Source organism: Larus michahellis, chromosome 1 (genome assembly GCF_964199755.1).
Source record: "Larus michahellis chromosome 1, bLarMic1.1, whole genome shotgun sequence".
Classification (NCBI taxonomy): Eukaryota; Metazoa; Chordata; class Aves; order Charadriiformes; family Laridae; genus Larus; species Larus michahellis.
In genome coordinates, this window is record NC_133896.1 from 135,194,378 (window position 1) to 135,310,473 (window position 116,096).

At 40.5% G+C, this 116,096-nt stretch overlaps 3 protein-coding genes across 21 annotated transcripts; 2 read left to right on the top strand and 1 right to left on the bottom strand.

Moving 5' to 3' along the window:
* Positions 1–18,151: 18,151 nt before the first annotated feature.
* EIF2S3 (eukaryotic translation initiation factor 2 subunit gamma) lies at positions 18,152–32,677 on the bottom strand. The gene is made up of 12 exons (XM_074604690.1): positions 32,317–32,677; positions 29,948–30,011; positions 29,321–29,448; positions 29,076–29,197; positions 27,597–27,691; positions 26,250–26,408; positions 24,803–24,937; positions 23,774–23,868; positions 22,720–22,864; positions 22,117–22,286; positions 20,903–21,075; positions 18,152–18,593 (listed from the first exon to the last, which is right to left on the bottom strand). The coding sequence occupies exons 1-12, from the start codon at positions 32,383–32,385 to the stop codon at positions 18,530–18,532; spliced, it is 1,419 nt and encodes a 472-aa protein (XP_074460791.1). The 5' UTR covers positions 32,386–32,677; the 3' UTR covers positions 18,152–18,529.
* Positions 32,678–32,694: 17 nt separating this feature from the next.
* On the top strand, positions 32,695–67,745 carry KLHL15 (kelch like family member 15). Of its 17 annotated transcripts, none has more exons than XR_012589564.1 (7): positions 33,187–33,687; positions 35,047–35,143; positions 45,689–46,400; positions 54,461–55,217; positions 63,929–63,994; positions 64,088–64,225; positions 67,311–67,745. XR_012589564.1 is itself a non-coding variant. In XM_074604627.1 (6 exons), exons 3-5 carry the CDS (start codon positions 45,696–45,698, stop codon positions 63,967–63,969), a joined length of 1,503 nt encoding a protein of 500 aa, XP_074460728.1. In that variant the 5' UTR covers positions 33,187–33,687; positions 35,047–35,143; positions 45,689–45,695; the 3' UTR covers positions 63,970–63,994; positions 64,088–66,776. The 17 variants fall into 17 exon arrangements, 13 of the variants coding, with proteins under 13 accessions (XP_074460684.1, XP_074460728.1, XP_074460778.1 ...); XR_012589565.1 differs by having other exon boundaries at positions 67,502–67,745; XR_012589563.1 differs by having other exon boundaries at positions 64,088–66,446; positions 67,502–67,574.
* Positions 67,746–67,772: 27 nt separating this feature from the next.
* APOO (apolipoprotein O) lies at positions 67,773–100,712 on the top strand. Of its 3 annotated transcripts, XM_074604705.1 has the most exons (10): positions 68,023–68,041; positions 71,065–71,128; positions 72,944–73,054; positions 75,448–75,567; positions 78,164–78,218; positions 79,261–79,356; positions 82,180–82,271; positions 86,766–86,873; positions 97,081–97,176; positions 99,863–100,712. In XM_074604705.1, the coding sequence occupies exons 2-9, from the start codon at positions 71,099–71,101 to the stop codon at positions 97,147–97,149; spliced, it is 681 nt and encodes a 226-aa protein (XP_074460806.1). In that variant the 5' UTR covers positions 68,023–68,041; positions 71,065–71,098; the 3' UTR covers positions 97,150–97,176; positions 99,863–100,712. The 3 variants fall into 3 exon arrangements, with proteins under 3 accessions (XP_074460816.1, XP_074460825.1, XP_074460806.1); XM_074604715.1 differs by lacking the exons at positions 68,023–68,041; positions 71,065–71,128 and adding an exon at positions 67,773–67,808; XM_074604724.1 differs by lacking the exon at positions 71,065–71,128 and having other exon boundaries at positions 67,944–68,041.
* The last annotated feature ends 15,384 nt before the right edge of the window (positions 100,713–116,096 follow it).

Genomic DNA, 116,096 nt, shown 5'->3' on the forward strand with positions numbered 1-116,096 from the left:
TATCGATACTGTTTAATCTGCATGTCCAGATAACCCTGGAGCCTTAAAAGTGAACGTAACAAAGGAAAGGGTGTCATCCCAGAAGTCTGTTAGACTTCATAAGCTGTTTCTGGACAGTAATCAGTAGAAAATACCTAGTGAGAATTACAAGTATAGGTAAAATGTAGAGTGGTACGTGCCTCAAAATACACTCTTGCCTGCCTTTGTCATCAGAGGAGGCAGCTGGTCCATTTACAGTAATAAATGTGTATCTCAAAAGGCTTGAGCCGTTTCAGAAAAAGTGATATCAGGGACAGTTCCTGTTTGTCTGAGCAGGATGAGTCAGGTACTAATAAGCCAGCCCATCATGTTAAAGTCAGTCCTCAGCAAAATAACGGAAAACACGGGATTTCTTTGATAAAGAATAAAAGGGCAGGAATATAACTAGTACCAGTAAGTGTGGCTTAAGGAAAAAAGATCTTGGCAAACACACCGAGCTTCATTAATTGAGTATAGATGAGAAGCTTCATCACAAAATTAATTGTGTAGATGGAGTAGACTTTGGTAATGTGCTTCATACTACACACCAGTGAGTCTCAGTTTCCGTATAATGTTAAATGGCTTAAAAGCTGATGCACTGACAGATCTGAAGAAATAAGTAACATGACAAAAAATAACCAAACGGATAGATTGTTCACAGAAGTGGAGTCTTAGTTACGGTATCTGGCCCAACACTTCCATCCGTGGTCGAGAAGTCATCGCAGTATTGCCGCTGATTTTATTTGTGGCTGTGAAGAAGACGTTGGAGTAAGTACGGATGATGAGGAAAAGACAGCAATGCAGAACAATCACACAGATTGGATTACTTTGTAAATGGAACCGCATAGATAAGTCGTGTCTTAATGTGTCCAAATGCAAAATTGTGTATCTAGGATTAATGAATGCACATCATGTACCTAGAAGATATTACTGAATCCTGGAAAGCAGAGACTTTAGAAAAGATTAATAAAGGGATGCAGTCACAAGACACTTCAAAAAGGTCTGGTATACACATGGAACAAAAAGGGCTAGTGCCGTTTGGGGATGTTAACAGTGGAGTAGACAGTAGAAATAAGATGAGTTTATATCTGCTGGGTGCCCTTTTTTAAGTAGACTGAAACCTGAAGACGCTACAGAGGGTCATAAAAGAATTCAGAGGCTTTAAAAGTCTCTAGCTGTTTAAAAACAATAGGAACAAAAAAATAGAGATGCGTGAATTATATAGTGCTTTCCTGGTAATGGGAAGTCACTTTAGATAGCTGGAAAAGATGGATTCAATTAAAAAACTTAACTTGGCTTTCTAAATGGTAAAAGGTGATTAACCATGAGCAAAACACAAGGGACAGGATGGGTTTTCCTGCCCTTGATGCCTTCCACTCAAGATTGGATGGCTTTCTGTCATTTTTGCCCCAGTCAAAGTCCTTTGGTTCACAAAGGAGTGAGTGAAATTTAATGGCTTACACCATAGAGAGATTCATATTGGGCCATCTGTGGCGATTCTCCTCTGCCCTTTCAGAGGTGGAAGCATGTACAGGTATCTCAGATAATGCAGTTTCTTGAAGGTATATTTTTTAGTATTCTGATATTTTTTATATATAGATAGTTTCAAATAATTCATTTTGCTTTGTCAAGACATGCCCAGGCCTAGTTGCTATGTAGTAGACAGTAAAATCTTGTCCCTTTTTGTAGTCTCCGTGTTCAAAATTTCTAAAGGAGTGTCCAGACATTAATTTGTGTTCGTAAGTTAAACTAATGTACTTAACTAATACAAACCCGCAGAGACAATTCTGTGGAGTTTTCTAGTGTCTGTTCTCTGGTGCTTGCACTCAGCCAGCGGTGCCTGTTCCTCCCCTCTCTCCAGTCTCAGTACAGGATTGATATTGTTAAATATTGCCAAGCCTTTTACTGGCAGACTGAGACCCTCTTCTGGTTCTTCTTTGCTGACTGCTTTAGGAAAGGGTCTTTCTGTGGCCACCACAACAGAATTTTGCCACCAGGTTGCCTTCACCAGCCCTTCATTATCTCCTGGCAGCCACTTGGTCCTTCACCAAAACTGTCCCAGGCTAGACATTACAAGGGTTTCCATGGAGGACCTGGAAACATCCAGTGAAGAATGGGCTGCGACCCACAGAAGGGAATGCATCAGAGCTGACTTGATCCCAGACACCGTGCCCAAGATCAGTATGAAGAGGAGGTTCATTAATTCCTTTCACTTGGGGCAAAAATCCTGCCAAGAAAACACTTGCTGGAACCTCCCAGGGCAGCGCCGGTTATTGCTGTGTGCTGTGACGGAGGCTTATGGCTCTCCACAAATTCTCAATGGATGAAGCAAAGTGCTTTGAAACTGCCTACAGAGAAGTGAGGACAGCTCAAGTCATCTGGAACTGACAGGATGTTTTACCTACAGTATGAAGTGTCAAATCATATCATGGCCAAGGAACCAGCATCATCAAATTAAAAGAAATCACAGCATAGGACAGATGCAGTCAGACAAAAAGGACAAAAGAAAATGGACACTGATGTGTGAGGCGGTGTTATGAGGAGTCAGGGCTTGGTGTTCCTGGTGTACAGAGGAATGAGAAGTATATGTGATTAATCTTTCTTGCGGGTAGGGGATCACGAGCCTCTAAAACTGCCCAGGTCTCACTATGCATATGGGATCCATAGGCAAGTGCTTTACTACCTTGCTTTCCTCTCCTAAGGCATGGTTCAGATGGTTTGACTTCGTTTGGTAATAAATTCAGTCAGTCTCATTGAGGGCCCAACTTAAATGCCTCTATGCAAACGCACGTAGCGTGGGGACCAAACAAGAGGAGACAGAGACATGCACACGCCTGCAGGGCTATGATCTTACTGGCATTGTGGAGACATGGTGGGATGGCCCCTGTGACTGGAGTGTTGGGATGGAAGGATACAGGCTCTTCAGGGAGGACAGGCAGGGGACACGAGAAGAGGTGTCGCCCTCTATGTCAAGGACCAGCTGGAGTGCATGGACCTCTGCCTGGGGACGGATGAGGAGCTGACCAAGAGCTTATGGGTCAGGATTAAAGGGATGCAGGGACAGGTGATGTTACAGTGGGGGTCTGCTACAGGCCACCGGACCAGGAGGACCAAGTGGATGAGGCCCTCTACAGACAGATAGGAGCAACCTCACATTCACAAGCCCTGGTCCTCATGGGGAGCTTCAGCTACTCCGATACCTGTTGGAGGGACAACACAGCAGGGCACAAGCAATTCAGGAGGTTCCTTGAATGTATTGATGATAAGTTCCTCCTCAAAGTGATAGAGGAGCCAACAAGGAGAGGTGCTATGCTGGACCTAGTTCTCACCAGCAGGGAGGGGCTGGTGGAGAATGTCAAACTCAAGGGCAGCCTTGGCTGCAGTGACGGTGAGATGGTGGAGTTCAAGATCCTTAGGGCAGTGATGAAGGCACACAGCAAGCTCACTGCCCTGGACTTCAGGAGAGTAGGCTTTGGCCTCTTCAGGGATCTGCTTTGTAGAATACCATGGGATAAAGCCCTGAAGGGAAGAGGGGCCCATGGAAGCTGGTTAATATTAAAGGATCACCTCCTCCAAGTTCAAGAGTGATGGAAAAAGAGGGAGTTGGGCAAAAATGCCAGCAGGCCTGCATGGGTGAACCCTTGTTCATCCGACTCTTGGACAAACTCACACTTAGAAAGGAAGCCTGCAGAGGGTGGAAGTAAGGACAGGAAGCCTGGGAGGAATACAGAGAAATTGAGCAGCCAGGGGTCAGGTTAGGAAAGCTAAGGCCCAGATATAATCTGGCCAGGGACATCAAAGGCAACAAGAAAAGCTTCTACAGGTATTTCAGCAGTTCAAGGAAGACTAGGGCAAATGTGAGCCCTTTCCAGAAGGAAGTGGGAGACCTGGTCACCTGGGATATGGAGAAGGCTGAGGTACTCAATGACTTTTTTGCCTTGGTCTTCACCAGTGAGTGCTCTAGCCACACCGCCCAAGTCACAGGAACTGTGAGAACAAGGAACCGCCCACTGTAGGAGAAGACCAGGTTCAAGACCATGTAAGGAACCTGAAGAAGGTGCACAAATCCATGGGACCTGATGAGATGCATCCATGGGTCCTGAGGGAACTGGCAGATGAAGTTGCTAAGCCACTATCCGTCATATTTGAGAAGTTGTGGCAATCCAGTGAAGTTCCCACAGACAAAAAGGGGAAACGTAACCCCCATTTTTTAAAAAGGGGAAAAAGGAAGACCTGGGTAACTACAGGCCAGTCAGTCTCACCTCTGTGCCTGGCAAGATCACAGAGCAGATCCTCCTGGAAACTATGCTAAGGCACATGGAAAATAAGGGAAGTGATTGGTGACAGCCAACATGGCTTCACTAAGGGCAAATCATGCCTGACAAATTTGGTGGCGTTCTACAACAGGGTTACAGCATTGGTGGATAAGGGAATAGCAACTGACATCGTGTACCTGGACTTGTGCAAAGCATCTGACACTGTCTTGCATGACATCCTAATCTCTAAATTGGAGAGACATGGATTTGACAGAGGGACCACTTGTGGATAAGGACTTGGCTGGATGGCCACACTCAAAAGAGTTGCAGTCAATGGCTCGATGTCCAAGTGGAGGCCGGTGACAAGTGGTGTTCCTCAGGGGTTGGTATTGGGACCAGTGCTGTTTAACATCTTTGTTGGCAACGTGGACAGTGGGACTGAGTGCACCCTCAGCAAGTTTGCAGATGACACCAAGCTGTGTGGTGCGGTCGACACACTGGAGGGAAGGGATGCCATCCAGAGGGACCTGGACAGGCTTGAGAGGTGGGCCCATGCGAACCACATGAGGTTCAGCAAGGCCAAGTGCAAGGTCCTGCACCTGGGTCAGGGCAATCCCAGACACAAATACAGGTTGGGCGGAGAATGGATTGAGAGCAGCCCTGAGGAGAAGGACTTTGGGGGTGTTGGTGGATGAGAAGATCAACATGAGCCAGTGATGTGGGCTTGTAGCCCAGAAAGCCAACCATATGCTGGGCTGCATCCAAAGAAGCATGGCCAGCAGGTTGAGGGAGATGATTCTGCCCCTCTACTCTGCTCTGGTGAGACCCCACCTGGAATACTGCATCCAGCTCTGGAGCCCTCAGCACAGGAAAGACAGGGACCTGTTGGATCGGGTCCAGAGGAGGGCCATGAAGATGCTCAGAGGGCTGGAGCACCTCTCCTATGAGGACAGGCCGAGAGAGTTGGGGTTGTTCAGCCTGGAGAAGAGAAGGTTCTGTGGAGGCCTTATAGCAGCCTTTCAGTACTTAAAGTGGGCCTACAGGAGGGATGGGGAGGGACTCTATCCGGGAGCTCAGCGAAAGGACAAGGAGTAATGGTTTTAGACTGAAAGAGGGTAGATTTAGATTGGATATCAGGAAGAAATACTTTACTGTGAGGGTGATGAGGCACTGGAGCAGGTTGCCTAGAGAAGTTGTGGATACCCCACCCCGGGAGATGTTCAAGGCCAGGCTGGATGGGGCTTTGAGCAGCCTGGTCTAGTGGGAGGTGTCCCTGCCCATGGCAGGGGGGTTGTGACTAGATGATCTTTAAGGTCCCTTCCAACCCGAACCATTCTGTGGAACTGGTCACAGGCTGCTCACAAGTAGAGGCTTCCCTGTTCTCCAGGGGGCTCTTCTGGATATCTGCCTCATTAAAGATGGGATAAAATCAGCACAGAACTCTAGGACAGTTACCTGTCATCTTCTAGCTTCAGCAACTAGCAGTCCTCCTGGGTTTGCTGCACAACATGCTTCCACCAGGCAGTATTCTGACTATGGAGCTGGAGCACCAGCTGAATGTTGCAGTTTGGGTGTGCCACCAGTCACCCTCTCCTGGGAGGCTCTGAAATGGTTTTGACCCGTTCATCTGCACTTTGCAATCACCATTGGTCTTCAGGGTGCTCCCTGGAGAGACATGAAGAGAGAACTGGCTTGGTGTTGGTGGGAAGCTTTGCATAGCTTCTGGGAAACAAGGCTTGGAAGGCTCAACCTGGGCTGGAAAGGTGCCCAGGCCGTCACAGTGCCTGGGTTTCAGGGAGCATCTGGCCTGGTGTTTGTCAGAACAAATGGCTGGGCCAGGTACATTCCACCCATACCAACACACGCAGCGGAAAGCCACCAACTCACTTCACCCATGGAGCTCAGGGACAAAAGTGCGAAAGGCACTCAGGAATCCTGAGCCACTGTGGTATGGCTCGATAATCGCCCTTAAGACCAGAAGTGCCCTCCTGTTTTATTCAGCAGCATGGAGGAATTTGACTATGTCTGTCAGTCTCCAAAGCCAGGACGAATTCAGACAACCAAAGTTGTGGTGCTGACTGACCCCCCTGTGCGTACAGGCAGCCAAAATGTTTGGGAGTCAAAGGCTTGAGCGCAAAGGAAAATGAATGTAGTTGTAAGAGAGAAGGATTTTCTTTTGGTGAGAAAACTCGTTGCAATGAATGAAGTAATGAAACAAAGATTCACCTGAAAAGTCATGTATTAGTACACAAAATTCTTTGCAAGAAATTGCTGTTAAATGCTTATCAAATAACCAAAAGACTTTCAAAGGTTTTCATGGCATTGTAAAACATAATCTTCTCAAGTCCCAATGTGGACATTGCTGGGGTCTTCCACTTGGAGGAAGTTCATCGTGATCGTGGTAAGGCTGGGATATTGAGTAGCAAAGGAGCGGGAAATACACAGGGTAAACAATGAGATGTGATCTGAGAATATCCCGTTCGTGATCTGAAAAATGGACTTGGATTTGGACAGAGCTTCTAATGGTTCCTACTTATAAAAAAAAGAATAATTAAAAATGTGTTCAAAAATACCAGGCTGCTTACTGATGTGTTTTTTATTCAAATATTATTGTGCATCTTAAAGACCTGTATCCAATATAAAGAACATCCTGGTAGAACCACCGGCTGTGTTTGGACCCAGAAGAGGAATGCGGGAGGCTCATGTTCAGTCTGCCTGTGCTGTGCTATACAAGAATCAGAATCACAGAATCATAGAATAGTTTGGGTTGGAAGGGACCTTTAAAGGTCATCTGGTCCAGCCCCCCTGCAATGAGCAGGGACATCTTCAACTTGATCAGGCTGCTCAGAGCCCCGTCCAACCTGTCCTTCAGTGTTTCCAGGGATGGGGCATCTCCCACCTCTCTGGGCAACCTGTTCCAGTGTTTCACCACTCTCATTGTAAAAAATTTCTTCCTTATCTCTAGTCTGAATCTACCCTCTTTTAGTTTAAAACCATTACCCCTTGTCCTATCGCAACAGGCCCTGCTAAAAGTTTGTCCTCAGCTTTCTTATAAGCCGGCTTTAAAGTACTGGAAGGCCACAATAAGGTCTCCCTGGAGCCTTCTCTACTCCAGGCTGAAAAACCCCAACTCTCTCAGCCTGTCCTCACAGGAGAGGTGCTCCATCCCTCTGACCATTTTTGTGACCCTCCTCTGGACCTGCTCCAACAGGTCCCTGTCTTTCCTGTGCTGAGGGCTCCAGAGCTGGACGCAGTACTCCAGGGGGGGTCTCACCAGAGCAGAGCAGAGGGGGAGAATCCCCTCCCTCCACCTGCTGGTCACGCTTCTATGGATGCAGCCCAGGATGCATTTGGCTTTCTGGGCTGTGAGCGCACATGGCCGGGTCATGTCCAGCTTTTCAACTACCAGCACCCCCAAGTCCTCAGCAGGGCTGCTCTCAAGCCCTTCATCCCCCAGCCTGTATTGCTACCGGGGTTGCCCTGATGCAGGTGCAGGACCCTGCACTTTGATAGTTGTAGAGAAAGACCAGAAGAGGGTCCAGATATTTACAGTCTTTCCTATGGTGAGGGTATACAATCAGTGAGTTTGAACTTACCTAATAGGTTTAAATTGGTGGAAATGTTATAAGGCAAATATGAAATCTCTACAGTTGTGTATATGTCTCAGATAACCTCTCTATTTAAAAATATTAGCAATGTGCAGCATAGCGTCACTTACTTTGAAGTTGTCTGACATTTTGTATTGTACAGGTTTTTAGTTGTTCATAAAACTTTGCCAGCTTTCACAAGTCTGAAATTTTCCATAAAGGGTGTTGGCCTCAAACTGAATTTTTTGGGAAGGTTCCAGACACAGTTTTTCTAGCTGCCTGAGATCAAAATAAAGATTTTTTTTTTCCTTTGTTAAAAAAAAAAAAGGAAAAAAGAAAACAGTTTTGGCTTTTTTTGTTAATTGAAAAGTTACAGAAAGAAAAAAAATTAAAAGAAGATCTTACATTTAAACAGTGGGGTGGTCCTTATGTTGAGCAGTGGTCTCTGACAACCTCTGGAGAACCGAAAATTTATTTGGCTGCATTAAAATCTTTAAAATATTGTGGTTTACAAATGTCCAGTAGACCTCTTATTAGTTAATTGTTAAAGGTAGGGTTTCACAGGCAGTTTTATTTCTAGCACTTCCTTATTAAGTGCTGTGCAAGCTTAAAGGAATTTTTAATTAGGTAGGGAGGTTAATTATTTATTCTAGAATTTCAAATAACAACTTCTTGGTTTAAACTCTCATTGTTTTAGGAGGAAAAGGTAAAAAAAAAAAATAGTCCAAGATTTCCCCTGTAATTCATTGCCTTATTTGTCCATGAATCAAAAGAGTTCGCCTCCCGAGTTGTTGGTGCGTACACGTAATAAAGGTGAAAGGACTAGTAAATATTCAACCCGAGACGTTGCTGGAAGTCAGCACTGAGAGATCTTGAAAAAGAAAGGCTAGAGGAGATTCAAACAGTTAAAAGGTAGTTCTATTTTCTTGGCTTAAAAAGTCGTAGATGGCCCTGAGGGCTATCTGCTTCACTGACTACATAAGCATTCGATTTCGAAATAGGACTGTGGCAGCCCCTCCCTGTTTCTCTTATAAATAGTTTAAGGAGACAGCAGGACATTACAAAACAAACCACTGCACCGAGGGACAAACCCTCTTTTCAGTGAGACTTTAATGGGACCAAAATTTGCCGCTGGAGAGTGGCAGTAAAGGCAACACTGATTTTTAGGGTTGTATTTGTAGGTTGAAAGCTGTGCTATTTGCTGTCTTTCTAGCAAAACTCTTCTGCAGCTACGTTCACTGTGCTCTGGGGGAGCCACAAGGGTACTTCGAATCCCTCAGGTCAAAGATCCTGCGTAAAACTGAAAATTGAGTTCCTCTGGCACAGATAACGAGCAATCTCTTTTATAATCCCTACATAAAAATACACGTTGTTCCTCGAAAACTGTCATATAGGATTGGACTGACATGACTCAAATGAAGAATGGAGCCAAAGTAAGAAGAAAAACCCAAATTCAATCTAAACTCCTATAAGGAAAGGCTTCTCTGAAGAAGCTGCTCATCTCTCGCTGTCCTAACCTGACTTTGAGACGTGGACTCTGCGGTCTGTTTAAATCGGTAGGATTCGGGATTTATTCAATACGTGCAGCAGCTTTTCAGCAACCTGCAAGCTGCCAGGTAGCACTGGTAGGTACCAAGAGTCCACTCTTCTGGGGCGTTAAGCGTGAAAACAGACACCTTCCCACAAAGCTCTAAATCCTTTCGAAGAGAGATGTGAAGTTTTAACCGCAAAGATAAATTCCCAGCATGAAGAAGAGCTTCATGGTAGAAGAGCAACAGTGCGAAGCAGCAAGTATGAGGTGAAGGAAGAATTAGCCCTTCAGAAAAATGGAAGTCATTTAAGATGACAGTTTCCAAAACACTTAAAGCGCGAGCTTACCTTTAAGCGCGTAATGGCCCCCCTGGTATTAAGAGGGCAATTTGTGTGCCTAAAGCGTTGAGGTACAGGGTTTGCAGGGCTGTGCCGGCGGTCCCTGCCTCAGCACGTTTAACATACGTATTGTCAGACAACTAGGCAAGAAGCCAAACCCATATGGGGAATACGTGAATGCTTGCCATTGCTGTGGAAGGACTAATTATGCCCTCATACCTTCTTTTGGTTTGGTTGAACAGTACGGCTCCATTTTAGATTTATAAAGGATTAAGTCGTATACAATCACTGCCAAAAGAATAAATGGGAAACAATTTAAAGCAAGAAAACCGCTTTTTTTTTTGCTAGTCTTTACGTTATGAACAGCATTTTGGCTGTAGCCAGGTAAAAGTACAAAAGAAAAAGGATGCTACTTCTGCGTGCCCAGTGCTGGTCACTGAGGTAAAAAAAGCTGCTTTAATGAAAACTTGCAAAAGCTGCGACTTAATTCTGTATGTGTAGTAGGTAGGATTACGTTGTAAATTAAATATTTTGAGATTTGTAATAGATTATATAGTTGAATGGATGATTAAGCAAAAACAGGAAGAAAAATGAATCAGAGAACCTTAAGGCACATTTGCAGGAGAAAATGCTTTTCAGGTCTTCATCGTAAACTAAATAAACCGAAATAACTAAAAATAGAATTGTGTAATGTTTGGCAGGGGAAGAGGCTTTCTAAGTAACACAATGAATCCTGTCTAGTACATTAGATTCCTTTACAAATGTCCACAGAGAGGCAACAAAGGAGAGCTGGTGCCCTGATTCATTTGAATCCTTAGGATTGTGAAGCATGAAATTTATTTTGTGAATCTGCAATATTAACAAAGTATACGAGGCTTTATAAAGCAACTGCTTGAACTGAAACATTGGTGTTTTATAAATGCACACCCTGCAATTTCTTAATGGAGCCTTCCTCAACACAGGTAAATATCATATATATTAACATTATTTCAACTAAAACATTTCAACAGTTTTCATCCATGCTTGAGCATGGTGTTTTAGTTCCTCGTATTTTATAAAAGACATTGAAGAATATGTATTTATTTAAATATTTGAGGAAATTCCTTCGACGAGACGCCTGTTCCTTGGCAGCAAAATTCTCGTGCCTATTCCTTCTTCGTTGCACGCTGCCCCGGTTAGGAGACTTGTTTGTTTGGCTTTTAATCCTTTCAGGGTAAGAAAGGAGGGGAACTTATTTACATACTTGTATCACTTACATACAGTTTTTCACTGTCACAGCTGAAATATTACTCACTGTGTACCAAAAACTCCCTAAATACATTTATTCTACCTCGGATGTGAAACAAGCGCTTCTACTATGCCAGTAAGACGGACTGGAGACATAGAAAATTAGACGCGCACCTATGGCCTTTCAGTGCTTAAAGGGCGCCTACAGGAAAGGTGGGGACAAACTTTTTAGCAGGGCCTGTTGTTGCATCAGGACAAGGGCTCATGGTTTTTAACTAAAAGAGGGCAGATTTAGAATAGATAGGAGGAAGAAATTTTTTTTACAATGAGGGTGGTGAAACACTGGCATGGATTACCCAGAGAGGTGGGAGATGCCCCATCCCTGGAACCATTCCAGGTCAGGTTGGACGGGGCTCTGAGCAGCCTGACCTAGTTGAAGATGTCCCTGTTCATTGCAGAGGGGTTGGACCAGATGACCTTTAAAGGTCCCTTCCGACCCAAACCATTCTATGATACAGATGTAGCTTTACAGAAACAAGAGCAGCAACACGAAGCCAGAGAGCGTCTGTCATTTTAACGTCACGGCAAGCGAACTTCAGCCGTGAACCCGGCTGTGCCAAAACGACTGCGGCAAGGGAAGAACTGCTGGCTGGCAAGTGGCGTTCATGGAGCCTGGGGGCTGCAGGAACAAGGCAACTGAATAGAATCACGCGTGCACAAGCGCCATCGCATGGTCAGGAGGTGACAGGGTCTGGAAGCCAGCGGTTTACTCTATGTTGTTATTATTTTTATTATTAAGGGAGGGCAGCTGTTGGAAGCTTTGTAAATGTTTCGCCCTGGCCTTGCAGCAAGGAGTGACCCCGAGCAGCAGGGGCGCGCACAGCCGGGGCATTACGCCGGCTGAAGCACTGGGGGGAAACCAGCGTGGGACCAGGACGGGGGCAGAAGTTTAAATCTTTCACGTAGGCAGCACTGAGGCTATCGGCAAGATGACTTGGCACGGAAAAACAGGAGAAACAACTTTTACAGCAGGGAGCTAGAAGGAGCTTTTGAAAGTGCTACGAAACTAACGCAACACAAACATGATTTTAAAGTGCTTTGGGATTTTTTATATAGTAGAACAAAATTGGCAAAGATGTTAATCGAAAATTCATGCTTCACCCCTTCAGAACAAAATCTGAGGTTTGGCTGGAAAAGGCATTTCCTAAATACATACTGAAGTCTCAGAAATAATTACTGACACAGCGCCTTAACTTTGCGCCATTGCACAAGTTATCTACTTACTTGTACTGAAGAAGCATGATGTATTACATCACGCTGCCTTCTTAAATATTGAAGTGATGCAGCCTGGCACAGCGACGTCTTCACTCAGCATTGTATCCTTTAACAATGCTTTATTTCAACTTGAGCCCGTACAAAATGCTGGATGATAGGTCAAACCTCCTCCCCTGCTGTGTTGTTCAAAGCCACTCAGTGCCTCAAGCAGGAAAACAGGGTGAGACAGAAGCAAATATAACGACTGTGAAACCAGCAGAACCGCTCATCACCTGCATTTTTTCCCCACCACATTTTATTTCGGCTAGTTTAAAGGACAATGTCAGTCCTGTAAGACATTGGGAGAGGACTCTTGCTTGAAAAGTGGACCGTGAAACCGTCCTCTCACCTGATTAGCTACCTGCTCCGCTGTTAGGTATATTTAACTCCTACAACAGCAAACTTGATGCATCAGTATATAACCATGGGGTTCTGGTGATTGCGTAGAGCTTCGAGTTTTACCTTTAGGAACAGGTCCTACATGTTAGAGCCACAGTGGTCAAAGCAGAAATGTCTTTTTGCCTTTACAGGTACGATTACAAATCAAGTTTTCCTAAAACCTTTTATTTTAAGGACCTGGTCTAGTGGGAGGTGTCCTTGCCCATGGCAGGGGGGTTGGAACTAGATGATCCTTAAGGGCCCCTCCAACCCAAACCATTCTATGGTTCTATGATTCTATACAATGCAACAAAATAAAACATCATCCTCCATTTTTGTTGAGCCTAAGCCTACCCCTCCTTTTAAGACTTTATATCTTTCTCAGTGTTTTACAGCTGTTTCCTCAAAGAATGAACCTCAATAAGCATCATGCAGGAATAGCTCTTAGCTTTCTCTCTTCTGCATCACAGAATTACTCTATTTAGTTTCTGCACAGCCACTCGCTGATCTTTTCCTAGTGAGCTAGTGTTACTTATATGCAATAGTATAAGTAACATCAGTATATATGTACTAATGCCTTAGAGAAGGTAATGATGACTTCTCCCCACATTTTCATGAAACCAGGACTTTGAAGGCCAACCAAAGCTATTGACAGCAGCACCACCACAGCTCTGGGAAGTGCTCTCTTCCTGGAACCCTCCTGGTTATACAACCCACCAAAACACAGATATTCCACAGATACTCTCAGGTGTGCCTCCTTTCTTTAATCAGCTCAGAAGAACGATTCCTGAAAATGAAGCAGGGGAAACCACCAGAATTTTGAGAAAGCAAAACCAGGGATGTTTTGGATTTATTTTGTCCATCATTCACTTGCATTTTTACTACTTGGAATTACAATATTACAGTTATAATAGCCCCTCTTGAACTGCATTATCATTGTGACTTAACAGATCTATAGAACTGATACATGCACGCAGGCTGGGACGTAGTATTAGTTTAATGGAGACAGAGTGCAAAGTCATACATACAAAGTCTTAAGTTACGTTAGGTATCTGAGGAAACAGAAAGGTTATTTTCCACCTGGGGAAAGCAAAACATAATTTCTCACATTCCCTGTCACCTGAAACCTTATGACAGAAACTTCATTTTAAACCCAAGCTGCCAACAGAAAAGACTGCCTTTCTCTCCTTTAATTTCTAAAATTAAAAAAAAAAATAAAAAAAATCAGTGTTTCAAACCTGTTTCCTCATGTGATTCACCGCACATCTGTACAAGCACTGGAGCTGATAAAACAGGTACAGGCAACAAGCATCCAAGAGCAGGAAAGGTCCAAGCTTCAACAGCAACCCAGACTTCTGCTCGTTTAAAGCAGCTGTATCATTATCATTAGTTATCGTTAACCCGACGTTTCCCTATTTCAGCAGGCTCGTCTTTCTAGACAAGTTGCTAGGGGGTGATTCTCTTGCCCATTACGCAGCAAGATCTAAATGGAAGAGAACTTGAAACAGGGCCCTGGGAAGACGCTTCTACGTCTGTTGTCACTGTTAGTAACTAGATGCTAGTCTACAGGACAATGAGACCTTCTGGACAAAGAGGGGTGGGCAGCAAAGGGATCACTTCCACCTCTCATTTTCAGAGAGGGCCGGCAGGAGAAAGGGAAGGGAGAAAAGAAATAGGAATAAACTGAACAAGCTCTCCCGTGGGCGGGTGTTTTTTCTGCTTTGGAGTAAGTTGTTTCCACCTGGAGTTAATTAGAATCCCAGTTCTGAACACTGGTCCTCCAAACCCCTGTAGCGTCCTGGCAGTTGTTGCAAGTCCCATGCCATGAAGAGGATTATGGCCATAGAGAGGATTAAAATCCCCCTGTGGTACCTGGAGTGATGAGGACTTCGGCATTCTACACCGATGGGGATGAGAGGTGCAAGTCCTCGCTGTGAAGGAGAGATGTGACCCTTGCTATCTGGAATAGAGCGTTTCTGCTCTCTTAAAAGATGTTTTGCTCCATTAATAATGTTTTGATACTCATCTGGATGGGAAGCAGAAACATTAGAAAAAAAACAAAATGGAGGCCTACATCCCACAGAAAAACTGCTTTTGGACACTCTCTAGCCACAAAGGCTCGGATGTGGAGCATAGTGCTGGAGAGCTACTCTAGGTCAGGGGTTGCATGCAGGCCTGGAGAGCAACCACTCTTTCCTCCCAGAGCTTCTATTCAGTTTTAAACTTCATTTCCATCAGAAACAATAGGAAACTAATACCCACTCTTATTAAGAATAACCTTGTTTCCATGCATAAAATCAAGTGAAGCAGCAGTCACCACACTTGCATTTACAAAAAATTACAGTGAAGAACTGCTTTAAGTTTTGTCCACCTTTTCTTCCTTAAAATCTAATTTCTTAAACTAGGTAACCAACCTGAATTTTAACTGTGAGTGGTTTGCAGGGCAGTACGGTATTTGTGATATGGATAAACAAAATGGAGAACTCAGTTTCTTAAGTAGCTTGGTTTAATTCCAGCTAACCAGCAAAAACTCCTTGGAACGACAGCCAGCCAGCATCTCTTACTAGTTTTAATACAGAACCAATCACAGGTCGATAAAAACAAAACAAAATCAAAACAGCCAGTAACTTACACTGGTCTGGCAGGTTTCTTGGATACCAGAGGTCTTTTGCGAAATATTTATCAAGGTGGTAACTTTCCTCCCCATAGCGAAGAGGTACCACTATTCTAGCACCCTCTTAAAACCAGTGACAAGTTCTGACAGGCTACTGGAAGAGACTGGGTTACCGAAGTGTAGGTACTGGTGCCACCTCGGATGACCTGCTACATCCAGTTACCGCTCCAGAATGCGGTAACTGCGATAGCTGCCAATTCCATACTTGTGCCAACAACCTATCTGAAAGGCAACCGCACGCCTGCATTCAGGTAGGTATATCTGACCTATGAAGGGTAAAAATTAAAAGAAAATTATCATTCTGAAACAAATCCCTGCTGAAGTGAGACAGCTCATAAGTAATCTGCTACTATTTTCATCCTGGCCAAGAAAACGTAAGTCATTTCCAACTTCCTTAGTTTTACATGGCGTCTCTTCCTCTCTTCTCATTCATCTAGATCTCAGCGTCACAATCCAGTGAATGCAGAGTGGGTGGACACAGACACATCAGCACATGATACATTTACACTCACGCTGCTCATACTTGGCGCTCTGAGGCTGCAGAGGCACATGCTTCACGTATTCATTGAAGCCTCAAAACGTTCCCATTATTCTTTACTCATGCCAGCAGAGTCACAGCTTTCCAGTTAGAGGAAACCTAACATTTTGGTGGCAAAAAAGGAATGTTGTATTTACACCTTCCCCCCACTGTCACAACACGACAGAATATATAGCACATTGTTTATGTCACATGTAAATCCTAGCTGACACCTCAGACTGCCTATACATGCTCCTAACCTCTCTTCTCTTGGGAAGGATCAGAAACAGACTCTGGGCCAGACACACTATTCTGTAACAACCACCCCACTCTCGGGCAACTCTTTTCTGCACGGCACAGCATACACGCGCAAATAACGAACCTAAGCCTACCATCACAAGGAAGTGGAGAACAGTTCAGAACACAAGGAACTGCCTTGGGAGAGGGCAGCAGCTGCTGAAAAAAACCCCCCAAACCCTAGCCCAGCCTGGAAGAGCCATCGTGAAAGCAGGCTGATGCAAGAATGGGTCAGATGCAAAATTCACTACCCTGGCACTTCATCGCCTCTGTTCTCTCTAGTTCCCACCAGATCCTGCGCACGCCATCAGACCAACAAAATATTACTTAATATTTCAGAGGGAACAAGACACTTTCATAAAGCATTCCTTAACATTACTGATAGCACACACCTACCAACTACAGCGGTATCAAATAACATTTTAGACCTAAATCAAGTAATGACCTCCAGCCATTTAGCTGGAAGGATGTAAGGCAGGCTACTAATCCTAGCACTAGGACGATACTAGTACTTTGCATTTATTACCTACCCAAGTGAAGAAGGACATTAAGTGCCTTGGAAAGATTATGGCACTCTCATTTTTTTTAATTGCAGATGGAGAGATGAAGGCCCAATCTACAAAACATCTGGACACCTAAAAATGCCTAACCAGTTCCTCAGAAGCACGTCAGCATTTCTCTATCAGTAGACCCACACATTCAGTTCATCTAGAAAGAACTCTTTGGACTAGGTTTCACCCTGATGGTGGCGTCAACCTAGCGCTCTGCAGTAGCTTACTTTTTTTGTGTGTGTGCTCACCCTTGTGCTCCCAAACTAGGCAAGACATTAAGTTTATCCAAATTCCTAGAACTCAGAGTAACAAAACCGAGCTTCCAAAGCATGGAAGATGCATTCTTTGAAACAGACAGATTTAAGATTGTATACTGCTCAAGTACAAGGAGAATTGGGAAGAACTATAGCTGAACTCTCTTTCTTTTAAAAAGGAGAAGGACTATATAAAAATTAACGTATTTAGTCTCAACACCATGTGAGGTAGCAGTACTTTACAAATGGAGAAACTGAGTACAGGAATGCAGATGGAATAAGGCAACACAAAATACAACGCAAAATCAGGAAAAAAACCTCAAGCTGCTTCATCGAAGTCCATTTTGATGGGTGAAATGGTTTTTACCTTTAGAACTAGAATGCCCTTGAAGATTTTAAACACTGAAAACAGGCTTTGAAAATGAACACAGTACTTTGTATAAAAATATGAAAAGTAGCACGACTTGCTAAATAGTCCAGTATATAAAATACCTAGAACTATGTACATTAGTACAAATGGAAGAGTTAAATCTAAATGGATGAAAGTATTAGCACCCTACAGTAAGTTTATTACACGATGTTTTCTCCTAAGGAGTGTGATTCAGGCTAGCTAAGTAAAAGTGGTTTTATACCTTTTTCCTCATCTCATTCTGAATTCCGTCTCCCCCCAACCCCACCCCCACTCATTCCCTTCTACAGCCTTTTCCAGATATTTTATGGTTCAAGATCGAAGCTAATATTCACTCAATATAACTTTGAAATAAGCAGTTTACTCCTACTGTATAAAGAACTCTCAGGTCACCCACACAGAGTTCCATGATGACAAACACTTATGTTTCAAATTAATCACATTCTTTTCATAAATCCATTCTAAAATAATGTAAAAACCAGTGCTGCCAGTTCAGATCCAGTTTACTCATAGTTTTTCTTTGGGGGTTTAACCAAAATCCCTCACAATATTGGAAGTGACAAATTTAAGTCAGTCAATGTTGCCATCCTAATTACCAAGTGAAATACAGCTATAAACCTGAAGTCAGAACCATACAAACTAAGAAATAAAGTTTTTGCTTTAAACACCTGTAAAGAAAACACTGTGCAGAAAGGGGCCTAGTCTTCAAGGGGAGTTTGGTTGTATTTTTTTTTTCCTTTTAATTCTTGCACTGGTTGAACGATCACTGCAGTCTTTGTTACTCAGAAAAGTTGTATGAATTAATGAAAATAAGCAATATTTTATTTCAGTATCAGATTTATAGTTTGTGTGTTACACTGGGGCTGGCTTGACTGATATTAAACAGATATGTCTGAAACACAAAATAACATAAATTAGACATGCCATGGGACATGTACAATTAATTTCTACTAAAATGTGGATAATTAAACCCACTTCTACGCCAATTCTTTTACACTTTTAATGGTGATAGTGACTAGTATTTTAGTAAGAGGGTAAAATTCAATAAAATGTACGAGGACAGCCATACAACTCAAAGATGATGTTTGCACAGCTTCCAATTCCGCTGTGAAAATACACCCCCTCCGAAATAGAAATAGGCACTTCATCTTTAAAAATGAAGCACTTTCTTTTGTTCTTCAGTCATCATCAACAGTTGGCTTGATTGTCACTCCTCTTCTGATTTGACCCCAACCAATTAAACTGCAAAAAGAAAAACAGTTTGTATTACTTCTAATAGCAGTCAGAAATATCCAGGATAAATCAACATCCTTCTGTCATTCTTGCACCTTCAGTTCTCACATTTCGCATTTCTCCGCTTCTCTCCCACCCAAAATATCCTACAAGATTTAAGACTGGTTAGTGGAAACACACAATAAAAACAGAGTGAGGGACAGAGAACATCTGTATGTTTGTAACCAGTTAAGGGATGTCTCTTTGAACAGTAAACTAGAAATCTGAAAATGCTTTCACTTATGTTGTACTGGTGGACTGTAAATCTACTCACAGCTTGATCTCTCTCACCTTTGCCTGCAGCGCTGCATTACTTTCATATAGAAATGAAAATGTTAAAATTCAGACAGGATGACAGTAAGATTCTAAACAGAGCTGTAACTCTCAATGAACATGTAACCTACAAAAGGTAATTCAACTCTCGGGTAAGTTGTACTATTTATATTCAGTAACATTAAGGCCCCTTTTATAGGCCACTGCTGCCTCAGAAAAATATGCTTGTAAAAAGAAATTAAGATCATGTCCATTTCCACAATCAGCAGGCAGTCCATGCTATTAATACAACTGTCTTTAAAACATTTCCGATTTCTGGCACAGAGATACACAGAAACATATGCATCTCAATTTAATTTGCTGAGCAGTAGAGCCTGTCTCTGGACACCAGAAAATGAAGTATACTAGCCCATCACTTCCCACTTCCTAGGGCCATATCCACAGGTCATAACTAGTCCACCTCTGAATTCACTGTTCCTTGGATTCACTAGTGTCTCCTGTTTGCTTGGCCATTTGCTGATAAACCTCTATGCTCCTATATATTTACTTTCTATTTTATACCTCCTGTTCATCTCTTGCTTTCTCGCTTTCTTCCATCTTTTCAGTACTCTATTGCTTCAGGCTACAAGTTCCTTTTCACAGTACCAACTGTATATTGTCTTTACTCCGATTGGATTTTATTTGGCTGCTTTTCCCAGCTTTCCTCCTTTCCCTTTTCTCAACTTTCAGTTTCCTTACGTCGGCCCTTTGACCATTTAATACAGCATAGAAGGCAACTTTTTAATAACTGGATCTTCACACCAGGCTGACACTACTTGTTCACCCCATAAACCAGAGACAAGTGGGCTCTTTGGCAAAATGCAGTCATGTTTTTCAAGTGGGAAGTAATCTACAGAAGCAACAAAACTCGCATTAAAATTTACACAGGCTGTCAGTCCATAGCTCAAAAAAAGCATCATTTCAAATATAAATAGTTTCTCCTCTTCCTTCTGCTTTCCCTGTCTTAATTTGGGTCCTGTCTTTTATCTCCCTGCCTCCCTTCAAGAGATGTTACATTTTAATTGGGTGGGGTTTTTTTGTTTGGTTTTTTTTTTTTTTTTTTTTTTTTAGGGAATAATCTCTTCCCTAATTTGTCAGATAGCTCTGAGACAGCAAGCACTGAATTCTCATCTATGCTTTCCTGTTGATCTGAAAAAGAAACACACATGCATGGATATTTAAAGCTTGGTTCTTTTTCATATGGTAGGGACTTCTTGTATGAATGTACTCCCTTCTACTTTCCCCTCATACTATAAGAGCTGTGCAGGGTCAACAAATCTGAATACCCTTATGTTCTTATGATATTCAGGCAGTCCTTTGGAACACGTAATAGGTACAGCATGCATAATCATTTAAAGAGAAGTATGGCACCAAGCTTAAAATGAATCATCAATCAATTCTGCTCATCATTTTCAGCCTCTAGGTGATTCTGTGCAGTCAGCCGTTTTATACTCGTAATTTGAATGGGTCAATCCAGTTTGATGCTTTTTTCTTTCCTCTCTACTCATAGTACATAAAATACTTGAACCTTAGAATGTCCCTCCTCTATTCCCCTGATATTACTTCAAAGTTGCACTGGAAGTCACACACAGCTCAACAGGTTGAACATCACTGACCTAGGCGTGTATAAACACAGGCTTTCGCTTAGCATTACTAGAATTTTCAAAACACGCTGCTGAGATAGCCTACTGTTAGCTCAATTACAGCATGGATGTTATGGCAACAAACCATGAACCTCTGATGTTTCCCTGTCTGTTAAGTAATAGATACACACCTGTTAACGCTTCTTTCACAAGAGGCTAGAAATTAAATTAAGCATCCCACAATAGTGGTGTCAATGTGTTAGGAGAATCCAGAGGAATTTTAAAAACAGACATATAACTAGAGCAAAATCAGATCCGTGTATTTTTCTTTTTTTTGCTAACATTAAAACAACTGGGTACTTTACCAATTTAGCACCAACTTACCGCCAGTGCTTCTCAACTCTTCGACTCAAGGCAATTTTTTCTCCAACTTCTGTGCATACTGGGTTGGTTAGCACAATCTTTCCCAAATCAGCCTTTACTGCACTGACTCTCCCTCCAGTAGACAGGGATCCTATGTTTACCATTAAAACTTCATTCTTTGATAATTTTTGCACCTGAAGTAAAACGTACAAAACTTTGAAACATATGCTATAGTACTAAAAAAAAAAAACAAAACAACAAACAACATACCACAGACAATATGAAGTATCTCCTGTTACCTAGATACCAAAAAGAAAAGATATAGCTGAGAAACAAAAAACCCTATTAAATACCCACACACACAAACCATGCACAAGTGTCAGTGGATGAAGTTTATATTTTAACTCTTGTGAAAGGACAAATATGTAAGTATGTTGGGTATATAGCACTGCAGGTTCTTCTTGTAGAAAAATCCCAAGAAAGTATATCATGCCAAAACATCCTGAAGATTGCACATACTGTTTTAAAAGCAAAACCAGTCTCAGATATTGCTACAAATTGGAATGTTATACCATTTTTTTAAATACTCTGGATATTCTCATTTCCCTTATGCCTACATACATCAAAATGATTTCTCAAAAAAGAATTAATTTCACAGGACAAGGAGACAGCTGAGGCACTTAATTTACTGTTGCATGAAGCAGTCATAGATTTTACTGCTAACGGGGAAAACTATGATTTTATAGTTTGATTTGTGTAAAATGGACCACGGAACCTGAGACTGCGCTGTGCATCAAGTTCAGTTTCTTTTCAACTACAGCGTTTCAAAAATACTTAGCTTTAAAAAATTCTTCAGTGAAAGAATCTCTGAAAGGCATGTAAGTAGGAAGTAGATCAGTATGTGTATAAAACTAATTATTGCACAAATAAATAGGCTGATAGCAAAGGAAAACAACTACCAATATGTTCAGAAGAAGACCTAACTTCAAAGACACATAAATACTTTATGGTACCTTAAACTACTCTGATAGGAATTCCTACTCCTCTGAGAAGTATTCTTCTATAATATTAAACAAACAGGTAAGTTTTGTGACAAGCATGTATGAACAGGGAGACAAAACTACTACATGAATTAGAAAAAATTACATACTAATAAAATTTAGCACAAGAAGTTAATAAAAGAAATTAGAAAAAAAATCCCATAGTGTTGTCTCTCTAAAAAAAGGGGTACAGACCTTTGCGGCTTTCTTGTCTCCTTCAGTGCGCACACCTAATAGTCGTCTCAACAAGAAATAGGAAATTTCTAGCTCTGTAAATATTTCCGGCAGTGCTCCAACTGCACCAAGAACTTGGCCTACCATTCGGTCAGCCCGACACAAAGTTGGATCAATCTTAGTTCCAACACCTACAACAAAACAAGAAAAGTCACAAGGAGTAATTGCAAGGTAGCTGTCATGTTTACGTATTAAAATATTTGAAGGAGATCTAAAACCAACAAACTGAGAATGTACTGGGAATTCCCCGTTACCTCACAGCACTTTCAGAATGTCAGCAAGACCCAGCTCTGTCTGTTTCAAATGAAGAAACATTCTACTGTTAAAGCCAGTACAATTAACAATGCAAGTTAATCTGACTTGGCCACTGACAGTCAGGAAAATGATTTATTTATTGAATATCTAATTTTCACACCCATGCTGTCTCTCTATTTCTACATACGTGTATTATTTGAAATTGCTCATAGCCTTTTTGTTTACTACACTGAAATTCATCGTTAAGTGAAACCAAGTGTTTTCAATAACCATGAAGAAATTAATCTTTTAATAAGAGAATACTCTTACCTATAAGACCTCCTGGAGCAGCATATTGTAGATCATTGTGTTCAGCAAAGAGTGACACAATTTTGGAAAAGATTGGCTTGCACATGAGTTTTCCTTCACTGTCCTTGGACACAATACCAGGACGGACCTCAATTTCCTGGCCCACCTAATTACAAAAGTGAAAAGTGATTAACTGAATGTTTCACAGGAACATAAAGCTAACTACTAGTCACAGATAAGACCTACTTATCCCAAGATCTAGTTATACAAGACCTTGGTTCCGGGCTACTATAGAATTTCTAGGACTTCTGTTGCACTGTTTACTGCAAATCGAACAATATTGAAAGCTCTGTATCTTACAGACAATGAAGCAATTGATTTTCTCTTCAATACAATTTACAGAACTGCTTTAGCAAAGGATATTTATCAGCAATAATTCCAGTATTTACATTTTAGTTTATTTTTTAAAATGACATCTCATTTAGAAACGTTACAGCACTGGGAAAAATTGAGTTAATTCAATCGGTGCAACTGATCAGCATCAATAAACTGCAAGACAAAGAAAATACAAGTTGTACAAATGTTCAAAGATGTAGTTTGCTTTCCAGTCCAACAGGGCAACTTTTAAAGCACCCATTTATTGACAGTATCCCACAAGCAAAATAAAAAAAACCTGAAATACACAGAATACTTGAATGGGTAAGTGGGACCTGTGGGAACCTATACACACTTCAGAAGTACCTTTAAAGTTTTTCTGCTCCCCTCTTTCCCCCCGGTAATTCAGCAAGTAAAAGTGGTAGGACAGAAAAAAATTTAGCTCCCTCAATTTTTGTAAGCAATGACATCAGTATCATTATTAGCAAAAGTTAAGACCACAGTAACAAAAATACATGTTTCTTGTTCTGGTATTTTAAAACAGGTCAAAATAATGGACAGAGAGAATGGATAGGTGTCATCTGACCGTATTCTAGTTTAAAAACCATTCAATTATATAGATTCATTTTGTACTAAGCATGCAAAAACTCCACGAATTTTTATAATTGTAAGTCTCCAGACAAGAGAGGGAAAAGGTTACCTTTAAAACACCCTTTAGAATACTGCCACCAGCTACGCCCCCCTTAAGATCATCAACTTCACAGCCAGGCTTGTTGACATCAAAAGATCTAATTACTGAAAAGAAGAGACCATAACCAAGTTTATATTTAAGATCAGGTTTTTAAAGAATTTGTGCCTTTCTTTAGCAACTTTGCTTCCCTATTCTTATTAAGGTATACATATATTTATAAATATTATGAAAACATAATTCAGGGATAACACTAAAATATGATGAATATTTTATTCTGAATTTTTAGGTATATAGCTGATTTTGTTCTCAAAACCATTTAAGCTGCTCATATACATAAATGGCTTTTTTAACTGTTTCTGCATAGCAAAAATTAATTTAAATATCAGTATCTGAAAAAGAAAGCAATGATCAACTATTAACTCCTTCAATATTCACAAAGTCAATTGTGACTATTGTAACCTTGTTTTAATGTAGTCAATTTTATGCATTCTGAACATGTTTTGTAGGTCTCCCATGCTTGGTGTGTGGGAAAAAAAGCAAACAAACGGATTCACTGTAGTGGAACTGAATTTCAAAATATGCTGTACAACAACTCGGGCTTTCAGGAGATACCAGGACTCTAACACAGAAAATCTAACCATGCTACCTATAAGATTTTCATGGAAATAATTTAATTTTCAAATTCAAGAGTTTGTTAGTACTTTGTTAAATCAAATTTAAATTCATAGCAACTAAAGGAATGTTCTAAGACACAGGCAAGTTTCTCATCTTTATTGCATTTTAGTGCTGTTATACACATAGAACATAGATAAAAACCTGCAATTACCTCAAAAAGATTTAACTATAGCAATTAACTATGAACAAAAGACACAGCTCTCAGAATATATGCAAGTTTTAAAATAAGAGTGCACTAAATGCTCCTTTTAAACCTACCTCTTTAGAGCATTCAGCAACATGCTGAATGCTTTAAACTTGCCAAGTATAGACACTTGCAATAAATGGTTAGCCACCGAAGCCCAGACCTAAGCATTTACATACCAATAAGCCTTGGTTCAGATGTGAAGTCTCGCAAAGGGACTGGGATTTTCTTCACTATATACTCGCAAACTACCTCAATGTTGTATTTCAACTGTGCTGAGATTGGAATTATTGGAGCTCCTTCTGCAACTGTACCTAAACCAAAATCAAGTTCAACATGAAGCCTTAATACGGTATTTATAACAACATGACCAAGAGTTCTGTCATTATTTCAAGGTAGAATTTCAAGGCATATTTTACATGTATTTCCCAAAATAGCATCAGAGCATTTACCCTTCCCTTCAACGTTTTAGCTCAAAGCAGCCAGACCTACTTTGAGGCGGTTGTGTTGCCTCTGGATAATTGTGTACTGACGAGCTTTACAGTTGTTCTCTGAACACTGTGCAAGATAATCTTCTGTTCTAAGGGAGAATTCACTTCTTACGTTGTGATCAGAAATATTCTTAAAATCATTTCCTCAGAGAGACTGGGTATCTCAGTATTCAATATATCAGTATTAATTTTACAGTCAGACTTCATTCTGATGAACTAAAATGCCTATCAACTTAATGATCTATATTTTCTAAGTTTTGCAATACAAATACATATTTTAGAAAAATCCTAACTTTATGGAAGGATTTATTTATTTATCAAAGCTTGTTAAATATAGTTTTAATGGTATCCATGTTTCTTGTGATAACTCCAGGTCTCACAAAGAACTCCAAATTTACACATCAAGCCACTCCAACATAGCTGTTATGAACAGCTTATGCATGGCAACAATTCTGAACCAAAAAAAAAAAGAAAAAGAAGAAAAAAGAAAAAAAAGAGAGAAGCATTGGCCACTTTTGATGGTGACAATCTACCTCTGCAGCTTTTCATATACTCCAGCTAAAGCAGATAAGCAGGGAAAACAGTGGAAGCTCTGGGGAAAGATGAAACTCAAAGCACTAGATTAAAGTTGAACAGAACTTTATGGATGGACTAGGATAACTCTGTCTGAACTGGACTTACAGAGAGAGAGAGAGATGAAAGACAAATCTTTTGTGATTAGATAAAAGTAACTAACGCATTTATAGCTATAAGGTGCCCCTAGAAAGCACTGCTTTGTTCTCTCCTGCACTGTAGTAAGATCACAGTACAATCTCCAGCAAAGAAACAATCCAAGAAGATACAATGCCAAGAAGAAACCATAAATCCAGTGAAAGCTGCTAGACAAGACCTATTGCTAGTAGTTTTATATCAAAAGCTCTAACCAACAGCTATAACGCTACTGTACGTAAGCAGTCTGAAACAGATAAGAATCACAACTTCAAAGGTCTGTTTTACAGATTAACAGACTATGTATACCAGCATCGTCTGAGTAAGAAAAGCTCTTCTATAAACATATTAAAAAAAACACTATATGTTTTTTCCCAACACAGAAGAATTACCACCACGAACTGGATTTCTGCTGTTGAAAACTTACCTTGTACAAATGCAAGAATCTGTTCATACTGTTCTTTAGCCTGGCTCTCCTTCACCAAATCAATCTTATTCTGTAGAATCAAAATGTGTTTCAGTTTCATGATTTCTATAGCAGCTAGATGTTCTGAGGTCTGGGGTTGAGGGCATGACTCATTACCAGCTGAAAGAAGAAAAGCAACTGCAATATAGAAACTATAAAGATAGGTAAAACTCCTACCATTAGGACATCTACTTTCCATTCTATCTTTATAAAAAAAGAGTCAGCTCTCAGTAAGCTACACGTGAAGCATCCCAGTTAATAAGCACCTACACTTCCCCAAAACTGCTGGCTTTAGCGTCCACACAATATAAGACAGATGAGAGGGTGACTGAGTCCCCCATTATACTTGCTCCCAAGAGAAACACACATTTAAAACTTCCAAAGATACTGACAGCTAACTTCTGTCTACTTGACTTATTCCATCCTTTAGGTCTTTAGACACCCCAGTACTGGCTAGCATAATGGACAATTCACCTTTCAAAAAATATCTTAAAATTCTATGTTTTTTTTCTTATCACCAAAGCCATAAAAATGCCAAGATTCACAAACTCTATAACACACAGTAGATGTATCAAGCATGTGAATAGGACATTTATCAGCATGCTTTGGATTTCAGCCATCCAACAAGCCAGCTTTGGCCTGATGTGCTATTGTGGTGGTTGATCTCAATTGAAATTTGGTCTATCACATTTTCTAGATTTAAACAGGCAGAAGGAATGACAGCTTATCAGCTATCTCAGACCATTTAAACTACAGTATCTGAAGCTGTTCTTGTTTGTTCACGTGCCATATCGAAGTAACATAATTGCTATTTATCACCAGAGCGCACTACATTCTTCTATCGACATACAAAAATGAGTTTTATTCACTTCCCATTGTTTACAAATCAGATGAAAAGTTGTCTACATCAAGATAAATCTCCTGTACCTTGATTTTTTTCCATATTCATTGGGGTTTACTGTTTGTACTCATGTTTGTGGACTCTGCTGTATGGCTAAGGCTACGTATTTAAAGCAAACTGAAGCGTCAGAGAAACACAAAATGTACCTGTAAGCCAATGCATTTCCATAAAATGATGTAAGTTTTACAGTGCTATACTACTACAAGGTTTCATCTTACCTAACTGATCTTCTATCAACTGGGCCAGCTACCAGATTAATGAGTATTTATAGCTATGTTTAAATAAACGAGCTAGTTACGGTACTTTTTTTTGTTTTCATCACTCACCCCACTAAATTTTAAAACTCATATAAAGTTGCTTCATGATATTAAAAAAATAGAGCTCTGCTTTTGTGTAGCAAACATTACCTATCAACAGTAAAGCTGCATCCATTACTGCTGCACCGTTCAACATAGTAGCCATCAAAATATCATGGCCAGGACAATCCACAAAAGAGACGTGCCTGTTGTAGAAAAAGGTTAGTCCAAAACCCAATAAACAATTTCTCTGACTAATTTATTTGAGTGGCTAAACAGACATAAAGGTTAAAAGCAGCCTTAAAATAGATAGATAAATAAACATTTCAAGACAGATGCTGAGAAGTAACACCTTAAAAATATTTTCGTAAGAACACAAAGACTACTTAATGGCTATTGAATAGTTTTTCTGAGTTTTAAGATTTGATACCATATATCCACACTAGGTACTGCTTTAATATTTCACGTTACTTACAGATTAGACTAGATTTAAACGCACCAGAACAAAAACCAAGGAACCAAACTCCCCACACAAGCAGAAAAACCCAAACCCACAGGATTTCTCTTATCTCTTTTAAAAGTCATCTCCCATTCTTCAATTTTAGAAAATTATGCATTGTTAATTACACAGTTACAATTGCACTTTACTTCAAAGATTTATCCACAGACACAATGTTACAGCTCTTAGTTCCAACCTTATGATTTTATCGTGCAGACCACAGTAGTCAATTCACTACATTCTTGCCTGAACCTATTCAGTAAAGCATCCTTGTTTCCTCGTAGCATACCACCAAAAATCCAAGGTACTAGTTTGCTGCTTCACTGACAATATTAAGAATCTACTACAAGCAAATAAACAGTAAGATAAAGAATCCGAAGCTTTCAACCAATAGTTTAATAATGGCTGCATGACTGTCACACTCCAGCAGAACCTACTGTTAGAACAACTGCTCTACTGGGAATCTGGGGAAAGGAAGGAAATAGATGATTACAGCACTACTTGTATTTTATATATAAGCATGAACTAAGAATCTTGTCATACAACAGTCTTTGTGACTACTCTCATTTGTGGTGTCTCACTTCTGTGGTTACTATGCTTGCACAATGACCATACTATACTTTTGTAGAAATTAAATAAATAAAGGACACCTGGCGTCCAGTTAGAGGCCTGATCTCAACATTAAGCATCAGGCTTTCATATATTCATTTTAAGAACTTTGAAAACTTTCCTGCCTCTAGGAAGAAAAAGTTTAACAAAGGTCACCCTCCAAAATGGAATTTTAAAGATGCGTTTGTGAGGTTCACTTTAGTTCTCATTCTAGTGGCTTTAAAATGTACTTATATTAATAGCAGAAAAAAATTCATTTCAGAGTCCTGCAAATACCCAAGGACAGAAGACACAGTCATGCCCTACCATCACAACTAATAAAAACAAGGCTGTTTAGGTGACACATTAATCAGGGGGATCCAGCATGTAAGAAAATGTGGTCTGCCATAACAATACATTCAGCTTGCAGCTCAATCCCGACTATTTTTCATTATGTAAAAGGAAGCAAACACAATTTATACCATTCATTTTACTGCAGTTACCTGACTAGTTTAAAGTTCCCTTTGGTGCCAGGAATATCTGTAGGGAACTCATCTGGGGTGCTACTTCCACAGGATCGGTAACACTCTGGCCGGGAACAGCTTGGGTCATCCAGCTTGTAAATCTGTAAGTAATTTATTAAAAAATTAGAAAAAGTTTAATGCATCAAGGGTTAATTACTTACCAGCTTACATCCACCCAGAAACATATTAGCAGCATATCTGGTAGACTTACAGTAATGACTCACCTTTGCATTAGCATAGCCCAGCTTGATTGTGATATTTCTTTCCAGTTCATTTTTAAATCTGACAGTATGAACTCCAGATATAGCTTTGACTACTGTTGACTTTCCATGGGCTACATGGCCAATTGTACCTACGTTTTAAAAGCAAATGTTTGTCAATAAATTGTTTAATTTTGTGCAATGTTCCATTGCAGTCAACACATTATTACCCCAAACTCTCTGTAGCCAGTAAGTCGGGAGCTTCCATCAGAAGCATGTATGGGTTTTGTAATCATTTTTGTTTAAACAAACAAGATCCTAAATTAAGCTCCCAATGGACAGATCTTTGCACTTTCATGAAACTCATTTCAATGTTTAATTTTAAGGTAAAATAAACTTTGCTTTAGCAACTATTCCCCGCTTAATTCAACAGCGTCCTTAAGTAAAATTGGTGCTATTCAAATTAAAACGGTTTGACAAGTCTCTTCCTGCTCCTTGATAAAATTTATAATAAAAACACTTTATCTATATTGCATTCTGTTTCGGTAAGAATTTCTTAAAAATGTTCTCACATAGGTACCATACGTTACTACATGAGCACCAGAAAGAGTCACGTTAATGCACCCCTCTTTTTTAGAAGTTTGGTTTTACCTATATTAATTGTTGCTTGTCTGCTGATGACTTCTGGTGAAAGAGGCGTCAGCTTGGTAACATCCTGCATGAGGGAGATTTTAGAATTTACTCATCTTGTATCTAAAAGTTTAGAGAGTATTATATGTATTTTCATAAAAATTATCCAGTTGTTCTATTCAGCAAAATCCAACCAAGCTCATAAAACTAATTCTATATATGCATTCCGTATGTGAAAGTATGTGCAAGTATGTGAAATAGGACAAAAAGTGAACAAAATCCTGACTGTAACTCAGTATAGGTTGCAAATTAAAACACTGACTGTAAAGTGGTAGAGGCTGCAAGGTGTTAAATAAATACAGAAGTAAACAAAACAAAAAAACTCATAAAAAGCTCTAGCACACAAAAAAACCTTACTTATCCATAATTAATTAAATTAACTTTCCATGGGCTACATGACGAACTGCACGTATGTTTTAAGAACAAAGATTTGTCAACAGACAGTTGTTTAACTGGTATAAGGTTCCACTACAGTCAATATATAGTTACAACTAACACTTTGGAGTCAGTAGGTCCAGAGATTTCATTAGCGCTATGGATTTAATTTGGGTTTTAATGGTTATTTTTTCCTCAAATCCTGTTATTACTATTTTAGGTACCAGACGAAAATTCTGCTGTCCTAAATAGCCTGTTGCGTGAACCTACTAGTAACTCCTGGCAAATCAAAATACATACAAATACATTCCCTATAGTTAAAAAGACAACTCTGGAAGAGTTGTTTTGGTTTTTTTAAAAAAGCTGTTTGTCCAAATATTGGACAAATATTGAAATCCACTGAAATGTCCTCTGCACTATTTTTGAAAATGTTGACAGTTAATTTCCATCCTGCACTGAATTCATATGGATGAGCTGCTCAGTTCAATCAAAGACTCAACGATGCCAAAAGAGTGCTCAGTGCAGGACAGGATATAAATATTTTGCTAAGATACAAATAACACACACACATTCGTTTACATTAAATCATGCATTGTTTACACTTACATGCATGTTCCACATAAAACAATCAAATAAACACATCTGTGCAAGAATGTAAGCTCACTCACTCTATTCTCGAATATTACATGAATAAAATGCTCATGTTCAATATAAAGCAAGTTTTCTCCACCTAACACAGGCAATTAAATTTATATTACGTGTATAACTAACTTAAAACGACTGCACACACTGAAGTCAACGACGGGAACATGACCTGCAGATGGCACCATCTAGCAGGGTAACAAGCACATAGGCATGATGCAAACCCTGTCATCAAAAGAAGTGTTCCTGGTGCACACAATTATGCACGCCTACAATTTTTTCCTCAAGACTGGTATAATGCTAAGCTCAGCTATAAGCTCCAGTCAATAGTAAGCATTAAAGGGCCAACTGAAAAAGTACAGCATAGGCCTTAAAGGTAATTCCTACCAACCTCCCAACTAGGCTTATCTGTGCTGTTTCTGACTGGCAAATGCCATGGTCAAAAATGAAAGGAAGTAAAGAAACTTTTTGAAATTACTAAGATGGTTAGCTATAAGACAAAAAGAATTCTTGTGCTCAAACCTCAAGAATATCAAACATTATTACTGTAAAGACAAACAAGCCCTTCTAGTTTGCTGAACACCAGGGAGCCAGCACCGTGATTTTCAACTGCTTTTGTCTGCACATAATTGTAGTGAGACAACCCAGGTGAGACATTTAATAGGCAAGACTACCACAGCAAGAGACCACTGCAACTTATTTTCTTGGCAGTCAAGAAAGTTTTCTTATTATACCAACCAAGACAGGGCTGGCAACCAATCCATCTATCCTGCTTGGGAAACAGGACACCAATGTATGATTCTGCTTGGGAGAGGGAAGAGCCTTTAACACCACTAAGGCAGGGCAGCCCTTACGAGGCTGCACATCTCGGCACAAAGGCTTCATTCGCAGAGCCAGGACGCCAACCCACCGAGCTTCGGACTCGCCTCACCACCAAGCCAAGCGCCTCAAACCCGCTGCGACCAGCCCAACCTGCTCCCCGCGCCTGCCTCCACCTACCCCTTCCCCCAGCCATGGCGCGCTACAGCTCGGCCCCCCCAACCACCGCCGCCTTCCGAGCCCCCTCCAGCCTTAAGGGCCCCAAAGGACACGGCGGGGCCTGGAGAGAGGCCCCGGATCCCCTCAGCCTCAGATCGCCGCCCCTGCTCCCCACAGCGGCCGGCCCGCCCGCCCGCCCGGCCGGCCGGCCCGCCCGCCCGCCCGGCCGGCCGGCCGGCCGCCCAAGCCCCAGCCCCACATCCGCCGCTTCTCGGTGTCCTCGCCCACGGCCACCCGCCCTCCGATCCCCTGGGCGCCCGGCGGGCAGGCCTCACCAAGGTGGCGAGGTCCTGCCGGCTGAGGTGCGGCTGCCCCAGAGTCACTCCCGCCTCGTCCCCCGCCATCTTGGCCCGAAGAGGAAGCGAGGAGTCTGGCGCGGCCGCCTGACCCCCGCCTCGGCTCGTCACCGCCCCCTCCGCCGGCCCGCACCCCGGCACCCGCCGACCGCGGGGCAGACGCCCGGCTCTGCGACCGGCCGCGCTGGGCGGCGCGGGGTGTCTGCTGGCCCCGCCGCGGATCGGCAGCGGCTCAGGCGCGCTTCGAGGCAGCCCCGAGAAGGACCCCCCGACCCACACCGTCACCCTCGCACCGGGTGATGCAACCGGGCCTGCCGCAAGGGCCGCTCCGCGTGCGCGCGCAGGCGCAGGGCGGGACGGCCGCCTCGCGCCTGCGCCTCGCGCCTGCCACCGGGTAACGGTTGTGGGCTGAGGGGGAACGCGCGGGGCTGCTGAGGGGAGGCCCTGGGGCGGGGGTGGGGGGAGGTGGGGGTTAAAAAGCAGCGTTAGGGAGTCCATGTGGGGGTCTGGCACACGGCTCTGCACCAACACGCGTCCGGGGAATCCGGGCTTCTGAGTGTTCCTGTGGGGAGGGGATGGATGGTCGGTCTTTTGTCTCCGCGGCAGGGCCGCGGTGACTGTGTGCTCTCGCTGTGTGTGCCTACACACGCAAAATACTGCCATTGCTTCAGTAGGGTGGTCAGGGTGGGGACCTAGTTTGGTTGAAAGGCGCACCAAAAAAAGGAGATTGGTCCTGTGTTTGCGGTTTGTGCATCAGCATCTGTTGATGCACGTCTCGCAGCATGGTAGCTGTAGGTTTATTTGGGGTGGTGAGTGGGTGTGATGGAGAGGGGAAGATGGGGGTAAAATTGAAGCGAGATGTGCTTGTATGTCCTTGGAATGAGCATATCTAATTTGATGTCTGATCAGCTTACCCGCTTGAACAGTAAAATGTCACTCTGCATATGTTAGTAATCTCTGCTGGCCATCAGCCTGATAAGATTTTGAATTTCAACCTTTCTCTTGTTACTGTCTTTTGTAGACTGAGTGCTTAGTGTTAGGGAGACCATATGGATAAAAGACCATGCCCCAAGATACAAACAGCTTAAATCTTTTGTACCAAGCAGCTAAAAGCCCTGCCAAATGTGTGGTGTTTTCAGAGTTGGGTACGACATAAATGCTTTTAAAATCGAATAAAATCCCTGATCTAGTGATGAGAGCCAGCTTGGAGGTTCGCCAGAGACTAAAGGCCAAGTTCACAATCATCCCCCGTGGGAAATTGAATTGACTTGTCCTTGGAAACTTCTTAAAGGCATAGAGGTTGTTGCTACTAATAGGATTTCTTCGATGATCAGAGAAACAGGTTTCAGTGTAAGTAACCAATCGTGTCAAATACATGCATGTTCATCGGCAGTAGCTTTGCCTACTGGAAAATGTGATGGTTCTCAGATTTTGCCTGGCTGACTGCTTGGATCAAAAAACCAGGTTTGGAGCAGACAACCATGTGATTGAAATGCGATGATGGAAATCTGTGAAACTGGTATGCCTGGTTTAACAATGCTTATAACCTCCTGCTTTCACAAATGCAACTGTTTCCATTGTTTCCTGATACAAGAGTTAGTAGTGAGTTCTGCTGGATATACCTAGAGCAAGTACATTGCCAGCATTCTTATTTTGAAGAAATGAATGTGAATGTGTGGTAAGAAACCTTACCAGTATGTATAATGGTGTTGCCAATGACAAAAGGTAATTTGTCGTGCAACCCAGTAATGTTGCACATTGGTCTGAAAAATAAGTTTTCATACCTAATCTCTCATCCAGCCACACGGTGTTTTCAATTCTGTATAAAATATCTCACTTCTGGGAATAATAATAGATCCTTATGACCGATATACGCAAAGTATAGTGGGAACATGATGCAATACTTGGTTGTAGTTGCTTCGACATCCAGGCATACATAATTACTCTTTTATGAAAACAAACTGAAAATACTAGATTCTGTAGTTACTTAGGCATTTAAATTATGCATTGCAGTGTAAAATTATGGGAACAGTTTTTGTCACATTTGCAGCAGCCTTTAGAAAGGATTTAATCCTTGCCAGGAACTGTCAGGATCTGAAAAAAAAGCCCAAACAACTGTTGCGAATATTTTAACAATGAGATTATACATTTTGCATATTCTGAGGTAGTCTTGTTACTTTGACTGTATTTGGGAATATTTGTGGTATGAAGAAAACCCAGAAAAGTCTGCAAATGTCTAATTAAAGTAGGTAAAACCATTTCTAGTTGTCATCAACTGTATTATGCTTATACTTATAAATTAAATAATGTTTAAAATTACTCAAATTAAATGGTAAATAGTACATTACTGTAGCTCAAAAATGCATGTCCAGAATTTTATTCATTGCAATAGCCGCATTTAAGCCACTGGAAACTAGTAACTGACTTCATGCAGATACCTAAATTGGAGGCATCAGCCCAAATCTCTGTGTAAATTAATATTAACTAAGGCAATGTTGATAACCTTGGTCATTGTCGAGGGCCCAAATTTAGCATTCTCACATTTTTATTTAGGAGATTACAATTGAGGTGTTGGTATCATATTTTGATTTTTCGGTAGAGGAAATTGTCCAATGTAAAGGAGAAAGGGATGGGGTGCGTTTTGCGCTTTTAAGTGCTGAGAGTAAGTATGTCAAAGCTGTTGGGCTTTTTTTTTTTTTTTTTGGCTAGGTTTGAGGTCGTCTTCTGTGGCAGCGCTTAGGAGAGACCTGAAGATCATCTTACGCCTCAGCTTACCACAAACTGCAAACAGCAAAATGACAGTCAGGTAAAACCAAAACAGTCCTGCTTAGCTTTTTCCACGCTTGCTGACCTATGAAGGTCAAAAGTCCAAGGAGGGCAGGCGGATGCATGAAGTTGTATTACTTCTGTGTATGAAGAACTTTCTACTCCAGTTTTTCCTTGCTGAAGCACGAGATGCGAGCAAGTATGTGCTTGGTGCAGCAGAAGACGTGTCCTATGAATAAAGGAGGGAGGGAATATCTTTCCTTTGAGACTTGTGCGGCAGGAAGGGTATCTGCCTTAGTGGAGTCAGTACGTAAAGGTTGGTTGCTTCACTGCAAGCGCACAAGTAACAGGTTTTCAAACAGTGACTGGGGAGATGGGGCAAATGTACCGCATGAGTAAGCAGATATGGTGGAATAGTATAAAGTTTGCCAAGCAGAGAGAGGTTGGGCCGTTGGGATGAAGGAGCGAACGGCAGCAGGTTGTAGCGTGGAATAAGCAGGCTGTGAGGGCGCAGTAGGGGGGCAGCTGAACTGAGTGGGAATCGCAGTGGGAAGTCTTTTGTGGAGCAGCGCGTGGAATTGCTGCTTCATTGTGTGAGGCTGTGAAAGGTGGGGAAGATGTTCATCTTGGGGGTGGCAGCTATAGAGGAGGGAGGTACGGCTCTTGTTGTATAAATCAAGAATGGGGTGCAGGTGGTAATGAGAGACTGAAAATAGGCAGCAAAGGGGATGGGAACGGCAATAAACAGGGAGAGGATGGCAGCATGTGGCCTGCTATTTAAAGCAGTGAGTGACAGAGAAGGTGACAGGGAGGTATGTAGCAGGTAGCGAATGGTTTGGGGGTGGCAGTGGCAAACTGAAGGTCCATGTAGTTTAGTTCACCTCTTATAAAAAAGTCGGAGTTTGCTGGGCAAAGGTGAGATAGAGAAAACAAGGAGCTGATGCTTGTGCTAAGGCAAAGCCCTCTTTGTCCCACGCTAGGCTGCCATGTCCCCCCCCTGAGCTGCCTGCAGCTTGTTGCTACACCAAGCACTGGTGGCTGTGGCCCTGACCCGCGGGACTCTGGTGACCCGGTTCCCACGCTGGCTGGCCAGGCTGCCTGTGGGGAGCTGGGCAGGTGTCGCGGGAGGAGTTCAGCCAGCTCCTAGCAGGGGTTGCTATTGCCCGGGGTGGGCTGCAGCTCAACACCCCCAGGAGGCTGCTGCCCTAGAACACCGGGAGCTGCGGAAACTTTGGGGCCATGGTTTGCAGCTGAGCTCCAGCACACAGACGCAGATGATGCTTGGTGCTGTTGCGTCCCCAAGGCCCCGCCATGCGCGGCTTTTGCTAGGCTCTGGTAAGGGGCTCCTCTCACCGCGGCTGCTGGTGCGGGACGGCAGAGCCAGGGCCGGCCCGGCACCTGGCTAACACAGGGAGGTGCCGATGGGACAGGGCAGGCCGCCGGGCGCGGGTTGGCGAGCGGAGCAGGGCCGGGCCAGGCCGAAGCGGGGGCGCGGCGGTGGCGGTTTGCCGCCCCGGGCAGCCGCCCCCCCTCCCTCTGCCGGGTCCCCGGGTGGCGGCGGAAGTGACGGCCGGCGCGGGGTGCCGGTGGTGGGGGAAGATGGCGCCTGCGGCCGTGCTAGGCAGCGCAGAAGGTAAACAAGTGTGAGCGGTGGGGGGCGGGCGGGAGCGGCAGAGACCCCGAGGGTGAGGCCAGGCCAGGTAGGGCCGGGAGCGCCGGTGTCCGGGAGTTGCGGCACAGGCACGGCGCGGCGGGGGGCGGCTCCCCACCTCCCCCTGAGCACGGACCGCGGGGAGGAGGGAGCCTAGGATCCCCCCTTCCTCCGCCTCCTCCTCCTGGCTTTGCCTCAGCCATTGCCCCTCTCTTCAGCCCCCCGGCGCCTCCCTCCGCCGCCGCCCCCGGCTTTATGTTACACAGAGGCCCCCCTCTCCGCCGGTCCAGCGGGAGAGCCGCGTCTTCAGCGCCGCCGCCGAGAGGTACGTGAAGCCGCCGCCGGGGTCCCCCGGGCCCTCCCGCCGCTGCCCGCCCCACCGAGGGCGGCCCGGGCCCCCTCCTGGCCTTCAGGCACCCTCCTCCCCCGGGTCTGCCGGCCGAGGCAGGCGGCGGCGGCAGCACGGGCGGCCGCCGGGGAAGGGGGCGGCGGGCATGGCCTGGCCGTGCCGGGCGGGCGCCGTTAAAACCTTGCGCGCCCGTGGAGCGGTGGATCGAGGGGCGGCCGCGGCAGGTCTCTAACTCAGAGACCGCCTGCCCTGTTCGTTGGGAAGCTCGGCCTGTGAGCTTTGGCTCACAGCGGAGTGGTGCTAAACGTGTCAAGCAGACAAGCTGAAGTAGGTCATCTGAGTGCCTACCCCGAAAATGGCTATTTCGCGGTCAGTGACGTTGGAGGAGAAAAAAGTATCTGTGAACAGAACGAGTAGATTGCTGTTCAGGAGTGGTACTGGAGCTTAGACCTATTTGGTAAATACTTAAACGTCACTTACAAAATTAAAGGTTTCTTCTTTTTTTTTTTTTTTTATTTCCCCCTTTAGAAGAAGAATAGGGGAACTATAAAGCTGTTACTGGATAAAAGGGCAGAACTATTGAAGTCTGGCTTCCTGTTGACTTCTTTATTGTCTATACTCGTTCCTAAGATAATAGCCCAGTTCTTTCACCACCATTGCCCCACTTCGCACTCAACTCCCCTCAGTATACCACCATGTGCCAACATCCTTTCTGTCTTTTTCCTTCCAACACCTAACTAATGTGTTTAATTTCTACCACATGTCCTATAAACTTTCCCAGTGTCACTCATCTCCTTTCACTTTCCTTAATTATACCCTGTGGCTGGTTTGGATTTACACGTGTTGATTTGCCTTTCAGCAAGCAAAGCAGAACAGATAACTGTTGAGCTCACACTGGAGACACTGGTTCTTTTTTATTTATCTAGCTGCCAATTTGGGGGAAATTTGTAAAAATTTAATATGTTTGAGATTTCTGTCCTTGACAAATTAGATTGACATTTGGTATTGAGGTCAAAAGCTGCGTGTCTTGAACAAAAGGCAAAATCTCAATCTCATTTTCTCAGAAGATGCTAAAAGTATTAACTAAGTTAGCAAAAAATATACAGAATAAAAAGTAAGAGGTAGTTCACCTATCTTAATTTATATTAAAATTATTTTTACTAATATAGTTTAGGTACTACTTGTAGCTCATTACCTTCTTATTATGCTAAATGTTTATGTGCTGAGTCCAAACACTTTGATATAAAGAAGTAGGGTTATATTTTTGCTACTAAGAAATACTTAATTTACTACTTTTCTGTATAAAATACATTGTGATTTTCTCAATAAATATCTTCACAATGAGAAAATAATTCTTTATTTATAATTTGTTCTTACATTTTTAATAATTAATCATTATATAAGCCACAAACGTATATAATAAGGAATGTTGGCACTAGGGATAGAGCAGTTCTGTCTGCTTTGAGAGCAGTGGCAAATCTGTAGTTTTCAACACTGCAATCATCTAAGAGGTATTAGTGATACAAGTTTTTCTAGTTAAAGACTCATTCTTATGGATGTATTAAAAATATTTTATACTGGGCATCTGTTCTGTTATCAGCAAATATAATTGGAAGAGCATTGAGCTGAGCTTGCTCTATGTTCAGGAGCATGTTTTGCTACAGTTGTAGTGACGCAATGATCTTCTAGCCAAATGTTTTAAACTACCTTAACATCTGGAGTACAGTTACATCATCCACATAATGGGCTAATACAATGCGAAACTAATGTATATCTCGTTGATGTTAATTCATGAGACAGAAGCTGAGTTTAGATTCAGTTAGGTGAAGGTAAACTGGTCAAGTAACTACAGCTGATGCATAAGCCTGGTAGTCTTGAAATGTTTGTCAAGCATGTACTTTTGTCAGAATCCTTTAGATAGTCATCCTAAAGCTTATTTAAGGGCTGATCTGGGGAATATATTTTATTCTCTGGTGGCTAGTGTTGTACAAGGGAAGTTTCTGGCATATAATCAGTTAGTACTCATCTAAATTCAACATATGTGAAAACTATACTCTTCAACAGTATTTTGAAACAAAATGGTTCTGATCTTTGTGTGTGTGTGCTTGTAACATTTGGATCATTTTGTGCAGAAAGACTGAATTTGCTTATAATACAAGCTTTTAGGAACAGAGAGTAACATGAGTTGAGAACCCTATCCATTATAAATATGTGCATGTGAGAGTATCTACTTGAGTTAGAGGTTTCTCAAAAAGAAAATGGAACTAAATACTCTCCCTAGTACTGTACTCCCTGAAGATAGCTAAAAACTACTCAGCAGGGTTCTACCTTACTTACAGGGTGACGTATAACCATACTGAGCTGAGACACAATCCATACTGAGTTTTAGTATGTTTGGTTATAGCTAGTTCTGATAATGCTTCTAGAATAACCATAATGACCCCAGAGACAACAGATGTGTTATAAAAGTGCCACTGTTATGAACTGATGCAGGTTGCTCAGAGATAGCAACATGGGTAGAGATTGTAAGAGGATCTGCCATGGTCAGATGCGTGCCCCTAAGAAATTCTTCATGCAGTGTGGACACTTTTCATGAGTATTCAAGTTTTAATTTGTAGAGTTCTGACAGTCTGCTTCCTCTGACTGACAGCGACTGGTAAACTCCTAACTTCTTGCTTGTAAAGTAATCCAGTGTTTTTGGAATTCTCAGCAAGGATTGGGTGAAGTCTTTAGTGTGAACCTACTGATATGTTTAAGATAATTTGTTTCCCCAACTTAGTATATTAATTATAAAGGATTTTAGATAAAACACATTGTAACTTGCTGTGTTTCTTTGTTTCCTACATTTGCAATTGTTGTAGCAATGGAATGTTTCCATATCCGCTGGTTATTGATCTATCTCACTTTTACACCATTCCTTCTGTTGCTGATAGTGGGAATTATGGTAAGAACTGGTGGTTCAGACAAGGTTTTAGTTAGTGGTTTTAGTATCAAACCATGTAACAAAGGTTTAATTTGGGGGATGAGTTATTTAGACTGTATAAGTGTATTTTTATTCACTCAGTGCATTCTCACTCATTGCAGCACGCTGCGTTCAAAGGCCCGGTTTTCAGTGACGCATATGTGCAGTTGAGAATGTTTTACTTGTATGTGTAAATGCCTGTGTGTATTGTATTTTTGTATGTGTATATAACATTTGAATATGGAGAAATGTCCTATTTGTGCAGGAAAGTGTTTTAACAAAATTCGGGTCAAAGAGTTCTGCTCAAAGCCGTCTTTGCTATGCAGCTCACTAAATAAAGCATATGTAATGGCTTTAAAATTTAAATGCACATATTTAAATGCATGTGTTTGATGGATGAAAGGAATGGGATAGATGGAACAGATTATTGGATTTCAAGCTCTATTTTAGTACTTTTTGTAACCAAAGTATGGTTCTGTATGTCTGGTGATATCTTTTTGTGTAACTCCTAGATACAGTGTTTTATTATGTGAAAATTTGTTGTTCAGCTGTGTTCACATAGGTGCATTTTCAGAATTTCTGTGAGGTAGGCAGAATGAACAAGTACTTCAAAATCTGTAAACAAAGGAACTTGCTAGTTCTGTCTCAGCATATCAAATGAGTTATTAAGGAACAGCAGTAAAGCAGAAATTTGCCTTTTAGCTGGTGTGCTGTAGTCGGTATTGTCAGTTGCTTTCCTAGAACAATACATTTCTATGCCTAGAAAGTGCATATAAGTTTACATATTACATAAACACAGTTATTTAAAGGGCACTTTTTCAGCAAGTACTGCTTTTGGATAGATTTTTAAATCAAGCAGGATGTGAGCCAAAGGTGGATATTCCATAACTTCCTTCTCAATAGCCTGTGCATTTAGACTCCATTTCTTCTGTTTGTGACTAAGAGCGTCAGACACCCTGAGGAAAGAAGGTTCTCCTTGTTTAGCAAGAAAAAGCAGTCTGGAACAGGGTTTTCAGACTTTTATTACAGCTGCAGAATAAAGATGAGAAATCAGTGTTCCAAGTAAGTGCTTTTACAGTCATGGCAGAGTAGACTCTGTAATGCATTATGTGCTAAAAGAGGAACAAATGTCAGGGAAAGCTAATAAGGTTAAGCGTATTTCTCTTTTGGCTTTTCAGCAGAGAATCTTACTTCCTGTGCTGCATTATACTGATCGGCTCTAGTATGTGCAGAACAATGCAGAACGTCAACTTAGATTATTTTTTTTCTTTCCCCTTTATTGTTTATACATTGGAATTTTTTGTTCCAGTTTTCTTATAGACCACTGTATGCTACATGTCTTCCTTAGGATTAAGTGTGCTATTGTGATTGGCATGGATGAAGAAAATCTAACTCTAAATTTTGCATTTTTATTGAAAATGTGAAAAAAAAATGGTTATGTTATTGTCCTCCGGGAAATAAGCTGCAGCGTTCAAATAGTGCATAGAATTACATCTAAGATTGCAAGTCTGTGTGTGGGAGGAATGGCATAGCTATGCTTTAGAAAAATTACTTCATTTGAGAGTATTTCGTATTGCTTTTTTAATATTTGAACTACCACATCGCTATTTGCTTTTGACTAAAGCTACTAGCTACAGAAACGAAGATTTTTACCAGTTGATCATAATATGCATTTAACTATCTAGTTTCCTAGTCTCTGTGCTGTTTTAACTCCCTTGTGTATTTGCGCTGGCCAATACATTTTTGTGTTGTAAAGAAAAATATATTTGCTGATATTGTGTATGGCTTTATGCCAAAAAAGGGTATTTACTCCTTTTATTTAATGCAGGAAGACAAGTAGTTTTTCACTTTTCACTCATAGAATTCTGAAGCTTCTTTAGATGGTGCTATGGAGAAGTCTTAGTGGTTTTGTCTCTACTTAAATAATCCATTAAATGCTGCCATGTTTGAGAGGAAGAATATTTTGAGATTGAAAACTGTAGATTTACTAAAAATAATATAAACAGGGATGTGAAATGAACAATTAAGTGACTTAAACCCCCACATTTTAAAATATTCTGAAATAATAATTTCGTAGTGTTGACCACTTTGTTACCATTGTAGAGTTTTGTGTCTGACTTCCGGTTTTAATATATTTTTACAGAATAGCCAGTTTTAGGAAGACGTGAAAATTAGAACCCTAAAAGGAGTTTCCTAAGTGCAGGGGTTTTTAAAGTGTATTGTGGTGTTTCCTAGCACCTTATTTTTTCATAGATTTAAAATTTGAAGGGTAGTAGCTTATATCTGATTTGAGTGTGTGTGTCTTATTGCTCTTTAATCAGAATTAAAATTATGGTCATAAAAAAAAATAATCATTGCAGTATCCATGGAAAAGCAACATGATCACAGAATTATAGACTGGTTGAGGTTGGAAGGGACCTCTGGAGGTCACGTGGTCCACCCCCCTGGCTCAGCAGGTTGCCCAACATCCTCACTAGTGCTGGTTTCTTGGTTTTGTGTATTATTTATTTGTTTTGATCCTTAAAAGGAACACTGGAGGTGCTTCTCTGGATTTGGTGCATTTACCCTGTACCATTTGTCTCTGCTTGTCTTCACTTGCCAACTTTTCCTTTTACTTCTTTGAAAGAGGCCTTCTAAAGCCGTTCTATGTAAAAGTTAATTTCTTTCCTTTTGTTTGCAGAGTGCCTATAATGTAATTATCTTTCTCAAGTTAAGGGGAAAGACCCTGTTATGCGTTTGGAGCTTACTGGTATGGTTCTTCTACGGTGTTCACGTACGCAGTAACATATGTACTGTTTTGAAGAAACCCCTTCTGTGAGATTGCTGCCTGCGTGAGCCTGTGATGGGACATCCCATTATTTTCAGATTAATATATATTGCTTCAGTCACCTGCTTCATTTCTGACTGACTTCTCCCCCCCCACCCCCCCAATATATTGTTGTGTTACTCTGTTTATTTCTCACATTTGTAAATTCCAGCTGCCCTGCCCAGTCTTTTCCATTGATCTTGGAACTGAAGCTGAGCCATATGTCTTTGTTGGTCTCCTAACGAAATGTGATTTACACAATTGTACTGGCTGAGAATCCCGGTAACCTTTGAACTTCTTTGCCAATTTCAAACAGAATTGAGACATAGTTATTTCAAGTTGCTGTATAGTTTATGAAAACGGGTGGTCCATTTAGAGGCAAGTGACCATTAAATCTCTTAAACAGGAAAGACCGAAGTTTGAGCTCAACTATTATTAAACATCAGAGAACTGGAGGTGGGGGAGGGAGGTCTTACAAGTGCTCTAGTGAAAGAAAAAAGCTGATATTGGTGTTTACCTTGTATTTGATATCAGAAATCCAATAAGAAACCAAAATCCTGAAAAGTGAGGCCTTATTTTGAGGTGCTAAGAATTAGTAAAGTAATTCTTTCCTTGTATGTTTTTACGCAAGAATTGGCAACAGCTAAGAAAAACATTTGATGGTAATTTTTTTCTGGTACGCGTGTGCTGTTTTCAGAAATAAGGGACTCACAATATGAAGCTCCAGAGCAGTTTGCATTTTCTCTCCAGTGACTCTGAGGGGAGTGTGCTCTCATCAATACTGGCAAGAAAGTGATTGCGTTGTCAGCTTTGTTCTCTTGCTGCTGTTCTTACTTTCAGGAATTTTAATTTTGTCATAAAACCTTAATTTTCATGTATACTCCTGGCATTAACTCTATTGTGCACAAAACCTGTCAGCAGGCTTTAACAGCGTGGGAGCAGTGCTAATTCCATGGGGTGTGGCTACAAACACCCACTCACCATTGTATTTTTGCAGAGACAAAGAGTATCTCCAGTTTTGTTTTCCAGGATGTGTGCTGATGAATTAAGGAGAGGAGATGATTATCTGTTGATGGAGTCTAATAAAATACATTCCAGTTAAAATGTCAGCAGCCAGGATGTGGTGCTTGAGGAAGTGGGAATAGCATGATAACTGCTCTTGGAAGTTGTGAAACCTGGGCCAATCTAGAGTCACTTCTGAGTCCATATACTGCTGTAAAGTTCTGTAACCTTGACAGTTATCAGTTTTTAAATGTGTTGATGTTGGTGTTACTTAGCTTTTCATGTAGGTTACCAGTACCAAAACATTATTAACTTTAATTGTTATACAAAATTCAGTTTTAAATGCACAAATAACTGAGTGAATGTTGCAGTGTAATTTAAGGTGGCATAAAGTGAAACAAAAATGGCTGAACCAATTCTCGTAGCTGGTTAATGCCAAAGCAGGAAGATGTTACTCTTCTTCCCCGTTCCTGCTCATGTGTGATGTCCTGCCCTCTGCATCATATTGGTTCTTGTGCCATGCCCCCTGCTGTGTCAAGTCAGAAGCAAGCTCACTGATAAGCAGAAAGCTCTCTGGTTTTGAGGTTTTGTGTGTGGTGGTGGGGTGTTGTTTGCATCACGCGTCATTGTATGTGTCCTGTTCCCCCCACCTTGGTTTAGTTTTCTGTCAGGTTTGTGAGTTGAATTGGTTTTCTAGAGCAGTCAAATGAGCCCCAGAAATGGCTCAAAGTAGGGAGCGGGAGCTCAGACCCCAGAATGACAAAGAAGGAGAATGGAGTGCACCATTGCCCTTTGATTAGTTATAAATTGTTAGATTGATTCAAGCTGCCTCATGCAGCTTCACCCTACCTGAACCCAAGGAAGTTGAGCAAGATTGTGACAAATTCCTGGATTTTTAAATAGTTTTGATAGAGATTTTTATTGAGTGTTTATCTTCCTTAACTTTAACAGGGTAGGATCCTGTTAGTCTTTAATTTATTTTTGGCTTATTTACAGCTTGACTATAGGCTGCACGTAAGTAACACTATGCATCTGCAAATGTTCACATGCTTAATAAGCAATTAAGCTTCATTAAACCCAGTATACAGAATATTATTTATTGTGTCTTAATCTTGTTGGTGCTTCCTATTGCCTTAGTATACTGCATTTTATGAATCTCATCACCTAATTAATTCCTATAGTAAGAAACAAGGGGGGGGGAAAAAGGGACTGTGTTGTCACAGGAGAAGTGAGACACACAAACTTAAATAGTATCTCTGAAAATGTTCAGTTTCCTAGAAATAGCTTTTGAGTAAATTGACGTATATCTTTAAAGGGACTAAATTTTTTTTTTTTAGGTTATACCTTGTACAAATCTACTGGAGCTTGTTTCTGAAGTTAAGGAAGTTCTGCTTCCTTTCTGAAACCTTTGATATTCGAGAGTGGGTGTTTTATTGCTCCCCTGAGATAAAATCTTTAGAAAGATTGAAGGAGGATAGGAAGAAAACCATGGCAACCTCTTTAACTTTGCATATTCATTACCTGACCAGTAAGTAGCTTGGAGTGAGGAATCACTTTGGCAGTACTGCATAGTTATTCTTGTTCATTACCCTCTCTTTAAAATGAGAATATTTTGGGGGGAGAAATATTTAAAGTTTGTGTTTTAAATTGTTTCTTAAGTTGATTTTTCAACTGAAGAGAAAACAAAAAGGATGGTGAAGACTTTTAAGTCTTAATAAAAGCAATCCCGGGACATACCTGGTCAGGAAGGGCTTGTGATATGTTATTAGAAACAACAATTTCTTTTTATTTATTTTTTTTTTTCTTCCCCCCCAGGTGATTCATGGCAGGGGACGTGGAAGGGTTTAGCTCCTCCATCCATGACACCAGTGTCTCTGCTGGATTCAGAGCGCTGTATGAGGAGGGATTGCTTCTTGATGTCACACTTGTCATTGAAGACCACCAATTTCAGGCCCATAAAGCACTGCTTGCCACCCAGAGTGATTACTTCAGGATTATGTTCACAGCTGATATGCGAGAACGAGATCAGGACAAAATCCATTTGAAAGGTCTGACAGCTACAGGCTTCAGTCATGTCCTCCAATTCATGTACTATGGAACTATTGAACTGAGTATGAACACTGTTCATGAAATCCTCCAGGCTGCCATGTATGTCCAGCTTATAGAGGTGGTAAAATTTTGCTGCTCTTTTCTCTTAGCTAAAATCTGCTTAGAAAACTGTGCAGAAATCATGAGACTTCTGGATGATTTTGGTGTAAACATCGAAGGAGTCAGGGAAAAATTGGACTCCTTTCTGCTAGAGAATTTTGTGCCACTCATGTCCAGACCTGACTTCCTTTCATATCTGAGCTTTGAGAAGCTCATGTCTTACTTGGATAATGATCATCTGAGCAGGTTTCCAGAGATAGAGCTGTATGAAGCTGTTCAGGCCTGGCTGCGCCATGATAGAAGACGCTGGAGGCATACGGACACCATCATTCAGAACATCAGGTTTTGTTTGATGACACCATCCAGTGTTTTTGAGAAGGTTGGTGCATTTGAAAACCAATAGACAGGATTCATCATTTAGCTAGGGCAGCATGTCATTAAATAGGTAAGATTCCCAAACCTATTAGGAGGAACAAAAAGATAGCATTTATTTTTCTAATAAACCCATAAAAGACAAACATATAAAAGTATTGTCATCTGATTATTAGACAATAGTATGTACAATGACTGGAGAACAGGTAGGTTTATAATACATGTTTTTAAGTGACTTCATATGAAAGGACGTTTTAAAATAAGGTCACTTGTATCAAGTTTTATTTCAGTTGTTCTTACTGTTTTACACAAGTTGCTTCTTGCTTTCCAGAAATTTTAGAGGTGCATACAGTATGCAGTGCATATGTCACGATAATTGTTACAGATATAATCAAAATATAGTGACTGTAGATTTTACGTGTTTTAAGTACTGATTTTTTTATTTACATATGGAAACTAGCATCTGCTGTTAAATCTGCAGGGTGTTCTTGTTGTTGTTGTATCTTTAGTGCTTGTGCTGTTACATGGCAGTTGTAAGTAAGTCCTGATCCTGCAAAGTTACACATAAATTTGCTTCTACACAAGGCACATAATACTATCAAAGGCTATTGACGATGTGAAATGTAATAATTTACTTTAAATATCAGGGGAATCTTTGTGATCTAAAATTCAACTGATCATTGTATGTATTAAGAGGCTAAAAGAGTACTCGCTTTTTCTACTGTTCCATTGAAGAATAGACAAAAAACGTTGTTTTCTAGTTCTTGAGAACCTCTGAATATTTGTCAACAGTAGAGAATTACAAAACTTTGTAAGCAGCACTCTCTCAGGCTAGTAACGATAAGGGTATTTAAGTTAGGAATTACTGAAACTGTGCTGTTTTGCTTTAACAATGTTAATTTTGTGTGATAAGATACAACTTTAACTTGTGTATTTTTCACCTGTCAGTGAATTAATAGGATTTAAGACCCTGTGTTTTTGTTGGGCTTCTTACAAATTAATTTCCTATATATTTTTACTTTAGTATCTAGTGAATATGCAGGTAAAGTTGTGTTGTTCCTGGTCATTTTAAGGGCTACTGGATCATTTAAGCAGTCATGCTTACACTTATTTGTATTTTAAATCATATAAGCTGTTAATTACTTCAGAGACTAGTGAGTTTTTATATTTTGGTTTTGTGTGTGTGAATTGAGTAGAGGATGTAATAATACATAAAATATATTTATGATCCTGTATTAGCCTATAGACATAAACAAAATAAATACCTAGACATATTTTAGAACAGTAATGTAATGTTTATATTGGGTTAAAACATTTCCAGCTAGTAAGAGCTGAGCTCTGCAAGATACTGTGTAGTGTCTTGTTTCTAATAATGCTTTTGCCTTATTGTTACATCATTTAAACCCTTCAGTAGGAAAACTAATAGAATTCACAGAGTATTCTTAAGGTCAGTCTAATAGGGTAAGACTCGTCTGAAAGACTGCTTCAGCTCTTTGAGTTTTTGGGACAGGATTTCAAGCATCAAGCTGTCTTCAGTTAAATTTCTGTAAGTGAAAAGTATATGTTGGTCTTCAGCATTATATTTAGGTGTAACTTCTGGATCTGATTTTGGTATTAGTGGTATAAATCCTGCATACAGTGCTTCTCATGTTTTATCTTGACAGCTACCAAGTGGCCAGATAGGTACAACTTAAGGAGAGAAGTAATTTTTAGCATCCCAGTTAGTATACCCATGTATAAAAGCTTTATCTGTGAATACCCTTTCCATTAATTGTATGTGGGAGCAGAGAGAAGCCAGTGAAGATTCTGGAGTGGGACAACTCAGCAGACGGAAGCACAGCTAAATAAGTCTGTCATTTGTTGCTGCAGCTAGGAATATATTTGTGTTTTGCCCTGGCTAGAGAGCATTGAGTAATCCAGCATGACAAGTGACAAAGGACAACTCCAGTTGGAGCTAACATCAAAATATAGACCACACTTCTTTTTTTCCTTTTTTTAAATAAAAGAGCATGTCTGTTAACTGTTCTAGAAGTAACCTGAGGAGAGTTCCCTTTTGTGTGTAGAAGGGGGAAGATATTGGTAAAACTGCTTTTTTTGGTGATCCACAAACAGAATTCACCCTTTTCCTGAAGCCAGCACAGACGAAACGCCTGCGTGAATGTATCAAATACAAACTGAGGTTGACTCTTATGGTCCAGCAAGCTCTGTATTCGCTGTACACTGGCTGGCTTGTCATATGTACTCTTATGTAATCTTGCTAATATGCATTTCTAAGATGCCTGTCATTGTAGTATATAAATAACTTATATAACTTAACTTTGCAAGTCACAGTAAGGATACTTTTGGCCTCTTAAGCCATTCTATTTCTTACATCATTTTTTGGAAGAGATGTACATTTTTAGTGGGATGGCTTGTCCTTTTAAGAAGGAATTGATGAGTGACTAGATTTATACCTTGAGGCTGATGTGCATTTGGAGTGAAGGTGCAGCCTGTTTGCTTACTCTAAACTATCCTGGAAGAACTGCTTCTGAAGTATGAAGAGATACTCCTTTTGTTCCTCAGTCCTTAAAATAGATGCAGATGTATCAGGAAAAATGCAAAGATAGCTGAAGTAAAGATCTGGGGAATGGTTAGGAAATAAAGGCAAAGTGTATGGGGAGAAGCACAAGTTCCATTATCCATGTTACGTTTTTCTTTGTTTGAAACATATCTGTGGCTCTCTAAGTCTTGAGGAAGGTTGGAGTTAAAAGTTAGAGGGCATTTCTCCTAGATGATTGAGTTCATATCTGTGTTATTGGAGGCAACCATGTCATGATTTCCCTTCGTATACTGTTTAAGCTCCATTTACTTTCTGTGTACGGCTCAGATTGAAATGTTGTTTCAAAACCTCTGTCCTTAAAATCAAAAGGGTTTGTTGATGTCCACTCTGGAGGGTTTGTTATGACTAGCCCATGCTGATTTATAAATTCCCAGTTTAAAGCAGAAGCTTCCTAATCACTAGGTGAATGAGCTTCTGCTTTAGAGGTAGGATGAATAGCACATTGTCTTTCAGTATGTGCTTTCCTGTGCCTAGAAAATAGTAACTTTTGAGATGATGCCATTGTAATTTTATGTCATTGTGACTTTACCTTTGATAAATGTGTTGAATTTCTTTTTTTTTTCTCATTTACCTCCATGTCTAGTAATTCATATGTATCTACTTCTACAACTTCGTATGCTGAAGCTTATAAGAAGTGTCTAGTGGATGAGGTTAGTGGGCCCCTCTTATCTTAAATAGGTGCTGCACTTGATATTTTTATGTCTAAAGGTTATTGCTGACTCGGATAGATTTGTTAGCAGTATTTGTTATGTGCTGAGCATCTCAATCCTGGCATATAGATTCTTGGCTCCACTTCAATTTGAGATATTAGATTTGAGTTAGATTCCAGCTTGATCGTGATAATTTCTCTTGCCAGTTTATAAAAAGGAAGAGCAAAATGCTCAATTTGAGGGCATTGTCCTTGTTGCACAGAGGCTATGTCATCTTGTCTTTCTATGGTTAGGCTGAAAAACAGTAAGTGATTTGTAGCACTTGTAGAATAGCCCTTCAAAGCCAGATACTGGTACTGACCAGTTTTTGTACTGGCCATGGGACGTAACTAAGTAATGACCCATGCTAGAAAAAGGGAAAGTTAAGTACAACAGCTTCTCCAATGCTATGTATACTAGTGTTTGGTTGCAAAGTAATTTTTGTTGCTGCTGTTTTAGAGACATACCTGTGTCTTTTTCTATTTGACTGAATTTTAATTTGGAATAAGTGTGTTAACATTTTGATAATGTTTGTTGACAGGATTTACTTTTTCATAGAATATACATGGGAAATTCTGAAACTTGCATAGCTGCTGCAGCTAGAAAAACATGCATTGCAATAGAGCAAAAAAAATAGGCAATAATTAATAGCTGCATTAATTTGGAAAGCCAGCAGTTTTTACTGAGTGTTTAACTGATTCAAAATGAAGAAAAGAAAATGTATTCAAACTCCAAACTATGGCAGGAGGGATGGTGGTGATTTTGGTAAGGTTTTGATGGTTTTGGTGTTGACTACCTAAGGGGTGAGTAGAGGTGTGGATGTTTTCAATTATTTTCTTCATTTTTTTTTAATTGAATGAAACATTTGATTTTGTTTATGCTGTACCCTGTCTGTGTAGCTAAAAGTCGGACTGTGAACCACTGTAGCTGGTAGATGATGCAATGAGATAGTTCTCGTAAGTGTTCTTCAGGGAGCGCTTACATTAGTGCTATGTCGTCCCAGCAGAACCTCTGTAAGAAGATTTTGTCCAGAAAACTGAAGAGAAAGAATTGGAAAGAACATAAAAAATCACACGAGCAAATCTTTAGCGCTTGGGTTAAATTCCTTTTTTACAATAAGACTGGGGTTGGTAAGAAAGTCCAACTTAAAGTTTTCTTTGAGACCCTTCAGCAAGATAACAGGATAGTCTTTCTTTAAACTTTGAAAATGCTGTGAAGCATTTATATTTTTTTTTATCAGTTCAGAGTTGATGTACTCTTAAGAATGCATTTTTTTTTTTTTACTTCATCATGGTTAGTGTACATTTCCATCTGGTTTAGATGCTTTGCAGAAACTTGCGAACATTCTGTCTAATTGAGTATGTTGATAATTAGGTGCATGTTCCTTCTAGAGCTTCTCCATTTGACCTTAACAGGAAAATCTGCCTGTTAGTAAGCTCTTGGATATTTGTTGATCAACTACTCGTTGCTGCTTATGGGTAATGGCAGAAGCCTACTTTTGAATGCTGAGGGATTTCCTTCAGCATATTTCGTGTACCAGACAGCAATTCCCACAAAAGGCTTGCTGAAGGCCACGTTCTTCAATCTACTAAAACTGAAATATATGCACAAGTTACAGTTGTGTTTTAATACCTAAACACCTGAATTTTAAGGCTTCTCTATTTTGATTATACACACAAGTAATTAACAATACTGTAAAATTATTCAGAAGTGTAGGTGTTTGGAGGGTTTCCTTACTATGGGCTGAATAGGACTCGCAAATAATTCTGGAAGACTTGAATGTGAAGGTGGGCAAACTAACCTACATTTGCCTTGTCTTCATTTGCATCAAGCAAGCATGAGCAGTCTCTACTTTCAGAAAGGCATATCCTGACACTCATCTTAAAGCATCATTTGAGCGTCAGAAGTATCGCTCCTGTATGCCAGAGGTTATGCTGGTGCAAGGTGGAAGGCTAGAAACGCTGATATTTTTCTCAACAGCAAAGTCTAGGAAGCCTCCAATTACCTCTTCTTACCAGAATTTAGATAGTCTACCACTCCGTTTTGTTTTGTGGTGTTTTTTTTTCTTTTTTTTTTTTTCTGAATATTGTCAGAAATCCTAGTGCTTATATATTTTTATTTTCATCTCTTCAAGATTGTGCTTGTAGATAGCTTCCTCATGAACTTCAGTCTGAAAGAGTTCTTTATAACTGGTAGTTGCATTTGCTTCTTGATGTCTTTCTGGCTTAAGGTAAGAGATTGAGGCTTTGCTTTGATGTTAGTGCCTTTGTCTAGATCAGTAGTAGTAAAATACTAATAGATTGATTCCCTGGTCTTGATATTCTGTCTCTGGAATTAGAGATACTCCTTGTTTCTTTTTGCATGCTCTCTTGGGGTGAGATTTAGGCTATGTGAAGGAGTAGAGTGGTGAGGATGTATGAGGCTTATTTTAATTCCGCTTTCTGGCTGGCATTTCAATTTCTAGATCTAAAGACAGAGTTGTAAATGTTGAGGGGGAAAGAAAAAATGTTTTCCATCTCTGCCAGGCTTTGCTGGCATGCTTCACGTTGTAAGCATGTTAATCCTGTTGTCTTCCATAATCATCCAATAAAACTTGAAATGCATATAGGTGGAACAAAAATCGTTTATCTTTTTGTTTAATTCCAAAAATGATAGCTCCAGTTTGGGAATGGGTGAAATAGTTGTGCTGTTTCAAAATTTGAAAGTTACTTTCAAGGATAAAGTAACCCGCCCACTATTCTTGGTTATTTGAACTTCCTGTTTCATTTTTTGTAACCTTTAAGGCTTTCTATATTTTAACATTTTTCTGTGCTGTGGTTCTCCCCCCTCCAGCATATTTTCTGGAACTTATGTTCAATCTTTTCAGTCAGGCAAGGAATCTGATTTATTCTAACAAATGCCATATCAGCAGATCTCCTGTGTTTGTATGATATATTCTTTACTTGCCATAAGAAAATAGATCTGTTATTTCCTGGAAGAGTTGGCCTTACTGTGATTGTTTTATAAGCACTATACCTAAGTAAACCTTTTTGCTCCATCATCACCCCTGGTAAAAACAGTAAAAAGAAGTTGGATATTGCCTCAAGAATAATATATGCAATTTGCCTGTGGCCATCCTCTTTTTCCATGCAAAGATAAGTTGAATTTGTCAAAATAAAGTGGGGGAAAGAACAAGTGTAAATAAAAACATCAGATCGCTATAACTCTAGAGCTACACAGTGCTTTACAATGAATGATAGGTTAGTATTCAGGGAAAATCTGGTGTGTGAAACAATCTCAAAATCTGTGCAAATTGTGTCCAATAATAACAGTTCAAAAGATTTTTTAAAATGTTTATCTGACAGCAAAATGTCTTAATTACCCTCTCTTAATAAGGAAGAGAAATGAATAACAGAAAGCTAAGAAAATTTGAATAGTACGGGTTTATGGAACAACAGCTACTTTATTCACAAGGTATAAAGAACATTCATTTCCAAATTGCTTTTCATATACATGAAAACTCACACCACGTCCCCTTAGGTAAGTGTATATAGGAGGAGGTGGAGGAACAGATACTGAAAAATCGCATCTTCTGATGTTATCTTGTGGTCACTTTGAAATTTCAGAGCGGCCTGATGTTTTTTCAGAGATGGTGGAACTAAAGGCATTCAGAGTGTTTGAAAGCAATCCAGTTTTATGTGAAAGAAATTGGGACTTAGAATCAAATCTGATAGAGGATTTATGGATTTCGCAATATCTAGCAGGTTTTTATTTGTTTTTGAAGTGTAATTCAGAATGCTGTGTTAGACCAGACTGTACAGGAAGAGTGAAGCCTCTTTGAAGAGAATCACATGATGACCCAAGGGATGCCCAGACTTAGATGATTTAAAATGTTCAAGACAGCGATGTGTTTTGGAATTGTATCAGGACCAGTCTCAGGAATTTAAATTGGCTTAGAGAGTAGGAATCTTCCCCCCTCTCCCCAACTCCAGTAAAAATGAGCAGGGATAGCTTTTTTAAATTGAGATAGCACTGAGAAGGAGCACTTCACTACTATGTGGTAGTTCAAAGATTGTAACCTTCACCTGGGAAGTGGAAGTTCAAACACACCTCTGCGATTTACCAAATGAATGCACAACCAAAAGATTATAGGTTGAGATGTCTTTCTCTTGTGTTAAAGGCGTTTGTTAACATGTAGAGCCTCACAGAGGGGAAACCATAAGGTAACCATCATGACGAATGGTTAGTGCGATCATGTGTTCTGAAGGAAGGGGTTTGGGTACCTTCCCTTCACACTCCACCCCAATTAAATAGCCCTATGAGCGGAGCCTAGCATTTGGGAATACCTGCTTGGGCTGGTTGTGAGAATTCAGCGTAAATTAGAGCAGGGTAGACCTCGGTAAACACAGAATGGGCATGTAGAATGTTTTTCCAAACCAGGAAAATAGTGCATTTTTAATTTCAGTGCTTCATGGATTAAGTAGAGGATGAACAGAGGCTTTTTGGGGGGAGAAGGAATCATGATTTTTAGACTTGGGGATTTCAGTTGTGCCTAATTCTGGCTTACATTCTGCATGTAAGTATTCTGCTGAAAAATGTTAGTCACTGCTGTTAATCATTAAATTACCTTCTGGATTTTGGATAACAGTACATTAGTTTAACCCTCTGTGCACAAATGCAGTCACTCTCAAGATTGCCTGAATGAAACTAAGTAAAATAATCTAATGACACGTAGTCATTTAGGTTTTCTGGATTGTTTCTCTTGGTCAGAATTTTAATATCTTTTAAATGTATTCATAGGTAAAAACATCAGAGTTTTATCGATACTCCCGGCAGCTGCGACATGAGGTTGATCAAGCCATGAATTACTTTCATAGCGTTCACCAACAGCCTTTGATGGAAATGAAATCGAACAAAATCCGTTCTGCCAAACCCCAGACTGCAGTATTTAGAGGAATGATAGGACACAGTATGGTAAACAGTAAAATTCTTCTCTTGCATAAACCAAGGGTCTGGTGGGAACTAGAGGGTCCTCAAGTACCTTTACGACCAGACTGCCTTGCCATTGTGAATAACTTTGTGTTCCTATTAGGTGGGGAAGAACTGGGGCCAGATGGTGAGTTTCATGCTTCATCCAAAGTGTTTAGATATGACCCAAGACAGAACACTTGGTTACGAATGGCAGACATGTCTGTTCCACGTTCTGAGTTTGCTGTTGGAGTTATTGGGAGGTATGTTTATGCAGTGGCTGGGAGAACCAGGGATGAAACATTTTACTCAACTGAACGGTATGATATTACTGAAGATAAATGGGAATTTGTGGATCCCTATCCAGTCAATAAATACGGACATGAGGGGACCGTGCTTGGTAACAAGTTGTATATCACTGGTGGAATTACATCATCTTCAACTTCTAAGCAAGTGTGTGTGTTTGACCCCAGTAAAGAAGGGACAGTAGAGCAGCGAACAAGGAGAACTCAAGTGGTCACTACCTGTTGGGAGAACAAATGCAAAATGAATTATGCAAGATGCTTTCACAAAATGATTTCTTACAATGGTAAGCTCTATGTCTTTGGTGGTGTCTGTGTGATCCTAAGGGCCTCCTTTGAATCTCAAGGATGTCCTTCTACAGAGGTTTATGACCCAGATACTGATCAATGGACTATATTGGCTTCTATGCCAATTGGTAGGAGTGGTCATGGTGTAGCTGTTCTGGACAAACAGATAATGGTTCTTGGAGGCCTTTGTTACAATGGTCATTACAGTGATTCGATTCTCACGTTTGATCCAGAGGAAAACAAATGGAAAGAAGATGAATATCCGAGGATGCCGTGCAAGCTGGATGGCTTACAAGTCTGCAGCTTGCACTTTCCTGAATATGTTTTGGAGCATGTTAGACGTTGCAGCTAAAACAGAATGAACAACTTGATGAAGTACAAAAAGCTATACCTAATGTGTCAAAAAATACAAACCAGTTGAATTTCTTCAGAGACATTACCTTGTGTATAAAAAAACCTGCTGAATGCTTAAGAGAAACAGGATGTACAGGGAGAGTACTTACCAAGTTTATTAGAAAAGCCAATACTGGTCTGATATTGTAAAAGCGTTGTTGTTTTTTGTTTTGTTTTTTTTTTAACAAACATAATTGTAAGTAGGAGAAAGAAAAATATATTTTTTAGTGTGGTTATTTTTTTGGTAACATGTCCATAATACTTTCTTCTCTTTTTTTTTTTTTTAATGGCTATTATACCACTATGCTTCTGAAATCACTTGAGTTTAACAAAATATTAGTGGAAAGGAGGAGGACTTTATTTTTGGGTTTTTTTTGTTGAGCATCAAAATAAAGCCCATCATCTGTACGTGGGTACAACCAGGTTTAAAGGAACAAAACTAAACCATTTGTGTATTTTATGTTGTCTTTTGGATGCTTTTTCCATTAATTGCAAAGTATTCTCAAATCTGCTGGGTGTTTTTGTTTTCCCTTATGTATGTTGAAGAATAATCTTAACCCCTTTGCATGACCTTTTTCCTGGTTTTGTATAGTAGTACCAATAAGTCTGCCAAAATGCAAATTACACGTTTTCTACTAAATCGAAAACAAAACATTTTTATATTCAAAACACTATTTCTATGCTGCCTTCTATTTGTCTGCATTGTGTTTGTTGGTGAGTAAAAAATATATACACACATGCATACACTGTAAAAACTATATATAAATACATCTTTTTGTGTGCAGTTACAATATTATATTTTAACTAGTGCACAGATTCAGCCATATCTGTTGAATTCAAGGTATAGTACTATCCTTTAATGAGCTAAATAATTCAAAGTTCTTAAGTAACTGGAGGCCTCATTTGGTATCGAAGTATCTTATCTTTAGTATGTACTGATTGATTCAGTAACTTTAAACTCTTTATATCGATGCTACATAATGAACTGTTGATAATTTGTTATTTTATAAATTATTTTTTTAAAAGTAAACACATCTTCCCTGAGTTTCTTTTGTGTTTCAATGTGTGCTGCCCAGTCTTCTTTTTTATGAAAATGGAAAACGTCAATAAGCGAACGCTCAGTGCTGCTTTGAGCCACAGTTATTTTTGGAACTGGATAAACTATAGTTTATTCTCAATACTTTGCTGGTACTCATACTTCAATATGAGTATTTTGTTTGTACTCACATTGAAGTGTTACAATCTTTTTTATTATTATTTTAATTATCAACTTCTATGAACTACTGTGTTTTGAAAATGTGGAGTTAGGTGATTGGATGGTTAGTACCATTTATGTTTCTTTTACAAAAAAAACCTAGACAACTATAGCTACTGACCTCGGAGTGCCTGAATTGAGGTGTGTGGTCCAAGAGGGCTTTGAATAACTCCATCGTGTTATCTTGCAGGTATTACTGACAGTGGATTGGTAAGAATTATCTGCCAAGACATAAATAATAACAGTAATTACATTCTGATTTTATTTAATAGTGCTTTTATTTAATAGTGATTTTATTTAATTAGCCACTTCTAGAATATAAAGGAGAGATTTGGTGAAGTTGAGGGCTCACACTTCGTTCAGATGTTTAGGGGCAAAATGCTGAAACATTCAGCTGCATACTTTGTAAAATCTGTTGTGTTTCACTTTAAGCAATAGACTTTACTTTATATGCAGCAACGCAAAACTGCTTTACTCAGCATCTCCCAGTCAGAAATCACTGTAGAAAAGGAATGTACAGTACTCAGGGAGTTCAAAAGAATGCACTTACAAAGGGACCAAAATCACCCTAAATTTCCTATGTTACAAGTAAGACCTGCTTGCCTAAACTAAGTTTGAAATAATTGATAGAAGTTAAAACAACATGTAAAACTCCTCATGCCTGTTTTTTGATATTTTTGTAGTAATTGTGTTCTGGTTGAGATATAAGGATTTGGAGCTATGTGGCAAGTTGGCAGATTATTTTTTTTTTTAATTAGAAATGATTTATTGATAGAGTATTTTCTTTCCATATGTTTTAACAGAAAGAGAGAATGTATGCCACAATAGCTGTAAGTGATAAGCTACTTATACCAGTAGTGACTGGACCAAATATTGATTCAGTCTTCTGATGCAGACTAGTTTGCAGTTAAATTTAACTATTTTTTAATCAAAATTCAGTTTACTGAATTAGAAATCTAATTAACTTAATAGTTTAACTTAAAGCCTGTGTACCTTACACTAAAACCTCAGTTTCACTGTGAGATTTGTGTGTACATTACCCTGCATGGGCGCAGAGATAATCTGACTCCAGTAGGTGTGGCTGTGTGCAAGTAAAAAGGTTCTACTGTACATAATTCATAGAATATTGGGGCACAGTAAAAAAACAAGGTTTTTTTAATTGTTTTAATGTTTGTGTCAGCAGTTCACTTCTTAATAAGTTTGAGGCAGCAAAAACTAATCCTGCTTGAGTAGGCTTTCATGGGCATGTTATGCGTAGCACAGAGTACTTCACTTTTATCTAGGGCCAGTCTGTGGAATTGATGTGGTTCTGGATATCTGGTCTTCCGTGATTCAGGTGTAGTAAAGGGACATGGCCAAGACTTTATTAAAAAGAATGGTAAGGATGGGGGTTTCCTCAAGTTACGTTTTTGAGTTTGCGTTTAAGCACCTTCTGAAGTTCTGTGCGCTAAGCAACTGCCACTAAAGTCCATGGTGAGTATAGACACTTGAAACATGAAGAACCAGATAATTTTTAGGTGCTCTGTTTTTAAGTTCATATTTATCTTCAGATGCCCAGTTCTGAAAGATGTCTTTCAGGATTGTAATAGTAATTATTCTGTGAAATTTTAACTTGAACTGTTGGTTTCAGCTTCCCTGAAGTTGTGTCTCCACTGAGAAGCTGGCTGTAGCCTTTCAAGCATTAGGAATGATTGGAATTTGCTTGGGTTTAGAACATGTGGGAGTATGTGAGAATGTTTTGTTAATTTACATTTCTACCATGCTTTTATTGTTTGAAACACGAAATTATCTTTTCCATTGCAGTGGAACTTTTGAGGCAGTTATTTCTGTTACTTTATGTGTCAGAGGGATGTTTTTTTTAATTAAATATTTCTGTTTGTGTTGGCTTTTAGTATTTAGTTTCAGATAGTTTAGTGTTTAAGTAAAAACTAAACTGGCTAATAAGAATTGTCTATTACTATGAATTTTTCAGCATTATGATCAGATTAATACGAGTTTTAAAAACATTTAAATGCCTCTCACTTGTCAAGAAAAGGTAAGTTATGATCTTTGATTAGTAAGTTTGAGGAGGTTTCTTCTATTCCACCCCAGCCATACTGGAATACCAGCAAATCTGATCTCACCCACATATTTAAACTTCAACACATTACCTGCTTTTAAACAGCAAGTATACTTGCCTTTTCTTAAAAAGGTGGACATAGTGAGTTACAGTCTAAGTTGGTTTTTTTTTTCCACATTTATAGCAAAAATGGATCAGCTTCATGTCTTAATTTAACAGCTAGCTCCGTGGGGGAAATTTTGTTTTCAAATGAGCCAAAATGGACAAAAAGCATGGTGTTCTGGAGACGTAAAGGGGCTGGACACTGACAGTTCCCATCCCACATGCTATTATAATCTGTTCTTAGGAGACGGGTAATTCTTTTCCTTTTCATAGTAGTGTGTAAGGAAAAAATAGCTCATTTTTCCTCACAAAGTGTTGGTAGTAGTTTTGTAGTGGAAGGTATTAGGTGGAAAAAAAAAAACTTTTGAATTTTTTCCCCCATCGATTCAGCTGGAGGAAGGCAGTACTTGATTTTACAAAGGCTCTGCTACTTCAGAAAGCACTGCTAGCAAGAGGGGCTAGTGGCAGCATACAAGCTACCTGGCAACCTGCTTTTATGTTACTTTATTTTGAAAAGTGTTGATGCTCTACTTTCTGCCGTATTATAGTGGTCCCATTTTAACTATCTCTAACAGTGTGTGACTTTAATATTTCTCTGGTTTCCGAGACTTGCAGCCGTTTTTTCTTGAGGACCTCTTGCCTTACAAACCCAAGTGCTGCATTTTTTCATGCTGATAATATGATAACTACTTGCATCAGGGACAAAGCTTCACTTGACACTCAGGAAGCAAAGGATAAAATTCAGCAGGTACAGATTCAAATTGGTTTAAAAAGAAAAACATTGCTTAACTCATTATGTCCATTCTTTTGCAAAAGGAGGGTAAGCATTATGGGGAGACGCTAAAGGCTCTTTAAAAATAAACTTCAACCTTGTGTCAGCATTTATATGACAAAGTCTTTTTAGAAATAGTGGCATTTGTAGAAGTATTTTGCCTTTTTAATATATTTTTCCTTACAAAAAAAAACTAGTGAATTGGGCCCCTGTTTCTTCTAACACATCAAATGTGTACTTCACATATGTGAACAGGCCAATATAAAGAAAACAGAAAACTGTTAAGGTACTTAAAAGAAAACATAAAGGCGCAAATGTTATTAAACCTGTGCTTAAGTGTTCATAGGGTTGGGGCCATCAGAGAAAACATCCGTCCTGCTCTCCTCCCATTAATAAAAATATAACCAGTGAAGTTATTTGAATAAGTGTGGTCCATCACAGGTGGCAGGGCTCAGTGAGGAGAGTGGTAAAGAATATAACTGGGAAGCACGTGTACTCTATTTAAAACAAAGCTTGCCGGTGTCCTGTAGCTAACATTTTGAGATTCTAATGCTTGTAAAACAATCTGAAGCTGCTTAAAATAAATACTAATGACTACTTTTGCATCTGTATTATATTTTTGAATGGTAAGTAACTTTAAAATTTCCATTTGTGTGGGTAAACTTCATAAAACTAGTTGTATGTGGCAGAAAAAACTTTTTGAGCACAGCTTTCCTGGATTTCCCTCTACTAATTCTTTTCTTTTTCACTTCCCAAATTTCAATTAATGTTTATAATGTCTTCTAGAAATAACTTTCAAAAGTCAATTTCAAATACCTTTGGATTAATATTAAGTTGGTAGCTAGGGGAAAACCACCTCTATTTGCAGACAGTAGTTTTTATTTATGGCTCTGGTAGAAAACCTTGGCGTAAGTCTAGAAAATACAGTGTTATATGTAGGACTGTAAAATTAGCTATAGTTAAGGGGCTTTTATTACCTCAGTGGGACCCACCTAACTTTTATGTCAGTTCTGGGAACAGGCGAAGGGTAGAGTGAGCTATGGTTTTATTTTAAATATTTTCCCTATATATCGTTATTTTTGTAGATCTTTTTAAAATAAATTATTATATGCTGGAGATTACATTTCCACTATAGTATCCCACTTGATTCCAGTGTACAATATCAGATTGTTTGTATTGCAAAGAATGTATTTGATAACAGGAAAGGTCATTTTCAAATTCTGCTGTGTTTGTGCTAGCAATTGGAAATACTTTTCCTGTAAAAAATTAAAATGATATATATATGACCTCATATGTACCTTTGGATTAACTGTCTAATGACTGCCCCAGGGCTGCTATAAACTTCTCTGAGTAATTTAAGAATTGCCTCTTTTTAACTGTTTTAAAGCCTTTTTTGTTGTCTTTTTTTGGCAGAAGGTAATTTTCCCTAGCTATGGATACAGTATGCTCAGACTTGCATATGTGCTCTGTTCAGTTTTTAAATGGAAAAAATGTATAAAATGTGTATAAAGAAAAGTGTAAATAAAATATTTTTAATCTTTAAACACTCTTGTGTAAACTTTGTGATACTTGCAAGTGTAGTGGACCTGGATTACTTTCTACAGGACTTAAGAGTTTACTCAGTTAAGCAACTCTTCAAAAATGTTAAGTGTTGCTATAATTCATAATGTTGAGTTGAAGTTATCCCAGCAAGAGAAGCTGGATGTCCTTATATAGCATCAAGCTCATATCTTTAGCTGTATTTTACAGTCTTGCCAATTGTAATTGCTGCAGTGCATTCATGTGGCTACTCCACATTTCAGTCTTGAAATAATGTTTGGAGTTGACTTCATCGTTACGTTTGTAACTCCATGTCAAGGCATAAATTTAAACTATACGACTGAAAACTGAAGCCAGCCTTTGGGGTTAGTCAGCAGCCAAGAAATGAGACTGTTCCCTGCTAGCAAATACATGAAATTGAGACAACACGTGTTCATTGCACATTTGGAACTTGAAGTGCCAGAAGTCCAAGTCGTACTGCTTAACGTTTCCCATAACAGGAAGGGGAACCTTCACTTCAGGATTAAAAGTGTCAGATTAGAACAACATTCAATACCAAGGGCCGGGGGGGAGGTAAAACAGGAGATTATGATCTTATTTTCCCAAGCAGTCTGATGAAAGCCTTTTTTGTCAATCCCTTGCCACACTTTTTTCCTTTGCCTCTATTTTTCGGCAACTCTTTTGCTGTCAGGTCAAAGCCCTCAGTTTAAAAATCTACTATCAAGAATGTTTGAAAATAACTGTTCTCTTTTTTTTTTAATATTGAGTTCTAAAATAGCATTTTAATTTTATTTTAATGCTTGGAATGACTTAAAACTTTATTTGCATGAAGTAACCTTTTCCCCCCTCCTCCTTTGGTAACTTGACTTCATCCTACACTAAATAGTACTGTTTAATGGGAGAATGCTGTGGCTGAATTTGTGCTGATCCCAGTGGGATGAGTCATGGGAGGAAGGGCCTCTTTTAATTGAGATGTGTCTCCATTTTTTGGCTCAAAAGGATACCAAATGTATTAGACTGATACAGTGGAAGTGAAGATGACAGCAATCTCTTCACACTGTAAATGTTATTTACAATTATTTTTGTTCACCTTTTTAATTTCCCTTCTCTGTGAGCCAGGGTGTGTTTTTGGCAATACCTTTCATGCACAATGCTACGCTGGCTGACTTGAATTACTTGTTAGCAACCCTGTAGTTGATTAGGAATCTCAAATAATGGTTCCATTATTTCACTAAGGAGAGCTCTTACATTTTTAACTGGTTCATAGTTGCTCATACCAAATTCTTCACTTCTTTGGAATTTGTGGCCTTATTTTTCAGCAGTAGTTCAGTCATCTTTGTTCACTTGTTTTCTGTGATATGAAATTAGTATTAGTTTGGCAAAGTTGGGTTTTTTTTTTTCCAGTTAATTCCTTCCAGATTCTTTGGTGTAAGTTATCCACCCTTGTTGACTTGAAATTCTTAATTTCAACTGATATTCCCCCTTTGTTACAGATTGGGGGGTTGCGGTTGTGGGTTTGTGGTGGTTTTCTTTTCTTATTCCATCAGCTTCATAATATGGAAAGGGAAACTGTTGCTCTGGGTGTTGCACGGATTCTGTATTCTGTACCTTTTGAGTCCATAACATACTCATTGACAACGTGATCCCCCACCTGGCCTTTAGCCTGTCAAGTCTTGCTGATGTTTTGATCTCTTCTTTTAATCCGAGTGCCTTCTTGTCCAGGATAGCTTTCTTGGCATGCGCAAAACTTTCGTTCTTTCAAGGGAGAGCGTAGGGAATATGTGAAAAGACAGCTTTAAGTTCTTGCTTTCATTAACACTTTCTACTTTTACATTTGATGCTTTAGTGGCACTGACAGGTGCTTTTGGCGATGTTTACAGGTAAAAAAATAAACCTCATCATGATCTCTGTTTAAGTACCCAGTGTCTCTTCAGTCATCTATCCATTGGAATGAATGGCAGCATTAAGCACCACGTGCTGAGCCTTCTAGATTGATACATAGTACTTGAGGAACTAAAAAAATATTCTTTGTGCCACGTTTGTCAAATATGTCTCCTGCTGATGTCACCCTTGGTAGCAGTTCTCCTGTATTCTGGATAAATGTTGCTCAATAAGTGGTGCTAAAAAAAAAAAATATTTGTTTTCTAATGAGATAGATGCCTTTAATGGTTAGCCCTTTTATTGGACTGTTTAATTTTACCAGACAGATGCGTCTTCGGCCTAAACAGACAGCCTCCTTTCCCACACCCATTTCAGTATATCCTCAGGTATGTTCTAAGCATTGGTTTGTCTGCTTTTTTTTTTTTTGTGTGTCATGTGGCTCATCTCACAAGTTTGAGTTACACCAACCATAAAATTCTTTTTCTGTGTGAGAATCTTTATCTCCTGTGGTGAGTTGTGCGCGTTGTGGGGCTGTTTATATGTATTTGAGTACCACTGATGAGACTTTCTGACTTTACCATCCCTTCTTCATCAAAAGAATTGCACAATGCTAACTGAAAGCAAGTATTCCCCGCATGTTTAATTTCCATAGTCTTAGGGGAGAAATTCCAAGATGGTCAGTGTATTCCTCTTTTGTTTGCCTTCCCAGATTGCCGAAGTCGTACAAAATGCCTGGGGCTGTGCTCGTGATGGTGACACCGGTGCCAATGCAACGGTATGGCCTAAGCACTTTCCTCTGTGTAGGTGTAGTGATGGCCTTCATTTTGATTCCTGGAAAACAAGAAATTGCTCTGCTGTCTTCTTGCAGCTCTCGGAAAGCTCCATTGGTTAATTCATTTCCAGGATGGAATCCTGGTCACTTCGGTGTCCTTGGTTGGCTGTGAAATGTTCCATGGGATTTGCCTTGTGCAACACATGCTCTCACTCCTTCCTCTGGCTCTTACAGGTAGTTCTGGGATTTTTTTCTCTAACGCAGGTGGCAACTTGGTACTAAGAACTTATTTTAACTTCTTATAATGAAAACCAAAACATCAGAAATTAAAGTTTCAGAAGACATTTCAGAATACAAAACCTTTTTTTTTTTTTTTTTTAGTTTCTTCTGATTTTCAGTTCATTTATTGCAATCAGGAAGGATTACTGACAAATAATAGGATTTTTTTCTTTCTTCACTGTTTCTCCTGACAGATTATCCAAAACGCTAAAAAGAATTACGTAGTCTGAAAAAAAAAAAAAACAGGTGATGATAATGAACTAATCTGTAGCTTTTAATTTAGTGACTTTTCATGGTCTTTAAGTTGGGAGCTGATCCAATTAACAACCTTATTGGGAGCGGTTTAGCTGATTTCTGAAAGAGCTGGATTTTGGCGCAGTATGGTTCTCTGAAAACAAGGGGAGTGAGGCTGACCTCTCATAAGTTAGTTAAACTAAATACTCCAACCAAAGAAATCTCAGTACAAAATTGTTAACACCCAAGTATTTAACGAGCTGTACTTTGCAGAAGTTATGAACCTTACAAAACAATCACAGCTGCTCAGTTTTAGTTTTGTCCTTCCTTTGCAGTGCAGAGATTTTTATTTTTCCCATGGTAAAAGTTAATTACAAGAATGTATGTTTTGCTAAACTTGTCAAACCGGTGTAGGAAGCCGTGCTTTCAGATTTGCAGCTTTGTTCAAAGCAAGGCAGAATGCATTAAAGTGACTAGAAGGGTTAGCAATTTCCCAGTGCCTTAACTTCTGAAGATTTATGCATCTGCTGTGGATGGGAATCTTCCAGTATCCTCCAGAGATAATGCCTAGGACCAGGCATGCAATTAACCTGCTTCCTATCCTCGTTCTTCTGTAACAATGGATTGAACCTCAGGCTTTTCAATTTGTGAAATTACCATTCCTTGATGTTCAACGAAGTTGTTTCTATTTGTAACATCCAGTTTCTGTACCTGTATAATACCATGAATTTGTACACACACAAACAGGAGTAAGAATCTATTAACTCACACTTAAGAAATGTGACGTTTTTCTCATCTGTAAAACCGGCAAAGCGAGCCAAACCATTGTTTTTACCTGTGCCAGCACCATATTGTACTAATTTGCAAGACTGAAGAGGTAGTTTCAAATTCTGTGCTAGACAGAAACAGTTAAAAGTAAGACAATGTCATTCTGTGCACCACTACCCTCTGCCCCTTCCCTTCCTACACCACAAGCTGCAACTATGCCAGCCATAGCCCCCCTCCATAGGGCATAACTATAAATGACTTCACGTTAGAAGAAGTAGAAGGTGATAACATCTGGTAAAGCTATAAGGGTGCCAGTCATCACTGGGGGAAACGATCTAGATGACAGTTTTAATTAGTGATTGTGAAAGAAACCGTGACAAATGTCTTAGGATTTCCTAAGTGCACTTCAGGATTAAGCATGTGTAAGGTTGGGTGTTACTCCTTTGTGGAAAATGTTCCCAGAGTGGAAGCAGCAGTTGAAGGTACCAGACATGATGGTTTTTGATGGATGAGGCGCAAAGGAACGGAACGGTGCCAAAACCAGACTGAACAAATGCCATGGTACCAAAGAGCAAGGAGCTGTCATAGGACTTTCTGGCTAGTGAATACTCTCCACAGAAACACAGGATTATGTCCAGAAAGGGGCATCTTGCTTCTAGTTTTGCCTCATACCTCTCATCCTCTCTCAATCAAACACGTCCTCTTCATTTTTGCTAGCTTCCGTTGAGTTTGAGAAGTGCAACACGTTGGCTGCGTGGACACTGCAGTGTGTTGGTAAGAGTGAAATGAAGAGATGACTGATGAGTTGCATGGAAATAAACATCTAGAAAATAAAAATATTTTAAAAACAAATACATGCTTTTCCTCTCAAAAAGGATATTACTCTAAGACTGAACAAATAAAGCCATAAACCCAAATTCTGCCCTCTAGAAACAGAATAATAAAGGTTTTCCCTGAGGCTCTTCTCCTATTGCATCAAATGATGGTGGCAGCATCAGTGAAGAAGAAACCTGGGTGATTCTTCATGTGATGCTTGGCTCTGTCTCCCTTCTTGCTCCAGCTGCACAACAAACCCCTGCAGAACGGTCCCTGGCATCCTGTAAGGCTTCAAGCCCCAGCCTAGGGGCTTAATGGGGAGGCAAGCCACAGTTTAAACTGAGCATTAAGTAACAACGTAAGTATAGGCCTTGCTGCTCAAGTACACAAATCTTTGCCTGTTTCTCAGTAACTTGTATCATGCAAGGTGTTGCACAGCGTGCAGCGGTACGTGCTGCACTCTCCAGCTGGTCTCTGTGTGTGTGAGTGGCAAGTCCCGTGCAACTCCTCTCACTCTTACAAGTGTTGCTGTTAGAAACATTAAAATGCAATTTTTTAGAAGCAAAGAGGAGGACACAAGAACACTTTCAGCAATAGACTGTAATAGTCACGTAATGGTATATGTATACATAGTAAGCATATAATGCATTCTGCTTCTTATTCATGGGAGAGCTACATCATGTGCCCTGGTGGAATGTAAAATAGAAATTAAAACCCCTTCAAAAATGATCATCCTAAAAGTCAGTCATAAATAACAAAGCAAACTCAGGATGTCACTGTTAATTATTAAAGAGGCAGCACAGCAAAAGAAGACTATGTGTGCCTTTAATTGGAAATTATTTGGTAAACCTAGAAACTGTCATTCAGGTAAATAAGGTACTACATTTAACATACATATTTATGAAGATACCGAAGTCAATACATTTATAGGCAAATGAGGGGATGATATTCACATCATCTTGCTAAAATATTAAGGCTTACTTTGAAAATAATTTTTAAGGTAAAAAGATTTGATGCTCTAAATACCTAAAGAGACTGGCAACAGATGCAAGGCCATTCACCTGTTAGCCTCAGTTAACTTCCAAAATGTGTCCGGCTCAAATGAAATCCGAGACGCATTTGAATTTTGAGAGGAGTCGGACTTTGTTGTGATGGGTACTTAAGAGCATCAGAAAGGGATGTGTGTTCTCGCTGCTATTAATAGCGCGTATCTGTGCTTTAGAAGACGATGGCTACAGCACGCAGATCTCTGTCGGTGGTATCAACTTGGTAACAGAATCACTCATCGGTGCTGGAAAGGAATAGTTGAAAAATGTGGAACTAGAGCTACTGAGGGCTGCAGCGACAAGCTGGATTGCACTGGGGTTTTTTTTGCATGATACGTTTCTCTTTTCTACCTGTCCCCTGTCTTAGCACATAGGGTCTTTATTTGGAAAGCACCGAGCGTATTCCGGATGCTGCCAGAACGTGACAAAACAAAGCCGATGAGACAGCACGCGCCGAAATGCCAAGGTCCGCTTTACCCCAGATGCGGTAACGCCTCCGCCGCAGTTACAGGCCGGTCAGCGGGAGAGCGCAGGGAGCTCCGCGGCGGCCTCTGTCCCGAGCATTCGGTGCGCTTCCTGAGGGCAGCGCTTCAGGCCTCACAGCTGCCACACCGGCAGCTCCGACAAACGCTGAAAAATGACCCGCCTTAAGTATGACGAGCAAAAAGCACAAGGTAAGTTTCACTCCAAATCAAACAGTGTTGTTACATACAAAAATCTGTTCAACCTTTTTCCCCCACCCCCCCAAGTTAGGAAGTGAAAAAAGTAGCAAAATAAGAGGAGCCGGCGCCGGCAGGGGCGGGGCTTCCGGCGTTGCTAGGTTACCGGCGGGCGGGCCTTCCTGACGTCAGAGCGCCGCGCCGCCGCCGCCGTTGCTTCCCGCCCGCTCGGCGCCGCCATGTTGAAGGTGAGGAGACCGCCGCCGTTGTCGTTTCGCTCCCCCTTCTTCTTCCCCCGCCTGTCCGTCCGCCCTTTCCGCCGCCCTCCGCTCCCGTCGAGGCGGCGGGGGTGGCCGCGGTGCCGCCGGGTCGTCGGTGTTGAGGGCGGCCCTGTCCGGAGAGGCCGGCAGGGGGCGGCCCCGGAGCGCGGCCGGAGGGGCCCGGCGCTGAGGCGGCCTGTAGGCGGGTGCTCCGGGCCGGGAGGGCCCCGTTTCTCCCGCTTCTCCCTTTTACGGCCGGTTTTAGTTACTTGGTTGAGTAGAGGCGGTAGCCCCTGGTGTTGTTACCAGCGAATGATTTTTTTATTTTCTCCCCCCCCACACTTCGAGCTAAAACTGTTCAAAATCTCTGTTAGCTGGTGGCAGCCATACCCAGGATATTTTCACAAAATCTGCATTTGGTGGCAGCTGTACCCGGGGTATGTCTCACCAGGCGTTACTTTTACTCCTGTTGCAGCTGTGTAAGCTCTCATTTTAATATTTCAAAATCACGTGCGCTATCCGTGTTGCACAAAAACTCCACACAAACAGCACGTTCGTTATTTAAAATTACTTCTTAGACACAGCAGCATGGGGCTGTGAGTGAGCGTTCATACAGCGTTTGTATCCGTACAGTTGTGACTGTCCTCATCTCGGAGCTTTCCCCTTATTGCGCGTAGGTTGTCAGCGACATCTGTGAAAAGGAGTGAGGGCGGTGATCTGGGCTTAAATTGGATAATTGGCTCAAAAGTCTTTGCCTCTGATAAGAATAGCCCCGTGTACCTTCAGGCTAAAAAGCAAGTTGTATGTTTCAATCAAATTGTTGTCATGACTACTCAAGGAGCTGGAGTTTTTTTTGAAACCTGGTGACACTTGATTTTTGAATTTCATTCTCTTTTGTACCTTTATTGTTTGTTGGATATTGATAATATATCAATATATATCAGTATACTGATATGGTGAGCAATCTATGCTTGCTTTACTCTTGCTGCAACTGCATTTTTTTTGTACTTTAGTATTGGAGCAATTGCTGGAATTCTTATGTAAGGATTTTATCTCGGAGTCATTGAGAAATGCGTGATAGTGAATTGTTATTAAAGGAGTTATATGTGAACTCGTGGGTTGAGGTGCTATGCATAATATTACTACTTTTATACAACCATTGAGGTTAGGCAGATTCCAGTGCTTCAGGCCATCCTAATTTTTTTGCCCCTAAGACTGAAAGGGGAAGGTGGCTTCTTGTCCCTGGTATCCGTGCTTCAGGGAGCAGGAGTGCTTGAGTTTGTTTTTTGGGTTTGGTTTTTTTTTTGTTGGGGTTGAGAGATAGGGGGAAGAATGGAAAAAGAAGAGAAAAGTAAAGTAACTTCATACATGAGAGCAAATACCAGCCTTCAGAAAAGAATGATTAAGACTTTTTATTCTTCCTTTCTCCAGTTTTGACACGCTGACAATAACAGTAACAAGTGAACTGAGAAATCACAAGAGGAAAAAAAGACAAAAGTTCTAGTTAATCTTTAGCTCTTTCCCCCCATTTGCATTGAGAACTAATATGGGATTTATTCTTCCCAGAGGTATTTTTTTTAGTTAAGAACTTTGTGAAAGACAGTAAAGCAAGACAATGGAAGGTGAAATGTGGTAGTCTTTTTCCCTCCAACTCTCAGATGGAATTTGCGTATGAGTGATCTTGTGTCTGCAGATAAAGTTGAGTTCTTCAGCTAGAGAAAGGAATAAACTTAATACCTTTTTTTACTTAAAGTAAACGCAGAGCATTGCCTAGAGAGAAGAATGTCAGCTCTGCTTTTTTGGTATCAACCGAACAGCTGTCAGACAGGCAAACTGAAGGCACAGCTCAATCAAAATCCATTACTAAACCAACCAATTGGTTTAGTAATGCATGGTTAATATGAAATTAAGAAATTAGATCCTAAAGTGAATTTTGGAAACAGAAAGTAGAATGTTTACTCTTTCATGCTACCAAATAAACCTTTTGTGTTTGTGTGTGTATATACAGTACTCTAGTACTGGTTGTATCTGTCCCATAAACTTGGTTGATGTAGAAGGCCATTGCGGTATAGCTTGAACAGTGCATTTAAGGAGAGATTCTTCTTGCACTTTTACTAGTTAATTGTGTTTTGTTTAAAATGTAAATATGAAACCTTTGGAAAATGTCTGCACTTAAGTATTTTGATAATATGGTGTTTCCAGTGTAAGTGGTTCTGTCATGACTTATATTTGTTTGTGAAACTAAGGTGGTTATGTTCTTATGCTCTGCTGTTTGCGTGCATCTTGATATACAAATCTCAAATATTTAAAGGATTTGGATTTACTGTTTCTGCTGGTGACAGATAATTTTCAAACAATATAAGTGGTGTTGAATAGCAACAAAAAACCAAACCTGTTGTTTAGCACAACAGACTGGATTTTTTTTTCCTAAACAGAGGTTATCAATAATGAATTATACTTTAATTTTTTATGTTGCTCTTGGTTTTTTGGTTTTTGTTTGTTTGTTTTGTTTTGTTTTTTTTTTACTGCAGGGGACGCTTGTAGAAATGTTAAATAGGAGTTGTAAAAACTCTGTATATGTATTCATGTAACAAACTTTTGCCATATTCAGAAATGAAGTTTTAGACACTTGTCTCTGAGTGCCTCTCCCTGAAGCTGTGTTTTTCAAGGCTTATTTCAAGAACCTCCTCTGCTGTTAACTTCTTTTGAGTCTAGTATATGCCATTGATTTGGTAGTTGCCCTGCCAAAGTTGTCTGTAGTTTCAGATTGGTTTGAAATTTAGTTTCACATGACATATTTGTACTGAATATGGCTGTTCAGGTAACTGGTAGCTGTAGTTGAAATAAATTTGAAACTGCTTTGAGGAAGTGAATGGAGTCATGAATGTCTTGATGTCTTTTCTGGATGTGTGTTTCATTCTTTTAAATGTTCAAAAAATCACAAGAAGTAATATTTTACTAAAAGCATATTTTTCAGAATGAAAATGCATTTCAGATTTTTGCCTTTTCAGTGACAGAACAGTTTTGCAGTGAAAAAAGGAAAGAATGAGGAAATGTATTCTACAGTTATTAATGGTTAGTGGCGTTCATGTTTTCATCTTGGCTAGTGAAAGTATGTGAAGAGTCTTTGTTTAAGCAAACATTGTTAAAGATTGTTCATGTCTTTCCTTGGCTGTGAAACAGGTGATCCGGTCATTGGTGTTCCATTATAGTGCTGTAATGACGAGTCCATAAATACAAATAAGGAAAAACTTCCATTTTAAGCAAGTTTTTCCCTACGTTTTGATCCATTGGATCCCTTTTGTCTTTCCGAAAAGAAATCCTATGACCTAGTTCTTGTGTGCTGTTTCTTTACATGTAAATGAACGTTTTTAGGAAGTTTGACAACTATGTAGTCTAGTTTTGAGTTTGAGGAGTCTCTTGGTTACATTTAATAAATATCCTATCTGAAAAGCAACGGAAGAAATTTAAGCTGCAAATACTGATCTGTCTGCAATAAGTATGTAATCTGGATAACGTTAAAGCTGTTTTCTAACAGTTCTGCAATGGGCAGAAACAAAGTTTCAGAGTAATTGTCCTGATACTAGATCAGTTATCATCACAACAGCATGAAGGATTTACTGGTTTGACGAAGGCTTCAGTTTCACAAGCAGCTAGGTCAATGTAATGTACCCTTACTATTTCTGAAAAGGAAGAGGTCTTGCTGCCTTCTTCTTTTTCACCCCCTCTTCCCTGGCCACACAGTTCCTCTGGTGCCTGTCAGACTGTTTCATGGATGGGTTCAACTGACTAACCCCCCCACAAAGCTCTCCGCTTCTTTTTCAGGAATTAATCTTTTCCCAAATTGGCGAGGTGAATTGCCTCGCGCTGGAAGCATCCGGCCACCAAAGCTAGGGCAAGGTGAGCAGCAGGACTTCTGGGAATGGTTGCCGCAAACAGAGCCAAACCTCTCCCGTTTGGTGGCCGCAGGCTGTTAGATTCGCTCACGCTGTAACCTGATGCAACAAACCACGGGCTGTTGTAACTCTGCACATTTGTCTGAGCAGTGACGTAAATATGAGACTTTGAAAGGTTTCCCATTGAAACGTTGCTGTTAATGAAGATATGCATTTGTTGGAAAATGCTTCCTGTGCATTCTTGATTTGCTACACGGCTGAGATTTTTATCTCATTTTTTAAGTTAAAACATTCTCTCCTGTTAAGAAATACAATTTAGTGTAGGTCCTGAATATAGGAAGGATTATATTCACATTACTCATGGCGGTTGTATTGTGTGGCTGGATTGAATATGAAGTATTCAAAAACAGTCAAGTATCTGTCACAATGCACTGTAACTCATATTTCTCACAGAAAAGTAGGAGCCATTCCTAAAATTCTTAGGAAGCAGCAATTATGTTCTGATACTTTCAACTGTAGGTCTCATTTTTTTCTAGATGGATCTAGATGCAGACAAAAACTAGAAATAAAATGCTGAACTTTTTGGTACTGAGTGCAGAAAAATTGAGGTATTACGGACATTCACAAAGTTGTTTAAAATATGAATCTAATATATCTATTTTAAGAAAGTTGACAAAAATTATGTTTCAAGTGACAGAAAACAGAAGATCTTTTTGTGAGATGAAAACTGATGAGATTAGCATTTATATCTACTGTCTCCTTTAGCCTTAGACTTTTCTAAATGCCATCTGAATAATTTAGGTGTTACCATGTGAGTGCCTGAGAGCATTAGATTGTGTGCCACCGACTCCCCTTTCTCCTAACTTCTAAGCATCTTAATATGTCACTTATTAACATATAGGGGTACATGAACATTGTCTACATGGATGTGTTCAAATATGTTGCCATTTTGTTTGAATTTAATGATTTACGGCTCTTCCTATAATGTTTCTAGGTAATTCGGCTGGGGGCCACCCCTGTTAGCCTGAGCTTGCTCTCTATCCAGGTTTATGCTTCCTCTTCAGAGAAGGAGACTTCCAAAAAGGAGTTGCTGAAAATTGAGGAGGTAAGTATGGTTAGAGTCCAAGCGCTCATCTATCTGTATGGAAGTATCTATGGAATTCTGAAAGACATTATATTTTGATGTGTGAAACATTTAGGTACACTCTTTACCCTTTTTATTTTTGCCTTTAAACTTGCTTCTCTATTTTCAGCAGTAGAAATGTTGATATACAGTTTTGCTTCTTTTACCCAAGGATTGCATTTGATGCCCTCCGCTTAACAGCATCAGGCTTGCTTGTGTGCAAGATCTTTTGCCTACATTAAAGCCGTCTGTTCTTCATTCAGAAATTACCTTTTCATCGTTGTAGATTTACTTGTGGTCGTGTTTCAAATCCACAGAAATATTTTCCTTGCTTTTTATCCAGGTAACACCATGTATTTTTTATTACAAGTACTGTTGGCAAATTCGAATAAAATTTCATTTATGTTCTCCAGTAGAAGAGCAAATAAAAAGTTTTTATTTCTAAAAATATTCTCTTTTTTTACAGGCAAAATTCTTATCTATTGATGCTTTGAGTCTGATACAGTAGCCTGCAGAATTTTATGAGTTTTCCATTGTTTGCAGCATTCAGACCAAAGCAACAACAAATACAATAAGTAGTGATAATAAAAAGCTGTTACTTTATGGTTGTTCTAAGATGTTACAGATGTCTTGGTTATATCACAAGTAGAACTTTAAAACTTCCTGACAAACTGTAGACTCACCAGCATCGTTGCATAGGCTTTTAACAGTCTCCGACATTAAAAGAAAAAGTAAATTGTAATTCATAAATAAATACAGCTTTATATCCATGAGAGTTTGTAGATGTTTAAAAATTTTAAGTACTTCAACCCAAGTGAAAGTGTTGTTACATGAGCAGCGAAACTAAATGAAACTTATTTTTGTGTATGCTTAAGTCTTTTGGATGTGTCTGCATGGGCAGTTCACTTGCATCATACGAAAGGATCGATAGTTGAAGCAAGTCTCCTGGCTTTCCCCCAGTGAAGTCACCTTAGCTTGGGCCATTGCATGCCCTACACTACCGCTGGCATGAGTTAGTAATGAGGCAGCAGTTTGAAGTTACATATGTGCTGAATAATTGGCTTGCCCATCAGCTCCAGCCAAGCGGAATGTTCAAGCTGTGGAGTTTTGGCTGCCTTTCTTACCATTCACAGTGTACGTTAGTTTGGATCTCTACTGTCAGCCCTCTAGTCTCATACAATGTATGAGAATTTCCTTATCTCCGAGTCTTTTGTCCTTGTGCCAGACATGGCTGTTAGGTAGACTAACAGGATCAAAGTTAAAACTGATTGTGACTATGATTGCCAGAGATGAACGGGTTTCCTAGGGAAATGAGACTTAAAATGCTTGTCTTTCAAAGTATTATGGGAAATCCATCTGTACAAGTTATTGAATTATTTGGCAAATTCTATGTCATTATATATTTTGTTATGGTTATCAGCTTTTTTTATTATGATAGAGATACAGTTGTTTTCCAGCTTGTCTTGAAAAGTGGGCTAGCAACACTTTGATGCATTAATATATGTAAACATCAGTTTATAATAAACTACTAAATGTAGTATAAATGTGGTATAAAATATAAGCTCTTTGTACTGGACATCAGTGTAGTGCATAAACTGCTAGGAATTTTAACAGGTTTTGTTTTGATCTAAACTTTGCTGTTCATCTTCAACAGTATAGACTTTGGTCATCTCTTTTTTTTTTTTAATGGGATACAATTTTAAATATGTTTAGGTAATTGTAATAAATACCTTGTGATGATAAACCCTAAATACTGTGGTTTAGTATTTATTATATGAAGATGCCTATTGTTCTTCAGGTGGATGTTACAGTTCCTATTTGCTCAGACCCATGGTGCTATTAATGCTGTCAGTTGCTGTTGTGGTTAATGACGGCAACGTTGGAATGTCATACTATTTTCCTGCACAGTAACAAACAGACAAATTTGTATTGGATGTTACCTTTATTAGAAGCTACTTAGACACTTTAATGATGGTTTGTGCAAATATAGAAAATAATCGATTGTGATTTCAGAGTTCTAGGACATTTAGTATGTTAACTGGGAACCAGAAGTGCTGATTAAGACCAGAAAAATTTTTTCACACTTATATTTTGTGTTCTTATTAAACTAGTTTAATATTAATTTATAGTCTGTGACTTGGCTCATATAGCAGCCATGGATGAATTGTATAGCAATTAGAAGTCATCTTCATTGTAGTATATAATTAAACTTTGCTAATAATGGTTGTCTCACAACTGTGCCTGAATTTTTATTATGCATTGTTTATGTAGTAAGCACAGTGTTAAGTGTTCTCTGGTTAGACCGTTCATGCCCTGAAGACCTACTTACACAATTACAGCTTTGTTTTTAACCTCTTGTTTGCTAATATTCACAGCTGTCGCTCTACTCCTCTCCAGCTCGTGAGACTAAATATGTGGAGGATCCACAAACCCAATTGGAAGAGGGGGTTTCACATTTACGGCATGTTATGGAGCCATACACAGCCTGGTGTCAGGTATAATGGTTTTACATCACATCTGGTAGTGGTTCGGTGCTAAGGGTTGAACTGGGGTTTTGTTTTTAGGCACAGAATCAATAGATAGCAGCAAAATAAAATTTAGTAGCTGTACAAACATTTTTCCAAAATGCTGCATGACTTAAAATTTTCCACAGTTCCTGTCATAATGTTTACCCCGTCCTCATACAAAACCAGTTGTTTCTTTCTACTAATTGGATGAAGTAACCCCCTCCTCTTCCACGCTTTTGTCTGTCCAAAAGAATTAAAAGGAAATTAACTAAAGCTTTAAATTGTTACCTGAAATAATCTTCATATCTGGATTTGGTACTGTCCTGTGACTGAGGAAGACAGGAGAGTGATTAAATTTGCAGTTTCCATGCTCAAGGAGTGTGCCATAAATTATCAAGCAGTGTGTTTTGGACCAGTGACACTGAGTTGTCCTCACTGCAACTGTGACGTTGCAGAAAATAAATCGGTATTTGCTGCACTTTGTTGGGGGAAGGAACATGGCCTTCCAGAAGAGAGAAAATCCCAGGCCACTTCTCAATGGCAAACCTGGCAGACAGACCTTACACCAAAACTTTCATTTTTATTTTATTAAGTAGTATATTTATACTGAACAGTTACTAAACACAGTAATAGTCTTTGGAGCATAGAGGAAAACCAAGATCACTGTAACCAAGGACTAAATTATTGATGTTAGATTGCAGAGTCATATGGTGTGTGTCTTGCTCGTTTCTGACCCAGCAAATGTTGAGGCTTACTTTTGAAGCAAGAGCATCCTTGTCATCTGGTTGTCTCTTGGCAATTTTGGGTGATTCTCTACTTTGCGCTATGGCTGTTGTGAATCCTTCTTAAGCTGCAAGCTGGTTTTCCAGTTCTCTGTAGAAAGCCAAGCTGTTCAGATCAGGGTGTCCTTTCTGCCTAAAAGTTCTACGTTGTGGTACTAACCTTTAACAGTACCAAAATATTTTTTTGGAAACACTCAGGGTTACTCAGTCAAGTGATGTGTTTCTAAAGTGCCACGAGCAGGAGTACTGACCTGTTTTGAAGGAGAAGGGGGATTTTCCACAGTGTAGTTAGGGCTCTGACCTCCTAAATGCGTGGGTTCTGCTTGGTTGCCTGTGGTAACCATATCCAAGAATGAAATTTGAGTTTAGTTGCCCAGTAGGACTGACTGCAGGTAAGCCTTGAACAGTGCTTTGTGTCTCACTGGCCTGTTGTCTTCCTATTTGTTTTATTTTTGTCTGTGTGGTGATCATTTACATAAGATGTGCTCTTCTGCTCGCACACAACAAGCCATTTCCTGGCAGTGGTTTACTGACTCATTTTATGAAGCGGGCATGTCAGCTTTATGGATTTGGGGTCATCTTGCTTGCTTAACTGTAGTCAGGGATAGTTTTGGTTTTGCACCGCTCCCACCCCCTGCTATGTTAAAGAAAATAACATTTTAGGTGTCTCAGTTGTCTTCAAAATTAAAAGCATAACCCAGGATAATGAGAATATAATTGATTATGTTTATATATCCATTTTACTTCTTCAAAATTGCTTGCTTAACTGTAATGGAAAGTCAGTTCAAAACAGATGTAAAAACGAGGCAGTTATGTGTGAGCTGTGAGAGAAGATCAGACTTAGCCTCTGGGGTCTTTAGAGCACGTTCTTTTTTCATAGGCTTTCAATGAGACTGACATCCATTTAGAGTTACGTTGTGTGTCACGTGCTAACACTTTCTTTTTCATGACAAGTTTTTTTTTTAAGTCGCTCTTGACAGTGAGGAAATGGAAGTTCTAAAGGTATTATTCCCCATGCAGTATCCTAAACAAATGCTTTCACTTCTGCACAGGTACAGATCAAGTGGTATTGCGAGACCATTTTCTGCTTTAGCTTTGGGCATACGTGTTTATGAATTTGTTCCCTAATTGATAGACAGTCTTATGCTGTCTCTCCGAAGGATTATTAGCATAGTAACAATTAGCACAGTTGCTCTTACTGATTTTTTTTTTCCTACTTTGATTAAAGGCAGTGTGAATTCTATTACTTCCTGCATATTTTCAGTTTGAGAAGAAAATCTAGAGCTTTTCATTTTCCAAGTCACTTCAAAATGTAGTTTTGTTAGCCTAAGATAGTCTCTTGGAAAGTGGAATTTACCACCTTGCAGAATGAGTTATGTACCACTGTGAAGTGCTAGGAAGGAGTTTATTACAGTGTTGTATTTCCTTTCTTTGCATCAACTCAAGTATTTTTGTGATACCTAAGTACACTGAGAAATCTGAGATAATCCTGAGTTTCAGGTACCTGATCAGGAACTCAGTGAAATATTAAAATTGACTTCTGTCTTTCGAGGTATTATATTTCATCTGTGTCCAGAGACTACTTTGAGAAAAAGCTGTATGTTATGCCACATGTAATATTGAGCAAGCATAGCCCTGTAAATGAACGTGGAAGTGGGAATAAAAAGAAGTTATTTTAGGGACCCAATGCTTTTTTTTTTTTTCCTTATTTTTTCTTTTCTTTGTCAGGTCGGTTACAATCTGTAGTTAACATTTCACTTCCTTGGTATCTATTTACAGTTGTTTTCTTTTTCTTTTTTTAGGATCTTTATGCCAAAGCTATGCCCAAATTAGAAAAAGCTGTTGAGCATGGTAGAGGTAAATCAGTTTAGTTTTTTTAACTAGCAATTTAAAATGCAGGAGTGTACTGTATTTTGTGTTAAAAGGGAATTCCACTAAACATCTCTCTATATAATGTCTAATGCATTTAAGACTACTTTATTTGCACTGTATATCTGTTTAAATTTCCTTTGTAGGTCATTGTGACACTACATTTCTAGACAATTAAAATCTGAGACCTGCATCTGTGTCAACCAATGTTCCTAAAAATGACAGTTATGCAGGAAAAGAAGGAAAAAAAGCCTCACAGTTTATTCCCACTTGGTAGTATTTACTTAACCCAACCTAGTAACTGAAACTTCCTGCAATGTTTGTTACTTGTCGCAAGTGTTAGGTCTTCTGTTTGTATTGTTTAGCCTTTTCATTTTGGTTTATTTCCTTGAATCACCTAAGAATTTTTAATTAATCCCAAATAATTTGTATTTATTTTTGGTTTTGGAAGCATCCTTTCATACTTGGGCTCATTGGAACTGAGCATGCATTTCAGATACTGTGCCTCTTTTCCTTAAATTTTACAGTCTCAGTCTTTCGAACTCCTTTGTTTGAAAGGTTTTTTCATAGTTTTCCATTCCCCCATTGGACTCCCATCTTGGAGTGAGCTTTGTTTATGCTGTGTCTTTCCTTTGTTCTGTGATTTGTTTTTTGTACAGTGTTTTTCTGAAACTAATTCTTGTTAATGTGTAAATGTAAGAATCCATTTTGCAAAGGTTTTTATCACTAATCTTCAAAAAGATATAACGGAGATGCAAAAGAGCAAAACAAAACAGATGGCCCAGGAGCAAAGGCAGAAGCTTCTATGAAAATTGGTAAATACAATACGATGTTCAGTTTCATTCATGTGTCACTAGAGAAGATCTCAAAGGCTTTGAATTTTATGCCAGCAGATCTAAAATGTGCATGATAGCTAAATGTGTTTTGATAATTCTTTGTTTTCGAACAATTGCCAGCACGTATTGATGATTCCTTATCACAAAAACACTTTCACATTACATTAAAGCACTTTGCTCTGACTTCTTTTCAGAGGGATGTGAATTTCTCCAAAACCCCCCTGCTGGATTTTATCCAAGGCTTGGTGTGATAGGTTTTGCTGGAATTGTTGGATTGTTTCTTGCTAGAGGTAAGTGGGAACCTTTTGAACTGCTTATGTTATCATTTGGGATAAGTAATTTATTTGTGGGTTTTTTGAATATGAATTTTTAATTGTGATGCATGAGATCCGACTTAACTGTACAAGCGTAATTCTACAACGTTCCTCCAATCATAAAGAAACTTCATGTAAAAGGTATGTAATAACCATCAATTATTGTTTATGAATACTGCATTTGTTACTGGAATCTAGTCTTTGATCTTTTCCATTTCTAGCTTATTATAGCAAACGAAAGGGGTTTTTTAAGCCTAAAAATCTTTTTAGTTACTTAACTTTTTGATCATATATGTCAGTGTAGAAAACTTCGGAGGAATAGATTCTGGTAAAATACAGAGGTTCCTGAAATATGATACATGTTCAATTAGGTGTATATTCAAGTTCCTTCAAAGTATTGTGTGTCCAGGCACAGAGGTGCTGTAGATGGTGATATTCAGCAAAAGTACTTGTGAGCTCTGGGTGTGCTATAAATACATGCACATTTTGTGTTATAGATATGTGATACAGTTAATTTCATCACACTAGTTGGAGGAACTAAAACGTTTAGGCTTGCGTAGAAATAAATGTTATTTTAAGACATGTTAATTGTGAAAAAGTATTTTGTGTTTGTATTGAGATATTCTTAATACAGTGAAATGAAGTAATGCAAGAAGAAAACTTATAGGTAATGGAACTGTAAAGTTCTAGCATTTAATTACTAGTAGGGACTTGCTTTGGATAAAAATACGCCTTTGTGTGGGGCCTGTATGTGTTGAACGAACTGGAAGTGTGTGCTTGACTGTGTAGAAATGGAAAGCATTCTGTTAATATATGTGCATACATATATGCATTCCTCAAAATATTTAATTCTTCAGGGAAGATGATGAAAGCAGTGCTTTGCTTTTTTTTTCTAGTATATTTTTTAAAATGAAAATCAGGGTCTCCAACTTCACTCATTTGAAGTTCTTTCTATTCAAATTCCTTCTTATTGAGTGTTATGAGTATGTATGAGATCAGTTTCCAGCCTTTATGACTGTTAGAATTCGGGGTGGGGTGTGCAGTCTTGTGGCTGGATCTGAAAGATTAGAAAATCCTAAATTTAATAAAAATACCTCATAATACAAATGTCTGATTTGTGAATCTTTTAGGATGGGAGCCATAATTTTTAAACATTTTGCCTGGTTATAGTTTACAACACTTTCTGGAAATAACAGTCAGTATTCAAACTGTAGAAGGAAGTGCCCCTTAATTTTGATGCTGCAGAAAGTTAGAATCAAATTTCTTCTTTTTTTTAGCCCTTCCTCCTTGGTTTCACTGGAAAAAATTGCCCTCTTGGAAGGTACAGATAAAATCTTCCAGGTCTAACCATAACACTTGAAGATGCAGCTGCCCATTGAGTAGAAAGTACGGTATTCAGAGTTTAATCATGTGGCTGTTGTACAGTCATCCAGCTTGGTTTAAAATGCTGTTGAAGATAAGTTGTTCTAACCTTGAGCAGTACTGGAAAGGATACGGGAGTATTCCTAAACTTCCCTCTAATGAGTATCTCCAGCAGATAGGAGCCTGCTAGAAGGCATTAATATCTTCAACTATTACTTTTATTCATAAAATGTTATTGTTGGCACACTGATAAGCTATCACTGAGGAAGATTTCCCCGTTCCCAGAAATGACGACAAAAGTGTAATTTCTCTGGTTATAAAGATGCAACGAAGCTTGCTTTTTCTGGTCCTTCTTACAGCTAATTAGTACCAGGTTCCCTCTTCACAAGACTAGCGACATCACTTTATGAATGTCTCTTGTTTACTGCTAAGCTTCTCATCTCATCATGAGCGTGTCAGTGGAAATACTAAACACTTCTAATATGCATTTCCTCTTCAAAATTCATTATTTCTTTATTAGAAGCACAAGTGGCTTTGCACATAGAACAGGCTGTTCTATGACGAACGGAACTACTGCGTCCTGACTCCTGTACGTCTGTTCTGTGAACTTTTTTCTCCTGTACTGCTTGCTTTTCTCTTTCACCTGTTCCCTTCTGTGTTCCTTTCTGACTGGATAAACTGCAGCATGCCCTGTAACTGATTCAGTGATACATGTTGTCACTGGCCAGCCAGCATACACAACCCGTGGCCAGCTGTGATACAAGGATGAACTTTTCAGGCAGTTAAATTATTTTAGACTTGTATAATTGAATAGAGAGTTCAAATTGTTTAAAATGTTCAAAAACTACTTGGGGATGGAGCAATAGACGTATAGCATAATTGTAAGTACTTTCAAATGCTTTGCAAATTGCTATAGTGAATCAGGAAAAATTGTTCATAAGAGCAGTTGGGGAAGAATCAATATTTGTCAGTCAAAGTAACTTACAAAGTTTGCACTGGAACATCTCTTGTTCCGCTTGATGTGTCAAAAGAATGCTATCCTAGTGTTTCTTTGCCTGAGTTTTTCCTTTTAGCTTAGAAAAGAGTATCAGTTGGTATAATTCTTTTAAATATCTCTTAACTGTCTTTTACTTCACTATTCAGTACTGAAATAAATTCTGTATTACTGCAGTAAATACAGTTGTAAGGTAATTTTCACTATGGAAAGATGTTAATAGAAATATTCTCTTAAAAAGGTTAAAAGAATAATTGCTGATCAGAGTAATCATGTTTCTTAAGAAACCAGTAGGACTGAACAGAAAATATGCAAAACTGTATTTAATAAAATAGTTTCCCTTTTAAGTCAAAGCGACATTCAGCTATCTTGGTTAACATATAGCCTAACGATGTTTTTGTGTTGTGTTTTTTTTTTTGTTGCTTTTTTTTGTTATGAAACAGGCTCAAAAATAAAGAAGTTAGTGTATCCTGCAGGTCTCATGGGTATTGGCGCCTCCATGTATTACCCTCAGCAAGCGGTTGCTATTGCAAAGGTCGGTGATGATACCTTTCTTTGGAGAAGTTTATTTTACTTTGATTAATGCCTCCTATCTTCAAATTAACTGTTAATCCACTTTTAAAAGCTGTGTGATTGTTCTTGGCACTTAAAATGATAGTTATTTTATCAAAGAACATGCAGTCTAGACTGAAAGATAGTCAGATATTTTGTTTCTTTTAGTGACTTTTTTTTTTCCCCTAATGTCATAGAATCCTAGAATGGTTTGGGTTGGAAGGGACCTTAAAGATCATCTAGTTCCAACCCCCCTGCCATGGGCAGGGACACCTCCCACTAGACCAGGCTGCTCAAAGCCCCATCCAGCCTGGCCTTGAACACTTCCAGGGATGGAGCATCCACAACTTCCCTGGGCAACCTGTTCCAGTGCCTCATCACCCTCACTGGAAGGAATTTCTTCCTAATATCTCATCTAAATCTACCCTCTTCCAGTTCAAAATGGTTACCTCTTGTCCTGTCACTCCACTCCCTGATAGAGAGTCCCTCCCCATCCTTCCTGTAGGCCCCCTTTAGGTACTGGAAGGCTGCTGTAAGATCTCCCTGGAGCCTTCTCTTCTCCAGGGTGAAGAACCCCAGCTCTCTCAGCCTGTCCTCATAGCATAGGTACTCCAGCCCTCTGATCATCTTTATGGCCCTCCTCTGGACTCGCTCCAACAGGTCCATGTCCTTCTTATGTTGGGGGGCCCAGAGCTGGACGCAGTACTCCAGGTGGAGTCCCACGAGAACGGAGTAGAGGGGCAGAATCACCTCCCTCGACCTGCTGGCCACGCTTCTTTTGATGCAGCCCAGGATGTGGTTGGTTTTCTGGGCCGCGAGCACACATTCCTGGCTCATGTTGAGCTTCTCGTCCACCAGCACCCCCAAGTCCTTCTCCTCAGGGCTGCTCTCAATCCATTCTCCCCCTAGCCTGTATTTGTGCTTGGGATTGCCCTGACCCATGTGAAGGACCTTACACTTGGCCTTGCTGAACTTCATCTGCAGTAGTATCTTTGATTTGAGGAACATAATTTCTGTTCTGAATCCCTAACATCAAGTAATTATAAATTAATGTAAATATGCTTAGTGAGTGCAGTTTGCATGTTTATTTACAACACTAAGGAAGCCTGAAATATCTTGAGAACAAATGAAAAACAGGGTTTGAAAGAAGGAAAAAAAATATATATTTCTACAGAGAAAGCATGGGAACAACATTTTGAGATAAGCATTATTATTAAGGTTTTCTGATAGAGTTTTAAGAAAGCATGCACATTCTGGAATGGGGTAAGAATTCTGTTGCTTATTTGATGCCTTTGCTGTTTATGCATTTGTTGTTTCAGGCTCATAAGAAACATGTTAACTTACAGTTGCTTAAGTGAGTTTCCTGTGAAAGAAAGAACCGAAGAGACCAGACTATTGCTTACAGCCCCTGCTGATGTCAGTTCATATGCCTTGCTCTCCACACTTAATTGTACTGGCAGATTCCTTAGTTCTCCACCACATACTTTTTCAAATTCAGGTTTTAACTACTCACAGTGCACATATTTTAGTGTATCAGGAATACTTTATATTTCAGGCTTTAATAAATTGGCTATCCAGTTATTGGAGACTTGTGAATGACACTGAAATGTCAGGATGAAAATATGATATTCTCAAGAACATAATGATGTTCTTTGAAAACTGAAAAGTCATTGACTTAGGGAGAATCAAAAATGCTGCGTTTGGACTCTGCCAGCATGGTGATTCCCTGATCTTTGATGGAATCTTTTTTTAGTGCTTCCAGGATTCAGATGCTGTAAATACAGATAGCTCTGTTGAGTTATTCTCAGGGAGTGAAAATTATACAAGTGGCAGGAACAAACCCATCAAAATTAAAGAAGCTTACACATTTCTGTGGGAAGCTGTGTATTGAAATTCTAGTTGCCTTCTGAACAGTGAAGTGGGAGGGGACTGAATGGTCTTCAAACTGATGTTACTGTTTTTAAAGAAGCTCAGTTCAGTCTTAACTATGGATTTGCTACTAACAGCTTCACAATACCTTGTTTATTTTACAAAAACTTTAAAGTTCATCATTGCCGTTTGAGTAATTCACAGTTCTTAGGCTGACTGTAACAAAAAAATCTGGTATGAGACCATGAGCTTGAAGCTTGATTGGAATAGGTTTAGCTTTGTTGACTTGGTCAGGACACTAGACGTATGAGTTTGAAAACTTCTGTGGAGAGAGTGATATCCTGGATACTGTTTTGGTTCCTCTAATCTCTCTCGTGCTTTTCTTAAAGAAGCAAACTTTTAAGCACATTACATCTTATGATTCATAATTTTTATTTTTTAATCTGAAATTGAAAGCACTTTCCCTTCTAGCAATTACTTTGAAGTGTTTCATAGGCCTTTCGAAAAACGTGTGTAAGCCTAGAAAGGGATGCTGTCAGTACAAAGCTCACTTGTGAAGTTAATAGAACAGTATAGGAAATATTCTGGAACATAAACTTTAAAATTTTTATTTATTCTTTATATTACGTTCTTTATTTTTCTTCCACATTTGAGTGCTTTTTTGTTTACAGTGATATAGTTCCTTTCATTTGGTAAACTTTCAGATTTGACCATACTTTAATAACGTTTTGGGTATTGGGTTTTTGTTTTTTTCCCTTCCCACCTGTACTGTTAGGTATTTAGAGTGTTTTGAAGTTTTTTAGTGGAGTATTTTTAAGCAGGAACAAGAAATAGCTTATGCGTAGTTAGTATTATTTCTCATTTTTTTTGTTGATAGCTGTGTCCTCAGCAATATTGCAGACAAAGAACCCACCCTGTTTGTTCGCTTATTGTGGTTATTTTTCAGTCCTGGTAGGTTTGTATTGCTTGCACAACTGATGACGCTATCGTTCCAGATGAGCCATAGGCTCCTCTGACTGCCAGAAGTAGTTTATTGAAGTAGTTGAGAATGAGCAGTCCTGGTACTGAAAAAGAAGATAACTCTCTATACCTGTAATGTTTGAATTGAGGGATTTTGGAGATTTAACGCATTCATCTGCAGAACACTGTGTCCTTTTTTTCTGATGACTTTTATCACCTTCAAATATAGAGAAAACTCTGTGCATCATACTGACTCGTTTAAAACCGAAGTACAACTAATTCTCAAATGTGGAACTGTAATTGTCAAATGTGGTGACAAATATGCTAGCTGTTTGTATTTTAAAATAGCCTATGTTTTGCATTTAGTTGTGACTCAGCAGCGTAGTTCCTGATTTGGATTTTTTTTTGGTTTAATTCTAATAATTAAATAGCCTCTTCTGTAAGGTAGTAACGTGATCTCTGCCCAAAAGCACATCCCTTACGATTGTGGTACGTAACTGGTGTAGTTAATTTTGTTCAGACAAACAAAGGGAAGAGGTTCTTTGCACCATGTGCGCCTGCTGGTAGAGCTCCTTGGCACAGGATGTTGTGGATGCTAAAAATTTGCATGGGGCTCAAGGGGAAGTGCAACAGCTCTATAGGAGGGGAATTCCTTGGGCATTGTTAAAAATATCACCTCTCCAAGCAGCGAATTGTTGAAGACTGGAAGAAACTTTAAAATTTTATTCAGAAATTGTTTCAGAAACACCAGAAAACTGTTTCAGAAACAGCATTTATGCTTGCTCTGTTTTCACAGTTTTGGTTTTCCAGCGTTGCCTGCTGTGGGACATAGGGTGGTACCTTCTTATTTCTTGATTTCATAAATTTATTAGCTTAATAGCTGTCTAGTTGGGCAAATTGTCCACTTTTGCTGTTCTTTATTAGTAAGAAAACTAATAGTGATGTGAAAGTGAGTACTGAGCTGAGCCTGGAGCTGTAAAAGCCTAACACTCTTGAGTTTTAAAGAATGCTCTGAATATTACAGTTCCATATTGTGTAAGGGACAGGAGATACTCTCTTATTAGTCTTAGGGATTTTTCCTGTCGTAAAATGACCTGTTTGTGTAATATAGCAAACATCGTCTTTCCTAGCTGTTTTCTGTTTTGAGAGGTGACAGATGGTTACTCATTACAGCCATCTATCAGCAAATTAGGTCTTTCTTCTAAATAGCAAATAAAAAGAAGCAAAGGGGTACTCTTACTGTTCTGTCAAAGCAGTGAAAATGTAAAATTGCAAGACAATGACAAAGTAGGGGATTTTTTTTTTTCTTTAAAACGAGTATGGTCAAATTAAGAAATAATGTGCATATTTTAAATCTCTTGAACACTGAAAACTAAGAAAACCAGAACTGTTTCCATGCAGCGTCATTCCACCCCTTTTTATACAGATATATTTTCAGGTAATCTTCAAGCAGTTTTTTAGCAAGTTGGCTTTTCTTATTCTTCATGTGTCATTTTTTTCCAAGATGTTTATTAATGCTGTACACCTGAGCTTGAACAGGAAGATGTTAAAGATCTTGTGTTTTGAGACTTCTTCCACTTAAAGAAAGAAGCAAATAGTATTTCACAGATTATTAAGTTCATGCTTTCTGATATCTTTTGTTTCAAAGGTTGCTGGTACACAGGTATATGACTGGAGTCTTCAGGGGTATATTGCTGTAGAATCTCTTTGGAAGGACAATCCTAAGAAGAAGAAATCTGGGAAAAAAGGTGATAAGGTAAGAAGTCTGAGGAACTTGGTTTCTGAATTTACCACTGCATTTTCAGCCAAAGAATATACGAACAGTAGTGGGGTTTTTCCACTCTGACTCAGATTTATTTCTGAAGACAAAGTTTTCGTTCTGTCTTTCTAAGCTACAGAAACATATTGACCTTATTTCAAGTTAAACTTTCAGAAATGCTGTTTGGAAGTTTTCTTTAGTATAACCTACTAAATGTTTAATATGAAAGTTGGGAGTATTGTGATTGGAATGCTAGGGATCAAGGCTCTTATGGTCTTGATTATTTAAAAATGGATTTTTTTTTTAAGTATTTTAATTTGGCAAACTCCATCTTAAAAATCTGAAATAACTTTTTCTTCACTACATATTTCCTCTTTGAAAGAGAGAAAAATAGAATCTTGTTTCCAGTTTATTCCCTTTGAATATTCATGAATATTTGCTCTAGCATGATGATGTCATTACGCACTGCTCTATTAAATGTCACTATCTAGTCATAAAACCAGCAGTTTATAGGGATATACAGTTCTTGGGGATTTAGTCGTAGATAACTAGCTGTTTGGTTTAATACTTACAGCCCTATTTTAGGAAACTTTCATTTAATTGGTTCTTATCCAGAAGACTGTCAATAAAAATTGAGTTTCTTTTATCTGCTTTGAACCAGGCATCCTGGTGAGGTGCCAAGCACAGTTACTGCTGAAAGTTTCTGTTTACTAGATTTCCAGTTGTTAAACACCGTAGGAGGGGTCAGACTAACATTAACATAGGTGATTTTTATTTTTTGTTAGTTAGAATAACATAGGTCTTTATTTTATGTTCTACAAGTCACTTTTTTTTTTGGTCTGGTATTACTGTTCTGTGTTATATTAAGGAGACTGATGTCTTGCCTTAGAAATGCCTGCTTCTGATGACAGAGCAAATAGTAACATCATGGCTTTGTTTTCCAGAGTCTGGCAAGCACTGATGTTTCTTTAAAACAGCATTTTTAATTAACAGTGCTAATACAATTAAGTGAATCTCTGCATGTTTATTTTCAGTTTTAGAATGGAGAAGCGTTCCTTTTTCCCCGTACAGAGCAGTTTTCCCTAATCCCCCAACACAGCATCAGTGATACAGTATGATTTCCTTATGTACTTCACCAAAGAAGGGAGGCCTTTTTTTTCCAGTGGTCCATGCTTATACAATACCACCATTTTAAGGCATGTGTGCATTTAGTTACTTTAAATCTCAATATCTCAGCAGGTGTGCTCTTCCATAGTTGATTTATAGTCATCAAAGTAGTTGCGCTATATTTAAGTCGTATTATTCAGTGATGAATTAATTTATCCTTGGTTTTAGTTAGTGTTTCTGTTAGTATCTAACTATTTGCTTATATGTTTATGTGTGTTAAAGTAGTGTATGTTAAGACTTTATATTAATTTATTTATATATATAGTGTATATTATATTTCTATATAAAACCACAGACTGGTTGTGGTTGGAGGGGACCTCTGGAGGTCATCTGGTTCAAGCCCCTCCTACTCAAACAGGGCCACCTACAGCTGGTTACCCAGAACAGACAGCTTTTGAATGGAAGTCTCCAAGAGAGACTCCACAACCTCCCTGGGCAACCTGTGTCACTCTCACAGTGAAAAAGCATTTCCTGATGTTCAGAGGGAGCTTCTGTGCTTCAGTTCATGCCCATTGCCTCTGGTCCTGTCACACGGCACTGCTGAAAAGAGCCTGGCTCTGTCCTCTGTGCACCCTCCCTTCAGGTATCTGTCTATACCCACTGATGAGATCCCTCTGAGCCTTCTTCTCTCCAGGCTGAACAGTCTCAGCTCTCTCAGCCTTTTCTCATAGGAAAAGATGTTTCAGTTTCTTAATCATCTCAGTGGTGCTTCGCTGGACTCCGGTATGTCCATGTCTCTTATACTGGGGAACCCAGAACTGGATACAGTACTTAAACTTTGTCTGTAGAGTTGGTCAAACATGATACACGACTGTAGTGAATTGTAGGATTTTAGCTTTGTGTATCTGTAACTGTTTTCTTCTACAAATTGCTAGATGTTGTGACTGGATAGTAATGTCCAATAGAGCAGTACACAGTGACATCGTTATGCTAGAGCAAATATTCATAAATACTCCCCGCAAAAAAATCCAAAAGAAGATTCTGTTTTGCTGCTTCAAGTGCATTTTGCATTCTACAAAATGCTGCCAAGTTGCAAAATCAGTGCAGTGTGATTGATTAATGATAGTAGTTGGAAGATTAGAACTGACTTGTAAAGAAATGGGAACTTGTTTTAATGAATCATTATGTTATGTAATGTCTTGATCATAATTTAGAACCTGCCTGAAGCTTCTGGAGTTAAGTATCTTAATGATGTTTTTGTTTTTTATGTTGTAGACATTTCTGTTATCCCACAGGAGCAGGTTGTCTTTGTAGTTGTACCTCACTGATACAGATAAGCAAACTGACTTCTAGGAAATATATGTAGATGGCTCAGTGAAGCAGAGTGTAAGAGACTGGAGAACTGTACATGTTGATTAAATGTGTGCCAGGGAGAGCTTGTAAGGTTTTTAGGGAATTTTTTTTTAACTGCTACTTAAAGAAATAAAAGTTCAAGTGTTCTGCTGTTTTAAATTCACTTCTAAACTCACTGCATCTTTAATTCCTGATTTCTAAGCAACTGCGGACTGCTTCCTATATCTTATTTTAGTTGTTTAATGTAGCCTGGCAAAACTAACAGGTGATTTGAAAATGGTTTTGAACCGTAAGAAAGTTTTGGTCTTTTAGTGTGGACCTTCTGATTGAGCCATAGCTCACAACTTGTAACAGTTAATACTAGGTTGACAATGACGTATGGCTTCTGGGTTGTTGTAAAGCAGAACTCCTGTCTGACCAGAAGATGGTATTTTCAACCCAGATGCCTAAGATATAAGTGGGATCACCACTGAGAGAGAGAGATGTTTTGGAGAGGCAACTGCACTGCAGGTATGGGACTGAGTTCCCTAGGTAGGTCTAGCTGTGGGACTAGTTCCAAACAAGCTGGGTTGGAGAAATGCTCACGTGTCTTCTCAGTCGCTGGGTCTTAAGAGAGTGGAAACTTTAATCAGTGAGTGGAGACTTTCATCCATGGATAAGCATCCTGTATGGGCCCTGGGCACTTTGGTAAATGCATTTGTATAGGTGTTTGAATAAACAAAGGTTAGTTAATCGTACCGTACCTTTCCTAAAACCTAGGCTGCCAAACAGTATCTCAAAAAATAGGCAACATTAAAACATTTCCGAAAGACAAACTGACAGCATCAGTAAAAATTAGCTGAGCTTTTTATTTTATTGTGTTCCAGGCTTTCAAAAGGAAGCATGTGGTTGTTATTGGAAGGCAAAAACTTTTGAAGCTTTCATCTTATTATAAGGCTTATTCAAGCACTTGCTACCTCAGCAGAAAAACAAACGACATGCAAAATTGCAGAGGCCACTAACTAAACACACTTCTTTCTCTTCCTCCTTGCAGAGTCTTTAAATCACACCTCTTAGTTGCCAAAATATGCTACTTGCACAAAGGAGTGAAATGCCATAGAATGGTTTCCTCCTGAAGTCCATCTAATTGATCAGATAGTGTTAACTGCTGCCACTTCATGGATTAGGCAAGATACAAAAATCCTGTAGCTCAGATGAAGAAGCACTACGCGCTTGATGAAATTGCCTGCATTTCAGTGATCACTTGCCACTGGAATATACAGCCTTATGGTTTCTTTGTCCGCTGTAGTTGTTAAAGAGAGGGTATTGTCTCCCTGGTGTCTACAGAAGCTGAGCAGCAGTCGTAAAAAGTCACATGCTTTTGAAGTCACTAGAATGTGGACTAAAAAGTATTTCTAATGGAAGAAGTCTGCTCTGAAACTTCTTTTTGGTGAAGCAGTATAAAATACGTAGTTGAGGGGGGTTAGGGGTGGGTTTGGTTTTTCTTGTTCTTTTTGTCTAGTTGTTTTGGGTTTTTTTTTAAGATGGTGTTATGATGGTCTATCAGAATGTGGTCAGTCACAATTAATAATGAAAACTTCTGCCTTTTTTATACATATAAGCACTGGTATGTCCCTAACATAAGACGTAAGAGGTGAAGTTTACCCTAGAAAAACTTTTTGTTCATACAGATGATTAGATCCACCAAATCAATATCAACTTTTCCAGCAAAAGAATTTCTGTTATAAGTGGTGTTTTTATTGGAGCTTTTCCTGTTGCAGAAGTTTCATGGAAGAAAAGCAGTACTTCTGACTATCTTGTACTAAAATTGGCAAAGCATTCTAGGGTAGAGTTTGGGGACTTCTGTCCTCATTTGACAACCCTATGAAAGAATTGGGTTGGTTTTGTATATTTGTTTCTTATTGTCATACTAGGCAGCTAGATTCCTTAACTAGTGAAGGCAAATATAAATGTTATTCTTGAGTTGTTGTTACAGCAGATGTAACCCATTTCATGAAGCCATGCCAGAGCGAAAGATGTTATTTTTTGTTGTTGTGACATTTGCTCTAGCATTTTCCGGTTGCTACACAAAGGATCCTTGCAAATAGTCAAGGAATATCTTGGCTTGTGTTAATTTGTTATGTTGCTCATAATTTGTTTGATAGTCATAGGTACCACAGCTGTGAATTACTTCTTGCTTGTGCAGCAATATGTCATTAAAATGGATGTGGTATGTTAATTTTCTGAAGGTTTTATGAAACAAAAACCTGTGCCAGATTGAGGTCATATCAACTGAAATCTAAGTTCTGCCAAGAAAGACGAATTCCAGGACCTTCTGCTGCTACGTTTCAAAACACTGTGGCTGGAGCCCCTCAATACAGCAAGTCTGTCTCATAAGGTTTTGAATACCCTGTTTACAGTATAGTATTCTGTTATCCTGAAGCTGCCTTATTGAAGGGGACAGCTCTTCGGGATGTCAGGATGAAAGCCCTCTGCTAAAACTGCACAAGGACCTTATGTAAAGATCAATGTTCACGTTCGTTATTTCCAGCAGAATGAAACATTTTCCAAAGAAGGGACAGCAGGAGTAGTTATTCAGTTTGTGTATACTTTATCTCGATATAAAGGGCACAACTTTTCTACTTCTTCGCCCAGGTAGAGGAGATGGTAGAAGACATGTAACCATCTTGTTGGGAGGCCAGGTGTATTTTAAGGGTTTTATCTTCTGAAAATCTTTTGCCTACATGAGTGATCTTTACTCATAAGAAATAATTCCACAAAAACCAGTGGAATTAACGTTTATATTATCAGGTTGTAAATCTTCAGGGGAAGTGATAGTGAAATGGAAGATGTGTCCCTCAAACCTTGTTTATTTTAAACTTAACGTGCAAAATTTGTAGAGAATCGTACCCACTTACACCTCGACACATTTTTTTTAAAATGATGTGTTTGAAGCACTTAGGAGGCATCAAACTTTCATTACTGGGGCTTTGCAGTTATGCAGTCTAATACCCTGCATTGTCTTCAGCTAGTCTTTGTGAGTAACTGATCCTTCTGCTTTGCCCAGTAATATCATAGTTCGTGCAAATCCTCTTTTTCTACATTTCTTTTCTTTTACTCTTTTTTTGCCTTTCAGTGCTTACAAAAGTGTTGAAGTAGCTGAACTGTTAGGCCAGTGAATTGCAGCTTTTTTTTTTTTTTTTTTTTTACCCACAATCCCTGTTTAATACTGGCTGAGTTTATCAGCTTTAATACCTGTCCTCAGGTCAGAGGGATGGACAACTATAGCAGCCTGAGGATTTTGTGTGACAGATAAACTTAAGGACTGTGGTTTTCAATACAAAGGATTATAACTTCTTTACAGAAAACTGTTTAAAGATCAGTATTTCAGAGCCACAGTTCAATACATACCACCCGTAAGTTTCTAACAATCAGGTCCTGTTTGTCAGTTGGCTCATTTGATGTTTATTTTCATGAAATGCAGCCTTTTTGCCCTTCTTCTTCTGCCTCTGGTTTTGGTACTTCCGTAACTTGTACTGTTACATTGTGCTGCAGGGTTGTTAGCTCTCATACTATAATGACTTAGTCTTCAAGCGACGACGGCACGCATTATGGCACCAAGTCACTTAAACCCAGGTTTTGTTCCAGCCAGTGAGCTAATGTGTATTGAAACACATAGAAAAAGGGTTTTCTTCAGTTAGTTCTCACTTTGTGTTGTCTTTGTATCACTCAAAGACTTCTGCTGTATTTTCAGCTGTTCTGGATTCTTAATCTTCCCCCAACACTGAAACAGGTGGCACGCATTGTTTTTGCTGAAGTGGCCAAAATGTGAAAAAGCAGAACAGCGCTAGAACTCTAAAAACACCCTCTTTTTCAGGTCTTGTCTCTTTCTCGATATGTGTGCTCTTTCCCACTTTGATCCAATCACTAACAAGATCTTACAGAAAACTTATTTATATTTTTTTCTTTTTTTCTTCTTGTCTGTCATTTGGTTGTTTAAACAGGTTGAGAGATTGAGAGAAACTCTTGCAGCTTATTTTTATGTCTTCATTCCTGCCTGGTCTGTTGATAGAAACCATCTGTGACTTACCAATACTATTATATATTTTAATACATATTTATTACACATATAAAATATATAAATATTAAAAATATAGCTATATCTATATAGCTGTCTCTGAGTGTTTTATTAATTGTTAGCTGGTGACAGAGTGCTTCCAAGTGCAAAGACTGCTCAGCTTTGGGTACTTGTTTCCTGTGCTTGCTCAGGACAAGCATCTACCCAAATTGTGGACCTGGATTTTCCTCACCTGAAAGCTGTGGTGGAAGTCGTGATGTCAGTATGTTGGCTTGCGAGCTTTGCCGTAAGCATCATGGATTGTGTCCGTAGCACACCTTAAATTGTGTTTTAAGAGGAGAGTTTTTAAGTTGCTTGTGTTTTGAGCATCTTTTAAAACACAACATAAGCAGCTGAGAGCTTCTTTCTATGCTGGTAAGACTTGTCTTTGGTAGCTTCTGAACAGACAAGCAAAAGTTTGGTCATCTGAACTAAAAGTTTGGTCATCTTCCACTTCTGGCAGAAAATACCATTCCCTGTCATATGCTCTCCTTTTATTCTTTGGTAGTAAGAACGACAATAGAGTAAAATCTGTAAAAATTATTACTTCTTTTGGATTGGATCCTTAGTTTGGGCTGTGGTGAATTTAAACGTGTTACAGGTAGGAAAGACAGAGTCTACTCCACAAAAAGTTGAGCTTTTTAGGGCAACTTGAGTAATGTTTTTAAAAGCACTTCGATTTCTGAGAGAGTTAAGTTCAAGCTCAGGTGAAAATAAAGGATGGAGAATAAGTTATTGATTGACTGGGGGAGGACAAATAAGGTAAACCAGTGCAATATTGCTTTATTCTAAGCAATACATTGCAAACAAAAGATGACAGAAGGAAAGGTAAATTATTAATCTGTGAGCCCAGGTGAGCTTTTGTTTTTCTTTTGCAGCTGCTGTTTTTTTTTCTGGTGGTCAGACTCTACCTTTCAAGAGTTTTCCATAAGCATGGGAGAGATGTATACCTACCTGCCTTTGGAGTTATAATTTCTAAGGTTAGGTGCCAGTGTAAAAGGGCCTGGCTGTTGCAGTACTTTCTCAGAGGAAACAACAGAAACTAATTTCTGCATCAGACTAGGCTGTAATGTGAGAAAAAAGCCACTCCACATTATTTTTTTTTACATTAGGCTAGGTTGCTTTGGGGACTTTTTCTCTGTATGGAGGGGAAATTTTCACAGAATCATTGCATTTTTTTTTAAGTTTGTCTTTTTCAAGTTGAGGTCTCAATTTATCTCTGTTAGATATTGTGAGCTAAGTCAGGGTGTCTTCTAACCACTCGTATGCTGAAAACCTTACAAAAAGCATTGTGTATGGTCCCCTTAGTTACGATATTATTTTCAATTTCAAATAATGATTTTTTTTTTTTAGAGTATTTAATCCCGTGGAATCCAGATGTATTGAACACTTTACTAATGAAAGTTTTACGGAGATTTCGTATCAGCCATCTTTCAGCTGAAACTGTCAGATATGTAAGAATGCTGCAGAATATTTCCCCTTCTGCTGTGGGATAGAGCTGTGATGCCTGAACTCCTCTGGCAACCCAGATACGTTATGGAGTGGTTGTGTTGAGCCAGAAAGTAGACAGACTGTCTTGAATATGTGCCTGCTTCTAATTATGAGAAGGCATCATGGCACAGAGGCAGCCTGTCTTCTGGGTCATTGATCTAAACAGGTTTTTTGCTTCTGATCTGGTTTTGAGTGTGACTAGAGGACCTTGACACTTTGTTGGAAAATTAGGTGTGTTTATGTCCTGTGCTAGCTCAAGCAAAGCCCTTTTCTGGCTACCTGTATTACTGCTTGATCAGTATCAGTCAGGCTCACTATTTACATAGTGGGCACACGCAGTGGATAGAGTTAAAAGAACTTCATAATTGCTAATTCAGCAAATGAGTTTGTGTGAGGAATGACAGTTTAGCAGTGGATTGGCTTGAATTAAATAATTGAGCTTAATAGATCTAGTGAAGACAAGCCTTGAGATGAGATCCACTGAGCTCACAGAAACAAAGGACCTGTTTTCCTGTACTTTTGTGTGTGTGTGTTGCTTTGGGTTCTCTTCCTCTTTCAGGACCAAAAAAAGAAAAAAAGTTTACCTAGATGGTGTTTGCTTTTCACAAGTTAAAACAAGCAAGTGGAAAAACATAGAACTCTCTGTGAACATCTTATTTTTAGTTCATTTGTTCAGGATTAAGTAATCCCTGAGATGAGGCATTGTGAGTCAGATTATTCATTATAAATTGTAGTAAAATGTCGTAATTTACAGGTTCCTGTACAGGAAAATTACGGAGTAGATCATTATTTTGAAGTGGGTGTGGTTTGTGGATGTGAGTTCCTGTACTATGAAATATCCCAGGATCGTGATCAGAACAAAATGGGGTTTTGAAAGAAAGAATTAGCTTTTAAAGGTCTTGCTAGGCACATTTTGAATAAGAAATTTAAGAATTATCTTTAGTGATCGAATCTTGATGTGTTGAGTCCATATGTTGAGTCCATATCTCCAGTGCAGCATACGCCGGGTCTTACAGACTCAGTGCCTTATCCATAGTATTCAGTTTATGCTGGAACATAAATTTGACCCATCCTGTGAAGTGCTTATGTTTTCCAGTCTCTCCTGGCTTCTTTTGTTACGTTTGCCATCACATTTAAGTCACATCAGTAAAAATACCTTTTTAGAATAAAAAGAAAATGCCGTATAATTTTCATGTGTAGAATTTAAGAATAATTGAGGCTGAGTGTGGCCTCTGATCATTTCATCCAACTCCTTGTTCAAAGCAGAGGCAGCTTCAGAGTTAGATTTGGTGGCTCAGGCCTTGTGCAGTCAAGTGCTGATTATTTCCAAGGATGGAACTGCACACAGTTCTCCGGAAAACCTGCTCCAGTACTTAATCAGTGGTGTGATAGATATTTTTTCCCCCCCCGCTTAGATCTAATAGAAATTTGCCATGCTCCTGTGTCCTTTTGGTGTGAACCTCTGAGAGGAGCCTAGCTGTTCCAAATATGTAAATGACCAGTAAGGAACTGTGGATAGCAATTAGGTCTCCCCTTTGTCTGGTCTTCTCCAGGCTGAACAGACCCACATCTCTCAGCCTGTTCTTGTATGTCATGTGCTTTGGTCCCCTGGCCATGTGTGTGGCCCTTTAAGTATTTTTTTTTTTATTAATATCTATTTAAAACTATGATCAAATGCCTGTTCGTTATAGCATACTTGGCAAATAGACAGACCAGATGCTCTAACAAGCCTCTCTTCGTTCTTTGATTTCTATCATTTATTTCGTGCAAAGTGTGAGAACACTCTCTCAAAGGATATGTACTAAAAGAGACCTATTGTATAAATCCACGCAGAATTCAGAGAATGCAAAATAGCAACTACTCTGTGGGAATTCATCCTCTATTATTAGTGCAGGCAAAAGGAGTCAATTAAAACATTTCTGTTGAACTACTTGTTCTTTCAAATCCTTTAATTGCTCAGCTGACTACAGGAAGACTAAAATTTAGAAACTGTTTGGGAAGAGATCATATTTGAGTATATTGTACTGAATTAGTCTCATCAATCACTTGATTTTGCAAGAAGGTTTTGTTCTAGCTTTTGAAGAGGGTTTCTGTTCTGGCAAAACATTATCATGGGTTGCCTCAATTGAAATTTTGCATGTATTTTCCCTCCTCAAGGGTGATGCAGATGGTGACAAGCCCCTGGAAATCCATGCTGCTTCAAATGAAGAGCGAACCCAGAAGTAGAACATCAGATCGCTTGGCATCAGACAGGTAAAGCATAAAGGCTGTTAGCAGTATGGGGCTACAGCAGCAAAATAACCTGGAAAAACTGAACATTTGCAAGTTTGGCTTATAGTTTTCTTCTTCACATTGATGAAGAAAGAGGGGAAGCAAGGTAATAAATTTATCCATCTTAACATTTGTCAAGAATATGCGTGCTCCTTGATACTGTTTAACCTAACTTACCTAAATTCTTCATCTTCGTGGAGGAAACAGAGGCAGCGTTTCCCAGTTCTCCAAGCCAGAAACTCGAGTTGAGACGCCAGTTCTGTTTCTGACTAGACCATAGGGTTGCTTTCTAAACTCAAGCAAGTCACATGATTGTTACGGTTTCTAGAAAAGCAAAACAAAAGCACCCTCTCAACTTTAAGATGGTTCAATTTCATGGGACAAAAATTGCTCTGTATTTGAAGTTTGTTATTACTAATGATAATGCTATTGGACATCATTTAGTACAAGATACCAGCTAATGTTTGCTCTGTCATCAGTTGAAGAAGGATGTCTTTTCTGAACGTGTTTTCTAGTTACTTGTCTTTGCCCTGTATTATTTTCACACGTTAAAGACTTACTTTTCATCAGAAAGTGATGTAGAGACATTGCAGAGACTCCTCGTTATTTTTGTATGTAGTGTTCCACTTACCAGTAAAATTCTTTTTTTTCTTTCATAACTGACAACTGTGTAAATAGAATCCGGATTTAGGAAACCGCACCAATTTTTTCTTCCATGCATCATCACCAGTCACAAATGTTTGCAGATGTGATGGAACACACACATCTGCTGAGGAGCAACAGCATTCCACTATTACACAGCTTTAAAAGCAAAACTAGTTTCTAATGTTGTGTTTCCCTTAATGTATTTTCAATTGCTATAGCTAATTCTCACAAGGGAAAACAGGTATGTTGACTGTCTGATTTAGTTAATACATTAGTTTTATCTTCAGACATATGAATGTCTTTAAGAATACATGTTTTCCAAGTATTTTATAAAATAGGCATGTAAAATAAAATAAAAAAGGAGAAAACCAGTTTCATTTTGAGTAAAGATATCCAGGGATATCCAAGAGGAAGAAAAGCTTCTCTAAAATTCACTAAAATATTGTGCTTATTGTGAACTAGGACAGAGCTACTAAATGATAAAAAGACAGGAAAATTGTTTATGTGTGTGTGACACTGTACCAATATCAAGGTTCATTACAAACAGAAACCTGTAAATAGCTTTTATTTTCTTTTAGCATTTCTTACTATGTGAATGTAATTTCTGTTAGGTCTTTATTCACTTTTTGAAATGTTAGTGCTTTTTGCTGAAGGTGCATTTTCTTTTTAAGGGGAGGGTGGGTGGAAGGAAAGGATCAAAAGCTGTCAGACTTATGCTGAAGTTACCTTATACTTTACTTATACTAAAGGGATCCAGACCCTTTTGTCTTCAGGATTTTAGTCATAAATATACTCCTGCTATATAAGTAAGTTTTGAGGGGAAACCTCACTAACAGCTGCTGTCTCAGATGTTCTACTGTCTTTCTTTTTAAAGAGTGAAGATACTTGCTCAGGTGCTTCAAGTACCTGGGTGCTGCTGGTTTTGAAATCTGCTTGCCTTGCCACATACTCTTTCTGGAGGAGATACATAAATGGAACTACTAGATTTTTGACCTAGAACAACCAGATGGTGAAAGTTCAATTCAGTATCAGTGCTCAGCAGTTCTGCGGGGGTGGCGTTTTGTTACTTCTGCTTGAAATCAAATCCAGTTATTTAACGTGATACCCAAGTCCAGATGTTTTGTTGGATCTGGGTCATCCCAAAGGTTGGAGAACGCTGCTGTGATCTTCGAAAAGATGTATTTGTTTATTGTGAATGAGATCAGTCCTGAAAATCTCACTGTATTTTCAACTGTTGGCAATATTCCTAGTTGAATCTGGTTACTAAAAGAAATACAATCTCATTTTCCTCATAAAGATTTGCCACAGCATGAGTCTCTGAATTGTGAATCGCCAGCCAAGGACAAAATCACTTCGGGTTGGAGACAGTAACATATTTCTCCATTCGAAAAAACAGCAGCATTGCACCTCCTTTATTATAGTGTGTTTGTCATCAATAATTATATGCAAAGTACAGCTCAAACCACATCCCATTGTGGGAGAAGCAAGCTTTAATTTTATCCAGCTGTTGTGCTGAAGAGTTGTGTGGAAGTGACATGGCTTTATGTTTTTCCGTGAAGATAATGTATCTCATTTTCAACTCTGTTCAGGTTCTATATTTATGTAATTCCATTTCTTCGAGTTAAATTACCCTAGCTTTACAGCAGAGCAAGTGAGATTAGGGAAAAAATGCAACTGATGGGAATTAAAAGAATTCTATTGGAGAAAGTTAGTTTGTTTATTATGCAAGATTCCAGCTGGTGTTTTGTTGCTTTAAAGTGTTCTTTCTCTTTTATGTTTCCATACAGTTCAACTATGGAATCAAGTTCTCTAGAGCAGACATAATCATTAGTGTTCTAATGTCAGTAATATGAAGAGTTAAGTCTCTTTATTAGAAGTAAACTGGGATTGAGAAATTTTTTTGTGGCAAGTTGATCAAAGTCTTAATTGCGCTTTGACAATGGAAAGAAAAGGCCTATGATACTTAATTCTGCTTTCTCCCTCCCTCTCCCCCTTATCCTCTGTCCCCTTTCTTTGGTTATAGGTGAACAAAAAATATAGACATGAGCAACAATTTCCCAAGAAAAAGAGGAAAACCATCTGAATCCATTTTGATTTTGAATGTGACTGATCTGCCTTCTGCCTCAGGAAAGACTGATGGGTGTGCTGCTTGGGCTTCTGGTATGGAATCTGTGAAAGGACACTATGTATTTTGGGTCAGTCTTGAGACCTTGTCCTCAGTTCTGCAGTGGGACTCAAGTCTGCCCATGCTTGTCCCATTGCAGGATCAGCATTGCGAGTAGCAAGTCTCAAAATTCCTCAGTCTCTTGTTATTATTTATATATAAAATATATAAAATAAAATTCCAATTATACAAAATGGTCCTGTTTTTTTCCCTCCTCTTATTTTCTTTAAACTCAGGTATGTGACATGTGCGCAGCCTGTGAAAGGTTCTCGAGATGCTGTTGACAATGCCTGTATTTTTTAACAGCGAGAAAAAGCTGAAAGTAGCATGATGTTTTGGCTAACATTAGCTAATAGAATGACGACTGAGAACAATTACAATGACTCTTGTGTTTTGTCTGAGTCTCCCCCTCCTTTCTATACAAATCTTCTGCCTCATCAGTGCCAGCAGGAGGTATATAATGAAGCATCTGTGAGTTCCTGTCTAGTAGATGGATGGGAATGGAGCTGTTAATGTTTGTTCTTGTTTTTGCTTGAATGCACAGCTCAATGGGAACCAGAACGTTAGGTTGGTGGGAACCAGCTATAGAATAACTGGGCTGTTTCCTTATTCCCAGCCAGGGAAGGGGAGGAGAAAGTGAAGCAAAGGGAAATACAAAAGGATTTCCAGCATTTTGAAATCTTTGCACAATAAACCCCTTTCATCATTTGTTGCCATTTCCATGAGACTCTTTTTTGGGGCGTGATGCTTCACAAGTTACTGTAATCCAAGTAGCTCAGAGCATTTAAAGCTCTATTGGTGAGTCTTAAATGTTCCTAAATTAATCAGTGAATATGAGGACTGGGGGAAGGATGGAATTAAGTGTGTGCTTGTATGATATGTTAACTTTCTACAAAGAACAGGGAAGAAAATATGAAGTAGATCATGTTGAAAATGCTTTTAAATATCTTTGTTATTACTTGGTTAGGTATTCTGGCTGAGTATAGTCCACAGATTTTAGAGAAAAACAAACAGACCTTGCCAACGTGAATACCCGTCCGTGTGGGCATTATAAAACAGGCCAACTCTTTTTTAATACAGGCATAAGGCATGTGGTTGCCTCAGGCAGAAAAACAGTATGTCCTAATGTGCTTAGTGCATGTTTTTATGATTGTTTTAGGCTGGTAAAGATGGATGTTGATTTAGCAAAGGGAGCAGAGTTCTTGCGTGGGGTTTGGGGTGAGTGTGTGTTTTTGTTTTTTACTTTCAATTCGCCAACATAGTTCAAACAGGCTTGGGAGGATCAAAGTAGTGTTTTTGTCAATAGTGGAAAGGAAGATTGGGAAATATCAGTCATAACTGTAACTGCTCTGTTACACCACTCTTGCAATACAAGCACACATTTGTTTCTTCCCTTAAAGATAGCCCTTCACTTACCCTCTCTCATATCCTAGAGAAAATAATTACCATTGACTTAGGAATACAGATTTAGGTGCCTGTATTTTTTTTTTTTTCAGTAGTATTTAGCATATGCCACACTGGCATTTAAGAACATGATTACTTGGTAATTTAGATATTTCCCCCCCTAGACTCCACCAGGATGTGCTTTCCTCATTCTCCTTTTTGATGCGGTTGTTAGCCTGCCTTTCTGCTGCCTCTGAGACCAAAGTGTAACTTTTCCCATCCAGTCTGTTTTGTTAGCTAGTCCTCATACAAACGCAACAGCTCCTAAGCTCCATTTGTTTACACGTATACGCGTGTGCGTATTTAAAAAATCCTGGGTTAAATAAGTATCACTTGCTTTAAATGCTTTTTACTTGATCATATCTTCATACTGTACGTTTGCACCGCAGCTTAAAAACGTCCCAAACGATAGACACCAAACCAGAATGCTCTTATCTAGCAGGAAACGACTGCCTTGGAGCACCTGCACACACACATGACAAGGAGATGGTTCCAAAATGTGAGCCAAGTAGCCCTAAATTAAATCCTTTCCTTATGTCTTCTGTTTTTCACAAGTACAGGAAATAAGAAAAAAAAGTTTCATGCTGGTAAGAGTGCGAGAGTTCGTAAACATTCAACTCACTTGGCACAGACTTTCCTAATGAGGAACAGGGGAGCAGTCGACCACGGTTCATATATATATATATTTACATATGTACGCATGCACGGATGCATGGAACCAATTTGTGCATGCATGTGTTATCTTTTGCCAGACTTTGCCTGTGGGTATTACAACAGAAGTGAAATAAAAACGGTATATTCCACACCCAAATGTCACCTCCACAGTTCGGTCGTCCTTCCACCCAAAGCCTTCCGGCTGGGTGACTGGCGTCTGTGCAACTGAGGAGACAGTGTTCTCATCCTAGCATCCTCGGCCACAGTGGCCGTTAGCAGATGTGTTGGGGCCAGGTTGCAGTGCTCTCTCTTAAAAACACCATCTTTTATCTCTCTAGCATGTGAAAATCATAGAACTGGAGATCATCGGGTTGGCCCTCGCAGCCCTCAATGCTGGGATGGCAATTCCTGTAGGCAGCATGTTAGTTGTCTGAGGAAGACAGCGTAGCCTCTCTTTTTGCTAGAAAGAGCATCACCAACCCGGAATAATCCTGTTAGCCCAGGTAAACACGTGCAATCTGGCAGCCTTGAATAAAATCGCAGTATTTTGCCACAAGTTTTCATTGCAAATATCTGGGTTAGGCTCAGTGCTCTGACTGCGGAGGCCCCAGATGCAGACTTAGAAGCAGGGGTTGTAGCTGAAGTGTTTTGGAGCGTTCTTCGTTGCGTCTGTCGCCTTTGGAGAGAGCTATAACTGCAGTGCAAGAAAGGGCAAGATTGATACAGAGGGAATCGTATTTTAGACCTAGAGAAAAGAATGCCCTGGGAGTCGGGGGGGCTTACTACTGCTCTCTTTAAGACCCAGCCGAAAATTCTTGGTGTGAGCACATTTGCTTTGGAACAGAGCGGAGCCCCTGCTGCATGCGGTTCTTTTTCCCTTTTCTTGTTTTTTAAAGGTTATTTCCGTACCTTCCCGTAAATCCCAAGCTCCATGAAAAGCTGGTTTTATCATAATAAACTGCTCTTGACAAAGCGCATTTTGGCTCTTCAGGCATGCTGGGGAGGCCTGCATAACTTCCCACTGGACCTTCCTGGATGTAGCGTTTCGAAGCAGGGTCGGTTATTGCACCTGGATGGCCCGGCAGCTGGTTAGGTCAGCCCCACTGCGGCATGGTTTTGACAGGTACAAAAGCTGCTTGTTTACAAGGAAAAACCTTTGATAACGATATCTTAACTACAAAGCAGAAGATGTTTTAGCAGAAAAAAAGGACGTTTCTAATTGTGTAACAATGCCCTGTCCTCTTAAGTCTGGACCATTAGCTGATTCTGGTATTTTTTGATTGTTTATAGTTCTTAGTGGGACTGGAGCTGACAGCTTTCTCAGGATCTCTCTGGAAGCAACGTTGGTTTATTGATGAAATTGTGTTGTTTTCTTCTGTTTCGTGTCAGTGAAGTTCATTACTGGCCATCCATGGTTAAAGACCAAAGTCTGATCTGGATTTTCATCTGGCCTTGAAGTTCATGGATTCCACCGGAATGCTGCTCTCACCGCCATGTTGTCAAGCTGGTGTTACTGGTAGCTGTTGCATTGGTGGTGAAAGGTAGAGAAACCAAAGGTGGGCTCAGGCTGTCTCACAGCTCGTTACCTGTCTTCTTCCTCTAAAAACACCTTTCTGCATGGGGAATGGAGCTACAGTGCCTGCACCAGACTAAGCTCTCGGGCTTTTTTGACTCCTGGCCTTTTTTTGGGGGGGGGCGGTGCATTTAGAAGTCTGAATCTACCAGCTAACAGTCAGCTGTGGGCCATGTCCAGCTGTGGCAGGTAAGCTGGATGCGGTGCTCCATCACCAAGCCCGCTTACTGGGGCATGAGCTTGTTATTGGTAAGCTTTGCTGGATCTTCTGGAGAGAGGAGGATGGACCCTGGGTGACTTGCTGCTGTGTGTGCCTGGGAATAGCCATGCAGCAGCCTGAGCTGTGCTCGGACCCGCCATCCCGGGCTCTTTGTGCCCACCATGGAAACAGCAGTGGGGGCAATGGGAGAGGTTGTTCAGGGACCTTCTCTCTTTTGTAGTGTGAATATAAACCAGCACGAGACTCAAGAATTTAATATGATGGAGATTCAAGCTCAAGGATGTGCTTTACATGTACTCTGAGCGTCCAGATCTTGTTCAGCAATACTAACCTGTCCCATGAAGTAACAAGATGGGTCCCTCGCTGTGTGCTTTTTGGCAGAGAGGGCAGATGCTGTTGGGAAAGCCGTTGCTGCCGTCTCTTACCACTTGGGTTTGTCAGCCCTTCTACCCGAGGAAGGTGGCTTGCAGCCCTGAGACCACTGTGCAGGCGAGTGCTGGAGGGCTGTGTGCGAGCACTTCGTCTTGCTCCAGGGGCTTGCTCAGCGTGCATTGTAAGGTCGCAGTGAGATCAGCAGCCTCACGCCTGGATAAAAGAATAAGCTGAAGAGGAGAACCTCATTTCTTCCTTCTTCGGCTGTTGGGGTGTGAAGGCTACAGAACCGTACTGCCTCCTGTACTGAAATCTTTCAAAATCCGGTGTTCTGTGTCCCAGTGCATCCAGCTCTCCCAACACTGAATCTTAACCTGAATTACCTTCACTCAACTCCAGGGTGCAGCACCTGTGCCTTTGAAAAACTGACCTGTGTCTTTGAACTGAAAATGAACTACATCCAGGGCTTGGCCCAGAATCCTGAATGGCCCTGCGAGCCTGCTGTGCCCATGCTCTGCAGGCGGCCGGCTTGAGAGGCAGAGGGGGAAGGAAGGACACCCCGAGCACAGATGCTCGGTGATGTTCCCTCCCTGCCAACTCACGGCTTTACCCCATGGGTAGAAGCTCTGGTTTTCCCAGCGATGGGGAGGATGCTGAAGGGTGACGCCTAGAAGTCTCCGTGGCTGTACACACGTCCCAGCCACGGGTCACAGGCAGGCAGCTGCGGAGGCAGCCCTCACCGCCACAGTTTTAGCCCATTTACTTTCTTTTTTTCTTGTTGTTAAAAATTGTGTACAGGAACATGCAGAGTTACTGTATCGACCCACAGCAGAAGAAAAGGGATTCTTCCCTTCCCCCCATGCCCTGCCTTAGTTTAAGCTCATGAACGTCCTCTCTGTAAATTTAGCAAGCTTCAGACTCACTTCCTTTTGTAAGGAGACCTGAAAGAGCCATTTCCTGATTCGTACAGCGCTCTTGTATGCGCCCACGAAGTGCTCATTCATGCCGTGAATCATAAAGGTAACCTCCGTTCAAAGCACGGCTCCGGCTCTGATACTTTGTCATTGTACAAAAAAAAGAGTTTTGTTATTCAACGCAGCACACTGAAGTCGTCTTTGCATTTACTGGGGAGCCGCGCCAGTGGGTTTTTTGAGCTTCTGTCTTAAAAGCATTGTTTACAAACCGCCTGAACTGAAAACGGGCTGGCAAAAGCACCGAAGCCAGCCCAAAGGAATATGTTTACTCTCGTGTGCCAGGCTTGACACATTTTCCATATCCTGCCAGAGAGGAGGAATGGCATGGGGAGCTGCGAGTGAGTCAGCCCCGGCCCCCCGGCGCGGTGCCACGCACGGCGCTTACGCAGCAGCCTGGCTGGCAAGCCCGGGCAGGCTCGGGGCTCGGCGCAACCCTTCGTACACTAAACTGAGTGAAGATGCGGGAGAAAACTCAGCTGCTACCAGCAGCAAAGGACTTCTTTTGCTCTCCGCGGCTCGGTGGGAGATCAATGAGGCAGGGTCTGTTGTGTTTATCTCTTCTGTGCTCGCCTCCAGGTTCATCTGCCGATAAAAAAGATGAGCTGTCACTGGCTGTTGGAAGAAGGACACGTGCATCTGCTCGGCTCTCCCCCATCTCTGCCAGAAGAGAGCCAATTCATACATAATATCGGAGTCCTCTGCCATTTAGCAGCTTTTGCACAGCATCCAACTGTACAAGGACGTGGCCCTGCAGCCAAACAACCTTTGGCTGTACTTTTGCCTTGATGGGGTAAGATCAGTACGATCTATCCTTGTACGAGAGAGCAAAATACACAGATGCTAGAATCAGCAACTGTGTTTTGACTAAGAAGAAAAACAGTAAAGGGGAAGAGGTCTTAACTTGTGGAAAAAAGAAGTTACTCAACATAAATGGGAGCACATCCTCTTTTACTGCTATGACTCTTCTCAAACTCTTTAAAAGGCCAGATATTTGCAAGTTGCTTTTTAGCATTACTGTTTTTACGCTATTTTCCTATTTGTAGGTGATGTTAGCCTGCTAAGGAGACTCTCTTGCTTGAGGAATGTTAAGAGGAGCGGTGGTGTAAAACCCCCCTCAGCCCTGGGCTGGCCAGTGACTCACGCCAAAAAGTAACAGAACTGTGGGAGCAAACAACCCAAGTGATTTTAGCTTCCCAGTGGGTAACCTGAGGTGTAACATAGGCGGGCAGAAACTTGTTACATACCTCAGGTCACAAGTCTCTGAGCTAAGAACATGCTGTGCTCGGAGCCTGATTTTTGTCCTGGAAGGCTACGGGGGTTAACTACCATGAATAAACTCATAGCCATCAATTGTAAGTAAACTGCCATAAACAAAATCCTAACAGTTGAGGTGTGAAGCAGTCATTTTAATTGGTAATCCTGTGGGATTTCACATATATTTGTATTTTCCTAGTGGAGTGAAAGGCACGAGGAGAAGGGTTTTATTCGCAGGTTCTTCCCCCGCAGCTGAAGAACTGCTGTGCCTGTGGGAAGGCTGAGGAGCATCGTGTGAATCAGCCGGCTCACCTGCCAGCCCTGGAGGGATGCTCCCGGAGCACAGAAGACCTCGACACTGTCCCTCCCAACCGGAAAAGAGGGACCCTTTCTGCCCATGTCTGTGGAACGCAACCCTGGGGTCCGTAGGCAGAATATCCTGTGACGTTTCCATACTTCATCATTGACTTAATTCTCTGTGCCAACTTGTTGTCCCTCGCCTTTCTCCTCTCGCTGCATTTGTGACCTCTCTGGTGGACTTTCCCAGCTTTGCCTGAAGCGCCTCCCTGGCCCGGGGGCCCTGCTGAGGTCTTCCCAACACTTTTCTCTTGCCTCAGTAATTTTCTTGAGGAATTCTGACACCTCATCACCCCTGCTTTCAAGGTTTCTCATTTATGGATTCCTCTAGCTCCTTCTCACGTGTGGTTACCGCTAGCAGCTTTTATGACTGATTTTGAGACAGTGTTTCCTTAAAACCTGGTCAATTATTATTTTGAGAGCTGGAGAACAATAACCTCACTCTTTTTTTTAATATAATGTATTTTCAACATCTAGGTTTTCAGCCAGGTTAATTTTTAGCGGTGGTGGCTGTGCTGGCTCTGTGGCCTCATTTAACCCAGTACGGGGGGCCTTGGCTTTGTGCCGCCATGTCTGGAGGACTCCTGGTGGCCCCCGAGACATTATTCCTGAACACACAGTGCCCGGGGCCGTGGCGCATCGCCCAGTGCCAGCGGGGGTGCGTGTGCAGGTCATCTCCCCGCGCCGGCACTGCTGCAGCCTCTCCTCTCTACGGGGGACACGCTGCAGATCCGGGCGGCTGTCCGTAAAAGCCTGGCAAGAGCAGCTTTGCAGCGCTTTTGGCACCCTGCAGCCAGAACCATTTGAAAAGACGTGACAGCATGCCTTGCGTAATAAAAGTGATGCGTTTGAAGAATATGAGTATTTCTGAAGAGACTGGCGTTGCGTTTGGTTTTCTAAAGCTCGGTTTCCTCCTCGGGTGAGGGGAGTTATTGGGGACAGCTGGCCCAACAGGGGGGACATAGTGGTACCCGCGAGCAGGTGAGGTCCTCAGACTTGACCTTCCCCCCAAGCTGAGTGCAGGGACAAGGGCAGGGACAGACCAGAGGAAGACGAAACATCAGAGCAAGGGAGAGCAAAGTGCGTGATGTGGTCGGAGAGGACACAGTGAAAGCACGCAAAGAAACTATGGTAGATTTTTTGTATGCGTGCTCTCCATTATTGACTTTCTACCCCCACTAGGAAAGACAGCTTTCCTACCTCTCCTTTCTCCCCCTTCCTACTCCCAGCTCAGCAGTACAGTTGGAGGGGGGCCACGCTCCTCCTCAGTTTACGGCTTAAGGGATGTTTTTGTGGGCGATTTCCATCCGTGTAAGAGGGAGACTTCTTATTTCTCCAGGATGCGCGGGGCTGGTGATGGGCAGGCGCCCAGCGACACGGCCCTCCCAGCCCTGATTTCACTCCGGGTGCTACAGTAGCCCCGTAGGTCTTGTTATAACCACTTTTTCCTAGTGTGCCCTGGTAGTTGCAAGGGGTCTTTATGTTATTTGTTTTGTGGTAGGGCGTAGCGGAGGCTGAGTGCTAATTTGTGTGCAGAGGAAAAACCCTGCCTGCTAATAAGTCTAGGAGAGTTTTTCTCCCCTCCTTAGGTGGAATTTATTTTTTAGTAGAAACAGCAATTCTTCAACAGCAGGTTGATAGCAAGCGTGAGAATTAGATCAAGCTTTAACTGTTGAAAGGGAATGCTCCAAGACATATTTCATGCTGGCTTTTCTTTTAATTGTTCTGGTAACATATCCTGTAAACATTTTGACATTTAAACGTTTTGAATTCAGGAGAAGGAAATTAATATGAGATCTTTAAAAAATTCATAGAGAACAACTTACTTGCAGTAAAGGGTAGAGAAGAGCTGCTTGCTTCTGCTGGGATGGAAATTTAGCCACTGATTTATTCATCTGATGTATTTAATTTGTCCTAAAGGAAAAAAAAAACAAAGGAAGAGATAAGCAAAATTGTGCTTACAACAAAGAAGAAACAATCTGGGCCTCTCCAAGCATGCTTGTGCAATTACAGTGTCCTAATTCTCTTTATAGACTAACAAGTTTAAGACGTCCATTATTTCACTGAAAAAAAAAGCAGACACCCTGAAGTAATATATCATATGATAATCCCAGTCCGGTGGTGGTTTTGGATTAATAAATGTTATTAAATGCTTTGCTGAAAAGTGTGCCAGATGTTTTTCCTGGTGCATGCTTGAAGGTTACAGCTGCGTCTCGTAACGTTTTAGCAGCCGCAGCGGCGGGGAGGATTTCCTGCTGAGCGCCGAGCTGCCCGGGCATTGCTCATCTTCACGTGAGTCAGTGACATGAAGGGTTGTCAAAGGGCAGGGAAGGAGAGATAAAACCGTGTCGCGAAGCCTCTGACTAAAAAGAAACTGGCACGTTTCAGATGCCCAACCGGTATTTTTAGGGCTCGCTTTGCAGGAAGCTGGTATTGCAGGTATCTCTGGCGTGAGCCCATGGCGTCAGGCAGTGCCGAGGCCTCTGGCGAGGTGATGGCCTGAGGAAGGTGGTCCTGACGTGATGCTGACACCCTGCGCTCCGCATGTCAGGGCACCACGGGCGGCCCAGGGGCTCGCTGCAGGGCCCCCTGCCCCTTTTCCAAAACGAAAGGCAAGAAAAAAAAGTCCACATGGCACCCAGCCACCCCCTGCCCTCCAGGAAAACAAGCACCAGAGATGTGGCTCAGGCGCATCATGGCTCAGGGGGATGAACTGATGCTGCCTGAACGATGCTGGAGAGGCATGTGGCTATGGCTGCGCAGGGGCAAACCGTGTCCTGCCTGGGAGTGAAGCAGGGACGTCTGAGCACGTCGAACTGCAGGGGTGAAAAGTGCTTTGTCTTTCAACAGCAGAAAAAGAGTGGCTGGCTGACGCCAAGCCCAAATGGCAAGAGAAGGAGCTCTGGGGTTCTGGCCATTGTACGGATTCCTCACACACGCAAGGTTTCCCCTGGGCTTGACTCCCCGCAGGACTTCTGTAATCAAATTTCAGTCAAATCTTGGTGACGTCAAGCTCAGCATGGAAACACAGGATTGTTTTATTGCTTCCCTGCGCTGAGAAGGTAGTCAAATGATGCCTATAAATCCTGAGTATTTGCTTATGAAAAGGTTGGTTTTTACCTCTGGGATTGTTTAACCTTGTCCTCGCTTCACTGTCAATTGGACCAGCAGTGGACTTTGTTTTATCAGCCTTATTTACAGTCTGACAGCTTTCAGAGATATGTAGTTACATGAAATGGGTGTGCTTCCTTGCCTGGCTGAGGAACAACATATGCTGACTGCCATTATCCCTTGAATTTTCAGCTACTTTTGTTTAAAACTGGATTAATATAGCGTTACTTCATTGATGCTAGTGCTTGTTGCTGCCTCTATCTGCCAGTTCTGCCTGTGGCTCTTCAGCAACAACTGATTCCTGCCCCTCCATCACTAAATCCAATGCTTGCTAATCCATTGAGTTATGTCTAACGAGATTGATGGGAGGTAAAAATAATCCAGCAAGTATTAATGTATCCCAGGAATTTACTTCTGAGACTTCTGATTTTGTGAAATAAGAGTCTCCTAGTTTCTTCTGATTACTTTTACCCAGAAAGAATGAAGCCTAAACCATTTCCCTTGATGCCAGTGCCTCCATGGGGCACCTGGCTCCCATGGCAGTCTATGTGGTCAGCTTCTGCGCCTGGCGTCCCTTCACCGCTGCCGACCTCTCCTCCTGCCTCTTTTTTTCTTTACATTTTCTACCCCACTGGCAAAGCTACAGCTCTGTGCAGAGGTTATTACCTCTAGGAGTGGTGAATGCAGATTTTGATCCTTCCCTCCACATTGGCTCTGAAAAAACGGGGGGGGGGGGGGAGAAAGACCCCCATGCCTGGAACTGTAGCTAAAACATATTCAGGCTGTGTGGTGAGGAATGTTCTTGTACATCTGGGTTAGCCCATGGTAGGAAGTTGGCTGGGGAAAACCCCAAAATTCGACCATAGGAAACGATTGCAAAAGGCAGAAGACTATAGACCAAAACTACTTTTGTGTCCTCCTGTGCAAGCTGTGCAATGGTGTTTCTACATGAGTGACTGAAACGGGTCAAATGTGAAAGTTCGGGGAGATCGTGAAGAGTCCAGACTGGAGTTTGCTCATCATGAGAGTAATTAGAGGAAGACTGTTCAAAGGTACCTTTGCAGTGGTATCTGGGTGCCTAATTATAGCAACCAGCTTTGAAAAATCTCAGCCTGCACTTTTACTGGTGTGTTTTGAAAACACCACTGCAATATCCAGGTTACTTGGATACACCGATGGGCTTTCATGCGGAAAGTTACAGTCTCTCTCATGCTTCTTTCCCCAGGTGGAGGAAGGTTTCTAGTAGGAATTTCAGGGGTTCATGTCCCTTCCCCACACGGTGGGCTCCTGGGAGGTGATTTGGAAGATGTGAAACCGGCTCATCACGCTGTACAGCAAACTTTCCGGGAGGATGGACACCTGGGTCTGTCTTCCCAAAGCATGGTCTTTTTAACTTGTTTTGGTGGGGAACGAAAACAGAAACAGCTCAAGAAAAAGAACATGCCTTTTCCCTTTGAGTGAACGTGACCAGCTCACACCTGCTGTGTGAACAATAGAAATACGCAAAGGTCTAAAGGCAAATAAACAAAACTACTTAACTTAGAGGAGTTTCTGCAACCGGTGTTTGTTTTTCATCCTCATGAACTGATTGTCCCCTAGGGCTTTTTATCTCTTGCTTTGGCCTCTGGTAAATCTGTGAAATGAAACTGAAACTGGTTAACTGGTTGAAGACGGAATTTTTTTCCCCCTCCCTATTTTCAGTAGAGGTGTGTACCTGTACTTTGTTCTGTTATCAACCACAGCGAGTGTTTCTGGTATTGCAAAAAAAGCCAGAGCACGGCAGGGTGAGGCCTGGGGAACAGAAACGCACCTGGCAGTGCTGCACTGGTGTGGGGCTGGGCTCCTCCCCTGGAACCCACGTCCACCATCTTCAGCCTTACACCCCCTCCTCCACAAGCTCCCTACGGGGACTAGTCTGAGCTCCTGATGGGCTCTAAAGCCCTCCATCAAGGTTGCACTTACCAAAAACTTGCTCGACAGCAAAAAAGGTAGCCAGGTCTTGGGGGAAATGACAAAGGAGAAACCTGGGAAGGAGTTGTGTCTGTATGGAGAAGTTATGACCTGCTTTGACTTTGCAGTGAGATTAGGCTGGATTGGTGGTCCAAGGCCAATGGTATGAGGTTCAACAAGGCCAAGTGCTGTGTCCTGCACTTGGGTGACAGCAACCCCATGCAGCGCTACAGGCCTGGGGAAGAGTGGCTGGGGAGCTGCCTGGCAGAAAAGGACCTGGGGGTGTTGGTTGGGAGCTGTCTGAACATGATCCAGCAGTGTGCCCAGGTGGCCAACAGCATCCTGGCATGTATCAGGAATAGCGTGGCCAGCAGGACTAGGGATGTGAGCATCCCCCTGTACTCGGCACTGGTGAGGCCCCACCTCGAGTACTATGTCTGGTTTTGGGCCCCTCACCACAAAAAAGACATTGAGGTGCTGGAGTGGGTCCAGAGAAGGGCAATGAAGCTGGTGAAGGGTCTGGAGAACAAGTCTTATAAGGAGCAGCTGAAGGAGCTGGGGTTGTTTAGCCTGGAGAAAAGGAGACTGAGGGGAGACCTTATCGCTCTCTACAGCTACCTGAAAGGAGGCTGTAGCGAGGTGGGGGTCGGTCTCTTCTCCCAAGTAACAAGTGACAAGACAAGAGGAAGTGGCCTCAGGTTGCGCCAGGGGAGGTTTAGATTGGATATTAGGAAAAAGTTCTTCACAGAAAGGGTTATCAAACATTGGAACGGGCTGCCCAGGGAAGTGGTGGAATCACCGTCCCTGGCAGTAGTTAAAAGATGGGCAGACATGGTGCTGAGGGATATGGTTTAGTGTGATTTTGGCAGCATTAGGTTAATGGTTGGCCTCCATCTTCTTAAAGGTCCCTCCCAACCTAGACAATTCTATGACTCTGATTCTAAACACTAGTGGCAGCCACGCTAGTCATGTCTTGGTTTGTTTCAGATAGCAGCTGAACCATGGATATCTTTGTTTAAATTGCGGCCGCTTCTCTGAAACCTGAGTTCCAAAAAAAAAAAAAAAAGGCACTTAAGCAATCCTGCCCAGGCAAGCAAAACAACTGGGCAAAGCCGAGTCTGTTACGTGAGGTGAATTAGTTAAACCGAGGGGAACAGCTGCCTGCTGCAGGTGCCATCAGTCGGCGTGTGCCTGTGGGTGCGTGTCCCACTGTGACCGCACGCCTCCAGCTCAGCTTTTCCTCCCCCAAGGTGTGTCGGAGGGAGAGCCCAGGGGGGACGGCTGAAGGAAATAAACCTTCTGGTCAACTGAAAGAAAGGGGGGCATGAAGCACCTCTCTGGGCTACCCTCCAGCCCGAGGTAACGCTGTTGAATTACACAACGGTTTCCTGAGCGCCTGTTCCAGGCGTAGCGGGTGTTTTCCCTGCAGCTGTGTCAGCGAGACCTGCGCGTTCGGCTGGCCAGGCTCCAGGGTGGCACGTCTCCTGTATGCAGGAGCACATTAAAGCACCTACATGCTCTTCGGGGGAAAAGTTTGCACTGGCTTTTTGAATTGCATTGAGAGCAAAGGCTCTTTAAAAGAAGAGAGGAGGGGGAAGGGTTGTTTTTCTCGCATATATTATGTTTTAACTCAAATTATGTAGACAAAATAGCCTCCTTCCATGCTGTCGCTATGGCTACGGCTCGGATCATTGTGCGGGAGCCTGTGAGAGCAGGAAAATGCCAAGCAGAGAGGGGGTGGCGAGCCCAGCGCGCCTTCTCCTTGCAGCCAGGCATGGCCCTCCACCACATCCTCCAGCCACAAGTTTGCCCGAGGCCACCTTTCTGTGCCCCAAGATGGGAATGTGGAAATGCTGCAATTTCGAAGTCTTGTCCTGGCTGGCTCAGCAGTGAGGAGAACTTCCTGGGTCATGAGCTTGAGAGCGAGAGCAATGAGGATCTTTGCACCTCACCCACCGCCCTGGAGATGTTATCAATCAGCCCTGTCGTAACACCCTGCGCTCCAGCTCTTCCCCAGAGGCAGGCACGCTGCAGCGAGGAAGTAGGGTAAGGCGGAAGGCTGACATACCTGCAGGCCCCACAGAAGCCCGGTGCCTGTGCTGTGATGGATTCCCACTGGTGTGATACCAGTGACCAGCTCAAAGCCTACTGGTATTGCTTAGCCCCCGTCGTACGCTCGCACTGCAGCTTGGCGGTGGGACCATGACCCTGGAAACAAAGGAAGTCAAACCGGGTGAGGGTTGTCCCGTGTCTAAACCCATAGAAAATACTCAGCTGTACATCTCAATTGTAGTTACAGAGACAATTTCGTTCCCCGGTAGCTTGAGGAAAAGTTATTGAGGGAATTTAAAATTGGTCTTTTCTTCAGCATTACCACATCACTCTGTTGGAGGCTCTGCTGCCATAACTGTGAGAATATTTCTGCTGGTTTTAAGAACGCTACCTCTTAGTAGGATCTCGGTGAAAGGCACAGCTGAAAAGTTAGTCATCGTCTTCACTTTCGCGTGTGAATGTCTAAAATTATCAAAGTTGGCTAGAGAAGGTGTTCTCATTTGGCACTGCTTCGCTTGTTTTGTGTGTCCTATTTATTTCAGAATAATTTGTTTAGAAAATGCAGTGGTAAAGTGCATTGGCAGAAGATGATGAGCAAGATAGGGTAAACACTTTTAAATTGATTGAAAAGTTGACTAAGCTGCTTACTTTCTTAATTATAATGCCTAATTAGTTAGCTTGTTCCATTCAGTCATGCAGCTTTGATTGATAGCCTTATTGTGCACCAGAAGTCTGGGGCTTGAGATTTAAGCACGGCTGTCCTAGATATCTAATGAACTGTTAATTTGAAAATAAAAACATTCTTAAACTGCTCTACAAGTAATCACCTTCTGGACTGATATACACAGCCAAAAGGACCAGCTTAAAATAGCTTCAAAACAGATTCCACTAGAGATGCATGAGTAGGTGACTGTGGCTCGCTGGGTTACCAGCGAAGTCACTGCAGCATCACCGGTGAGAAGACACAACACCCTCAGGCTCAGCGAAAGCTGCTGGAGACCATCTTGTCCTTCCCACACCACCTCCAGTGCTAGTTACCGGCCCGGTTCATCAGGTGGGCTTACTCCCACCTCCTTTGGTCTACTGAACTGCAGAAGAGCAGAGGCTCAGCATGGGCTAGTACCGAACACCTCTGCAAGCACAGGAGAGCAGCTGTAAATGACTTAAGTGGAACCTGATCTGCTAAATCAGGGTAATTTACGTGACAGGTTCTGGGCTAAGTCCAGCCTGTATTTGTCTGCCCAACCACTTGGACGTAGGCTACCTTCTGCTCTCTTCCAAGAGCTCCTGTATTTCTTATCAGTCTTCTCATTCCTGAGGAAATAGCCGTCAGCCGTATCTCACACCTGGGCAGAGCCAAGCTGGCACACTGCTGCCTACGCCTTAGTTAAAAACAGAACCACAACAGAAAGCGAGAAGGGTTTCACGCTAAATGCCCTGCACAGCCTGCTGTTGGCTTCAGGCAGAGGGACATCTTGTTCTGAAAATTAGTTTAGCATTACTCATGGATGAAGCAGTTACTGCCCACTGCTCTCTAAGATAAAGACATCTTCCAGATGACATATGATTTATGCAGCTATCCAAATCAGTTTAAAAGCTTGTTTTATTTAAACCGGTGCATGTTACAAGGCAGGTAAGTCTCTTCCCTTCCTTTGAAGTGAAAGCAGTGCTGGCCAAAAGAAGCCCTTTATTGCAGGGTGACCACAGAGCAAGAGGAGAGCGGCATAAAACTTGCATGCACTGCTTTCACCATCAACTTACGAGAATGGCAGACACAGCACGGCAAAGTTGGTAAGTCTGTTTGCAAGCTGACTAAAAGGTTGATGAGCAGCATTATTGTCATTTGCTGCTGCTGCACAAAGGTGTAAACAGGCAGAATTGTTTTTTCACTTTTTAATGCAGCACTCAAGTTCAGGCACTCACCACTGCCCTGAGGTGTATAGTATCTAAAACTGGGTTTATGTATATAGTTTATCAAAAACATTTAAGGTCTGATGTTTTAACTCACAGTCTCTCAGTTGTTGTGGTTTGTAAAAATACTTTCACCTACCCCTGACCCAAAGTCAAATCTATTTTTGCAGTTTAGGCTTTGAAACTACAACTAGATGCATCTTCCCTTCAAAGCTATGCCCT

Bases quoted from the DNA above. Each gene is read 5' to 3' on its own strand.
- KLHL15 (XM_074604583.1), top strand. From the start codon at position 45,696: ATGGCAGGGGACGTGGAAGGGTTTAGCTCCTCCATCCATGACACCAGT. The intron at 46,401-54,460 runs GTTGGTGCATTT...ATGTATTCATAG, and splicing joins CATCCAGTGTTTTTGAGAAG to GTAAAAACATCAGAGTTTTA.
- EIF2S3 (XM_074604690.1), bottom strand. From the start codon at position 32,385: ATGGCGGGGGACGAGGCGGGAGTGACTCTGGGGCAGCCGCACCTCAGC. The intron at 27,692-29,075 runs GTAACTGCAGTA...TTTCTACAACAG, and splicing joins GGGAACTTTAAACTAGTCAG to GCACGTCTCTTTTGTGGATT. The intron at 21,076-22,116 runs GTCTGTACCCCT...GTTTTACTTCAG, and splicing joins GAGACAAGAAAGCCGCAAAG to GTGCAAAAATTATCAAAGAA.
- APOO (XM_074604705.1), top strand. From the start codon at position 71,099: ATGAGGAAATGTATTCTACAGTTATTAATG. The intron at 73,055-75,447 runs GTAAGTATGGTT...TAATATTCACAG, and splicing joins AGTTGCTGAAAATTGAGGAG to CTGTCGCTCTACTCCTCTCC. The intron at 79,357-82,179 runs GTAAGTGGGAAC...GTTATGAAACAG, and splicing joins TGGATTGTTTCTTGCTAGAG to GCTCAAAAATAAAGAAGTTA.